The sequence below is a fragment of the Hemitrygon akajei genome, unplaced genomic scaffold (assembly GCF_048418815.1).
Source record: "Hemitrygon akajei unplaced genomic scaffold, sHemAka1.3 Scf000173, whole genome shotgun sequence".
Lineage (NCBI taxonomy): Eukaryota > Metazoa > Chordata > Chondrichthyes > Myliobatiformes > Dasyatidae > Hemitrygon > Hemitrygon akajei.
This window is the reverse complement of record NW_027332059.1, coordinates 532,976-654,871: the sequence shown is the minus strand read 5'-3', so window position 1 is coordinate 654,871 and position 121,896 is coordinate 532,976. Positions and strand designations below refer to the sequence as shown.

At 45.3% G+C, this 121,896-nt stretch overlaps 4 protein-coding genes across 4 annotated transcripts in view; 1 reads left to right on the top strand and 3 right to left on the bottom strand.

The window, feature by feature from the left end:
• The first annotated feature begins 1,954 nt into the window (after positions 1-1,954).
• On the top strand, positions 1,955-19,790 carry LOC140724200 (NACHT, LRR and PYD domains-containing protein 3-like). Its single transcript, XM_073038684.1, has 8 exons — positions 1,955-2,027; positions 6,112-6,278; positions 6,972-7,143; positions 7,247-7,312; positions 15,543-17,310; positions 17,710-17,796; positions 17,930-18,097; positions 18,257-19,790. The coding sequence occupies exons 1-8, from the start codon at positions 1,979-1,981 to the stop codon at positions 18,342-18,344; spliced, it is 2,565 nt and encodes an 854-aa protein (XP_072894785.1). The 5' UTR covers positions 1,955-1,978; the 3' UTR covers positions 18,345-19,790.
• Positions 19,791-38,046: 18,256 nt separating this feature from the next.
• LOC140724212 (NACHT, LRR and PYD domains-containing protein 3-like) lies at positions 38,047-50,013 on the bottom strand. The gene is made up of 8 exons (XM_073038700.1): positions 49,945-50,013; positions 47,194-47,365; positions 47,032-47,097; positions 40,753-42,520; positions 39,583-39,669; positions 39,260-39,430; positions 38,947-39,114; positions 38,047-38,783 (listed from the first exon to the last, which is right to left on the bottom strand). The coding sequence occupies exons 1-8, from the start codon at positions 50,011-50,013 to the stop codon at positions 38,696-38,698; spliced, it is 2,589 nt and encodes an 862-aa protein (XP_072894801.1). The 3' UTR covers positions 38,047-38,695.
• Positions 50,014-51,694: 1,681 nt separating this feature from the next.
• Positions 51,695-79,842, bottom strand: LOC140724213 (uncharacterized). Its single transcript, XM_073038701.1, has 9 exons — positions 79,722-79,842; positions 75,413-75,504; positions 73,588-73,754; positions 69,135-69,306; positions 68,971-69,036; positions 63,151-63,317; positions 57,825-57,996; positions 57,663-57,728; positions 51,695-52,238 (listed from the first exon to the last, which is right to left on the bottom strand). The coding sequence occupies exons 2-9, from the start codon at positions 75,420-75,422 to the stop codon at positions 52,048-52,050; spliced, it is 1,011 nt and encodes a 336-aa protein (XP_072894802.1). The 5' UTR covers positions 75,423-75,504; positions 79,722-79,842; the 3' UTR covers positions 51,695-52,047.
• Positions 79,843-116,039: 36,197 nt separating this feature from the next.
• Positions 116,040-121,896, bottom strand: part of LOC140724205 (uncharacterized) — a 9,770-nt gene continuing 3,913 nt past the window's right edge. The window contains exon 3 of the mRNA XM_073038694.1: positions 116,040-118,728. Coding sequence (XP_072894795.1) covers positions 116,796-118,337 — 1,542 coding nt within the window. The 5' untranslated portion in view covers positions 118,338-118,728 and the 3' untranslated portion in view covers positions 116,040-116,795. The remainder of the gene's footprint in view (positions 118,729-121,896) is intronic.

The window sequence follows — 121,896 nt, the reverse complement described above, 5'->3', positions numbered from 1 at the left end:
CAGCCATAGTGAGTCTGTGCCAGTAGGGAAAAAGTATTCACCCTATTGATCCCAACGTTCGCCCTATTAAACCCACCGTTGCCATTCCCTTCAAACAACTTTCCTTCTATCTGTTTTCTCACAGCTTTGCTGACCAACTATTGATCCGAGCAGGAATGTTTCACACGGCCAGAAAGCCAGCGTGGCACATTATATAAAGTAAAATTCCAGCTGCGAGACAGCAAAAGCTATGTGCACGGAAGGGACTCACTTTCTCGTAAACTCCAAAATACTCTTTAACTCTGAAGGAAGTCCGATCTCTCTCATTGAGTTAACATGCAAGTAATTCTACACTCCTGTCAACCCCTGACTGAAACCACTTTCTCACCTTCTCCCCTCCGCTTCTTCTACTAATTATGCTGAATATCCCTGCTGTGGAAGCGAAATTCTCCTAAACTCGCCACAGTTACTCTGGATAACTCATAAGCGTTGTTAATTTAAGTGAACATGATTTGAACGTTCAAACAATGTCAACAGCCAAATCAGATTCCTTTGGTCCCCCCTCCCCCACAAAGAACAAGGTTTCATGCAACAGATGCAGAGGAATCAACTAATAGAAATGCGGCTACAGACAGGGAATTCCATGAAATTCCACGGCATCTTCTTAACCTCGTAACATCCTAGTCCAATTATGGATCTTAATACATTATATGGAATTGGTGATTTGTAAACACAGGTGCATAATCTATTTTTCTTTTTGGGATAGCAACTACTGTAGAGAAGACCATGTCCTCCCAATGACAATATCCACCCGCCCACCTAATTCAAAACCCGGTCAATTTGCAAAAGTACATATCTCTTCACTGCAATTCGATCTACTAAGGGAGTCCTTACAGGAGAAAGTCAATGGAGACTCATCAGTAACGCACACAAAATCGACAGTTAAGTTGGGATCTATGGAGAGGCAGAAGATGTCTGACGCAGGGGTTCAACCCCAGGATTCGACTGCTTACCGTTCTCCATAATCTTTCAAACTGCTGATTTCGAGCATTTTGTGCATGTTACTCTGGATTTCCAACATCCATTTTTGTTTGCGAGACTGAAGTCCCTCAACTCACACTCGCGTCAAGTTGTCTGACCAGAGTGGAGAACATATCATTCACTCATACTGTATGCAGCAATTTGACTTTTAGGATTAAGAAGAGAGAGAGAGAGAGGGAGAGAGAGAGAGCGAGAGAGAGAGTTGTGATATCTTATGCAAGCAGAAACAGAGGAAATTGGTGTGATTATGTACAATTAATCATCATTATCTGAGAGTCGGGGCTATGAGGGACAAACAGGACTGAAAATAAATATATAAATGTAGTCAGCAAGATCTCATAATATCACTGCATGTAAAGAGCAAAAGGATTAATATCAATTATATAGTTATTCGTGCTGTTTATGCATTTAAATCGTATTAAGCAGAGAATGCATAATCTTCGAAAAGGCTAAAATGCATGAACCTGTCAAGGCAAGCAAGTCAACCTGTAATGGTCACGTGAGCACTGCGTGAGAAACTGTAAATCCAGTTTAGGATTAGTTAATCATTAGGGACAGTTACCTGTTCTGCTGACCAATATTCTCTATTTACGAACGTTCCGGAGCATACTGGTGTGGACGATGTGGGTGATTCCTCTTGGTAAGGAGTCTCAGCAGGAATAAAAGTGACAGAGGAGGGTCGCAAGCTCGATGCTTTAAAGGCAAAATGATGCTGATCACCGAACTTTGAAACAAAAAAAAACAGAAAATGATGACAACGTTCTGCAGATACCAAGGAATAGAGTTGATGTTTTGTATCAGTGGTACAGCTCTGTCCTTGTGACGATAAAACGGTCAACAATCCCAATTCTATGAGTGGTCCGGTAATGAGAGGGACTTAAATTTACAAAGACACGTTCATCTTGAATATTAAATGTTTATTGCAGAGAATCTAACTCTGAGAGTACCCGCAGTCATCATGTCTGACGTTCCAATCGTGGGCATATATCCCCGGAAAAAGGCGAAAGGTAGGATTTCAGGAAATTTAAAAAAAAGTATCCCTGTCGTTGAAACGAAAAGCAAAGGATGTCAATCCGAAATTTGGAATTGCCAGCGACTGAGGAAGCAATGCATGCTGCTTTGGGATTGTGATGGGTTGCTTGAGACGAAATATAAAGGGGAAAGGGGATGGAAGAATTAAATTATCCGACGACTGAGAAGGGAATTGAAACTAAATACAGTGAACGAGAGATTGCGACGGAAAGGGAAGGAGGGAATTGTGCGAGGCGTGAGGGAGGGAGGGAAGGAGAAAGAGAGAGGGAGGCAGAGAAAGAGTGAGAGAGAGAGAGAGAGAGAGAGAGAGAGAGAGAGAGAGAGAGAGAGAGAGAGAGAGAGAGAGAGAGAGAGAGAGAGAGAGAGAGAGAGAGAGAGAGAGAGAGAGAGAGGAGAGAGACAGACAGACAGACAGAGATTGTGGCTCACCATTGCTGGGGAGAATTGAAATGTCCACCAGGTGCTAAAGTCAATGAAAGTTGGGGAAGACCAGTTAGACATGGGAGAGGACGTAGAGCTCCTCCAGTTTCGCTGGACTGTCACCCTGATGTGAAAGGAACCAGAAATAAGATACCTTCTAATTGAAGTGAGTTCTGGTGCGTAACAATTAAACAAAGTGTCTGTGACGTGCTGTGCGCCATTACCGCTAAATTATAACAGGGATAAGCTGGAGCACAAAATAACTACGATGAGCGTTTTGATAACGGTGACGATAAGGTGGCGACAAACGGGAAGGGAGCTATCAGTTGCAATCTCCACAGTCAGGGACTAGACAGGCCCCTCTGCAGCCACAACCTCAGTGCTTCTAACAGGTAATTGAAGTTCCAGGCGAGCAGCATAGCTTAGGAATTGGTTGGGATTCTGGGTACAAAATGTTTCAGAAATCATCATCATATTATCCAATTACATACATCTACCCTTCTGGAGGAGGATGGTTTATTGTGGTTTCAGGGCCAACTCCAGATTGGCCTTCATTCGCAGGTTTAGGAAGGATATAGGGACTCCTTACGCCGGCAGTGCACGAAAAGAAGAGATGAGCACGAGGTTGTGACACAAGACGGATTACAAGGAGGAGGAAATGCCTGTATTTATTATATCAACCAGCAAATGTTCTTCAGAGAAAACGGAAATGCGTTGCTTCGACAGGAAGCTGGAAAGTGCTGAGTGCTGTGACCTAAGAATGATATTTAATAAATATAACACTCTGGAAGAGTGTTAGGATTAGGGTTAGTCCACCACGGCCCCCTGGACATGGGCACCAGCCCCCGGCGGAAAATGAACTCTCCAGCTCCGGACTCGGACCACAGATTTGACGACCTGCGGGCTATAAGCTCCAGAGGCCCCAGCTCCGGATCTGGCTCAGACCGGGATCCTATGGCCGGGACTCTCGGTGCTGCCGCGGTTCTACCACCCGTCCTATTCCCCTGCTACCTCCTATTCTCGTTGTGACTCCCAGCCTTTCCTTCATCCCCTATCCCCTCTCCATCCTTCCGATCCCTCATCCTCCCCTCTGCCCGCTCTCCCTGAACATTCCAATACCCCTCCTCCTCCTGAGGCTTCCCACTTCTTATCCTCCCTTAACCCCAGTCCCAACCCTTGCCGTGTCTTCACCTCCCACCCCCCGACCTTCCCCTATCTGAGGTAGAACGCTCTGTCCTCAGTAAGGGCCTCAGTTTTGTACTCCTCCGCCCCCACCTCAGTGAGTTCCGTGCCCGCCATGATGCTGAACACTTCTTCCGCGGCCTACATCTCCGAGCCTATTACTTCAACAAGGATTCCCCCTTCCCCCCAGTGATGATCCATTCTCTCGGCTTCTACGCTCCTCCTCCTCCTGGACACCCCCATCGGGCCTTCTACCTGCTCTTGACCTTTTCATCTCTAACTGTCGCCGAGACATCAACTGTCTCAACTTCACCACCCCTCTCTCCTATTCTAACCTCACTCCCTCTGAACGCACTGCCCTCCACTCTCTCCGCACTAACCATCAAACCTGCAGACGAAGGTGGTGCTGTAGTAGTCTGGCGGACGGACCTCCATCTCACTGAGGTCAAACGGAAGCTCTCCGACACCTCCTCGTACTTACCCCTGTCACGGGACCCCACCAAAAAACATCAATCCACTGTCTCACGCACCATCTCCACCCTGATCAACTCCGGACACCTTCCTCCCTCAGCCAAAAAAACTCATAATTCCCACATCCCGCACAGCTTGGTTTTACCTCCTCCCCAAGATCCACAAGCCTGACTGTCCCGGCAGACCCATAGTTTCAGCCTGCTCCTGCCCCACTGAACTTGTGTCTGCCTACCTGGACTCCATTTTATCCCCCATAGTTCAGACTCTCCCCACCTACATCCAGGATACATCCCATGTCCTTCACCTCTTCAATAACTTCCAATTGCCCGGCCCCGACCGCTTCATTTTTACTATGGATGCTCAATCCTTATACACCTCCATCCCACATCAAGAAGCCTCAAAGCCCTCCACTACTTTTTGGATAACAGACCCCACCAGTTCCCCAGCACCACCACACTTCTCCGGTTGGCGGAGCTTGTTCTAACTCTCAATAACTTCTCCTTTGGTTTTTCCCACTTTCTCCACATCAAGGGTGTCGCCATGGGCACTCGCATGGGCCCCAGCTATGCCTGCCTCTTTGTGGGTCTATGCTCCAAATCTATACTGGCACCAATCCCCAACTTCGTCCGTCACAATAGGCAGGTCCTCCAGGTTGCCACCCCGTTCAACTCTGCCTCTCATTCCCATCTTGATATGTCCATACATGGCCTCCTCTACTGCCATGATGAGGCCAAACTCAGGTTGGAGGAGCAACACCTCATCTACCGTCTGGGTAGCCTCCAGCCTGAGGGCATGAACAAGGAATTCTCCAATTTCCGGTAATTCCCTCCCCCTCCCCTATCCCAGTTCTCTCTCTGCCTCGCTCCCCTTTCAATTTTCTGCTCCTTTATCTCTACAGTTCTTTCATGCTTATCCCCTCCCCTTTATCTTTTCTCTGATTGGTTCTCCACCTGGCGCCGATAGCCCTACCACCTCCCCTATCTCTATTACTGGGCTTCGACCCTCTCCCCCCCCCCCCATTCCTGATGAAGGGTCTCGGCCCGAAACGTTGGCTACTCTTTTCTCACGGATACTGCCTGACCTGCCGAGTTCTTCCAGCGTTGTGTATGTATCCTTTGATCCACAGCATCTGCAGTTGTATTTTTGAATATTTGAGACGTATGTCGATGAAAATCTGAATCTCTGAGGCATTTATCGCTGTGGGCGAAGTGATGGGGACAGGGTTTATAAGGAAAGGTACACACAACTGGAGAAAGCGTTGCTAAATTGTGAGAGATAAATGAGCGTTCTGGGGCAAGATTGCTTACTACCTCAACGATAACTTCCAGATGCCGCTGAAGAATTAGGCAGATGGCCTGCGCATGCTGTGGGATTCTCTAAGAACGTGTTTTAATGTGTGAGCAATAGGATGTTTGCGTTTACATGAATAAAAGAATGGCAAGATTTAACTTCCGTAGTTTGATTTGAAGAACAAAACTATAATACTCAAGATCAGCTGGGCTAGAGTTGTGAGAACAACGTGTGAGCTGCAGTTCCTTTCCTATCGAATTGGACGACGACTTTTAGAGGAACGTGACTGCGCTTGATGCAGCCGGGGACAATATGTTCAGAAGAGAGAGTATTCCCACTCTGCACACGGGAAGCATTTGGATTTCAGATATTTTTGGTTTCGGCGCAATGTAGATTGGTGTATGTTCGCCGAGTTTTCCCTTTCGTCTGTCAAAAATCAGCTGCTTTGTTCTACTGACGTTGAGTGGAAGTTATCGTTGAGGTAGTAAGCAATCTTGCCCCAGAACGCTCATTTATCTCTCACAATTTAGCAACGCTTTGTCCAGTTGTGTGTAATTTATGTTCTTCTTGTCAGTGCCACATGTCTGGTTCTACGTGCACGAGATGAGTCCGCAGCTTTATATCTGGGGTTGACACTTCGAAATATATGGAGAGTGGTGAGGCCATGTTTTCAGATTCTGGATGCTTTGTTTACAGATCCGAACTCCAAAATCACGTGTTTCTTGTCAAATTGTGACGATCACCAGTTGCTGCAGTTGACGAGATTCTACCGAGACCGACTGGAGCAGGCGATTGAAGAGGGGGTGGAGGGCATCAGTCTCATGTTAACAGGCGCAGACCAATTCACCGGCCAAGAGTATCACGTAAGTAGGAGAAATGTAGACAGAGTTTATGCCAATGGAGGCAGAATTTCAAAGACAGGAAGTTACCTTTCCGGCACCAGCGCTCATGACAGATTTTCATACTGCATTTGGACAATAGCCATTTATTCATGGTAACTCCTAAGGTAATCTTTATGGCAGGTCCCCGCCACCTTTGTCTTCATTTAATTCATTATAACGGTTGTCCACGTGGATACATTGCGTCTGGGTATTCAAGCAACTAAAGCCCACTCTTTCGTAAGAGCATGTAAACCAAACTCATACATTTAGTAACATATTACCAGTTAATATCCATAAGCTGCCCAAGATTCCTGAAAATGTAATTTTGGTTGCACACTTGAGAGACATTTCATAGATCTGGCGAGATAATGTGAGTCCGGTGTCAGGATCTAAGTATTTCCAACTTGCATTCTTTTTAATTCTATTTTCTCTATACTATGAATTGTAATTCTAAAGGCGTCAAAAGTTCTAGAACACATACTTCTGCACCGCTTTAATAGTTAAGGAGGTCATGTAGGAGGAGAGAAATAAGTTTAACCAAGGTACTTTCATCATATTTGTACATGTACACGGCTCGCTTTCTGTTCGGAAAAAAAATGAATCAGAAGATGACACATTCATGAACGGAGGATCATATGTTATATGTATTTATATTTTTTTTATCACTTATTGCAGAAGGTTACTCAACTCGCTGAAAAAGGTAGCAGGAAGAACGGTTCCAAACTACTTCTGAACCTAGTAATGGAGAAAGGCTCTCGGGCTCGGAGGGTGATGTGGGAGTCTTTCATAGAAATGCGCCAGACCTTACCGAAGCTGAAGAAAATAGTGCAAGAAATCGAGGAGCACGGTACGGCAACTTTAGACAGTGTAGTCAAGTTCAGATTTAAACGCAACCTGTTTTCCTACATTTATTCAAGCTCGTTTACTGGAAAATGCCTTTCCTTCATTAGGTTCAGGTCTGTTCGCCTATATGGACACTGAGCGGGGTTTATCCAGAGTGCTCTGTCATATGCAAGGTAGGACAAGAACTACTCTAGATTTCATAGTTTACAAACAACTGAGATTTTAGAATCAGCACGTGGCAAATTAGGAATTATAGTCCGCTGAAATTTACATCAGTGGCAAAACTTACGCGGAAAGATTTAATGGCACCAGGTTTTCTCACATTTGCGGCAGCACAAACTTATTTGGGATAGACGATTAAGATTTCTTCGGGATTGTGTAATCTCTTAAAAACCTGACTGAGATTTTATGAGGAGATGGTAAAGATGACTGATGGAGAAAAGGCTTCAGATGTGATATACATCAATCTAGGTAAAGTTTGTGAAATCGTTCCTCGTGGAAAGCTTAAAAATCCCCTTGAGACTCATGATGATTTAGGGGTTTGGATTTGAAAATGACTTAGCAATGAAAGACACTGCGTGTGTTGGGAAATTTTCTCCTAACTGGAAGTCAGACACTAGCTTTGTTCAGTGAAGATTTGTGACGAAAATGTGCGTGGAATAGCTGCAGGTTTGCGGAAGACGCAATAAAGTGGGGGAATTATGGACAGCGAGCAATATTGTCAATGGATTCCTCAGCAGGAAACAGAACAGTTGAACTGTGGGAGGAGAAGAAACACGTTACTCTGAATCCAGATATGTGTTGTGTCCTGCACTTAGACCACTGGACGATACAATATAGGAGCAGAATTAGGCCATTAAACCCACCTACCACATTTCGTCATGGCTAACTGATCATCCCTCTCAGCCACAAACTCCTGCCTTCTTCCTGTATCCCTTCATGCTGCGACCAATCAAGAATCAAACAACCTCTGCCTTACATATGCATAAATCTTGGCTTCAACAGATGCCCAAGGCAACGAATTCCTCAGATACACCACTGAATATAAAAGCTCGTCATCTCAGTTCTGAAGGGACCCCCGTTAGGGCCACAGATAAGCTTCTTTTTCTTTTTAATAGTCACCATTCTATTTCTTTACTAAAATGCGTGCCTATACATTTCGGGACACTGAGTTCCATCTGCCACATCTCTCATTCTCCTAAACTACCTTCTGACATCTCTCGACTTCCTCAAAACTATCAACCCTTACTTCTAGCTTTGTATAGTCCGCAAATTTTGTAACAAAACCATCAATTCTGTCATCCAAGTCATTTACATGTCACTTAAAAAGAAGCGGACCAAACATAGACCCTTGTGGAACACCACTAGTCACCGCAGGTCAACGGAAAATTTTCCTTTGTTCCAAGGTTCTGGCTCCCGCCAATTAACCATAGTTTTATCGATGCTAATATCGTTCCTGCATTACCATGGATTCAGAACTTGTTCAGAAGCCTCATGTGCAGCACCTTGACAAAGTTATTCTGGTAATCCAAATGCAAATCATCAGCCGATTCTTCTTTGTCTATCCTGATTGTTATGTCTTCAAAGAATTCTAACAGAATTGTCAGGCAATATTTTGCCTTGTAAACCCCATGCTGACTGCAGCCTACTTTATCATGTGTTTCCAAGTATCGTGGAACCACATCCTTATCGATCGATTCCAACATCTTCCCAACTGCTGAGGTCAGGCTAACTGTCCTATAATTTTCTTTCATTTGCCTCTCTCAATTCCTTAAGATTGGAGAGACATTTGCAAATATCCTGTCTTCCGGAAACGTTCCAGACTACACAGAATATTGAAAGATCATTACTAATGCCTCTACAATTTCTTCGGCCACCTCTTTTAGATCCCTGGGGCGTACACCATTTGATCCATCCGATTTATCTACGGTGAGATCATTCAGCTCCCCAAGGACATTCTACCTAACAATGGCAACATCACACATTTCTAACCGCTTACACTCTTGAACTTAAATCGTACTCTCAGTGTGTTCTGCAGCAAAGACTGATAAAAAGTTCGTCCGCCAATTTTTTGCCCCCAGTACTACCTCTGCAGCTTCGTTTCCAGCGGCTAGACATCCATTCCTGCTCCTATTTGACACTTTACCTATCCGAAAAAAACTTTTGGCATCCTGTTTAATGTTATTTGCTCTCCTACTCTCATATTCCACCATTTCATTCTAAATGACCATTCCATTGCCTTCTGTTGGATTTTAAAGGCTTTAGAATCCTCTAACTTCCCAAAACATTTCTCTATCATATGCCATATCTTTGTCTTTTATATTGGTTTTGACTTCTCTTGTAAGCCACAGTTGTGTCATCTGCCCTTAGAAAGCTTATTTCTCTTTCGGATCTACATGTAGTGGGCCTTCCAAAGAGCTTCCATAAACTCAAGCTACTGCTACTATGCCGTCATCCCTGCCGGTGTTCTTTCCCAATCAATATCGGCCAATTCTCTTCTCATGTCCCTGTAAATCCCTTTACTATCCCGTAATACTAAACCATCTGCCTTTAGCTTCTCCTTGACAAATTTTATTGTAAAATCCATCATATTATGATCAGGGTTCTGATAACTCATGTTCTCTAATAAATTCTGGTTCATTACACAACAAACAATCCAGGGCACAACCACGAACTGCTCTGAAAAGCCCTCTCGGAGATAATCTGGAAATTTCGCCTCCTGGAATCCAACACCAACCTGATTTTCCCAATACATCTGTATATTTAAATCCCGCATATCTATTGTAACATTGTCACTTCGGCATGCATTTTCTGTCGCCCTTGGTGATTTATACATCACATCCTCACTACTGTTTAGGTGTCTGGATATAACTCCCACCAGGGCCTTTTTATCCTTTTTAGTGATTTAGCACCTTCGTACAAAAAGGAGAGAAACTTGACAATACTTTACCTGCCCCAAGTCCGATCTCAGCTAAGCAACGCAAACCAACACCGGCGCACTTAATAGAGCGGCCGTTCCGTTTACACTTGCATTATTATCATTCGCCCTTTCAATTGCATCCCACTCGATGATTAGTCGCAGGCCGTTTCAGAGAAACTGCCCTGAAGCTCTGCCTTTTGAATCTTAACTGCGAACTGGTTGAAAATTAGCTCCATTTGCGCAACTCACTCTTGTGATTCGTCACAGCCGAACTCATCTTGTGAGATCCAATTGAAGAGCCGACTGCACAGGTAATGGCAAGGTCCATGCATTCTTGGAGTGGCAGCACAACATATATGGCCATAAATAATGTTTGAATTTGTGGGCCTGGATGTTAAGTATAAAAGTCGGGAGGTTAAACTGCAACTCCTCAGTACTGTGGTGAAATTGTATTTCGCGTATTCTGGTGACCGCATTACAGGAAGGCTGACGGTTTTGGAGCATGTGCAGAAAAGTCTCGTTAGGATGTCGTCACTTTAGAGAGTATTAGATCTAAGTAGAGAAAGGACATACCTGGATTGTTTATTTGGAGTTTGGAGAATGAGAAACCACTCGATTGAGAGAGGAACAGAAGGGACAGACAATGAAAGAATATTCTTCGAGGGTGGAAAAGACTAATGGTAGGGGAAGTGTATACAGGTGACCATAGCGGGAGGGGTGTTTTAATGAACGTTTCTAAACAGGTTTTAGCCCACAGGGTGCTCGGTACCCGAGCAGTCCCATTAGAAATGGTAGAAACAAAAACAATGATAACATTTAAGGCGTGTTTAAAATAATCATGCACAGACAACGAGTTTACACAGGTAGCAATATCAAATCAAATACGAGAGGATACGATATTTTAACTTACTCAAACATCAATCTAACCCTGCTGTCCCATATAGGCCTTCACTTTCCTTTACTCCATGTGCCTCTCTGAGAGTCCTCGGAATGTCCTGAATGATTCTAACTCTACTACTTCTCTCGGTACTGTGTTCATTGCCCCTGCTGCTCTCAGTTCAAAACGAAACCTTGGACGCCTCCCATACCTTCCTACAATCACTTTTGAAATATACCAAATATACTCAAATATACCTTTGAGTGTGTGTGTGTGTTTGTGCTAGTGTGTGTGTGTGTGTGTGTGTGTGTGTGTGTGTGTGTGTGTGTGTGTGTGTGTGTGTGTGTGTGTGTGTGTGTGTGTGTGTGTGTGTGTGTGTGTGTGTGGTCGTGGCTTCGTTCGGGTGTATTCATGTATGGTTGAATGATAATGAAACTTGAATTTTATTTGATTATATTTGAAATCCTTCGCAAGGTCCCGATGCTGAGCAATCTCATATTCTTCAGGTAGCTTTTGCAAGCTGCTGAGGAATACCGTGATAGACATAGGAAAACCCCAAAGCATTCCACAGGTATGAGAAGAGCAGGAGAAAGAGACGTGAGAGAATAGGACCTATCAAGTGTGACAGTGGGGAAGTGTGTATGGAACCGGCGGAAATAGCAGAGGTACTTAATGCATACTTTACCTCAGTATTCACTATGGAAAAAGGATCTCAGTGATTGTAGTGATGACCCGCAGCGGACTGAAAATTTTAAACATGTAGATATTAAGAAAGAGGATGTGCTGGAACTTTTAGAAAGCATCAAGATAGATAAGTCGCCGGGACCGGATGTAATGTACCCCAGGGTACTGTGGAAGTCGGTGGAGGAGATTGCTCCGCTTCTGGCGATGATCATCAATGAGGATGGGTGAGGTTCCGGAGGATTGGAGGTTTGCGGATGTTGTTCCTTTATTCAGGAAAGGAAGAAGAGATAGCCCAGGAAACTGCAGACCAGAGATTGGTACGTTGATGGAGAAGATCCTGAGAGGCGGGATTTATTAACATTTAGAGCAGCATTATATGATTAGGAATAGTCAGCATGGCTTTGTCAAGGCCAAGTCCTGCCTTACGAGCCTGATTGCATTTCTTGAGGTTGTGACTAAGCACATTGATGAAGGTAGAGCAGTAGATGTCATGTATATGGATCTCAGCAAGGCATTTGATAAGCTACCCCATGCAAGGCTTATTGAGAAAGTAAGGAGGCCTAGGGTCCAAGGGGATATTGCTTTGTACATCCAGAATTGGATGCCACAGAAGGGCAAGTGGTAGTAGACGGGTCATAATCTGTAGGGGTCGGTGACCAGTGGTGTGCCTCAGGGATCCGTTTTGGGTCCCCCTTCTCTTCGTGATTTTCATAAATGACCTGGATGAGGAAGTGGAGGGATGGGATAGTAAGTATTCTGATGACACAAAGTTTGGAGGTGTTGTGGATAGTGTGGAGGGCTGTCAGAGGTTACAGCGGGACATTAATAGGATGCAAAACTGGGCTGAGAAGTGGAAGTTGGAGTTCGACCCAGATAACTGTGAAGTGGTTCATTTTGGTAGATCAAATATGATGGCAGAATATAGTGTTAATGGTATGACTCTTGGCACTGTGGCGGATCAGAGGGATCTAGGGGTCTGAGTCCATAGGACGCTCAAAGCAGCTGCGCAGGTTGACTCTGTGGTTATGAAGGTGTACGGTGTATTGGCCTTCAGCAATCGTGGAATTTAATTTAGAAGTCGAGAGGTAATGTTGCAGCTATATAAGACCCGGTCAGACCCCACTTGGAGTACTGTACTCAGTTCTGGTCGCTTCACTACAGGAAGAATGTGGAAGCCATAGAAAGGGTGCAGAGGAGATTTACAAAGACGTTGCCTGGATTGGGGAGCATGCCTTATGAGAATAGTTTGAGTGAACTCGGCCTTTACTCCTTGGAGCGACGGAGGATGACAAGTGATCTGATAGAGGTTTATAAGATGATGAGAGGCATTGGTCGTGTGGATAGTCAGAGGCTTTTTCCAGGGCTGAAATGTTTGCCAAAGAGGACATAGGTTTAAGGTGCTGGGGAGTAGGTACAGAGGAGATGTCGGGGTAAGTTTTTTTTACTGAGAGAGTGGTGAGTGCGTGGAATGGGCTGCCGGCAGCGGTGGTGGAGGCGGATACGATAGGGTCTTTTAAGAGACTTTTGGATAGGTACATGGAGCTTAGAAAGTTGGAAGGCTATGTGTAAGCCTACTAATTTCTAAGGCAGGTACATGATCGGCACAGCTTTCTGGGCAGAAGGGCATTATTGTGTTTTCTATGTTTGTATTTAATCTCAGGTCAGAATTCAAAGTATCCCAAAGCATTATGATACCAACTGCAATTTGAAATGATCCGGGAAAAGTAGAAATCCTTTAAACCCTTGACTGATGAATTTTGAAACTCCATACACTCCTCTCTAGGTCGGCAAACATGACAAATACAATAAAATCTCATAATTATGTTTACAATTCTTGAGACGTTGTCGCTGACTGGGGACTTCAAATACATTTGAAAATTTGTTCACTACTTGTTTACGATTTGGCTCCAATTCATTTAATTCCTTGTAGAGCAGATGAAAACCTATAAGGATGTTGCTATAAAGAGAAAGAACATGAACTCTGTAACTGAATGGGTCCTGGTAGACCATCAGTGAAAAAAAACAAACAATTCTCATTCATTTCGAAACCCATATATACCTAAAACGACTACTGTGGTAAAGGGAAGCGATTATTGGGCCGTTGAGTGTGATGATAAATAGTTACTGGACACGACTGTGATACCAGATGGAGCAGAACAGTGACTGTCGTCACGTTTCTTTTCCAAGAAATAACACATATTCTAGAAAGATAAAAACATTAAAAAATACAGTACAATGCAGGCTCTTCGGCCCACAAAGTGGTGCCGAACATCTCCCTACCTTAGAAATTGCTAGGCTTACCTATAGACTTTATTTTTCTAACCTCCATGTACCTATCCAAAAGTCTCTTAAAAGAGCCTATAGAATCCGCCTCTACTTATTTTGCAGAGGTAGAGACGAGCATTGTCACCAGCCAAATAATAGGCAATAATAGTTTAAGCAATAATGAAATGGGGAAGGTCTCATTTAATGTCTGGCGACAAGTCTCTAACTGCTCACATTCAGAATATCTGAAAACTTGCCACAGTTTACGAGCTATAGACAGATCCTCAGAACGAATCAATAAACTTCAAAACCTCGATCTTCGTAGTTCACTTTCCATCTGTATCTCTGAGCTCTCACAGGTATAAGGGAATCTGTACAAAACAGCTCTTTCTCGATGGCAATCATCAAAGACATCGTATACGTTTTCTAATTAATGACGTTGTGACCAGGCGTAGTGCAAACACATATCTGAATTCGCTGGAAATGCTGTCTGCACAATCTCAGACAGTGACGAGGAGGCGCATAGATCACTAAGATGAATGGTATCTTTGAAGCAGCCTTGCACACCAGGTCTAAGGAATTCATTGTGGCCAAGAAGCAATGTCAAGGGAACACAGACTAGGTCGGACTGAGAGGCAGCAGTGGATAGGGTGAGCAGTTTCAGTTCCTGGGCGTCAATAACTCTGAAGCTCTGCCGTCGGCCCAGCATACTGATGTAATTCCGACGAAGGAAGCCAGCGGCTGCATTTCAGTCGGAATTTGAGATAGTCTGGTATGTCACCAAATCCTCCAGCAAATTTCAGCAGATGTACTATGGATGGAGTTCTAAATGGTGTTCAGTGGTTAATGCAAAAGATTAAAAGGAAATAAACATGCGGAGAGCTTCATTATGGGTCTTCCACGCATCGAGGTTATTGTAAATAAGTGATCTCCCAGAAAGGCGTCATCCAGCAATCAGGTGTATCAGATGATGTGAGGCAATGGTCGTGTCGATAGTCAGAGGCTTTTTCCCCAGGGCTGAAACGGTTAACACGAGAGGGCACAGTGTTAAGGTGCTTGGAAGTGGACATGTCAGCGGTAGGTATTTTTTTATGCAGAGAGTCGTGAGTGCGTGGAATGGGCTGCTGGCGAGTGTAGTGGGGCGGATACAATATGGTCCTTTAAGAGACTCCTGGATAGCCACAAGGAGCTTAGAAAAGTAGGGAGCTAGAGGTAACCCGAGGTAATTTCTAAAATGAGTACATATTAGGCACGGCATTGTGGGCCGAAGGGCTTGTATTGTGCTGTAGGTTTTCTATCTTTCTATTTTCTTACCATCCAGAACATGTCCTCTTTCTCGCTACTACTGTCAGGCGGAAAGGTACAGGAGAATGAAGACATATACAATATTTTCTTCTCTTTTGATAGAACATTACTGAAAGGTCCATGCACACATGAACAGCAGCTTATGAGTTATGAGTCAGTAAATTTTGTACTGACAATTTATTATATATTCTTATTATATCTTACAGTATCCTTATGTATTACACACCACTGCTGCCGCAAAATAACTTTTCGCATGTGACAGTGCGAGCAAACGTGGTTCTGATTCTGATTCTGATTATTCTTACATTAAAGAACATATTTGAATAAACGCCTTAATTTCTTATATTTGAAGCGGCTCAAGATAAACACAAGGAGACTTTGCGGGTGCAAACTGAAACTCTGAGAGTGAGCACCATATTGATGAAGGAGAAGGTGAAGGTTTTCCAGCTGGTTGATCGATACGCTGAGCTCACGGTCATTTCAACTGTTCGAGATCGGAGGCTGGTGGAACATGAGCTGCTGGCAAGAGGCAGAGACCATGAAGAGTGGAGAGAGAAACATCTCCGGAGGGAGCTGGATAAAATCCCGACCGAACACTTGTTCCACAAAAGTTACTCACGTCGATTTCTACGTGAAATAAAGAAATACTTCAAGAAATGTCCTACTGGGAGTTCTGCTGTTGTCGCCGGCGTCCCGGGCATCGGGAAAACAACAATGATACAAAAGATTGTTTATGATTGGGCCACAGGGCAAATATACCATGAATTCCAGTTTGTATTCAGTTTCAACTTCCGGGATTTAAACTCAATTAACTGTAGAATAAACCTGAGAGACTTGATTCTGGATCAGTATCCTTACTTGGGGAATATTGTGGCAGAGCTCTGGAAGAACCCAGAGGGACTACTTTTTATTTTCGATGGTTTGGATGAATTCAAGTACAGAATCGACTTTGGCAACAATTCAGGAGACACGGAACCTTTGTACATGTGCACAGATCCAGAACGTGTGTGTGAAGTATCTGATATCGTGTACAGTTTAATCCAGAACAAGCTGCTCCCAGGGTGTTCAGTGCTGGTGACCACCCGCCCCACGGCGTTACATTTATTAGAAAAGGCAGATATCAGGGTCTGGTCGGAAATCCTGGGATTTGTTGGTGAGCAAAGGAAGGAATATTTCAACAAGTTTTTCAAAGACCAGGCAGTGGCAGCAGATGTTTTTAAATACGTTGAGGAGAACGGGATTCTGTACACCATGAGCTACAACCCCTCCTACTGCTGGATCCTCGCCCTGGCCCTGGGCCCCTTCTTCACAAAAAGAGACAGGGAGCTCCAGCGTGTTCCCAAGACCATCACCCAACTGTATTCCTACTATATATACAACATTCTGAAAAACCACGGCCGTGAGATTGACAACCCCCGTGATGTGTTACTGCGGGTTGGTCAGATGGCCTTCAGAGGAGTGTCTGAGAGGAAGATTGTGTTTACAGATGGAGATTTGATCAAGTACAATCTACAGTCTTCCCAGTTCCTGTCCGGGTTCCTGATGGAGCTTTTGGAGAGAGAGGATTCTGCCCGGAGCGTGGTGTACACATTCCCACACCTGACCATCCAGGAGTTTGTAGCCGCCCTTGCACAATTCCTGACTCCAGAACGTAGAGACATTGTGAGGCTCCTGAGTGAAGTCCAAAGTACGACGGATGGGCGATTTGAGGTATTCCTCCGTTTTGTTGCGGGTCTCTCTTCCCCAGGGTCAGCATGGCGCTTGGAAGAGTTTCTTGGCCCATTTCCACATCAAACAATCTGCCGGGTGATTGATTGGGTGAAGGAGGAAGTTGCACGTCAAGCTCGAAACACATGGAGCGAAGCCGGAAAACGGAATCTCATTAATACGTTGCACTACCTGTTTGAGTCGCAGAATAGTGGACTGGCTCAGGCCATACTGGGATCTATGGAAACACTCTCATTTAGTGGACTGCGATTCACTCCGATTGACTGCGCCGTCCTGTCTTACGCCATTGAGTTCTGCGATTCAGTCAAACATCTCGATCTATGGGGTTGCCGCATCGAGAGTGAAGGCCTCCAGCGTCTGGTTCTCGTGCTGCACAAATGCCAGCAATTAGGGTAAATATATTCATTTCTAAACTGTAAATAGTTTGCGCTTTCTTTTGTTTCTGTGCCTGTGCCTCCTGCCCTGTGTTTGAAGGATGGCTCCCTGTTCCACCGATGAATGAATGATAAATTCACCAACTCTGACAACGTTATCTCTTTCGCCCCCTACCGTTCCCATGCGGAAAATTTTGCAATCGACGGAATGAGGCTAAATTAGGCGAAAAACTGAGAGAATTGTATTAAATAAATTACTGACGTTCCGTAAATGACTGAGCGGCGGGCAGTGCGGGAAATAATTACGTTTATTTATTAATCTCCTGAAGTGTTTCCTGCAACATGAAAGTTATATCCTGTAATACCGGACATGGAGTTTCAATCCTATCGTTTTCCTTTCTGTCCTGTTGTGTTTAGACTAGGCAGTAATGACCTGGGAGATTCGGGAGCGAAACTGGTGTCTACGGCTCTAAGAAACCCGGAGTGTAAAATCCAGAATCTGGGGTAAGTTCCAAAATACTGGAGAATTTGTTTCAGGTTGAAGATTGTTATGACCATTAATTGTGTTACTGATAAACATTGGGGATTTTCACCCTGTCACGTTTCTCTGCGTGTCTTTCATCTCTCTCATCTTCAGTCTGTACAAGACAGGTCTCACTGATTCTTGCACCGAGGATCTCGCCTCCGCTCTCAGTGAAAACACTTCTCTGAATGTATTGGATCTGGGATCGAACTCATTCACAGATCGATCTGTCCCCGCTCTCCGTCGCTTCATACTGACCGCCGCAAGCCTTCAGTGGATCGAGTGAGTCTTTGTGCTTCTGTTCAGTAGATAAAATCACTGGTGTTACTGTTTCCTCTAATAATATTTTTCGATAACATCGTGTTGAAATATTAGCGCAGATCGCTGTTGTTCACACAGTGTAATCCGTTCATTTCTTCCTTATTATTCCATCTTCTTCAGGCTGAGGGACAATGCATTCAGTCGGACCGGGGAGAAGGAATTTAGATCTTTGCAGGAACCCAGACCAGGACTGGCAGTAATCCTGTGATCGGCTCTCTATGTGAACAGCATGACCAGCGGAATAGAAACACTTTGGGCTGATTATCCGTACTTCCTTTTAACGGGCAAGTTTGAGATTTCTATCAAAGATTCCAGTAGATCCCGGTTCGAGCTGAGCATATGGCGGCTGGATACGCGATCCTGCTACCAGGTGGCACAGTTGGCTGTTCATCCGACGCTGATTTTCCCAGGTGCAAGGTACTCGCCCCATAGTGGGGTCATGTGCATTTGGACTAGAGAAATCATGGGTGTGTCCCAGCCTGGGAACACATTCGCTGCCCAGGGTTAGATGATCGGGGAAGAAAATCACTCGTCGCTTTTCTGCAGATGGTGCAGCGGGAAATTTTACTGTAATTCACACAGTAGTCTGACGACATAATAATGTCAAACTGTCAATTAAGTCCCTTCTTGTCACCAGATTTGTCACGATAATGAATGCTATCGCGAATTGTGATTTCACAATCAGCTGTTCCCCATGCAACGAAACGGAGAAAAGCACGACTGATTGTTCAGTCTGTCATGCATTGTTTTCCCTCGTTCACTATCGATTTTTAAATCTCAAGGTATAGGAGAAGTCGCTGATCCCAAAAAGTGGAATATGTGTTTTCGGGTTCCTCTCCCTTCTTCTTGATGTCAGAAATTAGAAGAAGGCATGTCCTGTGTGATGAGAGTCCTTTATGATCGATGCCGTGTTTTTGAAACATCGCTTTTTGAAGATATCTTCGATGCTGGGGAGTTTATTGTCCATGATAGAAGCTTAGTCCTCAATGTCCCGTAGCTTTATTGAATACTGAGCAGACGGAGATTTAACCAGTTAGAATGCAATCAAACGCACATCTTCAGACATTTGTGAGAGTCTTTAACTTCACACCGTGTCCACAAACTCCTAATCAAACAGAGCTCCTCTTGTGCCTTCTTTGTAATTTCATTAACACCTTGGGCCCAGGACAGCTCTTCTGAGATGTTGATACCAAGCAAATTGAAACCGTTTACGCTTTCTCCTGCTGATCCATCGACCAGGGCTGGTACGTGTTCAATTGACTACACCTTCCTGAAATCCACAATGAATTTACTGATCTTACTGACGCTGGGTATAAGGTTGTTGTTGCGACAACACTCAACCAGCAGATCTACCTTGCCCCCGCACCCCTCCTCTTCACCATCTGAAATTCTACCAACAGTATTTGTATAATTGACAAATTTATACAGTTTTGTACAAACGTTTTACGCACATATATAGCTATACTATAGTACTTAGAGTATGAAGTAACTACAGCACTCTGATAACGGCATAGTACTGTGGTAGAGTTATGCATGCACTGTACTGCTACCACAATAATAATTTAAAGCATTTAATTTCATGACACAATTTCATGAGTGAAGATAAACTTGATTCTGACAAGGGTCCCTATGGAAGTCTGATTGCGGAAAGGGAAGTGGGAGAGGGGAATCATGGATGGAAAAATGGAGAAGAAGCGGGAATCACCAGAGAGGCATTCTGTAATAATCAATAAACCAATTATTTGGAATCAAAAAGCATCGTCTATTTTCAGGGCTGGATGTGTCTGCACCTACACTACAGATCCCCACCCCTGACCGTGGCTCTGCTTCTCGGCCACATGTCCCATGATCTTACTACGGCGCTCCCCACGAGCCTTTCCAAACATTCTTTGCTCCCGATAGATATACAAACTCGTTCTCCACTCCACGTTGACAATTCTAGTACAATGCAAAAGTTTTAGGCATCCTCGCTAGTTGCAGAGCGAAGCACGGAGACCGAGGTTTTGGAGTTTGTTCATTCGTAATGAGCTTATAATGGGTTGCATCAACAACTAGCAGCCTGACGTGTTATTGATTTTGTCCATGTGATCCAAAGCCAAGAGGAGAGCCAATGAGATTGCATCGGCCGTAGACTTCTTATGACGTCCCGCAATTTACAATAGGTCCCGGTCCCTGTTTAGCTATAATCAATCACTAGTCTAAGTACTCCGTCACAGTAAATGTAAATGTAACTGGGCGACAGCCGTTGAAGCTTCTTGCGCACTGGTATGATTGCAGCTCATTAGAAGCAGATGGGAACTTACTCCTCGCGCGAAAAATGATTGAAGGTGTCTCTGAAAACTGCAGCCAGCTGTTTGGCGAAGGGTTTCAGATCGTCATCAGGACCTGACGCCAGATTTCACCCTCTCAAACGATGTTCCAGCTTAGGCCTCCGAGAGAAAGATCACAGGGTCAAGAGATGCTCCAGCTACTCCAACAGACTTAATTCTTTCCTCCCTTAAACTTGCCTTAAAGGAGTTGATATTATCTGAGAGTGAATCATGGTAGACCATCATTGGTAGATGATTCGTCGATACAGGATTTACATGTCTTTGGAGAAGCATAGCCTGATTAGGGATATTCAGTATAGCTAGTCAATATGTGGGGGTGGAGGGGGTGGGGGTAAGCCATGCCTCTCTAGCCTAATTGAATTTTTTGATGCTGCGAGGACCCACATTTATGAAAGTAAACCAGAGGTTGTAGTGTATATGGATTACAAAAAGGTGCATAATAAGGCTTCCCATAGTAGTTCGGTGTATGAATGATTAGGGAAATTGAAATGCCATTATTGGAAGCTGACGATGACTGGTGTTGATCAGACTTACCAATTCCCGTAAACAATCACCAAGTGTACCCTAGATCTCGCTGATGTAGAGGTGGCATATCAAGAGAGTGCATGCAGTCGGCGAGTTTCGAGGAGCTAGTCCAGAATCTGTGCCTCATCTGAAGGGTATTTTATGTCTCCATCTGCTGACAAGAACGCCTGTAGTGACAAATGTTGCACCGCTTCCTATTGGAGGAGAAATTGCCAGAGAGTGATGAGGGCTAGTTGGGGAAGATTCATAGAATTATTCTCAGATATGAAAAGGAAAATCCTTCGATTCGCTGAGTGAAAATGTATGTATTTAAATGAAATACAGAACAAATTAGAATTCACCAATACCTCTTCAGTACCATAAAACTGCGTATGAGATCCTAATACTTATGGAGTATAGAAATCACCTGCTTTGTTTTTTTTTTCCGATTGACCTTAAAAAAGGACAAAATCTGCGCAGAAATCTGGTGCAGATCATCGACTGCCTTAGGGCAATTCTTTAGAGAATTGCATTCTCCAAATATTCATTTGTATTTTCACATTCAAGTTAATAGTCGATTCTCTTTGTTCGTAACTTGTTGAGCTTATGAAATTGGTATATTTTCGCCCCCAGCTGTTTCTGGTATCATAATGCCTAAATGCTTGAAACTGCGGTGATCAAAACTGTTCCAAATTATCAATCTGCTTATTTCTTGCCAGCTATCGGTTCCAAAAACCTTGCTATTGAATTCAAACTCTCGTAACTGACTCTATGTATAAACAGTTGTCTCCAGACCCAGTGTAGTGTCTAACAGCCACACATGTGCCTACGACTAATGCCAGTTAGGAAGTGTCGGCATCAATCTCCTACCTCCAATTAAATGGTATAGAGTCGCAAATAAACGAAGGGAGTTTCGTCTATGTTCCTGGTTTATCCCTTGTTCTTTTAGAGTTCATCCTAATAGGAAAATGCCAAATGAACCGATGCCCAATTAAACGGAGTCCACCGTATTCTCTTTCCTGCAAAGCTGATTACAATCGTTTAATATGAGTACATTCAGTGCTGCTGGAGGGGGGTTGGACATGACTGTTTGCAGTGACCACGTAAAAAGTAACAATAAAACCTCCACTATCAATCGCAGACTGCTATCGTCAGAGAGACTATACCCTCATTATCACTGTGCTGGCGCAGTCTGTTCTCACAGTTCAAAGTAAACTTTATTATCGGAGTACGCAAATGTCACCGCATACAACCTTGAAGTTATTTTCCCTGCGTGCATACTCAAGAATTAATGGAATTTTATCTGTAATGGGATTAATAAAAAATCAAGTACAGAATAGAAAACAACAAACTGTCCAAATGCAAATATACAGAAATAGCAATAAGTAACGAGGGTACGAAATAACAAAGTGAGTTCACTGCATGTGAGAACATCTCAATGGATGGGCAAGTGAGTGTGGTTATTCCTATTTGTTCAAGAGCCTGATTGCTGAGCGGTAATAACTCTCCTTGCACCTGTTTGCTGAGAGTCTTTAGGGTCGTGCACATTCTATCTGATGGCAGCAGTGTGAAACGAGCCTGAATGAGGTGGTGAGGATCTTTGATGGTATATGCTGCTTTCCTAAGACAGCGTTTCATGTATGTTGTCCCAATTGTTGGGTGGGCTTTACCCATGGTTGTAATAGACCGTAACCACTGCCTTTTGTAGGATGTTCCGTTCAAAGGGATTCGTATTCCCATACTAAACAGTGATGCATCCCGTCGGTCTTTTTGTTTGTGTGAAGGTATATATTTTGGAAAGTGTCGGCAATTAGATGTTAGGCTTGGACCACCAGCCTCGATGATGATGATGATGATGATGATGATGATGATGATGATGATGATGATGATAATAATATTTTATTGATCGCGAGTGGGGAAAACACCATTCGTTAGAGTAGCAACAGTTATAAACAGACTGAGCGGTGTTGCAGATTAACCTGATAATAAAGTACAGAATAATAATGCACACGGTATAATTTGCCAATGTGCAATGATTTGCAGTAGTGAGCAATAATAATTTATCAAATATTAAGATAGAGGCTATTTTACTCCTATGTGTGTTCTCCTATCGCAAAGAGACGTGCGGTTATATATGCTTATTGCATTAATTCGGAATGATTTTCTGTCACGATCCTTGTGACACACGTTAGATCCCCACAGGAGATGGAAGAATGAAGTGTTCACTGAAGCACCGGGAATTGAAAAGTAAGTATGTTCTCTGCAGGACCACAGAACGACCGCTGACGTCACTTCCTCTGGGGGTATGATGCGTTGCGGAATGTGAATTATTCAGATTTTTGGTAGAGCTGCTCTATCGAACTGTTGCAGACCAGGCTGTGCAGGAGCGGAACTCCTTTTCTGTTGATTAAGTGGCTGTAACTAACATCAATTTTGCACAACGTTTTTGTTTTTACCTGACGGGGAAATCAGACTGTCGTTAAATCGTGAAGGATTCCAGAACTTAGTTATACTCTGAGGCAAACTATAAGACAGAATCAAAATCAAATATGATTCCAACACGAGTTGAGCCACGATCCAATGTACGAAAGATGCTGATTATCCTAGTCCAACGGTCTTTACTTGGCCCGATAAATTAAAGTAACGCATGGTCTAACATATTTTAACCATTTCGCGCATCATTATGGTTTTGCTTAATTATGTTGTGATTATGATGGCAATGTAGTGCGTGTAAAGTTGTAAAATAATCTCCGATAGGTGGTCAGTTCAGCACCATCCGTCTGGGCACAGCATGGGTTTGTGAAACGATGAGTGTCGTCACCCCCCGAATTCCGACAACAGAGCTTCCTTCTGAAAGAGAGCTTCTGTGCATGGCCGTCAAACCTTTAGCCGATTTCTTTTCGGACCTTGTTATTCACTCGGAGTCTGGATGCAGAAATGCATCCAGTCTGATGAGTGACATTTGGGGATTGTGTGTGTACGAGCCCGATGATATGATTGTTTAACAAATAGCTTCGGATAAATTGGGCCGAGGGTATCCGAGGAAATCAGTTCCTTTCACGCCTTACCGATATTATAAAAGCTCCCTTCCTGATAGGTCAGGCTCGCGTTAACCTCCCCGTTACTGATATTACCTGTTTCTATTCTTAAAAGTAATAACAAAGAAATTCAGGGAAGACATAAACAAAACAACTCGCTGATTTGCGATGGTATAATCTGTCGCGTCACTTTTCTCCCCTGAGATCTCCCACTGGAGAATCGGTAACGCAATCTCAGACACCGAAAGAGAGAGAGAGCGCGCAGTTTACCGAGGAGAGTACAGAGCCCCCGATAGCCGATCAGCTGTTGCCGATGTTCCCTTTTCTCCCGCGTCGTTTCAGTCGGCTCTTCCACAGGGCTGCGACGCCTCGGAAACCCAAAGGCGCGCTTAGCTTCTAGGCCGCGTCCTTGCGATATCAAAAAGCGGCCTGTCCCCTGTAAAACAGCAGGCAATATCAGTTAATAGTTGATATACACTGAAGTAATCGATGGAACGGGTCAAATCCCTTCGGATCCTGACGACGGAGCAGCCCTTTGACAAGTACAGGGGTAATGGAAATTGAGAATTATTGCACCTGTAGTTCGTGGGAATATGTATGAATAATTTCATGTATCCTGAATAATTTTATGTAATTCGACATAACCTGTTTTATATTAACGTCGGTAACCTTCTGGAATCTGTCATGTGACCATCAGTTGGATTTGATAGGAAATTCAGGCCTGAACCTGCCTGTCTGTTTAGGACGCACGCGAGTTCACCGGACAAACATCTGATGTTGAACAATCTCTGTCCTTCTGTCCACATGAGAACGAGTCAACTGGCAACAGGAGATGCCAACCATTGATCTACATTCCCTGCAAAGCGACTTAACCTGATTCTTTTCCTCGGAAGTCAGTTCAATCCCAGTACGCATTAAAGAGTTTGAAGAATAAAGAAGTGTACAGATTGTACAGCAGCATCAATAACAATGGATGCGTTATGTTTCAAAACTTGCACAAACGTGAATCACGATGCCCTATAAAGCTTCAGCATCACATCCTTGTTCTGGCATGCTAGACCACTTAAAATGAATGCTAACATGGCATTTGCCTTCCTCACCACCGACTCGAAATGCAAGTTAACCTTTACTCCGAAGTCCCTTTCTATCTCAGATTTTTGGGTTTTCTCCCCGTTTAGAAAATAGTCCACACATTTATTTCTACTATCAAAGTGCATGACCATGGATTTTCCAACATTGCATTTTAATCACTGATAACACAGTCACCCAGTGATATTGAAAACAATCTCTCACAGACCGATACTTAAATCAGTTTCTGTATTTTACTTTCCCTGTTCGCATCGCCTGAACCCAAGACTCATTCGTGGGTCTTCCTATTGATCACCTGCCAGTTCTAACTCTCAGAAGCTTTCTACTGAAAGAGGTGGCGAGATCCGTGGCAAGACACTGCCACACAAGAGGCTGTTTAACAAGATAGGAATGTATGACATTACAGAAATGATACTGACATGGAATGAGGAATGGCTGACAGACAAGAGGCAGTGAGTGAGATGAAAAGGGGCCTTTAGTGGTTGGCTAGCAGTGACTAGTGATGTTCCTCAGGGATCCGCTTTCGGACCGCTGTTTGCCACATTATCAATGAATTAGATTGAGGAACTGGTGGCTCTGTGGCAAAGTTTGCGGATGATAGGACGATAGGTGGAGGGGTGGTCAGTGCTGAGGAAGCAATGCAATTGCAGCAGGACTTTGACAAATTGGGAGAGTGGGCATAAAAGTGACAGATGGCATACAGTGTTGAGAAACAAATGAAAATGCAGTTTGGGAAAAGGAACAATATGGCTTAATTGTGAAGAGAGTCGAACTCACAGAGTACATGGGTAAGAAACATGAGACGGTTGAACAAAAGCCGCGAAAGGTCAGACCTGGAAGCTGTAGGGCTGTTGGCAAGGAGATAAAGCAGAAGCCACTTCATGTCATGAGCACAACGATCCACAAACGCGACTTTCCAGATTGGAACACTGTCTCCGCTTGCTCCTGGATTGAACCTCTTGCCGATTTCCTTTTTACTCCCCATAGAAACATAGAAATCTTACGCATAATACAAGCCTTTCGGCCCACAAACTTATGTCAAACATATCCTCATTTTAGAAATTACCTAGAGTTACACATTATCCTCTATTTTTCTGAGTTGCATGTACCTGTCCAGGAGTCTCTTAAAAGACCCTATTGTATCCACCTCCACCACCGTTGTCGGCAGCCCATTCCACGTACTCACACACTCTGCATAAAAAAAACAACTTAACTCTGACATCTCCTCTGTACTTACTTCCAAGCACATTAAACCTGTGTCCTCTCGTGGCAGCCACTTTAGCCCTGGGAAAAAAAGCCTCTGACTATCCACACGATCAATGCCTCTCATCATCTTATACACCTCTTTCGGGTCACCACTCATCCTCCGTCACTCCAAGGAGAAAGTCCGAGTTCATTCAACCTATGAATGCTCCTCAATCCAGGCAACATCCTTGTAAATCCCCTCTGCACCCTTTCTAGGGTATCCATATCCTTTCGGTAGTGAGGCGACAGAACTGAGTATAGTACCGCAAGTCGGGTCCCACTAGGGTCCTAAAGCTGCAACATGACTTCTTAACCACACTGTCAACCTGCATGACAGCTTTGAGTATCCTATGGACTTGGACCCCAAGATCCCTCTGATCCCATACTGTCCCCGATCTCCCCCTTCTCCCCTCTCTCCCCCTCTACCCCTCGCTCTCCCTCTGCCTCCCTCCCACTCTCCCCTCTCTCCCCCATCTCTCCCTAACCCATCTGACCGTCTCCTTTCCCCCATCTTTCCCACCCCCTCTCTCTCCCCCTCTCCTTTTTCCTCTCCCGCTTTTGTAGGCCAGAAGATCCTCCCCTCGATGCCTCTCCCTATCCCCTACAAGCCTCACTTTATGCCTGTTTCACCACATTATCTCAGCATACCTCTTTCTCCTCGCTCTTGCTTACCTCTTCGCACTACCCAACCCTGCCTCAGGTCTGCTCCATTCTGCCTCGCCACCTCTGTCATTTGATCCGTTCTTTTACCACACTCTTTTTCTGTCCCTCCCACCTGCAGCCCCACTAATTCTCCCTACCTCTGAACAGCCAACCTCACTTACTTTCGCCTCCCTGGCTCTGTTCCTCCACCTCTCATTTCCATCCCTCACTCTGTCGCCCTTCTTGATCCCTCTCCCTTCCCTCCTATCTGCCGCATTTCCACACTTTACTCCCCTTCTCTCTCTCACCTTCATTCCATTTCTCTCAATCTCTCCACTGCCGTATTCTTTCTCTCTGTCTCTGTTCCCCTACTCTCTCCCTCACCCCTTCGTTCCCTCCCAGTCTCCTACCCCTAACTCCCACCTCTCGTTCGTTCGCTCTCGCTTCCACTGCACACTTCCTGTACTTTGGCTCTATGACGGTGCCACGCTCTCCCTCCAGAGTCATTCAGTCCATCCTTTCTCCCTTTCCCTAATTCACAAAGATGGTCAAAAAGCTTCTGAGAGCAGAGAACCCAGTAGCCCAAGATCACTGTTACAATAATGGTTGACACATGGATTGCCAGGGAATGCAGGGAGACTGAGCATGTATCGGTAGGTGGTTTCCGTTTAATATGGCGACATTGTTGGCAGTCTCTGTGGGACAAAGTGCCTGTTTCTGTGCTCTCCCTTTTTATGTTCTACGTAGGAGAAAGACAGATTGACCGGTGATAGAGACAGGAAGCTATCCGGGACTGAACGACTGCAAGAGTTCAGCATTGTGGTGTTGAGTGATTCTGGGTTATTGACCAGAGTAAATACTTAGCCCTTTAATGGCATCTTGTCCACAGTTGTCCGCATGCTGGGAACAGGCAAACCTCCGGGAAATTACGACTGCAATGGTCCTGCCCATTGACTCCTCGTTTTCTCTTCATTCACTGTTCCCCGTGTTCTCCCGGGCTTCTTGATTAAAACAACTAATTCTCTTCTGAACCGCCAACATAAAAACTCCGGTTTACATCTGTTCAGTGCTAGACTGTTACCACTGCCAGTTCGGTCATGTACGTCCAGGCCGCCGAGAGCGGTGGATTCAAAGTTGCTTCAGTACCTAGGTGTACTTGGGGAATTATGTCTCTTCGTGTCCAGCTGAGTATTGCCGGCCGGTTGTCGCTTCCTGTGCTACTTCGAGTCAAAATAAGAATTGCCTGCTGTCTGTGCTACTCTGTGTCAAGATATGGATTGCAAGCCATTTCCCAATCCAGTTAATGCTCATTGGCAAGAGTAGTGTTACCTGATGCCTGTCTCCAGCTATAAGTCCAGCTCCACCAATGCCGGGGGTTAAGAAGAGTTTGGACTGCCCACTGCTCCTCTGTTCTCTGTCCACTGTCCTTTGGCGATTGTGGGGATGACATGCAGAAGACTGAACAGCTTGCCCATGTAGCTATTAAGGAAGAGGAAGGGCTGGAGCTTTTTGAAAGCATCTTTGGATAAGTCACAGGGTCCGAAAGGGATGTACCCCAGACTATTGTGGGAAGCGAGAGAGGGGATTCCTAAGCCTCTAACAATGATCTTTACATCATCAATGGGGATGGGAGAGGTTCTGGTTTATTGGAGGGTTGCGTGTGCTGCTCCCTAATTCAAGTGAGTAGGGATAGCCCGGGAAATTATAGGGCAGATAGTCTTACTTCAATGGTTAGGAAGGTGATGGAGAAGATCCTACGACGCAGGATTTATGAACATTAGAGAGGCATAATATGATTATGAATAATCAACATGGCTTTGTAAACGCAATTCGTGCCATACGAGCCTGATTGAATTTTTTGAGGAAGTGACTGAACACATTGTTGAAGGTAGAGTGATAGATGTACGTTATATGGATTTTAGCAAGGCATTTGATCAGGTACCCAATGCCAGGCTTTCTGAGAAAGTAAGAAGACATGAGATCAAGAGGACATTGCCTTGTGGATCCGGAACTGGCTTGCCCACAGAATGCAAAGTGTGGTTGTAGACGGGTCATATTGTGTATGGAGGCCGATGACAGTGGTGTGCCTCAGGGATCTGTTCTGCCAACCCTACTCGTTGCAATTTTTATACATGACCTGGATGAGGAAGTTGAGGGGTGTGTTAGTCATTTTTCTGATCCCACAACATTTGGGGGTGCTGTTGATAATGTGGAAGGTTGTCAGAGGTTACAGTGGGACATTGATAGGACGCAAAACTGGGCTGAGAAATGACAGATGGAGTTCAACCCAGAAAAGTGTGAGGTGGTTCATTTTGGTACTTCAAATATGATGGTAGAATATAGTATTAATGGTATGACTGTTGGCAGTATGGAGGATCAGAGGGATCTTGGGGTCCGAGTCCATATGTCACTCAAAGCAGCACGCGGCTGACTCTACGGTTAAGACGGCGTACAGTGTATTGGTCTTCATCAATCGTGGAATTGAATTCAGGAGTCTAGAGAGAACGTTGCAGCTATATAGGACCCTGTTCAGACCCCACTTGGAGTACTGTGCTCAGTTCTGGTCGCCTCACTACAGGAAGAACGTGGAAGCCATAGAAAGGGTGCAGAGGAGATTTACAAGGATGTTGCCTGGATTGGGGAGCATGCCTTATGAGAATAGGTTGTTTGAACTCGGCCTTTTCTTCTTGGAGCAACTAGAATGAGAGGTGACCTGATAGAGGTGTTCAAGATAATGAGAGGCATTGATCGTGTGGATAGTCAGGGGCTTTTCCCAAGGGCTGAAATAGCTAGCACGACAGGGCATAGTTTTAATGTGCTTGAAGGCAGGTACAGAGGAGATGTCAGGGGTAAGATTTTTACACAGGGAGTGGTGAGTGCGTGGAATGGGCTGCCGATGGTGGAGCCAGAAACGATAGGGTCTTTTAAGAGACTTCTGGATGACTACCTGGAGCTTAGAAAAATAGAGCGCTATGTCTAAAGCCTAGGTGATTCTAAGGTAAGAACATGTTGCCACGGCTTGGTGGACCGAATTGTTCTGTAGCTTTTCTATGTTTCTATGTTTCTGAACTGGTGTTTCACGCGGTCGAAGAGATAATCGAGGTAGTTTCCGGTGGAATCGAGGGAATCGTGAGAGAGATTGGGAGTAAAACACCATGAGCATCACTAAATGGGAGAATGAGAATCAGCGGAGAGGGTGGAGGAAAGGGAGCCGATCCATCCTGACTGAGCAAACCCGGAGTAAGGCGCTGTCAGCATCACCAGAGCGAAGAATGAGATGCAATGGAGAGAATGAAAATAAAACGGGCGGGACCAGAGTGGACCGTCCCGGACAGTTTCCGAGTTCTACAGAGAGTCCATCAGGGTGAATTACCATTGAGGCGAGTCCGACATGTTTAAGGGAAACCTGATGAAGGACACATTTCACCTATACTTGGTGGATAGCGAGTGAAACATATCACCACTAAATGTCTGCGAATTTCAGAGCGCTCAGTTGTTAGATAGATAGATACTTTATTCATCCCCATGGGGAAATTCAAACTTTTTTTCCAATGTCCCATACACTTGTTGTAGCAAAACTAATTACATACAATACTTAACTCAGTAAAAAATATGATATACATCTAAATCACTATCTCAAAAAGCATTAATAATAACTTTTTAAAAGTTCTTAAGTCCTGGCGGTAGAATTGTAAAGCCTAATGGCATTGGGGAGTATTGACCTCTTCATCCTGTCTGAGGAGCATTGCATCGATAGTAACCGTGGCTCTACACTTCGGCAAGTGGGTAGCTTATGGAGGGAACACGTTGTTTGCCTTAATTCTACTGCAGAAACCAGCTGGTCGCTCTATGATTTAAAGAATTTGGTTAACACTTTCAGCGAATATTTCAGCGCGTTCTTGAGCTCCTCGCTAAGCTTGCCCTGAGTCACTGCGTAAATACATGTGTCGGTGCAGGAGCTGAGGAACTGCAGCATCGTCGCCGTGGTGTCCGCGATATAAATTGGATCCGCTACCGAGTAACGGAGGATGATTGTAATCTTACGTAGATATTAAAAACCAGTCGCGTTAACCACAGAAATATAAAACTATCGGTTATACTGAAGAGTAAAACGAACGATTTCCTTCGGCTCTCCATCTCCGAGTCCCTGTCTTTATTTTCGCTGTTGCCGCCCCGGAGCCCCACCCGGACTTTATTGGCGGAAAATATTCGTCTAACTGTCAGAGCACTGATAAATATGCGATAAATTATGTGAAGTGCGGCCCACGGAGGGGACGTAGAAAAACTCTTTTTGGTCAAGCACCCATAGAAAACTCAATTAATTATCACCGAAGACTCTAATGTAAAGCAGAAAGGGATACTGTCTAAACAGCCCAGAACACTCACTGTCCCGATAACCACAGCCGCCGTTCTTTTGTTGCAGTATTTTGTATTTGTTTTCGCAACAAATGGCCACAATCTGTCACAGGTGAACGCGACTATCAGCCAGACAGAGACCTGGTGCTTGTTACAAATAGGGAAACAACGACCCTGCAGACGGGAGACCGAAGGATGACCAAAAGTATATGTAAACAGTCCTCTTCAGCAGTGGGTCGGAGATAAGGACCAGGAGATCGGTCGCTGCCATTTCCAGCAGGTGGAGAGTGATACATTTAGAGCATATATGTCAAACTCAAGGCCCGCGGGCCAAATCCGGCCCGCAGTGGAATTATCTTTGGCCCGCGAGATAATATCTAATTACTATTAAAGCTGGCCCCAGTAATCGAAGCGCCTATGGCGTATGATATGGCTAATGCTGAGTTTATTCAGGTACCAGGTTTTCAGGGTTTTTAGTGTTTATTCGGCAGTCTTCTTCATAAGAAACGGAATTTGTAAAGTGAAACACTTTGTAGTTATAGCAGAGACTGAGACACATGAGAGCAGGCTGAAAAAACGGAGGCAACGAAAGCTGCGTTCGCACGCGTCCGACTGATCCGGCCCGCATGAAGCTGCATTTTGCTCAATCCGGCCCGTGACCTAAAATGAGTTTGACACCCCTGATTTAGAGAGACCGCACTTTCCTCCGGACAGGATGATAATCGCCTCCAGGTTCACTGCAAGAGAGAGTAAAGGAAGCAGAGAGGTTACTGGCTAGTCGGTTAAATAGAACACCAGTGTGTTCAAATCAGATTAGATCTTGTGATTGTTTCTCTGCATCAAAAAATTTAAAAAAACGGATCCAGAACTTATGAACCCGCTAGATGTGTGACTATCGGCGTGACAGTGCGGCCATCGGACCAAGGACATCTGTAGCGACTAGGAGTGTGCAGTATCGGGGTGACCGAGAACTTATCGCGAGTTTTGTAATTGGGTTAAATCTGGGTGAATTCCCAAACCGACGACAAGCCAGCTGCTTAACTGATTCCTCAGCCGCAGTGAGGGATGGACAGAATGAGCATCACTGTCTCTGAGCAGCACAGGAATGAAATGAAATCCACATCTGCAGTTCCCTCTGCTCACATTTCCATCACGCCGTCACGCAATTCACACTCAATTCCTGTGGACAGAACCACAAAATGCACAGGCGCAGTGAAGCCCGGTGTCCTCCTGTGCAGACGTTTCGATTCATAGTTATTCCATGACATCGAGGCAGCGGAGAGGATTTCAGTCAAAGGCAGCATCTCGGCTCCAATAGCCTACCATGAAAGCAATGGGATTAATATTGCCGGCGCCTTCTGCCCATGACTGAAAAGCGGGGACTGGGCAGATGGCTGGGGAAACAAGTAGCAAGAGAAACACTTCAGATCATCGAAATTAACTCTCAGTTTCTGCCGTTTGCAGGTGTGACAGCGGCTTACCGGGAATTCCATCGGCTGAAATAACAGGGTAGTAAATGACCTCAATCCGCCACATTACTGGATATCCCATTTGTGAACGATATTCCATATCCCACACAGTGAACGCTATTTTTCTGAATTCCACAGCTCGGCAAGACACTCTGGACTGACGTACTGCAACTGGCTCTGATTTATACAGGGGATCAATCTCCAGTGATAGGGTCCCACCTCTGACCATTGTTATTGAACAAACAAATTACATCACCGGCAGTGTCTCAGGTGTAAATGCTGTGGGCATCTAACACGAACACGTCAATATCATTGGCTTTACCTTATTCCGATCCCTCTGTATAACTCGAACAAAATGTTAATGAGACCAGTAAATGATCTTCTGTATTTACAACTTTCCACAGTTGTGTTGTCAGCGGTCACGACTGTTCCCATTTTCCAACCTGAAACTTTCACTGTGGTTCTCTTTCCACGAAATGATGTTTCCAGCATTTTCGGCACTTTTCACTGTCACGCCTGCTGACAATTAGATCCGGTTTCCCCTCAGTGTGCTCTGGATTCAGGGACACATGAAAGCCCTCTCGGTCTCCTACTGCAACATTTAACTTAACGCCATTCACTTTTTTATAAACAACAGCTCCACACTGGCCGCTCAGGAAGAAACCCCACCCCACCCCACCCCGTCACATTCTGACTCACCAGATATACAACAAAGCGGCTGTGTACACAGACACTCTCCATCAGCCCCGGACGACATCAATGCTTAAATCATTTTGATCAGCCTCCCCTGTACATTTATTTTCGATACCATGAAGTCCAGAGCTGTCCACGGTTCCCTCCATCCCTTAAACTATCATCCCCACATTTGTAGTATTTGTGTGTGTGTGTGTGTGTGTGTGTGTGTGTGTGTGTGTGTGTGTGTGTGTGTGTGTGTGTGTGTGTGTGTGTGTGTGTGTGTGTGCGTGCGTGCGTGTGCGTGTGCGTGTGTGTGTTTGTGTGTAGAACACAACGTGTGCCGAGAATCTTGTCGGACAAAACCGCTGTTGAATCCACCTGAGGAGCAGTTAGATGCTGAAATACTGTGGCGACGAATTACCTGTAGGAATATAATGGGCTGATAGGGCTGTCATTCACTGCCCTGTGGGTTACAAACACATCCGGCAAAACGCTTTTTGGTGTGAATACTGGTGTGATATTTTCTGTTATTTATAGATTCAGCACCGCAAACAAATGTCATCTTCTCCTGCTTTAATATAAAACCCGGTGTACTTGGGTTTACCTCAGCAGTGCCCTGGTGGAAATAGGGGCAGGAGAGCCAAACAAGGTCACACACCAAATAAATTCAAATTAAAAACCATTATCGCCTTAGACAGTGAATGGCAGCCTTATCAGCTTTATCCCTTACTTTACCGTTTCAAAATCCACAGCACGGATAGGAAACTTTATACATGTATATAATACAATATGCATTCTCTCTCTCTCTCTCTCTCTCTCTCTCTCTCTCTCTCTCTCTCTCTCTCTCTCTCTCTCTCTCTCTCTCTCTCTCTCTCTCTCTCTCTCTCTCTCTCTCTCTCTCTCTCTCTCTCTCTCTCTCCTCTCTCTCTCTCTCTCTCTCTCTCTCTCTCTCTCTCTCTCTCTCTCTCTCTCTCTCTCGCGCGCGCGCGCCAGTGCATACATACTAAACTATTTGCTGATGCCCCTGTTCATGCCATTCTCTTCCGTCACTTAAGTCATTTACGGTTGTGTTTTGTTTGCAAATAGATTAAGGGATAGAAAATAAAACAGAAGCGACAATCAAAAAGTCGGCTGGCCATGTTGCAGAAACAGATATTCACAGCAGTATGAATGACAAAGAACAGTGAAGGGAGGGTTGATCTTCAATTCACATAAAATACACATTAGCAATAGAGAAGGACAGCAATGCAGAGACAATCAACAAATGGGAGGCATCCAATATATTCAGCATATATCCTCAACACTATATAAAAATAGCGCAGTTTCAAATTAAAATCCATTTATTACCATCTGGAACACACGTGAACCGTGGAAACCGCAAGTTCCTTCGCCAGCCATTTTGTTTGCCACGGTGGCCATTTCAATCATTGTATCACTCCATCCCTGGCCGTCACATTGACCAAATATTCGCACATTTTAAATAAATACATCACTTAGTGGACCCACGGATAGCTTTTTCCGCCAGCCCCAGGAGCAAGTTGACAAGGACAACTACATCCGTCCTCGACCTCTCCTTACAGGATAAGCGTATATAAGTAGGGTGGGGCTATAGTGTGAACAGTACGCAAACAGCAGTTCTTGCAGATGTGCGAAAGGAGTCTGCAGTCTCACACACACCGTGCACATTGGTACATGGTCACCTCCAGCGCGAGGAAGTTACATGCGGCTGGGAGACTGTGTACAACGAAGGAACTTGTTACAAGATACGGCTCTATGCAGCAGTCTCTATCCCAAATCTGCTTGTTGATGGCAAGAACTCCCTCGTAAAGGGACATTAATTGGTGAACCCCCTCACCTGCAGGTGGAAAGACAGCGTCACGGAACGGTAGACCAGGAGGAGGAAGTAGAGGTTATAGAGCAGCAGCCCATTCAGGTACCTCCTACTTGCATTTCTGAATGGGATTGTGGGTGTCGATAAGAGGCGGCTTAAGTTCTGTGAGAATCAGGTCTCGGACAGGATTACGAGGCCTGAGCCCGACAAGCAGATCCGGCGGTCCAGAGGTGAGCGCAGCCGGAGACGGTCACACACCTGAGTTGCGTCAACAGCGGTTGGGGTAAGGCAAGGATCGGCCAGAACTGCACCCTCTGCCAGCTGAGGCTATTCCTGGCCTGAGACAACCATGTTGCAGACACTCTGTAGGTTGTGACGGCAGACTCGGCAAAACCATGCCAGTATTAGCCGCATCTCTTCGAGGAGACAGCAGCCCCTCAGAGAAAGAATGTCGCTAACGCGTGGCACCTTGGAGGGTGAACGGCGTACTGGTTTCTCTGCAGAGTACTGACGGGGGAAGCCGCAAACTGCGTACAGAAGCAAACCAGCGACAGTCCGCTCTCTCCCGTTGTCATGCTCAGGACCGTTGCAGAGCCCCAGATTTTCCTGTTACCCCAGAAGAAGTCCACTAACTTGCTCTACATTCTCGCGACAAAGGGGGCGGGTAAGGTCAAGGTGACCATCCGATACCACAACACGGAAGCCACCAGCTGGTTTATGACCTCCACCCTGCTTCGTTAGGAAAGCACCCTGAGAAGGCCTGACCAGCGCCCCAGCCGGGCCATGACTTTTATCTCCAGGTCCTGCCCGTTCGCCAGCCAGGTCTCCCCAGAAGGACCCAGGTTTGACTGCCAGATAGAGGAAATGCTGGGACTCCACTCACACGCTCTCATTTCCTACAGCAGAGAGTCCACCTGCCACTGACCAATAAGAGCCCAGAACATTTCGCCCAGTTGATCTTAGCGGAGGAGGCTTTTCGAAAAAACTTCTAGGCGCTCGCGCCTACTCCGCAGGTCACTGGAATCTGTCACCACGAGGAGCAGGCCGAAAGGAGAACCTCCATGTCCGGTTCACGCAGAACCAGACCCATAGCCTTCGCGGAAGAATGGTCTGAAATAGTTCGACTCAGAACGCATACATCTCGCCAGACATCGGTCACACCTGACGTACTCTTCTGAAGGGAATGAGGTTGTCAATGATCTGTTCAGCTTAAAAAAGGCACTCTACAACACAGTATATGAGCCGACCTCGGGCTACGAAGTGTTGTCCCAGCACAAAGGCCTGCAGCGTGCTCACCAGGAAAATTGCTTTGTCCTCCTCAAGAGAGAGAAACGCTGCCAGAGTCCCAGTCTCCCAGTCCCAGTCTCCAGTACAGGCCCCGTACTGGATTGAGTGGCCCAGGGTAGTGTAAGATTGGTCAGAATGGATCACCTGTCTCAATGCCGAGACAAGATGGTTGGCCATTGCCCGGGTGAAGATCTTATATTGCATGCACAAGAGAGAGGCCGGACGCCATTTCTTTAGCATGCGGAGGTCGCCCTTTTTGGAGCACGACAGTTGTCCGCCATGAGAGGGGTATTTCCCCGGTGGCTAGTCTTTCCCCTAGGACAAGGCTGTAATGAACCCCTAGGACATCCCAGAAAGCCTGATGAAACTCCACACTCAGTCCATCTAAGCCAGGTGACTTACCCCTCCGGAGTTGCCGAAGGGCAGTAGACAGCTCCTCCCGAGTCAGTGGAGCGTCCTGCCGCAATACGTCCTCTGGACTGACCTTAGCAAACCTTCCCAGACATCATTGCACGCCTCTGCATTTGACGGATGTGGTGAGAATAAGGACCAGTAAAGTGAGAGAACTTCTTTATTGATTTCATCAGTGTTCGTGATCGAGGATCCATAAGCAGGCAGTGTCTCTGCTAAGTGCTTTTGGAAGTAGGCATAGAGAAGATGTCAGGGGTAGTTATTTTTTACGCAGAGAGTGGGAATTGCATGGAATGGGCTGCCAGCGACAGTAGTGGAGGCGGATATGATAGAGTCTTTTAAGAGACTCATGGACAGGTACATGGAGATCAGAAAAATAGAGGGGAATGGGTAACCCTAGGTGATTTCTCAGGTAAGGACATGTTCGGCACAGCTTTGTGGGCCGAAGAGCCTGTACTGTGATGTAGGGTTTCTATATTCTATGTTTCTCTGACTTTTTACTTACATATCTCACACACCCAAGGAGTAAATATGTTTACGTTAACTCTCTGTCTAAATACGCAATGCGCAATTTATAGTAATTTGTAGTAAATGGTTTGTACAACAGGACAGTCAACACAACATAGAAGTGAGGTTGCTTCAGCGCGAATAAGTCAGTCTGATTGCCTGGTGGAAGAAGCTGCCCGGAGCCTGTTGGTCCTGGCTTTTATGCTACACTAGCATGTACCGGATGGTAGCAGCTGGAGTAGTTTGTAGTTCGGGTGACTCGGGTACCAAGTGATCCATCGGGGATCTAGATGGGGGTCAGGATAGTGCGTGTATCTGGTATGCAAGGAAGCGGTGTGTCAGCCTGGATGTGAATGGGGAGTGAAGAGGTACTGGTTGACTGACATCCCTCAGCCTGGAGCTGAGACGCCGCTGCACCAGTGTGAGGAGCACAGACACATTATTGTTGTTCACCGGGTGCGGGGGGCAGTAGAAACCCCAGGTCACTGTTTCTCCAATACTGAGACTGAAATCCAACACCAAGACAGGAAGTTACAGCGGTTTATTGATTTCATCATGACAAATGTAAACTAAACGATGTGTGAGCTGCTGACGTGCGGGAATAAATAAACTGTTCCCAATTCACTCACAGTCACACACAGTTAACTGATCGGCGACAACGAGTGACAGGCTAAAGAATCAGTCCCGTTTCTCACCGATACTCTGCATTGGGGAATCGATGATTATAAAATCACACTTCAGTGCCGTGCCCGAGATCGCTGCAGATCCAGGGTGACTGCCGAGGTATTTGTCAATTTAAAATCATCATATCGCCCAGACTGCCGAATGCATCATCCTCAGCCCAAACTGAAAAAAATATTCTCTCCCGGAATAATATCATCCCGGGAACTGAGCCCCACCCACGGGGTCTTCCTGTTAATGCGATTCCCTGGGTCACAATTAGCAGAGCTCGTTCGTACATACAAACCAGTACGTACGCCGGGAGCAGCGACGCTGGGTGTAAGGCGAAATTATGTCACTGTGGAGCCATCTCTGATGTCACAGAGGGCTTGGCAGAGCCGGCGTCCGTTTGGACCGTGGGAAGTTAAAGGGGAGGGCGCCCATTAAAGGGGATTGCGCAAATTCGGCCAAAATGTCTCCATCCCGCGGGCGGGGATGTTGACACACGCAGATGTTCACAGTTCCACTCTCAGTCCGGGTCTGGGTTCCTTCAAAGACTCGACTTCTTTCTTCCCGGTCTCACTAAACTGATTCCCAGCCAGGCTGTAACAGGTGGAGGAATAAAAATTAAATAAATGTATTACACAATAGTGTCGTAACAGGGGGCTGGGGTTAATGTTTCAACAACAACCACAGAAATATATCACCAGAAAACCCGCGGACCCGCTAATATTTTATAGCATTGAACATTAACACCAAGACTCACTAGATCCGCTCCAGACGCGGGTTGTTCAGTATGAGACGGCGGAAAACGGGGACAGATCGGTCTGTGAGCGAGTTTGATGCCAAGCTCAGCACCGTCAGAGATCGGTTTGTACTGAGATCGGAAGCGAGAATCTCGGCACCAGAATCTGTGAGACTGACACTATACAGCCTGGAGATGAGAGTAAAGGACGCAGTGAGACAGGAGAAGGCATAAATCCCCAGTGTTTATGAGTAATACAATTACTGATCACATTAATGTTTGGTATAAGACACCCAGTGACTGTGAACACAATCTCCTACAATCTGGTACTTACCACAGTTCCTGCATTTTACACTCCGGGTTTCTCAGAGCCGCTGACACCGGTTTCACTCCTGAATCTCCCAGTTTATTACCACTCAGGTTCAGCTCCACCAGTGATCGGTTTGTACTGAGAGCGGATGCGAGATCCTCGGCACCAGAATCTGTGAGATCGACATAGTCCAGCCTGGAGATGAGAGAGAGGGAGGGTAAAGGACACAAAGAGACAGGAGATACAAATTCTCAGTGTTTATCAGTAGCACAATTACTGATCAGATTAATGTTCAGTGTCAGACACCCAGTGACTGTAAACACAATCTCCCACAGTCTGGTACTTACCACAGTTTCTGTATTTTACACTCCGGTTTCCTCAGAGCCGCAGACACAAGTTTCACTCCTGTATCTCCGAGTTTATTATCCCCAAGTCTAAACGCAAACAGACAAATTGATGAACAAAGTGATTCGAACAATGGGCCTGAGGGAATTTTTCTCACACAGATATTACAGGAAACATTAAACCCTTCAGTAAATCACTGGTTGGAGTTCACATCACTGTCAATGCCCCACACTGACCAGCTCCAGGGTATTCACCGAACATCAATGATTTCGTCCATTGGTGTTAAACTGTAATGTCCCCAAATTCTGTCTCATTCCACGATATTTAGAAAAGTGTTATTGACTTGAGAGGGTTGAAAGGGTCATAGCTGAAAGGTGGACGGAAGTTCCATAGTAAGGAGGAGATGTGTTTTGGAATATGTCCACGGGAAATTGCGAAAGAGATCCTCAAAGGTGAGGGGAATGGGGAAGAGAGATCCGACAGGAGATATGGGGAAGAGAGATTCCACAGGAGGAAGGAGAATAAGCTGAAGAGATCCAATCAGGAGGAAGTTGGATGTGGTAGAGAGATCCATTATGAGGGAAACAAGAACCCACAAGACAAGGAGGCAGAAATAGATCGCAAGGACGGGTGGATCACGATCCGGAGAAAAGTGATGCACCCACGAGGTCTGGGTATCTGGTTGTGTTCACAGTCACACAGGTGGACTGATGGAAATAGCAACACACAGCGAAGGGCAGGGAGAGGGAATCTCATAGAAGAAATGCTCTCCCTCTGACTCGGACAGTCTGCTGACTCCCCCTTGTCCCTCAATGGGAAGGAGAAGTGAAGATTTGACACACCTGCTGCAGTCAGTGTCGGACTGGGTGTTAGTGACAGTGAGAAAGAACATTATTAATGGACTTGTCACAGGCAGCGAGAAACATGGCCATTCCTGCCATCTACTACCATTAAACCAAATGCTGTTGGTCACTGATCTCTCGAAGTCACCAACAGCCCTTTGCAAGGAATCCCAGAACCCTCTCGTCCTTGAGCAATACCAACCAATCCCCTGGGCATTTTTCACAATTCTTCACAATCTGAGTTACTACAGTTTTAAACAAAGTTCTTTACATTGGAACAAAACAATGGAACAGTTCCACTGTTCAGACTGAGAGTTAAAAACAAATTACCTCAAATCCTGGCACTTGTGCAGCCCGGGTCCCAGACGCTGGATTCCTTCACACTGATGCAGGCTGTACTCCAGTTTGAGCTGTTTTATTGTTTCACAGAGTCCAATGACATGAGACAGGACCGCACAGTCAATCGGGGTCAGTCTCATTCCACGGAATGAAAGTGTTTCCACTGATCCCAGTGTGGCCTGAGCTAGTCCACTATTCTGAGACTCAAACAGGTAGTGCAATGTGTTCAGGAGGCTCCTTTGACCAGTTTCATTCCCGGTGTTTTCACTTTGGCGTTTAACTTCCTCCTTCACCCAGTCAATCACCCGGCAGGTTGTTTCATGAGGAAATGGACCCAGAAACTCCTCCAGGCCCCGAGCTGTCATTGGGGAAGAGAGACCAGCAACAAAACGGAGAAATACCTCAAATCGTCCATCTGTTGTGTTGTGGGCTTCAGTGAGGAATTTCAGGACATCCCCCGGATGCGGATCCAGGAATTGTGCGACTGCAGCTACAAACTCTTGGATGGTGAGGTGTGGGAATGTGTACACCACACACTGGGCAGAATCCTCTCTCTCCAAAAGCTCCATCAGGAACCCGGACAAGAACTGGGAAGGCTGCAGATTGTACTTGATCAAATCTCCATCTGTAAACACAATCTTCTTCTGGCACACTCCTCTGAAGGCCATCTGACCAATCCTGAGTAACACATCATGGGGGTTCTCAATCTCACGGCCGTGGTTTTTCAGGATGTTGTAAATGTAGTAGGAATATAGTTGGGTGATGGTCTTGGGAACTCTCTGCTGGTCCCTGACTCTTTGTGTGAAGAAGGGGCCCAGTGCCAAGGCGAGGATCCAGCAGTAGGAGGGGTTGTAGCTCATGGTGTACAGGATCTCGTTCTCCTCCACGTGTTTGTAAACAGCAGCTGCCACTGTCTCATCTTCAAAATGTCGGATGAAATATTCCTTCCGTTCCTTACCAACAAATCCCAGGATTTCAGCAAAGACACTGATCCGAGCCTTTTCCAATAAATGTAACGCAGTGGGACGGGTGGTCACCAGCACTGAACACCCTGGGAGCAGCTTGTGCTGGATTAAACTGTACAAAATGTCAGGCACTGCACACCACCACTCGGGATCTGGGCATTGGTGCCTGGGTTCTGTATCTAGCAAACTGTCTGCAAAATTGATACTGTGCTTGAATTCATCCAAACCATCGAATATAAACAACAATCTCTTTGGGTTCTTCCAGACCTCTCTCAGGGACTTTCCAAAGTAAGGATACTGATCCAGAATCAGTTCCCTCAGGTTTATTCTACAGTTAATGGTGTTTAAGTCCCGGAATTTGAAACTGAAGACAAAATGGAACTGTTGATATATTTCCCCCGTGGCCCAGTCATAAACGATCTTTTGAACCATTGCTGTTTTTCCTATTCCCGGGACTCCGGCCACTACTGCTGAACATCCCGAAGTTGATCGCGCAAAGAATCTTTTCAGTTTTTCCCAAAAACTATTTGAGTAACTGCCCTGAAACAGATGATCAATGCGGATTTTCTCTAGCTCTCCACGGAGATGTTTCTCTCTCCACTCCTCGTGGTCTCTGCCTCTTGCCAGCAGCTCATGTTCCACCAGTCTCCGATCTCGAACAGTAGAAATGACCGTGAGCTCAGCATATCGATCGACCAGCTGGAAAACCTTCACCTTCTCCGTCATCAGGATCGTGTTCACTCTCAGTGTTTCAGTCTGTGTCCGCAGAGTCTCCATGTGTTTCTGTCGAACATCTGAGGACGGAAAGAAATATGTTGTCACTGACTGTTAAGATGAACACGAAACCCTCACGTATTCACCCCCCAAAAGAAAATCTTGTTGAAGACATTGTTTGGACGAAATTAGGAGCTCAGAAACAGAGTGTCGGAAGTTGAATGTTGTGCCAGAAACATTTCTGATCTGATTCAGATATGTAGTTAAAGGCTCCGCTCTCCTCTCTGTTCATTGTTTGCAGATTCCCCGGTGTTCCAGCGAGCACCAAGCGCACACGTGATTCTAGAGAGGAGAGTGTTGTGTGGAGCGGGGCGTTTCACCGCTTTCACTGCTCGGCTTCGGTTGAACACTGCAATACTGCAGACGGAAACACGGGGAGGGGGCAATGGGCAATTTACGTCATTTTACTTTTCTCATAACGGACCTGATGTTCCTGATAGTCCTTTCAGTTTAAGCTGTCAGTACTGAGCCACAGAGTTTCCTTTTCAAGGCTGAGCCAGTCATGGTATAACACACCCTGCACTACTCTACTGTCTCTTATTCTCTGAGGGACTGGGACAGGAACTCGGGAAATATGCCCTCAGCACACCTCTACAGTCCCCACTTCCGAGGAGCTGGTACATGAACTCAGACAATACATGCCTACCACACCTCTACAGTCTCCTCTGCTACAGGGAACTTGTATATGGATTGAGGCAATCCCCTAATGTTGCCCAGAAGAGCAGTAAACTGTAAAGGATCACAGTAATAATAGCGGACTCTATAGTCAGGAGGACAGATAGGCGATTCAGTGCACATAAAAAATGAAACATAGATGGTTCTTTGCCTCCCAAATGTCAGGGTCCGAAATGTTTCTGGACACGTCCACAATATCCTGTAAAAGGAGGGTACACAGCCAGGAGTCGTGGTACATACTGAAACGATGACATAGGAAGTAAAAAGGGAGGAGGTCTGGAAAACAGAACATAGGGAGATAGGAAGGAAGCTGAGAAGCTGGAACTCAAACATAGTAATCATGGTATCGCTGTCTGTTCCACGCGACAGTCAACATCGGAATAGAATGAGGTGGCAGATAAATGTGTGGCTGCAGAATTGCAGCGGGGGTCAGCGATTCAGGTTTTTGGATAATTGGGACAATCTCTGGGACAGGCGTGTCCTGTACACAATGGACAGGTTGCACAAATCGGAGGGGTACCAATATTCCTGCGGGAAGATTTAACTGGAGCTGTTGGGAGTGTTTTAATATGGGAGGGGCGTGGGAACCAGGATGGTAGAGCCGAGGATGAGCCAGCAGGCTGACAAGTAAAGATAGGTGTAACATGAATGTAAGGAAGGAGAAGCTCATGATTGGGGTGAAATGCAAACATAATGAAGTGTTGAATTGCACCACAGAGGCAAAATCCATAAGGGCACAGATGCAGAACTGAAGGTGTTGTATTTAAATGCGCTTAGCTTTAGGAACAAGGTGGCTGTACTCTTGGTGCCATTATATATTGGTCGGTATGATGTTGTGGGCGTCACTGAGTCGTGGCTGAATGAAGGCCATAGATGGGACTTCAACATTAAAGGGCATACTTTTATCGAAAGGACAGGGAGAACGGCTTAGGAGGTAGTGTGGCTCTGTTGGGTCGTGATGGAGTTACATCTTCGGAGAGACGAGATATGGCGTCAGAGAAAGTTCAATCTTTGTGAGTGGAGATACGAAATTACAAGGGTGAAAAATACATAATGACAATCATATATAGGCCACACAATAGTAACCAAGAGGAGGGGTTGAGATTGAAAAGGGAGCTGGAAAAGGCAAGTAATAAGGGTAATGACACAATTGTAATGGGGGACTTCAATATTCAAAGAAAATTAAGCAGTCTTAAGGTGTCAGGTGTTGTGTAATAGTCCAGATATTACAGAGAGCTTAATGCCAAGGAACCTTAGGAGGCAGTGATCAAAAAATGATGGAATTCAAACTGCAATTTGAGAGGGAGAAGCATAGCTTACATGTATCAGTATCGCAGTGGAATAAAGCGAAGTACAGAGACGTGAGAGAGGAGCTTTACCAGGTAGATTATCGAGGATGCTAGTGGGAATAGCGGCAAATATATATGGCCGAAGGTTCTGGAAATAGTTTACAAGGCGCAGCATAGATATGGTACATAGAGAAGAAGTTCCCGAGCGGCAGAGGCAGGAATCCATCATTGACAAAGGAAGTTAAGGACTGCATAAAAGCCAAGGAAATGGCATATATGGTAGCAAAACTGACTGGAAATTTGGTTGAAAGGAAACGTTTTAAAATCCAACACAAGGCAACTAATAAAAGCTTTAAGAAGGAATAAGATGAAATATGAGGGCAATCAAACCAATAATATAAAGCAGGATAATAAACACTTTTTCAGTAATATAAAGAGTAAAAGGAAGGTGAGAGTTGATACTGGACCACTGGAAAATTATGTTGTTGAGATAGTTAGTAATTGGGAACAAAGAAATGGCAGATAAACTTAATGTGTGTTTGGGTATGTCTTCACTGTGAAAGTCGCTAGCAGTGTGCAGTGGTCCATAAGTTACAGGCAGTAGGAGTGAGTGTCATTGCTATTACAAAAGAAAAAGTGCTCAGCATATGAAAAGTCACCAGGGCAAGATGGACTACATCCCTGAGACCTGAGTGAGGTTGCTGGAGAGATAACAGATGCATTGGTCATGATCTTTCAATAATCACTTAATTCTGACATGGTCCCGGAGGATTGGAGTATTGCAAATATCACTTCACTCTTCAAGAAGGGCGGGAGGCAAAAGAGGGAAATTATAGGCCAGTTAGCCAAACCTCATGGTTGTGAAAATATTTGCTTCTCTTATTAAGGTTGAGGTTTCGAGGTACCTGGAGACTAATGACAAAATAAGTCAAAGTCTGGATGGATCCTGTAAAGGGAAATCATGCCTAGAAAATCCGTTGTTCGAGGAAATAACAAGTTTGGTAAATATAGGAGAGTCAGTGGATGCCATTTACTTGGATTTTCAGGAGGCATTTGAGAAGGTGTCACATATAAGACTGCTGAGCAGGATAAAATCCTACGGCATTACAGGAAAGATACTCGCATGGATAGAGGAATGGCTGACAGAAAGGAGACTGCGAGTGGGAATAAAAGGAGTCTTTTCTGGTTGCCTGCCTGTGACTAGTGGTGTTCCTCAGGGTCAGCATTGGGACCGCTGTTTTTACACATTGGTTGTCAATGATTTAGATAATGGAACTGATGCCTTTGTAGCAAAGTTTGCGGATAATATAAAATCTGGAGGGGTAGGTAGTGCTGAGGAAGTAGACAATTTGGAAGAATGGGCAAAAAATGGGCAGATGGAATAGAGTGCTAGGAAATGTATGGAATTGCATTTTGGTAAAAAGGAACAATAGCGCAGACCGTTATTTAAATGGGTCCAAACATCAGAGGTGCAGCGGGCCTTGGGGGTCCTCCAGCAAGATTCCCAGAAGGTTAATTTACAGGTTGAGTCTGTAGTAAAGAAGGCAAATGCAATGTTGGCATTTATTTCAAAGGGAATCGAATATAAAAGCAAGGAAATAATGCCTAGCCTTTATAAGGCAGTGGTCAGACCACATTTGGAATATTGTCAACAGTTTTGGACCCCATATCTCAGAAAAGATGTGTTGTCATTGGAGAGAGTCCAGAGGAGATTCACGAGGATGATTCTGGGAATGAAGGGGTTAACATACGAGGAGCGCTTTGGTAACTTTGGGCCTGCACTCGCTGGAATTTAGAGGAATGCGGGGGGTTGTCTTTGAAACCTACCGAACGTTGAAAGGACCAGATAGGGTGGATGTGGAGAGGATGTTTTCTATAGTAGGAGTATCCAAAACTGAAAGGCACAGCATCAAAATTGAAAGGCAATCCTTTAGGACAGGTAAGGAGGACTATTTTAGCAAATGAGTAGTGAATCTCTAGAATATTGAACCACAGACTGCAGGGCACGCCGTGTCCATGGTATATTTTAGGCGGAAGGTCTTGATTGGTCAGGGCATCAAAGGATATGGTGAGAAGGCAGGTGTATGGGGTTGGGTGGGACCCGGAATTAGCCATGATGGAATGGCAGAGACGAGTCGGTGAGCTGAATGATCTAATTCTGTTCCCATGTCTTGTGGTCTTGTTGAGGAATAACAACACATCTCGACTCCACTTTGGATCCGAGGTATGAGACTTTCCATGCTGGTGTTGTATATTCCAGTTGGAGAGGATTGGTTTCAGTTTTGACAGGTGTCGGGATAATTGGAGCTGGGGAAAGGGAATGCGGAGGCTTCCTCTTTGATAGACGGGAAAGTCTGTTTATAAAGCTCACAGATGTCTCCAGGTGCACAACTAAAGAACCGGACGGTACAAGGTGATCCGAAAAATGCAGATAGTTACCTCTCCTCCAGCCACAGCAACAAAAAATGTCTCCCAAACTCTGATGGTCTCTAAACATGCCTTTAAAGAGAGGTACTAAGACTGTCAGAGTGAAATAACGTCGTTGAGAATTCCGGCCAATCGCTTACCTTTCAGATGCGCGGGCAATTCCGATAAACCCCGCTCGGTGTCCATGTAGACGAACTGGCCATCACCTGTTCAAACAGATTAACCTGCATGAAGTCTGTTCTGTGTATTACTGTAAATTAATCAGCATTTATATCTGTAACAGAGGGTACTGTTCACCGTACCACGTTCCCGTATTTCCTTCAATATTCTGCTCAGCTTCGGTAAATTATGGTGTAGTTTCACAAAGGATTCCCACATCACCCTCCGGGCCTCGGAGCCCTTCTCCATCACCAGATTCAGGAGGAGTTTGGAGGCCTCCGCTCGGTTTCCTTTCGCCGCAAGGCGAGTCACGTTCTGTAATGAACAATAGGAAATATATTGAGGAGCGGACGGATGGGTACAAATCTACCCTGAAATGGGCTGACCCAATACATTTTGCTCGTCACAGATCCCCAAGAGCCATTGAGGTGTTCATAGCGGGAGAAAGAATCATAAAATTTCTTCTGATGAATGGTCTCGGCCCAAAATATTGACTGTTAATTTCCACAGATGCTGCCCGACCTGCTGAGTTCCTCCAGCGTGTTGTACCTGTTGAAAGAATTTAAAAGAAGCGAGTGGGGTCAGTCCGCACATTCTCTACCGCAGATTGCAGGGTAATTAGCCACTTGGCAATGTTTAAGCAGAGTAGACGTAGACCTAGAGTGGGGAGTTGAGGCTTAGTGTCAGCGATGTCCGGTAAGGCTTTAGGTAGATTTTGGGTAATATTTTATCGCTCGTTTTCACGGTTAGAACAGTGGGAATGCCAGGAAGGACAGGGGAATGCTCTTCCTACAGGGCGTGACCAGACAAGGAGACCTCCAGTGTCCTTGACAACTACAACTGCAAGAAGGGCATAGAACTGCAACTGCTTAAGGAACTGGATGAACCAGGGATAGCTCAGCAGGCTGAGAGGCTATACTGACAGGCTATACACAGAAGGAGGTATACACAAGGCGCAGGACACAGGTAACTGGGTAACTGTCAGGTGGGGGAAATCAGAATTTCTCACTGCAGGGAACCCCTCTATAACAGATATACAGCTCTCTGTTTCGGGGTATGACCTAGAAGAAGAAAGCATTTCGATTATGGTTTGGTTTTTTGACTCAGAAAGGGTGAGAAAACTGAACTGCGCTAACAGGGTAATTCAGTGGTTAGGAAAACAGACTGGAAATTCTGTTGACAACAACAAGATTGCTGGATGTTGTATTGCCAAGGTCAGGGATATCTCGCATCGAGTCTGAAACTTTCTTAAGGGCACGGTGAGTAGCCAGATGATGAGGTTCGCATTGGTACCCATGACAAGAGTAGGGAGTGTGATAAAGTCCTGCAAAGTGAGTTCATGGAGTTAGATGCTAAGCCAAAGGGCGGGGTCCCCAGGGATGTGTTCCCATGAATGTGACCCGTACCGCTTGCTAGTCAGTCCGGAAATAGGACGATAATATAGTTTAATGTGTGGCTGATGAGATGATGCATGACCACGGGCTTCAGATGTTGAGATGATTGGGCTCTTTTCCAAGGAAGATGGGACTTGGACAGACGTGATGGTTTTGCACTCAAATTGGAGGGGGTGGGTTTGATACCCTTAAGTGAAGGGTTGTTAGCGCCACATAGGGAGGGCAGATATGTTAAACCTGAGCAGCAGGGGGATAAAAAACCAGAGTGGATAATGGAGCGGTTGTGTGGGAAACACACTGTCGATTTATTGACTGTGACTGGGATATCCATACTTGAAAGAGCCGGATGGAATAGTTTAGTTCAAATATGTCCAGGGAAGTATCCGTAATCAATATATTGACGTCAGGACTACAGACAGCACATAATGGAATTCTATCAGGGTAAAAGACACGTCATGTGGCAGAGGTGTGTGCAGGGATCTGGTGATCATAATGATATTAGTTTGAAGAACATTATGGGCAATGTCTGGTCCTCGGGTTAACCATCTAAATTGGAGAAAAGCCAATTTTAATGGTATCGGAAAGGATATGACGAAAGTGGATTGGGACTTGTTGTTTTCTGGTACAGATATGCTTGGTAAGTGTGAGACCTCCAAAACTGAAATTTTGAGAGTACAAAGTTTAAATGCATGAATGTCCACAAGTACAGATTGGATCTTCCTGACAGAATAAAAGGCAAGGGTAACATGTTTAGGGAAACCTGGTTTTTGAGAGATATTGAGGCCCTGAGAGTATCGCAAGTACAGGCTCGAAGGATTAAATGAGGTACTTGAAGAGTACAATAAATACAATAGTTACTAAAGGAGGAATTCAGGAGGGCTAAAGTACGGCTTGAGTTTGCAGTAGCAAACAAAGAAAAGGAGAACCCCAAACTCTTCAGCAAATATGTTCAGAACGAAAGTATACCAACGGACAAAATTTGTCCTCTTGAAGTTCAGAGTGGGTCTTCATCCATGAAGCTGAAAAAGGTGGGAGGAATTTTAAATCTTTTTTTTGCATTTATATTTAGTCAGGAGGCATAAAAAGTAGTTAGAGTGAGGCAAAACATCAGTGAGATCATGGACTCTGTACAGATTATAGAGGACAAGATACTTACTGTCTTAAGGCAGATTAAGATGGATAAATCTCCAGGGCTTTCCTTTGTACCTCGGTTGAGGCTAGTTCAGAGATTGCAAGCGCAGCGGCAGAGGTATTTAAAACGTCGGATTCGGAAGTATTGGAGAGTAGAAAATGTTGTTCTGCTGTTTGTAAGGCTTTAAGATTAAGGCACGGAATTACAGGTTGCTGATCCAATACCAGTGATAGTAAAGTTATTGGCAGATATTCTAAGGGTCGGGGTATGAGGATTTGGATGGAGAAGGTCTGATTAGGGCTAGTCAGCACTGATTTGTGCCTGGTAGATCCCGTCTAACCATTCTTAAAGCTTCTCGAGGAAGTTACCAGGCAATTAATGAGAACAAGTCCATGGATGTTGTCTACAGGGACTTCAGCAAGTCGCTTGGCATTCATGACATAATAGCAAGTTAGTTTAGATATTGGATTCGCGAGAGAAGCTAAGAGAGGCAGTAGAGGCATGCTTCTCTGACTGGAGGTCTACGACTAGTGGTGTGCGGCAGGGATCTGTACTGGGTCTGATGTTGTCTGTCATATGTTTCAACGCTCTGGATGATAATGTGGTAAACCGGGTCAGAAAATCTGTGGATGACACCAGTGTAGGGACAGCGAGAAAGATTATCAGAGCTTGCAGCAGGACATGGAACAGCTTGGAAAAGGTGGAATGGAGGTTCGAAGATGGAATTTAATGAAGACCCGTGTGAGGTGTTGTACTTTATGAGGACATACCATGATAACAGTAATACATTGCGTGTTAGGGTATTGAGCAGCAAGGTAAAACTAAGGTATTAGTAAATGCAGATCCAAAATTTCTTGAAAATGTTATTGACGTTAGATGGCGTTGGAAAGCTTTGAGGTCATGGGTCTTCATAATACAAAATATTGGATACAGAATTTGGGATATTATGTCGAAATTGATGTGGCAGAGGATAATTTTAAAGAATATGTGCACCTATCCCTCGGAAGATTATCAATAAGTTTGACCGAATGCAGAACAAAAAATGCAGATTATTAGCAGGACTTGAGGAACTGAGATTAGGGAAATTTTGAATAGGCTAGGACATTATTCGATAGAGTGTAGGAGGACCTAGGAGAGATGTGATAGAGGTATACAGGTTTACAAAAGGTATAGACAGTGCACATGCGAAAAAGACATTTACTGCTGAGGTTGGGTGTGACTGGAGTTAGAGATCATGGGGTAACGATGACAGGTGAAAGGCAATATGAGGGGAAACTTCTTCACTCAGAGTTTGCCGAGAGCATGGAGCGTGCAGCCATCAAAATTAGTCACTATGCATTTGATTTGAACATTTAAGATCAATGTGGATAGGTTCATTCAATGGGGGAATTATGGAGTTCTCCAGTCAGGGTGCAGATCAATGGGACTAAGCAGATAATAGATCGGTGTGAACTAGATGTTCTGAAGATTATGCTGATGTACTGTATAGTTTGATGACTATGGGTAAGTCAAACTACGGCAGGGTTACCTTGATTTTCCCTGGGGTAATTGCCGGTGAACACCAGTCGGTTCACAATTCACTGCCAGGCTCCATTAAGTGTCCAGTGTCAGCCTACAGCTGGGAGTTGGCAGTGAAGAGCAAGCAGGAAATTCAGGACTATTGTGCATGTGTGAGAGACCAAAGACAAATAAACTGGAGAAAGAGGTTCGGACTGAAATTGTCTGCTGCCTCACGTGGAATGTAGGATTTGTCATGGTGTGTGTTTCTTCACTAAAATTCAGTCTGGATGGCAATATATGAATGCACTCCAGTAGCATGAGGACCACAGGAAAGCTGTTTCTTTATAATTCTGTGTTAGCTGTAGATGTTTGGAATATTTTCAGTGATACTAATGTTGCGCTTCCCAGTTTTAACAGTATATGCTGTGGTAACTACAAACTCAAACTGGAATAGTCACAACTAACAGAAGGAAACAGAACCATGCGGCATGTTGGGATAATGATTAAAAAAGAAAGGTCAGCAGTTCAAATGAGAGACGATAGTCAGTGTTGCCTGGTCAATTGAAGATGTCGTGGAAGGCAGACTCGAGAAATGAGCTGAGAAATAAGTCACTATATATTTGATTTGTGGAAACACTTGGGTCATCGGGAGAACACAGACTGGTGGATGGTCATTAAGGTCGAGCATTGGGAACATGATCTGATGTCAGACGGAGGGCTGTAATGTGGTTCGCTGTCCACTTGCAATGTTCGTCAAGTGTCATATTACTGAAGTAACCTGTCAATCATTGTCACCTGTCTAAAGATGAATGTTCAGTAAACAGGAAAGAGGCTTGTATTGGTGAAAAAAGGTTCTGGGTTTCCGCAGATGAAAACATGATGTTGACCAAGAGCACTGCAGGATTTTCATTGCCCAGAGGTGCCGTTGCGTCGTCTCTGTCAGTCTGTGATTGATTCAGTAGGATCTACGCTCAGGCTATGTTCCTAACACTTACGTGATACTCTGGCCCAGTGAAGTGATCCTCAGCCATTAACATGAAGCCGATTCCCTCCACACCCTCCTCAATCGCCTGCTCCAGTCGCTCCATGTAGAATCTCGACAACCGGAACAGTTGGTGATCCTCACAATTTGAAAGGAAGGCGGAGATTGCAGAGTTCAGATCTGTAGTCAGTCATAGAACAAAAAATAATAGATGTATCATGTGTATGCGGAAACAATGCCAATTTCAAACCAATCCCATCTTCAGGAACATCATGAATATCCCTCCTTTACCGCCCTTTTCTTGAGTTCACACTGCTGAATATCAGTTTCCTGTCGCTACCTTGGCACTCATTCCAGGCACTAATCACTCTCTGTGGAAAATATATGTACTCAATCTCCTTTGAACGTTGCCATCTAACTTCAAGCCTAATCGCTCTGGTATTTGTGGTGAAATACAGACTCCAGGTATCCCATGCAAAGCTTATTGAGAAAATAGGAGGCAGGGGATTCAAATGGGCTTTGCTTTGTGGATCCAGAAGTGGCTTTCCCACAGAAGGCAAAGAGTGGTTGTAGACGCATCTTATGCTGCATGGAAGTCTGTCAGCAGGGGAGTGGCTCACGGGTCTGTTCTGGGAACCCTACCCTTCATGATTTTTATGAACGACCTGGATGAGGAAGTGTTGGATGGGTTAGTAAATTTGCTGATGATACAAAGGTTGGAGGTGTTGTGGATAGTGTGGAGTGTTTTCAGAGGTTACAGCGGGACATTGATATGCTGAGAAGTGGCAGATGGAGTTCAACCCAGATAAGTATGAGGTGGTTCATTATGGTAGGTCAAATATGAAAGCAGAATATATCATTCATGCTAAGTCTCTTGGCAGTGTGGGGTCTGAGTCCATAAGACAGTCAACATGCTGCACATGGCTTTCATCAATCGTGGGATTGAGTTCAGGAGTCGAGAGGTAATGTTGCAGATATATAGGACGCTGGTCAGACTTCATTTGCAATACTGTGCTCAGTTCTGGTCGTCTCAGTACAGGAATGATGTTAAAACCATAGAAAGCGTGCAGAGGACATTTAAAAGGATGTTGTCTGGATTGGGGTTCATGCCTTATGAGAATAGTTTATGTGAACTCGGCCTTTTCTCCTTAGAGTGACAGAGCATGAGAGGTGAACTGATAGAGATGTATAAGGTGATTACAGGCATTGATCATGTGGATAGTCACAAGCCTTTCCCAGGGCTGAAACGGCTAGCATGAGAGTGCACAGTTTTAAGGAGCTTGGAAGTACGTACAGAGTAGATGTCAGGAGTAAATTTATTACACAGAGATGGTGAGATTTTGGAATGGGCTGCCGGCGACGATGGTGGAGGTGGATACGATAGGGTCTTTTAAGAGAGTTCTGGACAGGTTCATGGAGTTCAGAAAAATAGAGGTCTATGGGTAGGCCTAGGTACTTGCTCAGGTAGGGACATGTTCGACACAGATCTGTGGGCCGAAAGGCCTGTATATTGCTGTAGGTTTTCATGTTTCATTATGGACCCGATGCTTTTGACATTCCTTTAAGTTTAAACTGTTCTTTTTTCTAGGCTGAGCCAGTCACGATGCAACACACCCTGCTGTACTCTACATACTCTTTTGCTCTAAAGAGCTGGTAAATGAACAGAGGCAATATACCCCCACCACATTTCTACTGTCTCCTCTGCTCCAAGGAGCTGGTACACGAAATCAGGCAATTCCTTGATGTTGCGCGGAAGAGCAGGAAGCTGAAGTGAATGGCAGCAGTAATACGGGACTCTATAGTCAAGACAGACAGGCGATTCTGCGGACAGAGAAAGGAGACACCGATGGTACTTTGCCTCCCAGGTGCCAGGGTGCAAGATGTCTCTGGACGCGACTACAATATCCTGAAAAGGGAATGTGAGCAGCCAGGAGTCGTGGTTAATATTGGGACCAACGATATTGGAAGAGAAAAGGGAGAATGTCTGGAAAACAGAACACAGGGAGTTGTGAAGGAAGCAAGGAAGCTGGACCTCAAAGGTGGTAATCTCGCGACGGCTGTCTGTTCCACGTGACAGAGAGGATCGGAATAGAATGAGGTGCCCGATAAAAGTGTGGATGAAGAATTGGAATAGGGGACAGAGATTCAGATTTCTGGATAATCAGGACCACTTCTGGGGTTGGTCTGACCAGGACAAAAGGGATTGTTTGCACCTGAATCCGAGGGGGACCAATATTCTTGTGGGCAGGTTTACTGGAGCTGTCTGGGTGTTTTAAAACTAGTATAGTTGGGGGATGGGAGCCAGTGTGATAGAGATGGGGATGAACCAGCGTTTTTACAAGTTGATGTTGGGTGCAATATAATTGAAAGGGAGGAAAAGCCAATGACTGAGGTCAAATGCCGAAAGAGCAAAGAGCAAAATTGTATCTCAGAGGCAAAATTCAAAAGGGCGCTGATGCAGGACTGAAGGTGATGTATTTAAATGGGCGTAACATTTGGAATAATGTGGATAAACTCTGTGCCCAATGAGAGATTGGTCGCTATGACGTTGTGGGCATCAAGGCTGAAGAACTGCCATAGCTGTGAGATGAACATCAAAGGATATACATTTTATCGAACGGACAGGCAGGACGACATAGTCGATGATGTTCCTCTATTGGTTCGAGATGGAATTGCATCTTTAGAAAGAGGTGAAATGGTGTCAGAGAATGTTGAATCTTTGTGGGTGGGGATAAGAAATGACCAGGGAAAAAAAGATTATGGTAATCATATATAGGCTTCAAAATAGCAACCATGAAGAGGCGTTGATATTGTACAGCCAGCTGGACAACACATGTAATAAAGGCAATGAAACAATAATAATGGGGGATTTAAATATACAAGGGGAATAGGAAAATCAGGCATACCTTAGAGTATCTGATCGCAAGGCAGGGAATTTATTGAATGCCAATGAGATCGCTCTTCAGAGCATGTGACTGCTCCGGGACAGGCTATCTTAAGTGTTATGTAATAACCCTGATGTTATGAGTAAGCGTAATATAAAAGAAAATCTAGGAGTCAGTAATCATAATATGATTAAATTCATACTGCAATTTAAGAGCAAGAAGGACAAGTCACGTGTCTCAGTATAGCAGAGCTAATTACAAAGGTATGAGAGAGAAACTTGCCCAGATGGATTAGAGAAGGATACTAGTGGGGATTACGGCAGAGCAGAGAGGGCTGAAAGTTTTGATAATAGTTCACAAGGCGCAGGAGAGATATGGTCCACATGGGAAGAAGTTCTCAAAAGTCAGGTGTGGGCCACCGTGGCTGACGAAGGAAGTTAAGGACTGCATAACATAAAAAGAAAGGGCATATAAGGTAGCACAAATGAGTTGGAAGCTGGATGAATGGAAAACATTAAAAAAAAAACAAAAGCCAACGAGAAAAGCTATAAGAATTGAAAAGATGAATTATGAGGTCAGACAAGCCAATAATATACAGCACGATATCTAACGAGTTTTTCATTTACTGAGTAAAAGGCGGTAAAATTGACAATGGATCTTTGAAAAATAATGGTGAAATAGTAATGTGGGCCAAAGAAATGGCAGAAGAAAGTAATGGGTACTCTGCATAAGTCTTCACTGTGGAACAGGCTAGCAGTGTGCAGTGGTTGGTGAGTGACCGGCAGGAAGTGTGAGTGTCATTGCCATTTCAAAAGATGAAGTACTCGGGGTATTGAAAGCTGTTAAGGTTGATAAGTCACCTGGGCCAGATGAACATCCCATTGTCCTGAGAGAAGTTACTGAAGAGATAACGGATGCATTGGTCAAGAATCTTTCATGAATCACTTGATTCTGCCATGGTGCCACAGGAGTGGAGGATTGCAACTGTGACTCCACTCTTTAAAAAGGGAGCAAGGACAAAAAAATGCAATTATAGGCCAGTTAGCCAAAAGTTCAGTCGTTGGGAAATTGTTGAGGTTTATTATTAAGTTTGGGGATTCGAGGTTCCTTGGAGACTAATGACAAAATAAGTCAAAGTCACTATAGTCTCTGTTACGGGAAATCTTGCCTGACAAATCTGCTAAAGATCTTCGCGGTAGTAACAAGCAGGGTAGACAAAGGATAGGCAGTGGATGCCAGTCACTTGGATTTTAAGAAGGTATTTGATAAAGTGCCACTTATGATACCGATTTACAATTTAGAATCCTATTGTGTCACAGGAAAGATACTGGCAAGGGTAACGGAATGGCTGACAGACAGGAGGCAGCAAATGGGAATAAACGGGATCTTTTCTGCTTGGCTGCCGGTGACTAGTGGTATTCCTCAGGGTCAGTATTGGGAGCTCTTCTTTTCACATTGTTTGTCAATAATTTAGAAAATGGAATTGATTGCTTTGCAGATGATACGAAGATTAGTGGAGGTTTATGAACTGTTGAGGAGGCAAAGCAATTGCAGCAGGACAGATAAATTGGAAGAATGGGCAGAAATGTCAAAGATGGAATACCGTGTTGGGAAACATAGGCAAATGCCTTTTGGTAAAAGGAACAATAGAGCGGACCATTATCTAAATGGGAAGAAGCTCTGAACATCAGAGGTACAGAGTGACATAGGAGCCCACGTGCAAGACTACCAGGTCAATTTGCAGGTCGAGTCTGTGGTAAAGAAAGCAATGTTGGCATTTATTTCAAGGGGAATCGAATGTAAAATAAAACAAAAGTAATGCTGAGCCTTTATAAAACACTCTTCAGGCCGCACTTGGAGAATTGTCAACAGTTTTGGGTCGCATATTTCAGAAAGGAAGTGCAGTCATTGGAGAGAGTCCAGAGCAGGTTCACGAATATTAATGTGGGAACAAAGGTGTTACCATATGAGGAGCATTTTGGCAACTTTGGGCAAAAACGGAATTTAAAAGAACACGCGGTGATCTCCTTGAAACATACCGCAAGATGAAAGGACAAGAATGGGTAGATGAGGAGAGGATATTTTCTATGGTGCGAGTATCCAGAACTCGGGGGCACAGCATCAAAATTGAGGGAGAGACCCTTTAGAACAGAAGTAAGGAGGGATTTTTTTTAGCGAGGAGTGATTCCCGAAAATGCTCTGCCACAGACTGCGGTGGAGGCCAATTCCGTGCATATGTTTAAAGTCAGAAGTGGTCGTTTTCTGATCAGTCAGGGCATCAAAGGATATGGTGAGAGGGCAAGTGCATGGGGTTGAGTGGGATCCAGGATCGGCCATGATGGAATGGTAGAACAGGCTCGATGGGCTGAATGGACTAATGTTGCTCCTATATATAGGCACCACTTTGGATCGGAGGTGTGAGATTTCCTTTGTTGGATTTGGATGTTCCAGTTGTAAAGGTCTGGCTTTAGTTTTGTCAAATCTCCGGATATTCGGCGACAGGAATGTCTGTTTATAAAACTCATAGAGGCGTCTGAATGCCGGCCCGAGACCCAAAATGTACCGAGTGTGTGACAAATGCATTTGGTTTCCTGTCCTCAGCCACAGCAACAAAAACCTGTCTCCCAGTTTCTGCCAGGCTAGAAACATGCCTCTAAACACAGGTATTCAGACTCTCAGAACAAAATGAATTATTTGAGATTTCAAGTCCATCGCTTACCTTTCAGATGTGCGGGCACTTCAGATAAACCCCGCTCTCTGTCCATGTAGGCGAATTGGCCGTCTCCTGTTCAAACAGATTAACCTGCATGAAGTCTGTTCTGTGTAATACTGTAAATTCATCAACATTTACATCGGTAACAGAGTGTATTGTTCACCGTACCACGTTCCCATATTTCCTTCAATATTCTGCTCAGCTTCGGTAAATGTTGGTGTAGTTTCACAAAGGATTCCCACATCACCCTCCGGGCCTCGGAGCCCTTCTCCATCACCAGATCCAGGAGAAGTTTGGAAGCGTCCGCTCGGTTTCCCTTCTCCGCGAGCTCAGCCACTCTCTGTAATGAACAATGGGGAATATATTGAGGAGTGGAGGGATGGATACAAATCTACCCTGAAAGCAGACTGACCCAGAACATTCTGCTCCCCACAGATCAGTAACAGTTATTGTAGTGTTGAAAGCGGGAGAAACAATTTCAAATATCTTTTGACGAAGGGTCTCGGCCCGAAACATTGACTGTTCGTTTCCACGGATGCTGCCCGACCTGTTGATTTCCTCCAGCGTGTTGTGCATGTTGAAAGAATGTAAAAGGTGCGAGTGGGTCAGTCCGCACATTCTGTGCCACAGATTGCGGGGTAATTATCCATTTGGCATTTTTTTTTTAAATCGGAGTAGACATAGTGTGAGTGAGCCAGAGATAGAGTGGCGAGTTGAGGCTTCGTGTTACAGAGGGTTCAGTGTGGCTTTAGGTAGATTTTGGGTTATATTTTACCTCTCGTTTTCACCGTTAGAGCAGTGGGAATGCCAGGAAGGATAGGGGAATGCTCCTCCTACAGGGCGTGGCAAGACAAGGAGACCTCCAGTGTCCTTGACAACTACAACTGCAAGAAGGACATAGAACTGCAGCTTATTACAGACTGCGTTAAGGAAATGGAGCGGGAACTGGATGGACCAGGGATCACTCAGCAGGCTGTGAGGTTAACTGACGGGCTATACAGGGAGGGAGGTATACACAATGCGCAGGACCCAGGTAACTGGGTAACTGTCAGGAGGGGAAAATCAGAATTTCTCACTGCAGGGAACCCCTGTATAACAGATATACAGCTGTCTGTTTCGGAGTATGGCCTAGAAGAGGAAAGCCTTTGGATCATGCTTCTGGCACTGAGTTTGGTTTTTTCACTCAGAAAGGGTGAGAAAGCTGTACTGCGCTAACAGGAGAATTCAGTGGTTAGGAAAATGGACTGGAAATTCTGTTAACAACAAGATTGCTGGATGGTGTATTGCCAAGGTCAGGGATATCTCGCATCGATTCTGAAACTTTATTAAGATCACGGTGAGTAGTCAGATGACGTGGTTCATATTGGTACCAATGAGAAGAGTAGGAAGTGTGATGAAGTCCTGCAACGCGAGTTCATGGAGTTAGATGATAAGCCAAAAGACGGGAACCCCAGGGTAGTGTTCTCAGGATTTTGACCCATACCACGTGCTAGTGAGGCCGGAATTAGGACGATAATACAGTCAAACGTGTGGCTGATGAGATGGTGCATGGCCGAGGGCTTCAGATGTTGAGATGATTGGGCTCTCTTCCAAGGAAGTTGGGACTTGGACAGATGTGATGGTTTGCACTCAAATTGCAGGGGGGCTGAAACCCTTAAGTGAAGGGTTGTTAGCTCTGCATAGGGAGAGGAGATATGTTAAACTTGAGTTGCAGGGGGATGAAGAACCAGAGCGGATAATGGAGCGGTTGTGTGGTAAACCAGTAAGCTAAAGGATGAGCATCGTGAAGCTATTTTTTTCCGAAATCTGTACTATGTCAATGCAAGGAGTATTGTGGGAAAGGCAGATGAGCTTTACGCATGGAGCAGCACATTGAATTATAGCATTGTGACCATTGATATGATTTGGTAGGAATAGGTGAAGGACTTGCTGTTCAGCATTCCAGGGTTTGGTAGCGTTAGACACGATCCGATAGAGAGGGGTGTATTACAGTGGCATTACGGAAAATACCACTGCATTGCTCAGACAGGACGTACTGCAGAGCTCAGCTAATGAGTCTATATGGGTGAAACTGAGCAATAAAAAAGGAATGACCATGTTAATTGGATGACATTTTGGACCATGCAATAGTCAAAGGGACTTGGAGGATCAAATTTGTAGAGAGATCACAGACCGTTGCAACAGACACCATGTTCTGATGGTAGGTAATTTTAACTGTCGATTTATTGACTGGGATATCCATACTTGAAAGAGCCGGATGGAATAGTTTAGCTCAAATATGTCCAGGAAAGATTCCGTAATCAATATATTGAAATCATGACTACAGATGGCACATACTGGAATTCTATCAGGGTAAAACACACGTCATGTGGCAGAGGTGTGTGCAGGGATCTGGTGATCATAATGACATTAGTTTGAAGAACATTATGGGCAATGTCTGGTCCTCAGGTTAACAATCTAAATTCTAGAAAATTCAATTTTAATGTTATCAGAAAGGCTATGACGAAAGTGGATTGGGACTGGTTGTTTTTTTGGTACAGATGTGTTTGGTAAGTGTGAGGCCTCCAAAACTGAAATTTTGAGAGTACGAAGTTTAAATGCATGAATGACCACAGGTACAGATTGGATGTTCCTAACAGAATAAAAGGCAAGGGTAACATGTTATGGAATCTTGGTTTTTGAGAGATATTGAGGCCCTGAGAGTATCTCAAGTACAGGCTCGAAGGATTAAATGAGGTACTTGATGAATACAATAAATACAATAGTTACTAAAGGACTAAGTCAAGAGGGATAAAGTATGGAACGAATTTGCAGTAGCAGACAAGGAAAAGGAGAACCCCAAACTCTTCAGCAAATATATTCAGAACGAAAGTATACCAATGGACAAAATTTGTTCTCTTGAAGTTCAGAGTGGGCCTTTATCCATGAAGCTGAAAAAGGTGGGGGGAATTTTAAATCATTTTTTTGCATTTATATTCAGTCAGGAGGCATACGAAGTCTTCAGAGTGAGGCAAAACATCAGAGAGATCATGGACTCTATTCAGATTATAGAGCAGGAGATATTTACTGTCTTGAAGCAGATTAAGGTGGATATATCTCTAGGATATATCTCTTTGAACCTCGTTTGAGGCTAGTTCAGAGATTGCAAGCGCTGCGGCAGAGGTATTTAAAACGCCAGATTCGGAAGTATTGGAGGGTAGGTAATGTTGTTCTGCTGTTTGAAAGGCTATAAGATAAAGGCAATACCAGTGATGGTAAAGTTATTGGCAGGTATTCTAAAGGACTGGATATGAGGATTTGGATGGGGAAGGTTTGATTCGAGGTAGTCAGCTCTGATTTGTGCCTGGCAGATCCCGTCTAACCAATCTTATAGTTTCTCGAGGAAGTTACCAGGCAATTAATGAGAACAATCCGTGGATGTTGTCTACAGGGACTTCAGCAAGTCGCTTGGCATTCATGACATAATAGCAAGTTAGTTTAGATATTGGATTCGCGAGAGAAGCTAAGAGAGGCAGTAGAGGCATCTTTCTCTGTCTGGATGTCTACGACTAGTGGTGTGCGGCAGGGATCTGTACTTGGTTTGATGTTGTCTGTCATATATATCAACGCTCTGGATGATAATGTGGTAAACTGGGTTATCAAATCTGTGAATGGCGCCAGGATAGTGTCAGCGAGAAAGATTATCAGACCTTGCAGCAGGACATGGAACAGCTTGGAAAAGATGGAATGGAGATTCGAAGATAGAATTTAATCAAGACCCTTGTGAGGTGTTGTACTTTATGAGGACATACCATGATAACAGTAAGACATTGCGTGTTAGGGTATTGAGCAACAAGGTATAACTAAGGTATTAGGAAATGTAGATCCAAAAATTTCTTGAAAGTGTTGACGATGAAAGATGACGATGGAAAGCTTTGAGGACATAGGCCTTCATAAATCAAACTATTGAATACAGGTTAGAATATTATGTCGAAATTGATGCGGCAGAGGCTAATTTTAAGCAATGTGTGCACTTATCTCTCGGAAGATTATCAATAAGATTGACCAAGTTTAGAAAAAAAAGATTACAGGTTATTACAAGGACTTGAGGAACTGAGATATAGGGAAATTGTGAATAGACTGGGACATTATTCCATAGATTGTGGAAGGACCAGGAGAGATGTGATAGAGACATACAACTTTATAAAATGTATAGACAGAACAAATGCTGAGGTTGGGTGGGACTGGAATTAGAGTTCATGAGCTAACGTTGACAGGTGAAAGGCAATATGAGGGGGATCTTGTCCACTCCGAGGTTGCTGAGAGCGTGGAACGTGTTGTCATCAGAATTAGTCGCTCTGCATTCGATGTGAACATTTAAGATCAATGTGGATAAGTTCATTCAATGGGGAGTTATGAAGTTCTCCAGTCCGGGTGCAGATCAAGAGAACTAAGCAGGTAGTATGTCGCTGGACAGTTCGAAGAACATGCTGCTGTACTGTAGAGATTGATGACTGTGGGTAGGTCAAACTATGTCAGGGTCACGTTTATTTTCTCTGGGGTAATCGCTGGTGAACACCAGTAGGTTTGCACTTCACTGCCAGGCTCCATTAAGTGTCCAGTGCCAGCCTACAGCTGGGAGCTGGCAGTGAGGAGCAAACAGCAAATTCAGGATGATTGTGCATGTGTGAGAGATCAAAGCCAAATAATGTAAGAAAGAAGTTCGGAATGAAATTGTCAGCTGCCTCACGTGGAATTTAGACTTTGGTATGGTGTGTGGCTCTTCACGAACATTTAATCTGGATGGCAATAGATGAATGCACTCCAGTAGCACGAGGACCACTAGAAAGCTGTTCCTTTGTAGCTTAATATATTAGCTGTAGATGCTTGGAATATTTTCAGTGATACTAATGTTGCACTTCCCAGTTTTAACAGTATATGCTGTGGTAACTACAAACTCAAAGTGGAATAGACACAATTATCAGAAGGTAACAGAACCATGAGGCATATTGGGATATTGATAAAAAAAATTCAGCAGTTCAAATGAGAGACGATAGTCAGTGTTGCCTGCTCAATTGAAGATGGCATGGAAGATAGAGTCGAGAAATGAGCTGAGAACAAAGTCACTATATATTTGATTTGTGGAAACACGTGGGTCATCAGAAGAACACAGATTGATGAATGGCCATTAAGGTCGAACATTGGGAACATGATCTAATGTCAGATGGAGTGGTGTAACGTGTTCTCTGTCCACCTACAATATCCGTCAAGTGTCATATTACTAAAGACACCCGTAAATCATTGTCACCTGTCTAAAGATGAATGTTCAGAAAACTGGAAAGAGGCTTGAATTGGTGTATAAAGGTTCTGGGTTTCCGCAGATGAAAACTCTTTTTGTGATACTGATCACAAGCATTGCAGGATTTTCATTGCCCAGAGGTGCCGTTGTGCCGGTTCTGTCGGTCTGTGATTGTAGATTCTACTGAATCAGCCAGGCTATGTTCCTACCACGTACGTGATACTCTTGCCCGGTGAAGTGATCGTCGCCCATTAACATGAAGCCGACTCCGTCCACACCCTCCTCAATCGCGAACTCCAGTCGGTCCATGTAGAATCTCGTCAACCGAAACAGTTTGTGGTCGTCACAATTTGAAAGGAAGGCGGAGATTGCAGAGTTCAGATCTGTAGTTAGTCATAGAACATAAATTTGTAGATATACCATGTGTATGCGGGCACGATGCCAATTTAAACCAATCCCATCTTCAGGAACATGGAGAATATCCGTCCTTTCCCGCCCTATTGTTGAGTTCACACTGCTAATTATCATTTTCCAGTCCCTCCCTTGGCAGCTATCCCAAGCACTATCACTCTCTGCAGAAAACATATGTCCTAAATCTCCTTTAAAATTTACCCTATAAACTTTACCCTCTAATCACTCTGGTGTTTGTGGTGAAATTCGTCTGCACCCTCTCCAGACCCTCCACATCATTCTCGTGCCAAGGCACCCCATGCAAGGCTTCTTGAGAAAATAAGGAGGCATGTAATTCAAATAGAACACAAAAATACAATTGCAGATGCTGTGGATCAAAGAATACAACGTTGAAAGAACACAGCAGGTCAGGCAGCATCCGTGAGAAAAGAATAGCCAACGTTTCGCGCCGAGACCCTTCATCAGGATTGGGGGGGGGGGGGGGGGAAGAGAGGGCCGAAGCCCAGTAATAGGGATAGGGGAATGAGAAGGGTCAGAGGCGCCAGGTGGAGAACCAATCAGAGGAACGATAAAGGGGGGAGGGGATAAGCATGAAAGAACTGTAGAGGTAAAGGAGCAGAAAGTTGAAAGTGGAGAGAGTCAGAGAGGGACCTAGGATAGGGGACGGGTGAGGGGAAGGGAATTACCGGAAATTGGAGAATTCAATGTTCATACCACCAGACTGGAGTCTACCCAGACGGTACACGAGGTGTTGCTCCTCCAACCTGAGTTTGGCTCATCATGGACATATCGAGATGGGAATGAGAGGCAGAGTTGAAGTGGGTGGCAACCGGGAGGTCCTGTCTATTGTGACGGATGGAGCGGAGGTGTTCCGTCCGTCACAATAGACAGGACCTTCCGGTTGCCACCCACTTCAACTCTGCCTCTCATTCACATCTAGACATGTCTATACATGACCTCGTCTACTGCCATGATGAGGTCAAACTCAGGTTGGAGGAGCAAATAGAACACATGCCTGACCTGCTAATTCAAATAGACATTGCTTTGTGGATCCAGAACTGGCTTTCCCACAGAAGGCAAAGAGTGGTTGTAGACGGGTCATATTCTGCATGGAAGTTGGTCACCACCGAAGTGGCTCGGTGATCTGTTCTGGGACCCCTGCTCTTTGTGATTTTTATAAATGACCTGGATGAAGAAGTGGAGGATGGTTTAGTAAATTTGCTGATGATACGAAGGTTGGATGTGTTGTGGATAGTGTGAAGTGTTGTCAGAGGTTAAGGCGGGACATTGATAGGATACAAAACCTGGCTGAGAAGTGGCAGATGGAGTTCAACCCAGATTAAGTATGATGTGGTTCATTTTGGTAGGTCAAATATGATAGCAGAATATAATATTCATGGTAAGACTCTTGGAAATGTGGGGTCAGAGTCCATAAGATCGTCAAAGCTGCTGCATATGTTGATCTGTTTTTAGAAAGTATACAGTGCCTTAGCCTTCATCAGTCATGGGATTGAGTTTAGGAGCCGAGAGGTAATATTGCAGATATATAGGACCCCGGTTAGACTTCATTTGCAAAACTGTGCTCAGTTCTGGTCGCCTCAGTACAGGAAGGATGTTGAAACCATAGAAAGGGTGCAGAGGAGATTTACGAGGATGTTGCCTGGATTGGGGAGCATCCGTTGTGAGAATAGTTTAGTGTGAATTCGGCCTCTTCTCCAGAGTGACAGTGGATGGGAGGTGACCTGACAGCGGTATACAATGTGATAAGAGGCATTGATCATGTGGATAGTCAGAGGCTTTTTGCCTGGGCTGAAATGGCTAGCGTGAGAGGGCACAGTTTTACGGCGCTTGGAAGCAGGTACAGAGGAGATGTCATGGGTAAATTTATTACACAGATAGTGGTGAGTGCGTGGAATGGGCTGCCTGCGACGGTAGTGGAGGTGGATACGATAGGGCCTTTTAAGAGAGTCCTAGACAGTTACATGGAGTTCAGAAAAATAGAGGGCTATGTGTAACCCTAGGTACGTTCTCAGGTAGGGACATGTTCGACACAGATTTGTGGTCAGAAAGGCCTGTATTATTCTGTAGGTTTCTCTATTTCATTATAGACCCGATGTTTTGACATTCCTTTAAGTTTACACTTTCATTTTCTAGCTGAGCCAGTAATGATGTAACACACCCTGCTCTACTCTACAGTCTACTATGCTCTGAGGAGCTGGTAAATGAACAGAGGCAATAGACCCCCATCACATTTCTACTGTCTCCTCTGCTCCGAGGAGCTGGTACACAAAATCAGGCAATAGATAGATAGATAGATAGATAGATAGATAGATAGATAGATAGATAGATAGATAGATAGATAGATAGATAGATAGATAGATAGATAGATACTTTATTCATCCCCATGGGGAAATTCAACTTTTTTTCCAATGTCCCATACACTTGTTGTAGCAAAACTAATTACATACAATACTTAACTCAGTAAAAAAATATGATATGCATCTAAATCACTATCTCAAAAAGCATTAATAATAGCTTTTAAAAAGTTCTTAAGTCCTGGCGGTAGAATTGTAAAGCCTAATGGCATTGGGGAGTATTCCCTGATGTTGCGCAGAAGAGCAGGAAGCTGAATTGAATGGCAGCAGTAATACGGGACTCTATAGTCAGGACAGACAGGCGATTCTGCGGACACAAAAAAAGGAGACACCATTGACACTTTGCCTCCCAGGTGCCATGGTGCGAGATGTTTCAGGATGCGACAACAAAATCCTGAAATTGAATGTCAGCAGTCAGGCGTCGTGGTAAATATTGGGACCAACGACATTGGAAGAGAGAAGGGAAGATGTCTGGAAAACAGAAAACAGGAAGTTGGGAAGAAAGCTGAGAAGCTGGACCTCAAAGGTGGTAATCTCGCGATTGTTGCCTGTTTCATGTGACAGAGAGGATCGGAATAGAATGAGGTGGCCGATAAAAGCGTGGATAAATAATTGGATCAGGAGAAAGGGTTTCACAGTTCTGGATAATTGGGACCACTTCTGGGGTAGGTCTGACAAGTACAAAAGGGACCGGTTGCACTTGAATCCGAGGGGGACAAATATTCTTGTGGACAGGTTTACCGGAGCTGTCTGGGTTTTTTTTAAACTAATATAGCAGGGGGATGGGAGCCAATATTATAGAGATGAGGATAAACCAGGAGTTTTACAAGTAGATGTTGGGTGTAATATAATTGTTAGAAGGAAAAGCCAATGACTGAGGTCAAATGCAGAAAGAGCAAAGAGCAACATTGTACCACAGAGGAAAAATCCAAAAGGGCGCTGATGCAGGACTGAGGGTGTTGTATTGAAATAGGCGTAACAGTTGGAATAATGTGGATAAACTCTGGGTACAATGAGAGATTGGTCGCTATGACGTTGTGGGCATCACGGAGTCATGGCTGAAAGAAGGCCACAGCTGGGAGCTGAACATCAGTGTATATACTTTGTATCGAACGGACGGGCAGGATGACATAGTCGGTAGTGTAGCTCTATTGGTTCGAGATGGAATAGCATCTTTAGAAAGAGGTGACATGGTGTCAGAGAATGTTGAATCTTTGTGGTTGGGGATAAGAAATTACAAGGGTAAAAAAAAAATCAAACATAGGCTTCAAAATAGTAGCCAGGAAGAGGCGTTGAGATTGTAAAGAGCTGGAAAACTCATGTAATAAAGGAAATGAAACATTTCATATGGAGGACTTCAATATACAAGGGAAATAGGAAACTCAAGCATACTTTAGAGTATCTGATCGCAAGAGAAGAAATTTATTGAACGCCTATAAGATAGCACTTTAGAGCAGCAATTCCTAAATTGTGTTTTATGTAATAACCCAGATGTTATTAGGGAGCTTAATATAATGGAAGCTTTAGGAGGCAGTAATCATAATTTGAGTGATTTCATACAGCAATTTGAGAGAGAGAGAGGCACAAGCCGAATGTATCAGTATTACAGAGCTAATTACAGAGGCATGAGAGAGAAGCTTGCCCAGATGGATTAGAGACGGTTACTAGTGGGGATTACGGCAGAGCAGAGAGGGCTGAAGGTTTTGAGAATAGTTCACAAGGCGCAGGAGAGATATGGTCCACATGGGAAGAAGTTCTCAAATGGCAGTGGTAGGCAACCATGGCTGACAAAGTTAAGGACTGCATAACATGAAAAGAAAGGGCATATCAGGTAGCACAAATGAATGGGAAGCTGGATGAATGGAAACCTTTAAAAACAACAAAAGGCAACGAAAAAAGCTATCAGAATAAAAAAGATGAATAATGAAGCTAGACAAGCCAATAATATACATCACGATAATTAACATATTTTTCAGTTATATAGAGTAAAAGGAGGTAAAATTGACAATGGGTCATTGAAAAATGATGGTGAAATAGTAAAGTGGGACAAAAAAAATGGCAGACGAACCTAATGGGTACTCGGCATATGTTTTCACTGTTGAACACGCTGGGAGTGTGCAGTGGTTCGTGAGTGACCGGCTGGACCATTATCTAAATGGGAAGAAGGTCTAAACAACAGAGGTACAGAGGGACATAGGAGTCGCGTGCAAGGCTACCAGAAGGTTAATTTACGGGTCGAGTCAGTGGTAAAGAAGGCAAATGCAATGTTGGCATTTATTTCAAGGGGAATCGATTGTAAGATAAAAAAAAATGCTGAGCCTTTATCAGACACTCGTCAGGCCGCACTTGAAGAATTGTCAACCGTTTTAGGTCCTATATTTCAAAATGTAAGTGTTGTCATTGGAGAGAGTCCAGGAGTAGTTTCACGATGGTGATTGCGGGATCGAAGGGGATACAATATGAGGAGCATTTTGGCAACTTTGGGCAAAAACGGAATTTAAAATAATGCGCGGGGATCTCCTTGAAACCTAACGCAAGATGAAAGGACAAGAATGGGTAGATGAGGAGAGGATATTTTCTATGATGGGACTATGAAGATCTATGGGGCACAACCTGAAAATTGAGGGAGAGACCCTTTAGAACAGAAGTATGGAGGGATTTTTTTTTTTTTACGAGTAGTGATTCCCTAAAATGCTCTGCCGCAGACTGTGATTGGAGGCCAATTCCATGCATATATTTATAGGCGGAAGGTGGTCATTTTCTGATCAGTCAGGGCATCAAAGGATATGGTGAGAGGGCAAGCGCATGGGGTTGAGTGGGATCCAGGATCGGCCATGATGGAATGGCAGAACACACGCAGTGGGCTGAATGCCCTAATGTTGCCCCGATGTCTTGTGGTTTTATTCAGGAATCACAACCCATATCCGCTCCACTTTGGATCCCAGGTGTGAGATTTCCTTTGCTGGATTTGGATGTTCCAGTTGTAAAGGTCTGGCTTTAGTTTTGTCAAATCTTCGGATATTCGGCGACAGGAATGTCTGTTTATAAAACTCATAGAGGCGTCTGAATGCCAGCCCGAGACCCAAAATGTTCCGAGTGTTGTGACAAATGCATTTGGTTTCCTGTCCTCAGCCACAGCAACAAAAACCTGTCTCCCAGTTTCTGCCAGGCTAGAAACATGCCTCTAAACACAGGTATTCAGACTCTCATAACGAAATGAATTATTTGAGATTTCAAGTCCATCGCTTACCTTTCAGATGTGCGGGCACTTCAGATAAATCCCGCTCTCTGTCCATGTAGGCGAATTGGCCGTCACCTGATCAAATAGATTAACGTGCATGAAGTCTGTTCTGTGTAATTCTGTAAATTCATCAACATTTACATCTGTAACACACAATGTATTGTTCACCGTACCACGTTCCCGTATTTCCTTCAGTATTCTGCTCAGCTTCGGTAAATGTTGGTGTAGTTTCACAAAGGATTCCCACATCACCCTCCGGGCCCCGGAGCCCTTCTCCATCACCAGATCCAGGAGAAGTTTGGAAGCGTCCGCTCGGTTTCCCTTCTCCGCGAGCTCAGTCACTCTCTGTAATGAACAATGGGAATATATCGAGTAGCGGAGGGATGGATACAAATCTACCCTGAACATGGGCTAACCCAGCACATTCTATTCGCTACAGATCACAAGGAGCCATTGAAGACGTTCGTCGCGGGAGAAAGGTTTTAAAAGAAGTGAGCCATGTCAGTCGGGAGTTCCTGCATGCCAGGGATTGCAGGATAATAACAGACTTCGCAAGAGTTAAGTAGAGCAAAAATAATGTGAGTGAGCCAGAGATTGTGTGGGGAGTTGAAACTTTGTGTCAAAGATGGTTCAGTGAGGAGAGACGGAGGCTTTAGGTAGATTTTGGGTAATATCCTAATTCTTTTTTGATTAGAATAGTAGGAATGCCTGGTAGGATCATGGGAAGCTTTTCCTACAGGTTTCAGCAAGACAGGGAGACCTCCAGTGTCCCTGACAACTGCACCTTCAGGAACTGCATCCAGCTGCGGCTTCTTACAGACTGTGCTCAGTAATTGGAGCTGGAGCTTGATGAACCCAGGATCATTCAGGGGGCTGAGAGTTTGCCTGACAGGCCACACAGGGAGGCAGATATACCCAAGGCGCAGGACACAGGTAACTGGGTCACCATCGGGGGGGGGTAGGCAGCCACTGCTGGAAACTCCTCTGTAACAGATATGTGGCCTTATGTTTCAGGGTATGACCTAGCAGAGGAAAGCCACGGCGATTATGCCTCTGGCACTGAGTTTGCTTTTGTAACTCAGAAGTGATGAGAAGTGGTGATCTGCACTGACAGGGGAAATTCAATGGTCAGGAGAACAGACTGTAGATTCTATTTACGAGAAGAAGATTTTTGGGTGGTGTGTTGCCAAGGTCAGTGATATCTCGAATCGAGTCTGAAACTTTCTTAAGGGCAGAATGAGCTGAGAGAGGTCGTGGTCCACATTGGTACCAATGACAGGAGTAGCAAGTGTGAAGATTTCCTGCAAAGTGATTTCATGGAGCTAAGCTAAAGACCTCCGGGGCTGTGCTCTCAGTATTGCGACCACATAACGTGAGAATGAGAACTGAAATAGCACGATAATACAGTCTAACGTGTGGCCTATGAGATGGTGCATTATGGAGGGCTATAGACAGGAGTCCTATCCGGGGTGGGCGGGGAAAGGGGAAGTCTTGTACTCTCAGTCACTTTGCTCCCCAGAAACCGGCAGAAGCACCGGCATGATGGGTCGCACGGCTCGTGACAGACTTTAATCTTTTAATTTTTTGACTGGGACACACATAGTGTAAACGGATGGATGCGACAGTGCCGGTCAAATGAGTTCAAGGAAGTTTCTGTAATCAATATGTTGAGGTCATCACTATAGACAGTGAATACTGGAATTCTATTAGGGAAGAAGACAGGGCAGGTAACACACGTGTGTGCAGGTAAACACTATGGATCTGGTGCCATTAGGTTAAACATAATTATGGAACAGGGTAGGTCGGGTCTTCGGGCTGAGAATCTAAACTGGAGAAAGGCCAATTTTAATGGTACCAGAAATAACCTGACAGAAGTGGATTGGGACAGATTGGTTTCTGGTACAGATGTGCTTGGTAAGTATAAGGACTCCAAAACTGAAATCTTAAGAGTGCAGAGATCGAATGCATAAATGACGACAAGTACAGAGTTTGAATATTCCTGACGGAATAAAAGGCAAGGGTAAGATGTTTAGGGAACCTTGGTTCCTGAGAGATATTCAGACCCTAAGCGCTCAGTAAGTATAGGCTTGAAACATCAAATGAAGTACTTGATGAGTACAAGAAATGTAAGATTTAGTAAAGCAGGAAATCAGGAGGGCTAAAGTACGGCATAAGTTTGCACTAGCAGACAAGGGGAAAGAGAATCCCAAACTCTTCATCAAATATATTTAGAACGGAAGTAAACCAATTCTCAAAATTTGTCCTCTGGAAGTTCAGAGTGGGCCTTTATGTTTGAAAATGAAAATGGTGGGGAGATTTAAATAGATTGTTTTTACATTTATATTTACTCTGGAGATACACTGTGTCTTTAAAGTGAGGCAAAATAGCACTGAAATCATGTACTCTATACAGATTATAGAGGAGGAGATATTTACTGTCTTGAAGCAGATCAGGGTGGAGAAATCCCTAGGGCTTTCCTTCATACCTCCTTTGAGGCTATTTCAGAAATTGAAGGTGCTCCAGCAAAGGTATTTAAAATATCAGATGTGGATGTACTGGAGGGTAGGTAATGTTGTTCTGCTGTTTGAGAGACTGTAAGAATAAGCCAGGAAATTACAGGCTGGTGTGCCTGACACCAGTGATGGTAAAGTTATTGTCAGGTATTCCAAAGGACAATATGAGTATTTGGATGGACAAGCATTGATTAGGGGTAGTCAACACTGATTTGTGCCTGGGAGATCCCATCTACCCAATCGTATAGCTTCTCGAGGAAGTTACCAAGCAAATAATGAAAACATGTCAGTGGATAATATCTACATAGACATGGTCATTGAGAAGGTTCCTCATGAAAGTTTGGGTAATAAGATTAAGTTACTTGGCATTCATGATATGGTAGTAAGTTAGTTTAGATATTGGATTCGCGAGAGAGGCTAAGAGTGGCAGTAGACGTTTGCTTCTCTGACTGGAGGTATATGACTAGTAGTATGCGGCAGGGATCTGTACTGGGTCTGGTGTTGTCTGTCATATATATCAACGCTCTGGATTATACTGTGTTAAACTGGGTTTGCAAATCTGTGAATTACACCAAGGTAGTAACAGCGAGAAAGGTTATCAGAGCTTGCAGCGGGACATCGAACAGTTAGAAAAAGGTGGAATGGAGATTGGAAGATAGCCTTTAAAGAAGACACTTGTGAGGTGTTGTACTTTTTGAGGATGAACCACGATAACACTAAGATATTAAGTGGTAGGACATTGAGTACTGCGGTAAAACTAAGGTATCAGGGAATAGAGACACAAAGTTTCTTGAAAGTGTTGTCGAAGGTTGATGGCGTTATAAAGCTTTCAGGACATGGGCCCTCATAAATCAAAATGTGTAATACAGGGTATAATGTCACATTCGATATGACAGAGGCCTAATTTGGCTCAATATCGGAATTAGTCTATGTACATTCGAGTTTAACATTTAGATCAATTTCAATAAGTTCATTCAATGGGGGAGCTACAGACGTCTCCAGTCTGGGTTCAGATCAAAGGAACTAAGCAGATAATATGTTGGTGTAAACTAGATGGGCAGAACAGACGGTTGCTTTACTGTAGAATTGATGACTATGGCTAGATCAAACTAGGGTAGGGTCACTGTTCATTTCCCCCGGGGTAATTCATGGTGAATCACGGCTGGTTCACACTTCGCTACCGGGCTCCATGAGGAGTCCTGTGTTAGCCTACAGCTGGGAATTGGCTGTGAGCAGCCGCCGGTAATTTCAGGACTATTGTGCATGTGTGACAGACCAAAGCCAACTGGTGGTAATATTAAGAAAGAAGTTCGGACTGCAATTGTCAGCTGCCTCACATGGAATGTAGTGTTTTGTAGGGTGTGTGGATCTTCACTAAAATTCAGTCTGGATGGAATTGATGAATGCACGCCAGTAGCACTAGGAGCATTGGAAAGATGTTTCTTTGTAATTTAATATGTTAGCTGTAGATGCTTGGAATATTTTCAGTGATACTAATGTTGCTCTTCCCCGTGTTAACAGCATATGCTGTGGAAATTACAAACTCAAATTGGAACTGTCACAAGGAACAGAAGGTAACATAACCGTAAGACATTTTGGGATATTGATCGAAAAAGGGTCAGCAGTTCAAATGAGAGATGATAGTCAGTGTTGCCTGAGTTGAAAATGGGGTTGAAGGTAGACTTGAGAAATGAGCTGAGAAATAAGTCACTATATATTTGATTTGTGGGAAAGACGTGGGTCATCAGGAGAACACAGATTGGTGACTGGCCATTAAGGACGAGCATTCGGAACATGATCTGATGTCAGATGAAGTGGTGTAAAATGGTTCTCTGTCCACATTCAATGTCCGTCAAGTGTCATATTTCTAAAGTCACCTGGCAATCATTGCCTGTATCTGAACCTGCCTAAAAAATGAATGTTTTCAGAAAACTGGAGAGAGGCTTGTACCAGTGAATAAACGTTCTGGGTTTCCTCAGATGAAAACACTTTTCGTGATGTTGACCACAAGCATTGCAGGATTTTCACTGCCCAGAGGTGCCGTTGCGGCTGTTCTGCCCATCTGTCATAGATTCAGAAGAATCTACACTCAGTCTATGTTCCTACCACTTACGTGATACTCTCGCTCATTGAAATGATGATCATATGTTAACATGAAGCCGACTCCCTCCACACCCTGCTCAACCGACTGCACCAGTCGCTCCATGTAGAATCTCGTCAACTGCAACAGTTGCTGATCCTCACAATTTGACAGGAAGGCGGAGATTGCGGAGTTCAGATCTGTAGTTGGTCATAGAACATAAAATAATAGAGTGTATGCGGACTCGTTGACAATTTAAACCAATCCCATCATCAGAAACATAGTCAACATCTCTGCGTTCCCAACCTACTCATGAGTTCAAAATCCTCTCAGATGCTGACGTTTCCAGTTCCCCCCTCCCCCCAGGCAGCACATTCCGGACACTGATCACTCACTGTGCAAAGCATGCGTCCTAAATCCCCGTTAAACCTTACCTTCTAACCTTAACCCTATTCCCTCTGTACTTGAGGTGAAACCTGTCTGCACCCTCTCCAGACTCTACACATCATTCGCGTGATGTGTTTACCAGATTTCTGCACAATACTGAAATTGGCTCCTAACCAACGTTCATCCAGTTACAGCCCAAGTTTAACAAATACCTCAAATCATCGTTAGCATGCTACCAATTGTGTTGCCACTTTCAGGGAGCTATGCATACCCATCACAAGACCCGTCCATACATCAATCTTATTAACGGTCCCAGCATTCACTGTGCAGATTGCTTGCGAACTTGACCTCCCAACCTGCAACATCTCACATGTCCTTGAATTAACTGTTCTTGTTGACTCTTTGTTAATATTTCTAATTGGATGTTGAACACTTTGACAACAGTCCAACATTTTCTCAACTCCGCCAACTCTGTAAATCGATGAATCAGTCCACCCATGTGATTTTACAAAGTCCATCATTATGAGTAATTCATAGTTTATTAATTTATTTACATCACGCACGATGCATGGCGAAACACTGACCCTTGCGGACACTACTGGTTACATATCTTCAGCCAGAAGAATGCTCCTCTAGACCTGACTCTATTTTATGTGCGCAAGACAACTTTGAAACCAGTGTACAAACTCTCTGATTAAGATTCCTCAACCCGAAACATCGACAGTTAATTTCTCTCTATAGATGCTACCTGACCTGCTGAGTTCCTGCAGCATTTTGTGCGTTGCCCTCTCTAATTATTATTTTGTTTTACTTTAATTTTATTCGCCAAGGACATTTCATTGCTTCAGTAGGCACACTCCCCCCCCCCCCCCCCCCCCCCGATTCCCTGTATAACATTTCTTCTGTTCACTATCTCTTGCAGGCAGCCCGTTCTCCTACAATATAACGTTCTTTAACTCGGCAACAGAAAACAGACACCGGGAAATTCCCCTCACCTCCATTGTGCAACAACCCAAAAATCCAGGGAGAATTCACCATTCCCCTTCCAAAAGAGAAAACAACATCTGTTTCTCTCACTGGCTGTCGGAGGCATTTCCCACGTCAGGATGTACCAAATACTGACATAAATTCTGTCTGTTCCCTGGAATGTTACATTGCCCGCTGTCCTATTCCTGTCTGACTGTCACCCACACCCACCTTATTCAAGAGTTCCTCTTCCCTTCACTCAGGTGAAGATTTGCACGGTGAGCGGAGTGATTAGACCATCCCTGTTGTTAGGTCCCTTCGCTGGACCTGGTGAATTGTTCCAGTGCTCAAGGTCGCTTTACCAATAGGAGCAATGACCCCATTTGATGGCACTTTCTCTCTGCCCCTTTATAGCTCCAAGTTTATTCCTCTGAACCAGTGATGATTTGACTACATATGTACCATACGGACAGAGATTTAATGAGAAAGAGCCCAGTGAGCATACCTGTGTCCATTCTGACTCTGACTGACGTTGGTTGATTGTCGTCCTCTTGTCTGCCGTCCGGTTGGAAGAAGGCAGCGCCTACTGGCAATGATCTGAAATACACAAATAAAACAGAGTCCATTATTCTGCCCTTAATAATGTAAACCACTGTTGTAAGATCATTGCTCACTCTCCTATACTTCAGAGAGTAAATGGAGATTGGAACAAATACTTACAACTGAACACAAAGTTCAAAGAGATAGCAAGGAAATATATGGAAACTGTCTTAAAGGAGCGATGCATTGAAGCTGAAGAAGTCAACAGAATTGAAAAAAAAATAAACAAGCGATCTGTTGAAGAAAATCAGAGAAATCAAAGGAACATTTCATGTGAAATGAGTATAGGAAAAGATAAAGAAGGGAAGGACGTTGCAGAAACAGAGGACATCAAAAAGAGTTGGGAGGAATAGACAGGAGAATTGTAGAAATATCCCAACAGAGAGGACATCTGCAGTGACCCTCTCATCGATCTAGAGCCGGCCATTCTGGAAAGTGAAGTCGAATGGGCGATGGAAAACATTGCCAATAATAGGGCTGCAGGATGTGACAGGATTCCAGTTGAATTGTTTAAAACTCTAAAAGGTGATGCTGTAAACACGTTGCATGCAATTTTCCGCAGATCTCGGGGGGAAAAAAAACAACAACAATGACCATTAGGCTGGATTAAGATCCGTTTTTATCCCAATACCCAAGAAGGGAAATGTAAATGATTGTTCACTTTACTGAAAATGTTCACATGCTAAAGGTCGTACAAGCAAGAATCCAGCAATTTATGAATCGAGAACTGCCAGATGTACAAGCTGGTTTTAGAAGACCAAATTGCTAACCTACGCTGCATAATGGAGAAATCGAAATCGAGAGAATTCCAGAAAAGAATTTATCTATGTTTCTGTGACTACACTGAAGCCTTCAACAGTGTGGACCATAATAAACTATGGCAAATCCTTAAAGAAATGGGGATACCCGGACATCTGCTCTGCCTTATGAGAAATTTGTACGAAGACTAAGAAGCAACAGTTAGAACTGAACATGGAACAACAAACTGGTTCAAGATTAGGAAAGCAGTGGGACAAGGTTGCATACTGTCACCCTACTTATTTAATCTACATATATGCTGAAGACATCATAAGGAATGTTGGTCTCGCAGACTCAAAGTGTTGGAATCAAAATTGCCGAATGAAAATTTAACAAGCTCAGATACTACGGTAATGGCTAAAAGTGAGGAGGATCTGAAGAAGTTTCTAATGAAAGTGAAAGTGGAAAGCTGGTTTCTTACTCAATATTAAGAGTACCCTATCAGCTCCGTGGTAATGAATGAAAATAAAGTGGAAACAGTAACAGATTTTGTCGGTTCAAAGTTTTGTATAGATGGTAAATGCAGCCATGAAATTGAATAGCTCTTACTTCTGGGTAAGGCAGCAATGGAAATTTAGAGAAAATACTGAGCAGCAGAGACATAACAGTGTCTACGAAGATCTGTATAGTCAAGTCTATGTTATTTGTAGTTGCGATGTATGGCTGTGAGAGCTGGACTGTTAATAAGGCTGAATAAAAAAGGTCCGATGCCTTTGAACTTGGATACTGGAGGAAAGTGTTAAGAGTTCATTGGACAGAAGAAAGATCCAACAAGTCGATACTTGAAGAAATACGGCCAGCCTGCTGATGAGGAGGCTTGAAAAGCTCAAATAGTTTGGCCACATCGTGAGAAGACAGGATTCCTTGGAGAAGCCTCGCATGTTAGGTAAAACAGAAGGTAAAAGGAGATAGATAGATAGATAGATAGATAGATAGATAGATAATATCACGGATACAGTGGCCTTGACCTTGGGGGATCTCACAGCGGTAGTTTCTTACAAGAAGGCTTGGTGTGCAGTAACACTGTTATATTTGGCAATCTTCATGGGTTTTCATGTATGTTTGAATGACTATTGAATTTGAACATAAATTGCTCAATGATTCTATCATAAACAAAGTACAGAATAAATATCAATAAAGCATGTGTCCCCACAACATCTAGTGGGACAGCCTGCTGGCCCAGTTTGGATCTGTTTAAAACCAAACACCTCAAACAAAAACCAGCCACCGGATGATAGAGTAAGATCATTCTTTGCCCTCAAAATCGCTCCAACACCGCACTTGCAGGTCAACACTTTACCGGTGTCTGCTACAAATATACTGGAGTCTTTTTCGTCCTCCCTAGTTCAGAAGAGAAAAATCCCCTGCTGTCCCACTACAATCCGTCGCCCTTACAGCTCCGCAAAGTCCTTGGCGAGGAAGAATGGCATTAAAAATAAACGAGCTTATTGGATCTTTCCCATTGAGTCAGAGTAGTAAACATGTGGCGGAGTCAGCGGGAGGGAACACCTTAATGACGAAGCTCATATTCCCTTTGGCTGATGTGCTAAATTGGCATTTGCTGTCACCAATGGGAGGCAAGTATGTTTCGCATCACTTCACGGCTGTTATCTAAAGATGCCGGGCGCTCGCAGCGTGATAAATCGTCTCAACGTCAGACCGGGAGCGCGAGGGTGACGAAGTTCCGCGAGACGGCGCGCGTGGGCAGTGGGCGGGGCGGTGAGGTGGTGCGCGCGGGAGATGAGGAGACTGTAGAGGCAGGGATAGGGAACGGGGAGCGCGACCCTCGGTCCCATACCGTGCTGGCCAGCTCACCGAACGAGACAAAAGTTCGACCCCATAGTGCAGCTGGGGCACACATTTAACGCACAAAGTTGAATGCAAATCATTACATCAAGCAAGCTGCTTGAGTTCAGTTCAACTATATAAATAAAATCATATCTCCCTTCACATACTAGTTTGTTTCAGGTGCCTTATCGTTCAGCGTGGGCAATCATGCACGGTCCCTAACTCTCCGAATTGTAGTTGTTGCCTCCTCTGTTTCTACTATTAAACTTACATTAATTAAGTTGACAGAGTTTTTCCAGTCAACACAACAACACCATAGCTCGATCACCCAGCCCCTCGAAACAGCTGCTGCAGATAAAGAGATCACGGCTGAACTGATCAAATTTTCTTTGCGTATTTCCCCATGTCCATCCCTGTAACACTTCAAGCCCGCTGTTTTTCAGAAATCTCGGCCGTCAACAAAATAAGTCTTTGCTTCCACTGGCCATTGAGGGGAAGATTTCAAAATATCCTCAATAGACACAGGAACAGTAGATGCACTCGTCTAAAATGGGAAATTCTGGAAATAAAACAAAAGTTTCTTGTACATCTTTCAAACCCCTGCTTTGAAACTGGTGGCCGTTGTTCTTAATCTTTAGCTAACCTGTGTAAAATGTCAACCGTGCAAACAGGAAACAGTAGGAACACAAAAAGCACCACCAGCAGAAATTGCTTAAAAAAAACAAATATCTCCTTGATGGCTGATCCAGTGCACAGGCAATTGCTTGTTTGGAAAAAAATGTCGGAAATATATCTCAGAAGATGTATTATTCTCACCTTAATTCCCCCTTGAATATTCTGAGTGTGTGGATACGGTGTGTCGTTTCTTACAAATAACCCCGCCCACTGCCCCACACGGATCTCTCGTAACTATGGCAACACACACACTGCTAGAGGAAGTCAGCAGGTCAGACCGCATCTATGGATGGGTATAAACAGTCGACGTTGCGGACCGAGTCCCTTCATCAGGACTGGAATGGAAAGGGGAGGAGGGCAGATGTTTGACTGATTTGGAAGGTGCGGGATGTTGTTCTGTGAGACTCGGAACTCAGGGTCTGCGTGCAAGCAGCTGCCTGTCCTCAGAACAGGGAGCGGCCGTTCTGCTGAAATCAAATCCAAACCGGTCCGACAAGACACTGTTGTTGAAATGTGAGGAAAGTTTAATATTACATTTAACCCTTTCTGCTACAGGGAAGTGCGATAGAACCAATGGGGCGATGTAAAGAACATTACCTGTGGCCTCCGAGGTCAACTATACTTCGGTTTTCCAAGGCTGCTGCCTGGCCTATAGAGTTCCTCCAGCATTTTGTGTGTGTTTCTCGGATTTCCAGCTCTTGTTTGAGAGAGATCGGTGACGGGTCACTGCCCCGTGGGTTATCTCATATGTTACAACCGGGGTGAAAGATTTATTCTGCTCGCACTCAGTCGTAACCACTCACATTTCTCATAATCCATTTGGACAATAATTGATTCGTTAACATGAACATGTCAGGACTCCCTTCTCCCACTAAATTCACTCCCCATCTCGACCAAAGCTGAGCCTCCCTAGAAAAGCTGAATAATTGTATAGAATCATAGACAACACTTACCTCTTATGTTATTACCGGACAGCGTTCAGTGTGGTCCCGGGAAATCATAGTCTGACTCTCCGGGTGAACGACAACGTTCCTGCACGGAGAGTTGAGTCTGAGCTGCTGCTCCCGAGGCCACTCGGCTCTGATGTGTCCGTCGATCATTACAGATGGACAGGGACGGGTGAACGGCGGTAGAGCGGGACTGCCGCAGTCCAGGTCGCACTGTCTCAGGACGGGTCTGACAGAGAGAGGAGACGGGAGTGGGATCAATGTAGCAACCCTGAAGAGTAAAACAAACAGGCTGCGTTAACCCTTCTGTCCGGATTTCCGTGTGGATCTCTCCTTTTTCTTTCATCGCAACCAGTAGGGCGGAGTTTCTTTGTTTAACTCAGCGAGTCCCATGCTGCGGGTTTGATCCAGCCCGGGTTCTGGGAGGGTCTGAGCTCCGCCCCGTGTTTAAACATGACTGACTGGCGTAGGTATAGTTTCAGTTTGAACGTCCGTCACCTGTTCCGGTACAGGGAGACGCCTTTCTGCTGATATTAAACCAAACACGTTCGACTATATATCCCCACTTAACTGGAAAACGAAACTTGGAGAGATTATTGCATTTCCAACCGGACAACTTTTGTCACAAGAAACCTCCTCGCCCACGGTTAACAGCGGGTTTCATTTCAGAAACAGAGGTTGTTGGTCCACACCGTGCCGGAAATACTTGCCGAATTTGTTTCTCTTTAAAGTATTTAATTCCAAATGGCCTGACGTTTAACCGAGGGAGGGAGTGACGTACTCACTGAAAATTGTCACATAATTTAAAATGGCCGACAAGGAGGGAATGATGCACTGATTGAAAATGTGCACGGGGGGGAAGGGGGGAGTTGTTTGTTGATTAAAAATGGGATCCTCACTCCACTCTATCCCCTGACCTAACCCTCACTCTCCCCATTCACTCTACCCCATCTGTACCCCTCATGAATTAGTTGACCTCCAACAAATCTCCCCCAAATCTTCTGCGTTCCAAGGAACAAAGTTGTAACCTAGTCAATCTTCCGTTATAACGGCAACTTCCTTGTAAATATTCATTGTACTCGGCCAAGCATATTTATATCTTTCATGTCGGTAGACTGCACACAATACTCTAAATTGGGCCTCAGACGTCATATACAGCTACAACATATCATGCAATAATTTATGAAGGCCAATGTGCCGAAGATTTCATTACTACCTTATCTAATTGTGCCGCCACTTTCAGCGAATTGTGGACCAGTGTCCCCAGATGCCTTGGTCCTACCGCACTCCTCAGTGCCTGACTCTTTACCGTCTAACACCTACACTGGTTGGCCCTTCCGAAGTGCAGAGCTCGCAAAACTGTATTAAATTCCATCTGCCATTATCAACCCATTTACACCCGATGCAGATCCCACTGCAAGCTCTGATAGTCCTCATCAAGTACACCCCAAAACTTGGTATGATCAGCAAATCTGCTCATGCGGTTAATCTGGTTATTATTGAGATCATTGACATAGACGACAAGCAACAACGGATATCAGCACCGATCCCTGAATTCCACCAGTCACAGGTCTGCAGTCAGAGCGGCAACCATCTGCTACCACTATTTGCCTTCCTCCTCTATGGTAATGTCTACTCCCATTACTACCTCACCTTGAATACCAAAAGAATGAAATTTATTGGTCAACATCCTATGCGGGACCTTCTCAAATGTCTTGCTAAAGTCCAAGTAGAAAATATCCAGTGTTTTGCCTTCATCAACTTTCCTGGTAACATTTCACGTAACTTCTTCGAAAAACTCAATAAGATTGTCTGGAACACACAAAGTCATGTTGGATATCCCTAATTAGTCCTCTTTATTTAAGTGCTCCCATATCCGGTCCTTCCAACACCTTCCCACTACTGATGTCAGGCCTAGCATTTCCTGGTTTAATTTTGCAGCATTTTTTAAACATTGGGTCAAAATTAGCTATCTTCCAATCCTCTCATGCCTCTCGTGTCTTTGAGCATAACTTAAACATATCAACTACGTTCCTGCAATTCCTGCATTCCCCTCCATCGGGGTCCAAGGGATCATCTTATCAGTCGCTGGGGATTTATACACTCGAATGTGCCCAATTTGCAAACATTTACTCATCCATAATCTGTATAACATCCATGACCTCACTTCTATAGATCCTTTCCCCGAGTGAACACAGAAGCAAAAATCCACTTTGGAACTCCTCTATCTTTTTTGGCTCCATGCGTACATTGCCATTCTGATAATCCTGTCGATCAATTGTGTACCCTGGAATCATTCTGCTTTTAAAATATCTGCCTAATCCCTCATCTTGTCTGCTAGGACAAACTTATGCCAACCTATAGCCTTCCTGTTTTTTTTTCCCCTCTATGTTATCTTGCATTTCCTCGACTCCTTAAGAACCTCATTTTTTTCCCTACCGGTCTACACTTGTTATGACCTATTATTTTATACCAGGGCCTCAATATCTCTTGATAAACTGGAATATTTACCTTTTATTTGGAAAGGCACATAAATACCTTGGTCTATAAATTTTACCTTTCAAGGTGTCCCACCTACCAAGTACTGATTTGCCAGAATATAACCAATCCACACTAGTCAGATCTTTCCTGATACCATCAGAATTGGTCTTTCTCCAATTTCGAATCTCAACCCAAGGAATAGAGCTATCGTTGTCCACACCTCCTTTGAATCTGATGACATTGTGATCACCACACGCAAAGACTTTCCCTACACAGACTTTTGTTACATTTGTCCTGTCTCAGTCCCTAATGGGAGATAAAGTATCATACTTGAGTCTTTGGGACTTCAATGTTCTGATTAACGAAACTTTCCTTAAGACATTTGTCAAATACATGAGTACATCTACTCAGTAGACAGTATGAGAGTTCCAGTCCGTATGTGGAAGGTTAAAGTCAAATTATAACAAATTATGTTTCTTGCAATATTCTCTGATCTCTGCTAATTTGTACCTCTAAATCCCGCGGACTCTTGAGTGGTCTATAAGATAGACCCATTAACATGTTCAAACAAGTTTTATTTCTCCAGTCTACCCACAAAGCCTCACTAGATGATTTTTCCCATCTGTCCTTACTGCACACTGCCATGACATTTTCCCTGAGTTATGAAGCCATCCTCAGTGCTTTAATCCCTCACGCTCTACCGTGTCTGAAACAACAGAACCCCACAATATCGAGCTGCTAGTCCTCTGCAAGTCACTCAATAATGGCAACAATATCATAATTCCATTTGTTGATCCATAACCTGAGTTCATCTGGTTTTCCTTCGATACTTATTGCATATGGAACATATGCAGCTCAGAACATTAATCACATCATGGTTGACCTCCGATTCACGACTTTGTCTGAGGGCTTAACAACATTTGTTTGCAAAGCTTGGATAGGTACATGGATGGGAGGGGATGGCGGGCAGATCAATGGGTCTCGACGGATTTATATTTCGACAGGGAGGCCGGGGAACGTGCGCGGTAAAACACCCGGTGTGGGAAAGGGTGAATAGGAATCATTGGCAGGAAAGCAGCTGGTGTGGAAATAGGGAGACCGAGAATGGTGCGCGATACGACCCAAAGACCGGGAATCCCCATGTCGGATTGGAGACCGGGAAACATGCGTGGTAAAAAACTCCGCTGTGGGATACCAAGACCAGGAATCTTACAGTGGATTGTTCAGTGACTTGTGATCAGCCATGACGAACGTCTTTGAGATTGTGTATGAAAAGACAATGTTTAATCCTATAATTCTGGCCTCCCTCACTCGTCCTTACGTCCTCACCGCCGCTCTTCACCCTGCTGTATTCACCAGAACTCTCCTTCACCCCTCCCAACTCACACTACTCTACTCGCCACTCGTCAACCTCACTCTCCTTTCTCATAATCCCCAGTAGGGCCCACCCTCCTACCCCTCCACACCCCACAACTTCACTCCTTCTGCCTCAATCCCATCTCCCTCAGTGCTCTGCCATTGCTGTCATTCTCACTCTCCCGTCTTTTCTCACCGCCCAACTTGGTCACACTTCCTCCTCACCACTCACCTCCCCTCCATCCTCAACGTTCATCTCACCCATCTCTCTCTCTCCTTCCCAAACTAGCCACACCCCTCCTTATTTGCTGCCCCTCTCGCTCACCCATTCCTCCTCTATGCCTTCTGCACACCCCTCCTTCGACATCCCACTCACTCACCCCCTCCTCACCACCTTTTATTCCAGCTACCCCTCCTACACTCCCTAACCCTATCTCTACTCCGTCACTCCCTCACTCTCCTCACCATTTACTCCTTCCATACTCTCACTCCTCTCTGCCTCTTTCCTTCATCCTCTGTCCTATTTCACTCCCCTCTCTCCACATCTGCCATTACCCTCTCACTCCTTTTCTCAGCCTCTCAGTCACTCTCCCCAACACTTCCCCCTTTTTGCTACTCCCTCTCTTTGCCCCTTCTTTCCCTCCCCATACCTCTTTCCCTCTCTGCCCCTCTCTAACTTTTCAGACCTCTCTCTGACCCTGCTTTCCTTCTCCCTACCTCACTCCCTCTTTGTCCCTCTCGCTCTGCTTTCCCTCCCCACGTCTCACTCTCTAACTCCCCCTTTGTCCCTCCCTCCCCCATCTCTTGCCCTCTCCCCTCACTTCCCATCTTACACCCCCCCTCTCTCTCCATACATTCTCTACCTCCCCCACACAAATTCATACTCACTCTTTCACACACTCATCCTACCCTTCCCTTTACACTGCTTACTTCATCACTACCCTCCTGACCCTCACAGTCTCCCGCTTGCATCAACAGTATTGAAAAGTTTAGTGGGAACTGTGACTGCAAACGCTGCAGGTTGCATACCTTAGGGTAATGTCCCTTAAATTAAATAATGTCACAGTTGGGAATGGCACGGACTGGTTTATTTGAAAGAATCTTGAGGTGAGCAACCAGCGAAATAGAGATTAGCCTTTGTGGTTCGGCAGTTCAAACAAGGCTCCAAAAATAACCCAGGAAGTTACAGGCCGGTGAGCCTGACATCAGTGTTGGGAAAGTAATTGGATGGGGCTCTGAGAGACCGGATATATATGTATTTCGAAAGATACGGACTGTTTAAGGATAAGAAGGCAAGGAAGCAGATGTTGTTTACATGGGCATTGCAAGGCATTTAACAAGGTCCTGCATGGGCCAAGGGGGAACCTTGTCATGCCCTGGTGATCTAGCCACCCTAACCTGTCTCAAGACTGCATTCGCCGCCTCTTCTGTAAACTACGTAGGGTCTAGGCCTTCCTTTCTGCTTTGCCTCACTTCTTCTGTCTCCCTCCCGTGATATTCCATTTGTGTCCACACACAGATTACTATTCTGATCTGTAGGAAGGCCAATTTTGTATCTTGCAACCTTTCTGCCCTTATCATAGATATATTGTCAGGAACGGGGACAGTAATGGACCCAAATGCAGGACGCAGGCACTGAAGTAATACGGGTAGGACAGGAGGAAGATGCCATGGCATGCAAGGGGTAATGCTGGGGTTCAGGCAGACAGAGAGTCTTAGTCGGGCAGGCGGAGCAGGATCCCAGAGTTCAGGCAGGCGGAGCAGGATCCCAGAGTTCAGGCAGGTGGAGCAGGATCCCAGAGTTCAGGCTGGCAAAGCAGGCTCCCAGCGTTATGGCGAGGCAGGCAGATCAGGATCCCAGAGGACGGGCAGAAGGCGGCTCTTGAGGTACATGGTTTGGCTGGAGGAGAGACACCCCCCCCCCCCTCACAGGCGGGCCGCATATGTCCCGGGTAGGGCAGCCTCCCAGGCAGAAACACAGAGGCCTTGGCAGTACGCGGACTCCTAGGCAGGTGCGGTGGAACAACCCATCGGAAGCGGGGGGGGTGGGGGTGGGGGTGGGGGTGAAGGGGCAGAGCACCCCGCCGGGCAAGGCAGGCCGGCCGGACCTACCCGACGGAGGCAATGGGTAGGAATGGGCAGAACGCTGGCCGGGCAGCAGAAGTCCGGCTGGACCTGCCTGACGGAGGAAAAGGGGTAGAACGGGGACTAGGTCCAGGGTGACCAGCACAACAGCCATGATCCCCAGGTAACTCGGGAGAGGCAGGCAGACAGCGTGACAGCGCGAGCAAGGCAAAACGGGCGGAGCAGCGGGGTCAGCGCATGCGAGAGAAAAAAGGGGACAAGATCAACCTGGACAGAACAAATACAGAGCATGTCGCAGCAAGGGCAGGGTAAACAGGACGCGGAGCAGATCAGAACCCGGGCAGGGTAAACAGGACGCGGAGCAGATCAGAACCCGGGCAGGGTAAACAGGACGCGGAGCAGATCAGAACCCGGGCAGGGTAAACAGGACGCGGAGCAGATCAGAACCCGGGCAGGGTAAAGAGGACGCGGAGCAGGTCAGAACCCGGGCAGGGTAAAGAGGACGCGGAGCAGGTCAGAACCCGGGCAGGGTAAACAGGACGCGGAGCAGATCAGAACCCGGGCAGGGAAAACAGGACGCGGAGCAGATCAGAACCCGGGCAGGGTAAACAGGACGCGGAACAGGTCAGAACCCGGGCAGGGTAAACAGGACGCGGAGCAGGTCAGAACCAGTGCAGGGTAAACAGGACGCGGAGCAGGTCAGAACCCGTGCAGGGTAAACAGGACGCGGAGCAGATCAGAACCCGGGCAGGGTAAACAGGACGCGGAGCAGATCAGAACCCGGGCAGGATAAACAGGACGCGGAGCAGGTCAGAACCCGGGCAGGGTAAACAGGACGCGGAGCAGGTCAGAACCCGGGCAGGGTAAACAGGACGCGGAGCAGGTCAGAACCCGGGCAGGGTAAACAGGACGCGGAGCAGGTCAGAACCCGTGCAGGGTAAACAGGACGCGGAGCAGGTCAGAACCCGGGCAGGGTAAACAGGACGCGGAGCAGATCAGAACCCGGGCAGGGTAAACAGGACGCGGAGCAGATCAGAACCCGGGCAGGGTAAACAGTACGCGGAGCAGATCAGAACCCGGGCAGGGTAAACAGGACGCGGAGCAGATCAGAACCCGGGCAGGGTAAACAGGACGCGGAGCAGATCAGAACCCGGGCAGGGTAAACAGGACGCGGAGCAGATCAGAACCCGGGCAGGGTAAACAGGACGCGGAGCAGATCAGAACCCGGGCAGGGTAAACAGGATACGGAGCAGATCAGAACCCGAGCAGGGTAAACAGTACGCGGAGCAGATCAGAACCCGGGCAGGGTAAACAGGACGCGGAGCAGATCAGAACCCGGGCAGGGTAAACAGGATACGGAGCAGATCAGAACCCGAGCAGGGTAAACAGGATGCGAAGCAGAGTACGAATCCAGCAAAAAGCAGGAGACAGCAGGATACGGAACAAAATGATGACCCGCCTGGTCTCAGTCCCAAAGCCCCTTATAAACACGTGCAGCTGAATTGGCCACAGGTGTGCCTCCTTAAGCCAGGAGGATCCTCACTGACTCAAGGGTGATGGGAGGGACAGCTGCACGACCCAGAGTCCAGAGTCCGCGGACCGGATCAAGACTCGGAACGCGGGCTCCGGACCGGACCGGACCCCGACATACGTATAGAAACCCCAAGGAATTTCCCTTCATAGCGTCTGCTAGGACAACCTCCTGCCTTATTTTCGCTGTGCTGACGCAGTGTTCTCTTGCATTCCTTACACTCCCAAAGTACCTCATTTGTTCCTCCTTTCCCAGACCTGAGATGCACTTTTTTTTTATCTTAAGTAGTGCCTCAATATCTCTTGAGAACCAAAGTTCTCTAAATCTATTATAATTACCTTTCATTCTGCCAAAAACATACAAGCTTTGTACTCTCAAAGTTTCACTTTTGAAGACCTCCCACTTGCCACGTGCACCCTTGCTAGAAAACAGCCTGTCCAAATGCCGGATCGTTTGTGATACCATTACAATTGCCCTGTCTCTAGTTCAGAATCTGCACCCGTGAACCAGAGCTATCGTTTTCCAAATTTACTTTGAAATTAATTGTATTATGATCACTCGATCCAAAACATTACCTTTAGAAACTTATTGCACCATCCCGGTTTTATTCCCCAATAGGAAATCAAATATAGCACACGTTCTTGAGATATATCTGTTCTGATTAAGAAAACTTTCCTAAACACAGTTTGTCGAACCATCACATCCAGTCATTTTACAGTTTGGGAGTCCCAGTCTATATGTTGAAAGTTTAAATCACCTACCATAATAAATTATGTTTCTTGCAACAGTCTGCGATAATTTCTAGAAATTTGTTCTCTAAATCTCTGAGACTGTCGGGTGATCTGTAATATAGTCTGACTAAAGTGGAATACCATTTGCATTCTTCAGTTCCACGTATAAAGCCTGTTACGTAACCCTGTAACCAGGTAACTTACCAGCAAAGATAGATGGATCAGCTGAGTCGGATGCTACTATTTTCAAACGTTTTATTCAAAAAGGGCACAAACGTATGGTTAATACAAAACATTCAGATCATATACATCGTCAAAACTCAATCTAAAACACCGGTGTAATCATAATCAATCAGAAATAAGCTCTATAGTTGTCTAGGGGTAATACTGAGTCCAATTGAAATATAAAGAGTCACTCAGAAGTTTGCAGGCTTTTCGCTTTCGGGAACCGCTGGGGTCTTTACATTGTAGAGAGAGATGATTTAGAAAAGATGAACACTTGCCCGTTGTCTTTGCAGAGCAAATCCTTGGAATCAGGGGAGCAAGCTTCCCCGTTGTTAGTTAAAAGCAGTCTTTCGTTGGTTCTAGCCACAGATTCAAAAGTTGGAATCTAACGCACGTGGCTTCCTTCAAAATGGTTTCCCGCTCCCATGGGAATCGGTATCGTGCGTCTGAGGGTTTCCCCCCCTCAGACCCTCCTTTATACTTCTTCACGGGATCGCAGGTGTCAATCAGGCTGTAGGTAATGCGATCTCTCTCTCAACCAGCCCACTTTGCCCGAGGGCTTTTCACGTGGTCTCCATGAGACAATAGTCAATGTCACCTTTATTCTGCTTCTTGGGAGAACGTGGTCTTCAGCACGTCCCTTTCTCTCTTGGGTCAGTTGACCCCCCCTCGACTAGGGCTCTTGCGATTCTCACAAAGGAGGGGGCTGAGGGCATAACAAGCCTCACTTGAGGAGTTCTTTAACGTGTCTTGACTGAGCACGGTGGTAACTTTTTCCCTGACTCTTTCCTGTCTAAAACGACGGAACCCTTAAATATTGAGCAGCCAATTCTGCCCTTCCTGCAATGAATTCCAACTAACAGCTATAACATTATTCCATATGTTGATCCATGTCCTAAGCTCATCTGCCTTGCCTTCCATACTTCTTGCATTAAAATATCAGCAGCTTAGAATGTTAGTCACAGCGTTGTTAACCTTCTGATTGCTGACTTTGTCTGAGGTCTTAACAATGTCTGTTTGAGGAATTTAAATAAGTACATGTCATAATGGGGGCATTAGGAGTGGACCCAAATGCAAGACACAGACACTGAAGTACCAGGAACAGGACTAGGCATGAGAAGGAAGAAACGAAAGTGGGGAAGAAAGGACACTGGACATGACACCGTCCCCGGACGAGACAATGACTCCAGACCTGGGCAAGGACCTAGCTAGGCTAGGAAACCAGGACATGGAACGGGGAACTAGGAGCCTCGGCTTGGACTCTGAGACAGAGACTGGATGAGGACCCAGAATCTGGGTCATGACTCGGGCTCGAAGTTCTGAACCAGGCGAATATATGACGAGGTTACAGGACGAGGACGAGAGACTCCTGGACGGGACAAGGGAACCTCAGTACAGGACGAGGGAATCACAGCATCGGGCTGGGCAAGGTATTCCTGTGCTGGGCGTAGCACATGGACATGACGGGGACACAGAGCCTACGGAGAGACAGGGACATGAAACACAGAGCCGGGACCCCTCCTTGGGTACAGGACGTAGGACCGGGACTATTACACAGAACACCAAATACGACGAGACAGTTCCCAACGCTAGGTAGCGGCAAACCGGCCGGACCTACCAAGCGAAGGCGTGGACATGGAGTGGCGGTTCCAAACAGGGCGAGGCTCCAAACTCAGGCAAGGCGAGGCAAAGCTCCAGATACAGGCAAGGCTCCAGGCAGAGGCCAGGCGAGGCAAGGCTCCAGGCAGTGGCCTGGCGAGTCAAGGCTCCAGGGAGAGGCCTGGCGAGGCAAGGCTGCAGGCAGAGGCCTCTCGAGGCAAGGCTCCAGGCAGAGGCCTGGCGAGGCAAGGCTCCAGGCAGAGGCCTCTCGAGGCAAGGCTCCAGGCAGAGGCCTGGCGAGGCAAGGCTCCAGGCAGAGGCCTGCCGAGGCAAGGCTGCAGGCAGAGGCCTGGCGAGGCAAGGGTCCAGGCAGAGGCCTGCCGAGGCAAGGCTGCAGGCAGAGGCCTGGCGAGGCAAGGCTCCAGGCAGAGGCCAGGCGAGGCTAGGCTGCAGGCAGAGGCCTGCCGAGGCAAGGCTGCAGGCAGAGGCCTGCCGAGGCAAGGCTGCAGGCAGAGGCCTGGCGAGGCAAGGCTCCAGGCAGAGGCCAGGCGAGGCAAAGCTGCAGGCAGAGGCCAGGCGAGGCAAGGCTGCAGGCAGAGGCCAGGCAAGGCAAGGCTGCAGGCAGAGGCCAGGCGAGGCTCCAGGCAGAGGCAGGGTGAAGCAAGGCAAGGCTCCAGGCAAGAAGGGAAAGGGAAGGGTTACAGACAGGGGGTTTGGACAGAAACAAATCATGAAGCTGAAACCTGAAGCTATTTATGAGGCTAGCCCAGGCATGGGCAAACTACGGCCCGCGGGCCATATGCGGCCCATTAAGCTTTTTAATCCGGCCCGCAGAACTTGATGAAATTATATTAATAAACCTTGTTAACACCTCAGATCCATCCTGAGAATCGCCACAACAAAACTAAATCCAGACTTTGATGCGCTGGCTAAAAAGGGAGACCAACAACACTGTTCCCACTGAAATTAAAAATAAGTTTCTTCGTTGTGTTATGTAAAAAATGCATTTGAAAATATTTTTTTCAATAAGCCTTACATGTTACATGTCATTTCTGTTAAGTGATGGACATGAGTAGTGTGCAGGTGCACGTACGTTCTCAAAATAAAAAATGCGCTCCAGATCAAATAACGTGCTCTGCATACTGGCGCGCTGTCACTCTTCTGTCCTTGTGCTGGTCGTTGTTGAGTTTTGGCACAGGGGACAATTGAATAAGAAGGAGCAGGACAAGTAGACCTGCATCTCCTACCGTTTTTGAAATAAAGACAGTCAGGAGGAGAGTGATGATGATAATATCTTGAAGGATAACAGAATTTTCAGTGCTTTAAAATAATAACTGTTACGATTAAAAAAAGCTGTATTTTATTCATTTAATTTTCAGTGTTTTAAAAGTCATTTCAATAAATAGCTAAATACCACGGGACTTCAAAGACAGATATTTTGTTGTCATGCATTTGTTCATTTTCAATTGAAATTAAAGCACATGTTTTCTACATATCCCATGATATTTTATTTTCTCTTATGAGGTATATTACCAAAACACTCCGTCCATCTGCTCCTGGTCCGGCCCCCCTGTCAAATTTTAGAACCCTTTGTGGCCCACAAGTCAAAAAGTTTGCCCACCCCTGAGCTAGCCCAAACAAGAATCAAGTGCCTCAACAGAAGCTGGGGAAACTCGGTAAACCTGGAATAGGGATAGTGGACCGCACCGCAAACCGGAATGCGGATTTCACATGACAGTACATGGATGGGAAGGGTACGGAGATCAGGTTAATGGGACAGTTTGAAAGGGAGACCGGGAACAGTTTACAGTACATCTCGAGGTGTGGGATTGGGAATCATGTGTCAGAGAAGGACACGGGGAATGTTGTGCGATGGGATACAGAGAACGGGAATTGCACTTGGTAAAAACTCTGCTGTGAGATTGGAGGCTGGAAACTGTGGGCAGTACGAAGCCCGGTGTTGGACACAGAGACCGGGAAATGTATTCATAAAGTGGACTTCTTTTTCAGTGACTTGTAATTAGCCATGAATAACTTCCTTGCCACTGTGGATGAATAAATATTCGAATAATTCTTACCAGACTCAGTGCCTCTCTACTTATCCATGGTTCCATAATGCCAGTCTCCATTACCCTGCTCTCTTCTCCATCCCTCTCTCTCACCCCTCCCAGCTCACCCCACTCCCTTCTCAACCCATCATCCGCACCCCTCCTTTCTCTTCACCGCTTCGTGCTCACCCCACTCTCACCCCACACATTCACTCCTTCTGCTTCAAACCCACCCCTCACCCTCTGTCCTTGTCGCCATTCTCACACCCAATTTTCTTCGGTCACCCCTCACTCCTCACTGAATTTCCTCCACCACTCCCTCTTTGGCACCATTCACTCCTCACCTCCCCATTCACTTACCCCTCCCTTGTTACTGCCCCTCTCGCTCACCTACCCCACCGCACACCCGCGAGCACTCCCAACCATCCTCACCCCTCTGTTGCCCATCTCTCCGTGTGCCACTCTCCATTTCCCCTTTCCTCCCCACTCTCCCTAACACTCCGTCCTACTCCTTTCCTCTCAACATCTCGTCGTCTCTACCCCCTCTACCTCCCCTATTCTATCTTCCTTGATTTCTCTTCCCTTTCTAACCCTATCTATCCATGCCCTGTCTCTATACCCCTTTCACTTCTCTCTTTCCCGCACACTCCGCACACTCACTCTAATCTTCATATACACCTTCCGATCACAATTATAGATAAGTACAGTACAGAAACCTCCCTTTTAACCGAGCCAGTTAAAGTGTCTATGTCTTTCACCCTGCTCTGGTGCCATTCCACCATACACCTAACCATCTAAAGGATCTCTGAAACATTGAAATCGAGCTCGCATGTACGACGTGCTGGAAGCTCGTTCTACACTCACACAACCCTCTTGATGAAGATGATTCCCCTCATGATCCCTTTAAGATTTTCACTTCTGCTGGTATTTATCCTTCATATGCACCTTCAGTGCATAGTTCCCTGAAGGTGGAGTCTCATGTAGATAGGGTGGTGAAGAAGGCTTTTGGAACGCTGGCCTTTATAAATCAGAGCATTGAGTACAGAAGTTGGGATGTAATGTTAAAATTGTACAAGGCATTGGTAAGGCCAAATTTGGAATATTGTGTACAGTTCTGGTCACCGAATTATAGGAAAGATATCAATAAATTAGAGAGAGTGCAGAGACGATTTACTAGGATGTTACCAGGGTTTCAGCACTTAAGTTACAGAGAAAGGCTGAACAAGTTAGGTCTCTATTCATTGGAGCGTAGAAGGTTGAGGGGGGATTTGATCGAGGTATTTAAAATGTTGAGAGGGATAGATAGAGTTGACGTGAATAGGCTGTTTCCATTGAGAGTAGGGGAGATTCAAACGAGAGGACATGATTTGAGAGTTAGGGGGCAAAAGTTTAAGGGAAACACGAGGGGGTATTTCTTTACTCAGAGAGTGATAGCTGTGTGGAATGAGCTTCCTGTAGAAGTAGTAGAGGCCAGATCAGTTGTGTCATTTAAGGTAAAATTGGATAGGTATATGGATAGGAAAGGAGTGGAGGGTTATGGGCTGAGTGCGGGTAGGTGGGACTAGGTGAGATTAAGAGTTCGGCACGGACTAGGAGGGCCGGAATGGCCTGTTTCCGTGCTGTGATTGTTATATGGTTATATGGTTATGATTTTGTACACCTCGATCAAATCCCTCAACGTTCTACATTCCAGAGCATAAAGACTGAACCTAATATTTCCTTATAACTCGGATCTTTCAGATGTAGGAACATCCTTTTTTTTCAGTAATCCTTCAACCTTGTTTACACCTTTCCTGAGGGTAGGTGACCAAATTACATACAATATTCCAAATTAAGCCACAACAATGTCTTATGCAACTTCAACATCCTATGTTCTGTACTCAATACTTTGATTGGGTGTTGTGTTAGTGGGCATACTAACAGAATTACATACTGTTAGTATGTAACAGTATACTAACCCATACTAACCCATCTCTCCACTTCCTCATCCAGGCCATTTATAAAAATCACGAAGAGTAAGGGTCCCAGAACACATCCCTGAGGCACTCCACTGGTCACCGGCCTCCATGCAGAATATGACCCATCTACAACCACGCTTTGCATTCTGTGGGCAAGTCAGCTCTGGATCCACAAAGCAATGTCCCCTTGGATCCCATGTCTCATTACTTTCTCAATAAGCCTTGAATGGGGTACCTTATCAAATGCCTTGCTGAAATCTACTACATTTACTGCTCTTCTATTATCAATGTCTTTAGTCACATCCTCAAAATATTCTAACAGTAGGAAAACAAAGAGCACAGCCGCCAGATGTGGCTTAAAATAACTGGCTTGGAAATAAAAATCCAAAATAAATATCATAAGCTGAATTATTGTCAACTCAATTCCCCAAGAATATTCTGATAGTGTGATTGCTGTGTATCCTTGTTTACAATTAACCCCGCCCACTACCCCACACGGATTTCTGTTAACCCTGGGAACTCACACTACTCTGGAGGAACTCAGCAGGCCAGGTAGCATTTATGGAAGAATGTAGCCATTATATTAATTTACAGTAATTAAATTGTCAGAGCTTTTCTAGTCTTCATACCGATACGCATAACTGGGGACCACACGGCCTCTCGAAACTGTTGCTGCAGATTTTGAAATCATGGCTGATCAGATCAAAAATTTCATTACGTTTTCCCCATGTCCATCCCTGTAACACTACAAGCGTATTCTTTATCAAGAATATCGACCTTCAACAGAATTACAGTCTGCTTGCATTGGCGACTGAGAAGAAGAGTTCAATTTGCTCACAATCAACACAGGAACAATAGATGTATTCATCCGAAATAAGAATCTCTGAAAATGGAACGGGTGTTTGCTGTACAGCTCCCGCACCCGTGCTTTGAAACAGGGGGCCATTGTTCTGAAGCTGATCTTAATCTTTACTTAACCTGTGGAAAATGTAAATCCTGTAAGCAGGAAGCATTTGGAAAACAAAAGGCTCCAGGGCCAGAAGTGGCTAAAAAAACAAAAACTTCCTTGAACGTGGATCCAATGCACAGACAATTGGTTGTTTGGGTATAAAGATCCGAAATAAGTATCAGCAATGAATTATTCTCATATTAATTCCAGAAGATTCCTCTGAGAGTGTGGATACTGCACCTTTTCTTACAAATAACGCCGTCCACTGCCCCACAGGGACCTCTCGTAACCATGGCAACACACACAATACTGGAGGACCTCAGATGGCCAGGCAACTGTATGGAAGGGTGTAAACAATCAACGCTACGGACCAAGTCCCTTCATTAGGACTGGACTGGAAAGGGGAAGTGGGTAGATGACTGACTGATTTGGAAGATGTGGGTTGTTGATCTGTCAGACTCGGTGATCAGGCGTGCCCAGGGTCTGCGTGGAAGCAGCTATCTGTCCGCGCACATTTCTCAGAACAGGAAAAGGCCGTTCTGCTGAATTCAAATGTAAACCGGTTCGACAAAACACTGTCATTCAAATGTGAAGGAAGTTTAACCCTTTCTGCTACAGGGAAGTGCGATCGAACCAATGACGCGATGTAAAGTACATTAGCTGGGTTCTCTAAGGTCGACTATACTTTTTTTTCCATAGATTCTGCCTGGCCTGCAGAGTACCCCCAGCATTTTGTGTGTGTTGCTCGTTTACCCGCGTCTGCGGGGTGAAAGATGCCTTCTGCTCGCACTCAGTAGAAACCACCATGGAGAGTATTTGTAGTTGACGGCAAAGACCTCGTTTCTCTTAATCCATTTGGACAATAATTGACTCGTTAACATGAATATGTCAGGACTGTCTTCCCCAACTAAATTCACTCTCTATCTCGACCAAAGACGAGCCTCGCTGTAAACACTGAATAATTGTACAGAATCATCGACCACACTTACCTCTGATGTTGTTACCGGACGGCGTTCAGTGTGGTGCCGGAAATTCACAGTCTGACTTTCCGGGTGAGCGACAACGTTGCTGCAGCAGTGTGCTCCCCCTGTACGGAGAGTTGAGTCTGAGCTACTGCTCCCGAGGCCACTCGGCTGTGATGTGTCCGTCGCTCATTACAGATGGACAGGGCCGGGTGAGCCGGGGTAGAGCGGGACTCCGCAGTCCGGGTCACACTATCTCGCACTGTCTCAGGACGGGTCTGACAGAGAGAGGAGACGGGAGTGGGATCAATGTAGCAACCCTGAAGAGGAAAACAAACAGGCTGCGTTAACCTTTCTGTCCGGATTTCCGTGTAGATTTCACCTTTTTCTTTCATCGCAACTAATGGGGCGGAGGTTCTCTGTTTAACTCAGCGAGTCCCAGGCTGCCGATATGATCCAGTCCGGGTTCTGCGAGGGTCTGATTTCCACTCCGTGAGTAAACAGGACTGCCCGGCGTAGGTATAGTTTCATCTCCAACGTCCCTCACCTGTTCAGGAATGGACACCCGCCTTTTTGCTGAAATTAAAGCAAGCACGTTCGTCTATATATAAATCTGGTCAAAAATTTCTCAGCTGTTCTCGATTCAGGGGAATTCAACCACATTCATGTACTAACTCTATCACTGAGAGATTATTGTATTTCCAGCTGGACAACTATTGTCACAAGAATCCCCCTAGCCCACGGTTAACAGCGGGTTCCATTTTACAAGCAGTGGTTGTTGATCCACACCCCGCCGGAAATACTTGTGGAATTTATTTCTCTTAAAAGTCCAAATGGCCAGAGGTTTTACCGGGGGGGGGGGAGGGGGTTGATGTACTGATCGAAAATGAGCACCAGGTAGGGAATTGTAGGCTGATTGAAAATGGGAGCGTCACTCCCTCTATCCCCACACCTGACCCTCACTCTCCTCATCCCTCTACCCCATCTATTCCCCTCATGATTTCGTGGACATCCATCAAATCTCCCAAATCTTCTTCATTCCAAGGAACAAAGTCATAACCTATTCATTCTTCCCTAACAACTCAGGTCTTTCAATCGCGGCGACTGGCTTGTAAATTTCGGTCGTACGCTGTCAACATTGTTTAAATTTTCCTGTAGGTATGTGAAGCAAACTGAACTTAATAATCTAAATTGGGTCTCATCAACTTGTTATGCAGCTTTAACATAACATGTAACCTCTTGTACTGAATAATTTATGAAGGCCAATGTGCCAGAAGATTGATTTAACACCTTTATCAACGTGTGCCGGCACTTTCAATGAATTACGGAGGAGTATTCCAGACGCCTTTGCTCAGCCGCAGTCCTCTGTACCCTACCGCTCACGCTGTAAGACCTACCCTGGTTAATCGAAAAGAAGAGCAACACCTCAGTCTGCATTTAATTCCATCTGCCATTTCCAGCAGCCGTGGACCAGCAGCGATCCCTGGGGTATTTCACCAGTCACAGGTCTACACAGGAGAGGCAGCCATCAATTATCACTCGCTGCCTCCTCCCAGGATGTCGATGTCTACTCTCATTTATTACCTTACTCTGACTGCCAAGCGAATGAATTTTCCTGATCAACCTCTAACGCGGGAACTCGTCAAAATGCAAAGTATACAACATCGACTGTCTTGCTTTCACCAACTTTCCTGGTGACATTACTCGTAACTTCCTCGAGGAAATCTGTATGATGGTCTGGAAAGCGCAAAATTATGCTGAAAATTCATAATTTCATAATCTGTCCTCAAATATTCAAATGCTCATATGTCCGGTCCTATCAATAACTTTCCTACTACTAATCTCAGGTGCAATGGCCCATAATTTCCTGTTTAATATTTTGGAAGATTTCTTAAACAGCGGATCAAAAATTAGCTATCCTCCAATCCACTGGCCCCTCACCCGTCGCTGAGTATAATTTTAATATATTGGCTACGTCCCTGCAATGTCTACACTTGCCTCTCTCGGGGTATGGAGTCCCCGGTCGCTGGGGATTTATCCACTCTAATTTACCTCAAGTCAGCAACCACGTCCTCCTTTCTAATCTCTATCACGTCCATGACGTACTGATTTTGTCTGAGGTCTTAACATCTATTTAAGAAACTTGGTAGGGTCGTGGATGGGAGGGGATGCACGGCATGTAAATGGGTCTCGGCAGATTAAAAGCTCGACACAGACACCAGGAATCGAGCAGAGTAAAACACCTCATGTGAAATAGGGAGACAGGGAATTGTGTGCCGTAAAATGCCTAACGTGAAATACGGAGACTGAGTGGGAATCGTGTGCTGTGGATTTGTTCAGAGACTTGCGATCAGCCACGACTAGCATCCTTGGCACTGTGAGGGAATAAGTAGTTAGTCTAATAATGTTCACCAGACACAGCACCTCTCTTCACTCATCCATGCCTGCTCAGCACGGATCTCCTTCACCCTGCTTTCTTCACCAACCCCCTCTCTATCCCCTACCAAACCTTCCATAAGACCATAAGATATAAGAGTAGAAGTAGACCAGTCGGCCGATCGAGTCTCCCCTGCCATTCAAGCATGGATGATCCAGTTCTTCCAGTCATTCTATCTCCCCTGCATTTACCCAATTCCACTTGAGTCCCTGGATAATCTGTTCGCCACCCATCACCCTCATCCCTCCTTTCTTACCACCTCCTCATGTTCACCCACACTTCACATCCCACACCTTAACTACTTCTAGCTCAAACCAGTCTTCTTAACCCGCTCTCTCATTCCCACTCACCAGCCCATTCTCGTTGCACTAAGTTAGTTACCACTCCCTCCTCACTGGATGTCAACAATCTCCCTTTCCTCGACTCACATTTCACTCATCTCTCTCTTCGCATTTATCCTCACAGACATCCTTGGGTGCTGCCCCTCTCATAGATCCATAGAACCATAGAACAGAAACAGTCCTTTGGCCCTTCTTGGCTGTGTCAAAGCATTTTTCTGCCTAGTCCCACTGACCTGCACCTGGGCCATATCCCTCCAAACCCCTCTCATCCATATACCTGTCCAAGTTTTTCTTAAATGTCAGAAGTGAGCCCGCATTCACCACTTCATCTGGCAGCTCATTCCACACTCCCACAACTATCTGCGTGAAGAAGCACCCCCCCCCCCCCATGTTCCCTTTAAAAATTTCCCCCTTTACCCTTAACCCATGACCTCTGGATTTTTTCTCCCCTAACCTCAGTGGAAAAAATCCTGCTTGTGTTCACTCTATCTATACCCATCATAATTTTATACACCTCTATCAAATCACACCTCATTCTCCTACGCTACAGGGAATAAAATCCTAACCTATTCAACCTTTCTCTGTAACTCAGTTTCTCAAGTCCCGGTAACATCCTTGTAAACCTTCTCTGCACTCTTTCAACCTTATTAATATCCTTCCTGTAGGTTGGTGACCAAAACTGCACACAATACTCCAAATTCGGTCTCACCAATGTCTTATACAACCTCACCATTGCATTCCAACTCTTATAATCAATACTTTGATTTATAAAGGCCAATGTACCAAAAGCTCTCTTTACGACCATATCCACCTGTGACGCCACTTTTAGGGAATTATGTATCTGCACTCCCAGATCACTCCTTAGTGTCCTACCTTTTACCTTGTATGTTCTTCCTTGGTATGACCTTCCGATGTGCAAGAAACTCCATCTGCCATTTTTCAGCCCATTCCTCCAACTGGTCCAAATCCCTCTGCAAGCTTTGAAAATCATCCTCACTGTCCACTACACGTGTAATCTTTGTATCACCAGCAAACTTGCTGATCCAATTTGTCGCATTATCATCCAGATCATTGATATAGATGACAAATAGCAATGGACCCAGCACTGATCCCTGTCGCACTCCATAGTTCACATGCCTCCAGTCAGAGAGGTGACCATTTGCTACCACTTTCCACCTTCTCCCACCAAACAAATGTGTAATTCCATTTACGGTTCTATTTTGAATTCCGAGCAACTGAATGTTTTTGCCTGAGCTTCCATGTGGAAGCTTGGCGAATGCCTTGCTGAAGTCCACGTAGGCAACATTCACTGTCTTGTCTTCTATAAGATTGCTGAGACACAACCTATCGTGCATAACACCATGCTACCTTAATCAGTCAATGTCTATCCAAATAGTTATATATCCGGGCCCTTAGAATATCTTTCAGTAACTTCCTCACTGAAAGTTACTTTCAGGATCAGGATCCCGGGCTTCTAATTTCCTGGGTTATTTTTGGAGGTTTCTTGAAACAGGGGAACAACAGTAGCTATCCTCCAATCCTCCACTGCCTCACCCATTTCTAAGGATAATTTCAATATCTCTTCTAAGCACCCTGTAATTTCTGCACTTGCATCCCTCACGATCTGAGGGAGGACCTTATCAGGCCCTGAGCATTTATCCACCCGAATTTGCTTGAAGATAGTAAACACTTCCTCCACTCTAATTTGCATAGGATCCAAGACCTCACTGCTTATATAGACTCTATATCTTTCTCCTGAATAAATACAGATGCAGAAAATGCACCTCCTCTATTTTGTCATAAATTCTATCTGATTTGGCTCCACACATAGATTACTGTTCTGATCTTCCAGAGGAACAAAGTTATCTCCTGCAATCCTTTTTGTCTTATTTGTAGAGTCCGTTAGTATTGGCCTTCACCTCATGAATTATTTTAGTGCACCTGATTTCTTAACTGTCCTGTAGCATTTTATATACTCAAAAGTACCTCATTTGTCCCTATCTGCCTATACTTACTATGGAACTTCTTTCATCTCTTAACCAGTACCTAGACATCTCGCAAAATACAAAGTTCCCTAAACCAGTAATACTTGCCTTTTATTCTGACAAGCACATACAAACTTTGCAGTCTCACAATTTCACATTTGAAGGTCTCCCACTTATTAAAACACATTTGCCAGAAAACTGGCTCCTGTATTCCATAGTTGCCAGGTCAGTTCTGATACCATCAAAATTGTGCTTTGCAAATTGTAACATCAACCCTCAGAAACATTGCTCATGTTTCATTTCAATCCGATGCCATTCAAAAGAGTTCGCATACAGAAACTTCAGTCATATGCCCTGACTCATTCCGTGACACACACTCTCTCGTTGGAAATTCAACGTACTGATGAAGGAAACTTTCCGAAACACATCTGACAACTTTACTGCATCGAGTTATTTTACAGTATGGAGGTCCCACTCCGGATGACAAAAAGTTCTCTGCTCTCTTCTCGATTCCTCTCCCTCTCCCCTCCCAACTCGCTCTACTCTCCTTTCTACCCATCACCCTAACCCCTCCTTTCTCACACTTACCCCACGCATTCAATTCCACCTCAAGCAAGTCTCCCCCACCCCTCTCTCATTGACATCATTCTCAATCACCCATTTTCCCTTACCACCCAAAACTGTCACCCTTCATCCTCGCTGCATAGCCCACCTCAACCCAGCTTGCACCCATCTCACTCACCTCTCATATCATTCAGTCATTCTTGCTCTCTGCCCTTTTGGTCACTCATCTCACTTTGCCCACGTGCACAACACTGCTCCCTCAACTCCCTCTCTTACCCCACAATCCTTGCCCCTCTCCTTCTCCCTCTCCCTACTCACACACTGTCACTCTGACTCTACTCCTATCCCTCTCTCCCTTACTCTCACTTCCCCTTACCCCCTCTATCTCCTCCTCTCTCCCCTTCTTTCACTCTCCAAACCTCGCTACCCCTCTCACTCATCCACTCACCAACATTCTCACCCCATTTCTCTCCCTGTCTCTCTCCATCCGCCCCCGATCTCTCTCCCATCTCTCTATCTCCCTCTCTCCTTTACTCTCTAACCATCCCTCTCTTCATTTCTCTCTAACTCTCTTTACCCATCCCCTCGTCTCCCGCAGTGCCTCCCCTTGATCTTTAGCATCCTGTTGATCCTGTTCACCCCTCACTTTGTTTCTGCCCCTCACCCTCACCGGAACAGCAGTTAAAATATTTGTGGAAGCTGTATTTGGGAACGCTGCCGATTCCACTCCTCAGGTGCTGTTCTTTATATTAAGGAATGCTGCAGTTAGGAATGACACGAACTGATTTATTTCAAAGATCTTTGAAAATTATTTTATTCCAACTGCAGCTGAAACGAGCTTGAAGCAACCTCGCAGCAAACAGGACAGCAACTGTAACTGGTAATGTTGCGGTTTGGAGATCCTGGGTAATTTTCTTTAAAACATGTTAAAGATTCTATCGCTTTCCCTGCAGCCGAAATGGTTAACTACAACGCTAACGTAATTTTGTTCACACCTGAATGAGAGTAAATTGTCAAACCGATCAGATTTGATCTCAGCAGGGAAGCCTCTCCCTGTTCTGAGGAATGGGAGCGGACAAGCAGCTGCTTACACACAGATCCTGAGCACAGAGTCAAACAGAAGAACAACCCGCACTTCCAAATCAACGATCTGGCCTCTTCCTCATTCCCTTCGAAATTCTACTGAGGTATCTGGGCCTGAAACATCCATTTATCATTCAGTTCCATAGATGCTCTCGGACCTGGTTAGTTCCTCCAGCATCTTTTGTGCTAGCATGGTTATGAAAGATCAGCGAGGGGGAGCGTGTGGGGCACTGGCCAAGGAAGTATAAAAAGGCTTTGAACCATATCCGCACAGTTAGAATACTCTTGGGGAATGAAGGTGTGAATAATTCAACTTTTGATATTTATTTTGGATCATTACCTAATCTGCCCGTTGTCTGTATTGTGCATCGGAGATCAAGGAGTCATAGAGTCATAGAAAAGTTCAACACAGAAACTGGTCCTACGGCCGAGGAATTTAAACTGCCTAATCTCATCGACCCGCGCCAGGGTCATAGCTCACCATACCCCTACCATCCAAACGATCGCTTAAACAGTGACATCGTGTTCGCTTGCACTACTTTCGCTGGTCGCACATTTCACGACCCTCTGATCGAAGAAGTTTCTGCTCGTGTTCCTCTTAAACCTTCACCCTTCACCCTTGACCTCTAATTGCGGCCTCACTCACCCTCAGTGGAAAAAGCTTGCTTCCACTTACACTACCTTTAATAATTTTGTATCCCTCACAAATCTCCTCTTGATCTTCCAACCTATTCAACTCTTCGTGTAACTCAGGTCTTCTAGACCCAGCAACATCCTTGTAAAGTTTCACAGTACCCTTTCAAACTTATTCACATCTTTGTTGCAATTAAGTGACCAAACCTGCACACAATATTCCAATGTTCTCCTCATCAATGTCAGAAACAACTTCAACATAACATCCCATCTCCTGTACTCAATACATAGATTTATTAAGGTAAATATTTGAAAATGTTTTCTTGATAACCATATCTATCTGTCACACTACTTTCAATGAATTATGGAGCTGTAACCCCATATCCCTTTGTTCTTCCACGCTGCTCAGTTCACTGCTTAAGTCCTACCCTGGCTGGACCTCGCACATGTCTGCGTTAAATTACGTTTGACATTTTTTAACCCAATTTGCAGCTGGTCCAATTCCCCCTGCAAGTCATAATAACCTTCCCCGTTATCCACTACACCCCGAATCTTGGCGTTGTCTGCAAATTTGCAGAGCCAGTTAATTACAGTATCATGTAGTTTGTTTCTTTCGATGACAAAGAACAATCGAGCCAGCACTGATGTCTGCAGCATTTCACCGGTCACAGGCCTCCAGTCAGAGGTAACCATCTACTGCTACATTCCGGTTTCTCCCACCTGGACAATATTTTATCCAGTTTATTGAATGCCGAGTGACAGGACCTTCCTGAATATCCTCCCATGCGAGACCTCGTCAATTCCCTTCTAGAGTCCATGAAGACTATCTCCACTGCCTTGTCTTCAGCAACTTTCCTGGTAATACTCTCAAAAATCTCGATAAGTTTGCTGAGGTTGTCACTCTCCCGACCGTTAATTCCCTGTCTTGCTCCTAATTTCCTTTGATTGTGCCATGGTTCCGACCGTTAATTTCCCATTTGCTTCTAGTTCTCTCTGATGACGGCACACCTGGTTTCCATCAAGACCTACCGCATAAGAAGCCCGGCGTTACAAGCTCTGGTCGCCAGATTGTTGGTTTTGCCTATATGGTGATTAACGTTTCCCGGCCTCTTGGAACCGTGTGTTCTAAGTTTTGCTCCAGTTTCAGGGTTTACCTATGAAACACCGACTCTTTGTTCAAAGCTCCGTGTAAAGGCTCCGTGTCAAGGCTCCATATCAAGGCTCCATGGCAAGGTCCCTCCTGTTTGCTGTCCAACGTTTACTACCGCGTAAGCATCCTAACTCCATCTCTGTGCCTGTGTCCTGCACGTGGGTTCGCTTCATTCGTTTTTGCAAAGGAGACCAGACCAACCGTGTACGATGCCATACTGACCATCCATAATCAGTCAAAGTCTATCAAATAATTCATACATCCTATCGCTTAGAATAGCTCCAAATATCTTTCCCACTACTTGTATCAGACTCACCTGCCTCTAACATTCTCACAGGTTTTGAGACTTTCTGAAACAAAGGATCCTCTCTGATCCACATAAGATCCAGGGCCTCAGTACTTATACAGACACTATATCCATCTCCTGAGTAAATTCAGATGCAGAAAACCCATCTCTTCCATCTCATCATCTCCCCCACCTCCTTTCTCTCCACGTAAAGTTTATTGTTCCGATCGTTCAGAGGACCAATGTTATCATTTGCAATCCTTTTGTACGAATCTGTACAAATCACCTTCACCAAAAACATTTATTTAGCACATTTGATTTTTTTCAAAGTGTTACCTTGCATCTTTTATAGTCAATAAGTACCTCCCTGCCTATACCTACTATGAAACTCATTTTATCTCAAAATCGCTCAAAAATCAATGTTCCTAAACCAGTTATCCTTGCTTTTTAATCTGACAAAAACAGACTCGCAAAATTTCACTTTTGAAGGTCTCCCGCTTATTAGAACGCCTTTGCCAGAAAACAGCCTGTCTTTTCCACAGTGCCAGGTCATTTCTGCTGCCATCAAAATTGTGCTTTCCAAATTTTAATCTCAACCCATGCAGATACCCTTTTCCATATTTCCTTCGCCTCCTCGTGCACACCAATCCTTTCCATCATCGTCTCTCCCATTCTGCTGAACCCTCTCCCTCCACTCTCTCCCTTCTCCCACTTTTCTCACCTAACTCTCTCTTATCCTATTCCCCATCCTTACCCGTAACTCACCCCCTCTCCAACTCTATCTCATCTCTCACGGCGCGCTCGCTCCCCCTCTCACTTACTCCCTCCCGATGCCTCACACACTTTCTCTCAAACTCCCCCCTCTATCTGTATCTTCTTCTCTCCCCCTTTCCTGCCAACTGTTTCACTGCCCCCTCTTTCTCTGACTTAATCATCTCTCTCGCCCTCTCCATGTCCCCCACCTATTTAACTCTCTCCCACTCGGCCTGCTTCTGACGCAACTTCATCCTCCCCCTCTCCAACTTCCACATACTCATCCTGCCCTTCCTCCACCTGCTCACCCCTTCAAACCGCCCTCTGCTCTTTTCCATCAGCCTCTCCCTCCCCCTTACCCTCGCGGTTAGAGCAAATATTCAAATTTACTGGCAGTGGCAACTGGGAACATAGCCAAGTTAATGTTGCTGTTAGGAATGGTACGGACTGAGTATTTGAAGGAATCCTGAAAATACTTGTGGAATAATTGCAGAAGTTGCAAGTCTGAGGGGACATTAAATGCTGGAAACTCGCAGCACTTTAACGGGTAATGTTGCGTGTTCGAGACCCCAGGTAAATTTATTTAACACATTAATGGTTCTCTCGGTCTTTCCTGCAGCAGAAATGGTTCAATACATTATAAAAGTGAATGATTTCTCACCTGAATGACAGCGAATTGTCGAACAGGTCGGATTTGATTTCAGCATAAAGGCCGTTCCCCGTTCCGAGGAAAGTGCGGGTCCAGCAGATGCTTCCACACAGACCCTGAGCTCCGAGTTTCACAGAACAGCAACCCGCATCTTCTAAATCAATCCATGATCTGCCTTTTTTACCATTCCTTTCCAGTTCCACTGAAGGGTCTTGGCCCGAAAGCTCGACTTATTTCTCTGTTCCATAGAGTTCCTCCAGGATTTTGTGTGTTACCATGGTTACGAAAGATCAGCGCGTGGGGCAGAGAGAAGGGGCAGCTTGAAAAGTCTTCAGAACATATCCTCCTTGTTAGAATATTCTTGGGAAATTAAGCTGTGAAAAATTAAACTTCTGAAATTTATTTTAATCAACCCGTTGTCTCTGTTATGAATCAGAGATCAAGGTGACACAAAAAAGTACAACACAAAAACAGACCTTTTGGCTGAGCCATTTGAACTAACTAATCTGTACAGGGGCCAAAGTCCGCCACACCACTCCCATCCAAACTGTCTCTTAATGGTTGAAATCGAACTCGCTTGTAACGTGTGTAGCCGGCAGTTCGTTCCGCACTCTCACAACCCCCTGAGTAACCCCCTCATGTTCCCCTTATACTTTTCAGCTTCAATCCTTAACACATGACCTCGGTGGAAAACGACTGCTTGCTTTTACCCTATCTATACCCCTCATAGTTTTGTCTACCTCTGTCATATCTCCTCTCCATCCTCTTCGTTCAAAGGAATAAAGTTAGAACTTATTCAATCTTTCCTTACAACTCAATTTCTCTAATTTATGTTTAAAATATATTTTAAAAACTGCAGATGACGTGAGTCTGGAGTAAAGATAAAATGCTGGAAACTCGCTGTAAACAGGGCAGCAACTATGACTGGTAAAGTTGTGTGTTCGGGACCCAAAGGTCGTTTTCTTTGAATCACGTTAAAAATCCTGTCACTCTTACCTGCAGCAGAAATGGTTAAATGCAATATTGAAGTGGCTTTGTTCACACCTGAATGAGAGTGAATCGTCAAACCGGTAGGATCTGATTTCAGCAGAGGGCCGCTCCCTGTTCTGAGGAATGTGGGCGGACAGGCCGCTGGTCACACACATACCTGAGACCGAAATCTCTCAGAACAACAATACGAACCCTCAGAATCAATCAGTAATCCGGCCTCTCCCCAGATTGGCGATAAGGAGAGTTTGGTATAGTGGGCGGGGCAGTTTCAATCACCTCAAAACATATCCAAGAATATCCGCGAATATACTTGGCGAATTTAAGAGGAAATATTACAACTTCTGATATATACTTCGGATCTTTGTACAACCAACCCATGGACTGTTATGAATCAACCACCAGGAGTGACAGAGTCACAGAGTTAAAGTGTCAGAGAAAAGTACAGCACAGAAACAGGCCCTTCGGCTGAGCTATTTAAACTGCCTACTCTCATCCACCTGTACCGGGGTGGTATCTGCCATACCCATACCTTCTAAACTATCTCCGAAACGTTGAAATCCAGTTCGCATGCGCCACTGGTGCTGGTAGGTCGTTCCACGCTCTCACGACCCATTGAGCGAAGAAGTTTTACCTCATGTCCCTCTTAATTTCTTCATCTTTCATCTGGCACCCATCACCTCCGGTTGTGGCCCAACCAAAACTTGCTGAAAAGCCTGCTTGCATTTACCCTATCTATAATCCCTCATATCATTCTATACCTCTGTGAAATCTCCTCTCAATCTTCTATATTTTAAAGAACCGGTTTTCATCTGTTCAATCTTTCCGTATTATTCAGGATTTCTTTGTAAACTTTCTCTGTCCTCTTTCAACCTTACATACATTTTCCCTGTGGGTAGCTGACCAAAGCTGCGTTCAACCCTTCAGATTAGACTCTGACAGTGTCCTGTACAACTTCAGCTTAGCATCCCACCGCGTGTACTCGGTACTCTGGCCTGTGTGCCAGCAGCTTGCTTTACCACCCCACTGATCGGTGACGCCATCAGTCCGCTGCAAGCCGGTGTAGTATTCCTTGCTGCAGAACGCACTTCGGCGTCATCCGAAAATGTCCTGATGCATTTAACCATTTTATCATTCAGATCGTTGATATAGTTGAAAACAGCGGAGAACGATCCCTCAGGGCAGCCAACAACTCCTCTGTAATTTATATAGTCCATGAAGTTGATGACGTTTTGTCTTAACTCTACAGACTCTCTCTCCGTCTTCCAGGTAAATACAGATTCACATTAAGCTCATCCCTTTGGCTGCACACACGGTTTACCATTCTATTCTCCCAGAGGACCAAGTCTGGTTTTGGCAATCCCTTAGCTCTTAACATCTCTGCAGCAACCCTGAGGAATCGTCTTCCTCTTGTCTGCTAAGGGAACATCATGCAATCTCCTGACCCTTCTGCTTTCCTTCATAAGTATTATCTTGCATTTCTTACGGTCCTTAAGCAGCTCGTTGCACAAGGGATTTCCTGCGATTCACCATCTGCGATCCTCTGTCATCCTGCCCCACATCAGCGCACCGGAGTCTCCTGCGCCCTCTGCTTGTGACTAAAACGGGCTTGATGGTTAATTCACGCGCCTGGGGAACCAACAGGAATGGGATTTACAGAAGTGAGGATGCAATTAAATAACTTCATTGGCATTGCAAAAGACAAGAACAAATAATATACAGACGGCGAACAAATAAATGGAGTAATTTAACATTGTATAATACTGTGAGAAACGAAAGTACCAGTAAATGTTTCTAAACCAGCTGATCACTGTCACTGTCCCCAGAGTGATTGCCCCGGTTTTCGTGGTGCAATATTTTTTTTGGCAACAAATGGCCACGGATCGATCAAAAGTGAAGGAGACTAAGTACCAGACTGAACAAAGAGGAACAGCGTGGATGTTAAACACCGATGCACACTCAGACAAGAAGAAAATTCCGGTTAGCATGTGAGCATTCGGAATCCTGCTCAATATCTGGTGCAGGACAACGATCAGCAGATCCCCCGCTTCCAATACAACCAGTTAGCGAGTGAGAACTCCGGAGAGAATTCAAAATACAGATATGCAAAGTGACTTCGGGTCCTTCTGCAGGATACCCTAAAGTTTACCCTCCAAGGTTGAGTCGGTGGTGAAGTAGGCGAATGCAACGTTGGCATTCATTTCTAGCGGTATAGAATACAAGAGCAATGATGTGATTGTGAGGCTCTATAAGGGCTCATGAGACCACACTTGGAGTATTGTGTGCACTTTTGGGCTCCTTATTTCAGAAAAGAGATACTGACTTTGGAGAGCTTTCACAGAAGATCCAGGAGAATGATTCAGGAATGAAAGGGCTACCTTATGAGGAACGTCTGACATCTCGTGGGCTGTATTCCGTGGAGTTCAGGAGAATGAGGGGGGATCTCATAGAAACTTTCCGAATGTTAAAAGGCCTGAACAGATTAGATATGGCAAAGTTATTTCCCAAGGTAGAGGAGTTTACGACAAGAAGGCACGACTTCAGGATTGAATGACGTCCATTTAGAAAAGAGATGGGGAGACATTACTGTAGACATTACGTTACATGGTAAATCTGTGGAATTTGTTGACAAGTCGTTGGGTGTATTTAAGGAAGAGATAGATATTTTCTTGATTAGCCAGGTCATCAACGGGTAGGGGAGGAGGTAGATGAGTAAGGATGACCGGAACAACTGGACCAGCCCATGATTGAATGGCGGGAAAGACTCGCTGGGCCGAATGGCCTACATCTGCTTCTTTATCTTATGGTCTTATGCTCGTATGCAATCAGCGCAAGATTAAAGTCCTCACGAGGTCGTTACGAGGTGCATAAAACCTTAGTAGTTACACATCCGGAAACGTGTTCCTTTAATTTCATGAGGCACAATGTACAAGAACAGAGGTATGTTATTACAAATGTACTTGGCTCATTTCAGCTCTGACTGAAGAGCTAGTCACAGCTTTCGACAACGCACTATCGGGAGGAAGATCCCCTGCACAAATGTGTTGAAGACTCTCACCAGTATTTTCCTGGGATGGGAAGTTTCACAGCAGGGACACACAGGTACCCGAGATAAGAGCTTATTCCTGGTTTTCATCAGCAGTGAATAACTCAGATAAAGATCACTGATGATTCGGCAATTTCATAAATGTTGAGGGAAAGGTGGTCAATGGGGCATCAAATACAAACACCACAGTACTTAAATTCCATTCAATATCAGAATTAGAATCCGGTTTATTAACACTGGCATCTGTCGTGAAATTTGTTAACTTAGCAGCAACAGTTCAATGCAAAGCATAATATAGAAAAAGTAAAAAAAAACAATAAATAAGTAAATCAATAATGGTATTTCGGTATTGAACAGATAAAAACGTGCAAAAACAGAAATAATATATATTTTAAAAGTGAACACAAGTGAATCTGCAGATGATGAAAAATAAATAAAAACGCAAAATGTTGGCAGAACTCAGCAGGCCAGACAGCATCAATGGGAGGAGGTAGTGACGACGTTTCGGGCCGAAACCCTTCATCAGGAGTGAAGTAACACGTCCCATAGATGCTATCTGGCCTGCTGAGTTCTGCCAGAATTTTGTGTTTTTATTTAAAAAGTGAGGTGGTTTCATGGGTTTAATGCCTATTTAGGAATCGGATGGCGGGGGGTAGACGTGTTCGTAATAGTGACCCATTCAAACTGGCGGGAGGAAAGGATTTTGGGAATGCCTAGGGTGGAGCACCGGGGGAGGAGTGTGAGATGGATGTCATAGAAGGAGAAACAGGGGCGGAGCGTGAAGCGGTTACAGACATGCCCAGATATGATTTTTGTTTTTGAGGAATAGAGAGCATGGCGGTAAGGGTAGTATTTCTCTCTGCGTGTCGGATGGGGGAATACTGGGAATCTTCCAGTCTCACAGATGGCCACATCTACGCCAGGTGCACCGAGAGTCTGTTAGGGATCTGGAGCTGCGGCTCGATGAACTACAGCTTATTAGGGAGAGTGAACAGGAGATAGAGAGGAGCTACTTGTCACCCTGAGGCTCCAGGAGTTAGATAATTGGGTGACCGTTAGGGGAGCGAGGGAAAGTGCTCAGATAGTAGAGAGCACACCTGTGGCCACCCCGCTCAGTAATCGTTATCTTGTTTTGCATGCGGATGGAGAAAGTGACCTGACAGAGGACGATCACAGCGATCTGGCACTGAGCGTGGTCCCGTGGTGCAGAAGGGAAAGAGGAATATGAGGAATGCGGCATTCACAGGGGATTCCATCGTGAGGGAACAGACAGGGGATTCTGTCAACCTGACAGAGACACCCGCATACTGTGTTGCCATCCAGGTGCCAGGGTACGGGTTGTCTTGGATCGGGTGCAGGGTATTCTGAAGGGAGAGGGTGAACAGCTAGAAGTCTTGGTACACGTTGGTACCAATGGCATAGGTAGAAATAGGGAGGAGGTCCTGACGAGAGAATACATGGAGTTGGGAAGGAAGTTGGAAAGCAGGCTCTGCAGCGTAGTATCCTCGAGATTGCCGCCTGTACCTCGTGTTAACGATTCGAGAATAGCACAATCAGGCATGTTAATGAGTAGCTGAGGCTGGTGTACGGGGCAGGGTTTCGGGTTCCTGGATCATTGGGACATGTTCTGCGGGGGGTACAACCTGTACGAAAAGGACGGATTACACCTGAACCCAAAGAGGTCCAATACCATCGCGGGCGCACTTAATTGAGCTGTAAGGGGTGGGAGGGGGGGTGGTGGATGGGAACCGGAGTGATAGGCGTTAGGAAGGGGAAAACAGAAATAAGTCACAGATAGCGTGCAACAGAGATGATAGAAATGAAAGGCAGGAGATGAGGCATAATCACAGCCAGTGGGATGAGTTACAGGGCAAAAGAGGCGTGGTGCAGTTAAATCAGAAAGCAACAAATACTGGAATGGAAGTGTTGCAGTAGAATGCACGCAACATAAGAAATAAAACGGACGATCTTTAAATTCAGCTACTAATTGGCAAATATGAGGATGTGGCCATCTCTGAAACTTAGCTAAAGAATGGCAGCCATTGAGAGCTGAACGCCCAAGGATATATGGTGCATCGGAAAGATGGATATAGTTTGTGGACATGACAGGTAGCTTTGATTTATCAAACTCCAATTCTCCAGCACGAGTTTATTTTATCAAAATAAACTCCAATTCTCCAGCACGGTCGGCACCATCCAGGGCTACGGCAGTTTTTTTTTTTCCCGCACCAATAGTTCAAGATGCTTTAATTTAAAATTGAACGTAATTGTGCTGTGTTTGAAAAAATGCTACAAGGTTGAAGAGAACGGGGAAAGCGAAACCCTGATGAGATTCACTTGTGTGTTCAATCTCGGACCATCGGGAGTTTTGAAAATTCAAATCGTGTCGCTGTGCGTTTTTGTTTACAAGGGTTTGTTTCCACGCCTTATTATCAGTGAAGAGGGGTTTCGCCAACCAGAGGTGTCTATTAGATGCCTGACGGGGTAAAGTACATGCAATACTTTGGTCTGGAAATATAAACATCGAACCATTTGGAATAATGCTTCTGTAATTCGGAGCAGGTCAGGAAGAATGTGCAAATAAAAAGAAAATGCGAACTTCCTGATCTGATCCCTTGTCATAGTTTGAAGGAACCGCATCCAAATGTATTTGCAGAATTTGAAAGCAGCGAACCCAGCTGGGCCCGTGGGGGCAGGTGACAAACGGGAGTCGAAAAGGAGATGGATGCCTGCGAACAGAGGAAGTAAATGTGCTACGAACTTTGAACGTTGTAAATGGACAACCTCAGAGGCAGCGGGGCGTAGTGACATGCGATGAGTGCCAGGATATCAAGGAAGTACAGATGTATCCAAACTTTACACATCGGTCGTAAAGCTCTCTTGGCGATCAGTTGACAGTGCCTCATTCCCAAATCTTGCTCCTCTTGCAGTACCGAGTATGTAACCTTTCTCCCTGCTTGCGCACCATTGTGGAGTCTGCGACGCACGATTTACGCCTCTTAAACCTCCAGTAATGAGCGCCCGCCAGGTTTGACTGTTCTCTCTTTACAGCTTATCTCTGCCCCACAGAACGTGAGAGAGTAATTCATTGATTCCTGAATTTAGTGGCGATTGTGATCCTGTCCCGGGGAATGTGCGGCCTCTCCACCTGCACCACTCGCTACCTGGTGGCCGTGACAACGGTGGATCTATTGACCGTTGTCTTGGTGGTGATACTGTGGCCGCTCAGTTATTATTACTTCCCTAGGACTTACCTGGCCATCACCCCCGTATGCAGTGTGATTGCTGCCCTGACAGATACAGCCACAGACTCCTCTGTCTGGTCAGCTGTCAGCTTTCCCTTTGATCGGTTTGTCGTCATCTGTTGCCAGAGGTGGAGAGTAAAGTATTGCACCGGGAAAACTGCGTCTGTGGTTCAGATAACAACCAGTGTTCTGGTCTGTTTGAATTATGTGTCCGACTTCTTATATTGCAACCTGTGAAAGTGATTGACAATATACCTGGAGACTGCGTTCCAAAGACGGGATACTATACGGATCCCAGGTGGGTGGGATATGACTGTCTTACTACTGTTCTAACGTCATTACTCCCATTCAACTAATTAACAAACAAAATATCTAACCTCTTCTCAGAGGCGGTTGCCGTGATTTTCATCTGGACACTGCAGAATGGACGGTCACCGAAGAACATGACAGCGGAGAGAATAAAACTGGTTTAGAGCCCGAGAGAGGACAACACAGGCAAACACACATTCACACCTTCAGCCCGCGAGATCCACCTTCTATCTCACCTTACCTTTTCTGTTTATTTGCCCAGCATATTCCAGCCCTGTCACCGTCACAACCCTGTCATTAATGATAAAGCGGGAGAGCATCCAAGGGTATTTAAAACCTAATCAGCAAAATTGCATCTCATTTGTTACTTCAGTCTTTTGCGTCAGGATGAAATGAAAAAGAAAGTCACCAGTCTAAGGAGCTTACAGTAAATCTCGCACTTGTCCTTGGTATCAGATAAAGCTGTTGTGGAGAAATGATTAACACTACAGAACTCCTGGATTTGGTTCATAATTGTGCAAATTTCCATGGAACACCCAAATTCCTACTCCAGGGAGAAATGTCACCTTCCTTCCTGATTTTGAACGAATGATGCTTGCCACTTGATGGCGACTGCGTGAGCAATCAAATGGCATATTCTGCTTTAGAGCCTGAGAAAGGAGCAACACTTCGTCTTGAATTTATTACTCTTTCAAAGTGCATGTTTGTTATTTTTGTGTCAACCGCCTGGTCCTCTATTGACACAAGGAACCACTCAGCTTCTGAGAAGAGATCTCCAGTTTTGAGCCTATCCTCAGACGCTTCACATTGACACCTCGTCTGCTCAGATGGTGGATCTCACCCGTGGACGGTTATGCTCATCCATTGGTTAACTCAATCCTCTTTAGCAGAGTTTCCCAACCTACTTTAGCCCCAGTGCTACGAGTTGAGAACAGTCCAGTACCCCATCGCTAACTTATGCATCTGCAACAACGTCTGCTAGGGTGGTTAGGTCGGACGAGATCGCCAAGTGTCAGACGCGTTGTGATGACGAATGCTCAAGGCCTGCAGTGCGATGCTTCTTCCTGTGTCCCAGCGCCACCACCTTTTTTGGAAGTGCCTGCTCTACTAATGGTCGGTCAGATCTGATGCCTTAAGTTAGAGGCAGCTTATCGCCCCACCAAGATTCTTTAATGTCCCCCTGGCAAGTGTTATTTGCTCCTAAAGACATCTTAGGCCATGTAACCACCCCAGAGGGTATAACTGCTCGATTGTGATCATTTCTTCATCTTTCTGGTCTGAGCTTTCATTTCAGTTCAGAACAGTACATGCTCGCAGCATGTTGAATCCTGTTTTCATTGATGAAAATACATCCTTAGAAGAGTTACAGTGAGTAGGACAGAGGGAATGGGACTCCCTCAACACTGTGTGTGCAGCTCCCTCAACATCTTGCTTGCTCCTCTCCATAGTGCACTCACTTTATCTTCCACTCCCTTTCTCCCTACCCTTCACCCTCCTCTCAATTCTCAGCACACCTTCCTCTCTGCTTCTCCTCCGTCTTCTCTCACTCTCCATTTCCTCCTCTCCCCTCTTATCCTAATACATCTTCTCCCACTTCCTCACCTCCCTCTCCTACTCCAGTCACCCCAACTTCCGCTCACTCTCACCTCTCTTCTCCCCTTTCTGTCTACAAACCACACACCCACCCCGACACTGAATCTCAGCCCGTGCTCACTGCAGGATGCAACCCGTCCCTTTCAATATGCGACAGTGACATCGACAAGATAAGTAGCCTTGGTGACTTCGGAACATACTGGCGTTTGGAGTTGGATGAAGCAGAGGAGGGAGAGAAAGTGACAGAGAGATAGAGGAAGAGGGAGAAAGAGAGAAGGGGGAGGAAGAGATAGAGAAAGAGGGGGAGGGAGGGTTGGAGGGAGGAGAGAACAGGCTGAGTGGTGGTTGTGAAAAAGAGGGAGAGAGAATCGAGACTAGGAGTGTTAGTGAGCAAGACTGAGGAGAGCTGGCAGGGAAGTGTTGGAGCTGAGAAACAGAGGGGAGAGAGATGGTGGCAACAACCAGTGAGGGGAGAGAATTGCGGGAAGAGTGAGATGGATGTGGGTAAGAAATAAACGGGGAGCAAGTGAGGGGCAGAAAGAGGCATGGGAGAGAATGACGGAGGAGAGAGATTGGAGGGAATATGAGAGGGAAGAGAGATGGGGAGTTAAGCTGGGATAGAAACCAGGGATTGAGACGGGGGAGATATACGAGGGAAAGGGACATATTGATCAGTGAGAGAGAAACTGACAGGGATCGAAAAGGGCCACTCATTTTAAATGGAGACATATGGAAATTTCTAAAATTCTAAATCTTCCATGTAAATTCCTTTAGTATCAGTGAAGTGTCTATCTAGCTGAGTGTAGGCGGCTGATTGGGTACATTTTAGGTGGAGATAGAGGGGGATAGACACAGAAGCATAGATCAGTCATGGCCATGTTGAATAAACATAATATCATAAGTCTTCCTCTTTCTTATGAATTGATTTCCCTGTAGTCTGAGGGTGTACCCCTGGTCCTGGGCTACGCGTTATGGGAAACATGCTCTCTATCTTGGCTTCACAGTAGTCAGGAAACCCGCCCATAATTCTAAACTCCAGCGGGAGCAGCACAGAGACATCAAATACCATGAGCTGTGGTCTTGTTAAGCAGCTTCAGCTGCAGCACCTTGTTCAGAACCATCTGAAAATCCAAATAAACAACACACACCACCTTCCTTATTTCAAAAATTCCAAGAGATCTGTCTGGGAAGAGGAAAACCATGCTGTTTTGGCCGTACAGGGGAGGATTTAAAAGGACTGTCATGGAACTGAATCACTGGCAGGGTCTAGCTGGCCAGAGTTGACTCACTACTGTACACTAGGTGTGTTATAAATTCAATTAAGTACCGGAGACAGAGTTTAAAATAAACTGATTTATTTGTTTCAGATTCAGAATATTAAACACCAGTCCCATTAAAGGTGAAAGAAGAAACTCCTCCCATTCCCAGTGACCAGGGTGCAGAACTGGGTGTGGTGAGCAGCAGCAATAATTGCAGAGTTCAGCACCGACAGTCACTCTCGAAATTGCATTCAGCAACGGTGATGGACAAATATCCAGCATGCAGCTTATTGAAACTTTCTCCCCAGTGTGAACCCGGTAGTGTGTCACAAGTGTAACATGCTGCAAGGTTTCACTGCTCATGTAATGGCCTCTCTGTAATGTTTCACTGCTGAGGTAATGGTTTCTCTGCAGCAGCAATGTTTAGGTTAAGACTAGAGATAACAGGGTTTTGGAGTGTGGGGCTATCCAATGAGAGAAACATTCTTTCTTGTGAGTCTGGAAGAGAGAATTTGTGGTCTTTCGCTAGGGAGAGATGAGAAGACGTGAATGGAGAGAGCGGGCCCTTTTTCTTTGTTTACTTTACTAACCCTATAGTCAAAGTAGGAATTATAAAGCTCAATCATTTAATCGCACATTGTGTACTGTTTGTAATTTCGGGGAACTGATTTGTAACAGGGGACACATCACACAGCATCCACCCAAACGAGATTTCACAAGTTTGGCCGGGCTGGGGGCTATCACCCCTACATTAAGCTGCTAGCCGAAGCAAGAGTTACATACGCCTAGATGACTGAGTGAATCGCTTCCCAAGGTCTGAGCAGGTGATCAGCCTCTACCCACTGTGAACTCGCTGGTGTCTCTGTAGTTGAGATGACCAAGTGAATCCCTTCCCGCAGTCTGGGCAGGTGAACGGCTTCTCCCCAGTGTGAACTCGCTGATGTACCTTCAGTTGAGATGAGCAAGTGAATCCCTTCCCACAGTCTGAGCAGGTGAACGGCCTCTCCCCAGTGTGAACTCGCTGGTGTACCCTCAGTTGGGATGAGCAAGTGAATCCCTTCCCACAGTCTGAGCAGGTGAACGGCCTCTCCCCAGTGTGAACTCGCTGATGTACCCTCAGTTGGGATGAGCAAGTGAATCCCTTCCCACAGTCTGAGCAGGTGAACGGCCGCTCACCAGTGTGAACTCTCTGATGTACGTTCAGTTGAGATGACTGAGTGAATCCCTTCCCACAGTCTGAGCAGGTGAACGGCCTCTCGCCAGTGTGACCTCGCTGATGTACCCTCAGTTGGGATGAGTAAGGGAATCCCTTCCCACAGTCTGAGCAGGTGAATGGCCTCTCGCCAGTGTGAACTCGCTGATGTACTTTCAGTTCAGATGACTGAGTGAATCTCTTCCCACAGTCTGAGCAGGTGAACGGCCTCTCGCCAGTGTGACCTCGCTGATGTACCCTCAGTTGGGATGAGTAAGGGAATCCCTTCCCACAGTCTGAGCAGGTGAATGGCCTCTCGCCAGTGTGTACTCGTTGATGTACCTTCAGTTGGGATGAGCAGGGGAATCCCTTCCCACAGTCTGAGCAGGTGAACGGCCGCTCCCTTATGTGAACTCGTTGGTGAGCCATCAGGTACGACGACCGAATGAATCCCTTCCCACAGTCTGAACAGGTGAATGGCCTCTCACCAGTGTGAACTTGCTGATGTGACTTCAGGTTAGATGAGCAAATGAATCCCTTCCCACAGTCCGAGCAGGTGAATGGCCGCTCCCCGGTGTGAACTCGCTGGTGTTTCATTAGGGAGGATGCCTGAGTGAATCCTGTCCCACAGTATGAGCAGGTGAATGGCCTCTCTCCAGTGTGAACTCTCTGATGTACCTTCAGTTGAGATGACCGAGTGAATCCCTTCCCACAGTCTGAGCAGGAGAACGGCTTCTCCCCAGTGTGAACTAGCTGGTGTACCATTAGGTCAGATGACCGAGTGAATCCCTTTCCACAGTCTGTGCATGTGAACGGCTTCTCTCCAGTGTGAACTCGCTGATGTACCTTCAGTTGAGATGACTGAGTGAATCCCTTCCCACAGTCTGAGCAGGTGAATGGCCTCTCCCCAGTGTGAACTCTCTGATGTACCCTCAGTTGGGATGAGCAAGTGAATCCCTTCCCACAGTCTGAGCAGGTGAATGGCCTCTCCCCAGTGTGAACTCTCTGATGTACCTTCAGATGGGATGAGCAAGTGAATCGCTTCCCACAGTCTGAGCAGGTGAATGGCCTCTCGCCAGTGTGAACTCGCTGATGTACCTTCAGTTGGGATGAGGAATTGAATCCCTTCCCACAGTCCGAGCAGGTGAACGGCCTCTCCCCAGTGTGAACTCTCCGGTGAGCCATTCTCCGGTGAGCCCCACAAATTCAGCAGATGACCAGCCTCTGCCCAGTGTGAACCGACTGGTGTGTCCACAGGTGGGAAGACCGACTGGATCCCTTCTCTCACACAGAACAGGTGAATGGCCTTGTCCCTGTATGAACTTGCTGATGTACCTTCAGTTGAGACGACCAACTGAACCCATTCCCACAGTCTGGGCAGGTGAATGGGTTCCCCCATGTAAAATAACGGGCGTAGAAGTCAGTCAGATGATCGAGTGAATCCCTCCCCACAGTCTGAACAGGAAGGAAGATGAAGTGAATCCCTTGCTCCACTTCGTAAATATCTGGTCAGAGACAGCAAAACTGGCATGATATGTTTGAGATTCCAGTTGACAAATTCCTCATCATTTTCAACCTGTAAAAAGATTTACTAAGTCCATCAATGGGTGTCAGACAACATTTCAGATGAGATCACTTGACTCGTCAAGGTGTGATATGGCTTCACAACGTTTCAGTGAATTTCAACCCAAGTTGGAGAGAGAAGTCATCTTCTAACTGGGCACAGTGCTGGTATCTAGAATGACCATCAAATTCTCTGATGCTCCTCCTGTCTCTATGAGAATGGGGCATTTCTAACATCTCCAATCTGTGACCTGGCTCACTTTGACTCTCTCCATTGGTGTTATTCCCTGCTCCCACTGAGCTGCATGGGTGCCTGGCCCCACAGTAACTGAAACACTCTCACACAAATAGCCGGTACTCATTCCAAGCACCCACCACTCTCTGTGTAAAAAAACTAACCCCTGACATACTCTCGGTATCTATTTCCAAGCACCTTAAAACTATGCCTCTCATGTTAGCCACTTTAGACCTGGGGGAAAAAGCCTCTGGCGATACACACAATGAATGCCCCTCATCATCTTTTCACCTAAAATATGCTCTAAACATAAACAAGGGAATCAGACATTGCTTTGAGGTTTTGTTACAAGTATACAAAATTATTAGGGTACAGATAGGGTAAATGCAAGCAGCATTTTCCACTGAGGTTGGATGCGATGATAACCAGAGGTCATGGGTAAGTGGCGAAGGTGAAAATTTAACGGGAGCGTGTAGAAAAGCTCTTCACTGAAATAGTTGTGAGAGTGTGGAATGAGATGTCAGCATGAGTGATGAATATGAGCTCAGTTTCACCATTTAAGCATTAGACAGCTTAAATGCTTTTTCAGCATTGACTAGATGGGCCAAGTAGCCTGTTTCCATACTGAACTTCTGTAGGTTTCTGTGACAGAGAAGCTGGACAAACTTGTTTGGAAGGGAAAAGGTAGGAGGGACAACGGAGCAGCAATGGCTGGAGTTTCTGGGAGCAATTCGGGAGCTGAGTGATCGATACATCCGAGGAAGTGAAAGCATTGGAAAGGCAGGAGGACACAACTGTGGCTAAAATGAGAAGCCAAAGCCAACATAAAAGCCAAAAAGAGGGCAAACAAAAGAGAAAAATTATTGGGAAGCTTTTGGAAACCAACAGAAGACAACTAAAAAAAGTCAGATGAGCTCAGTGCGTGGAATCATGATATTGTAGTCATTAACGAGTCTTGGTAGCAGCCAACAGTCTGAGGCATTTAGAGGAACAAAATATCCAGGGCCTCAATATCTCTTAAAAACCCAGGTTCCCTGCACCAGTTACCATGCAACCTTTATTTTGGCAGGCATGTACAAACTCAACACCCTCAAAATTTCACTTCTGAAGGCCTCCCACTTACCAAGTACTCCTTTTCCAGAAAACAGCCTGTCCCAAACCACACTTGTCAGATCCTTTCTGATACCACAGAATTGACCTTTCTCTAATTGAGAATCTCAACCCATGATCCAGACCTCTCTTTTTCCATATTTTCTTTGAATCTCCTGGCATTATGATCACTAATTTCTGTCACCAGCCCTGGATCATTTCCTAACAGCTTCCTGCACACTTCTACGTCGGGAATCCTACCTACTGAGTAAGGGCACATTTGACAAACTCTACCCCATCTAGTCTTTTTACAGTATGGAAGTCACAGACAATATCTGGAAAGTTAAAATCACTTACTGAATCAACCTTTGTTTCTTGGCATGGTCTGCGATCTCTCTGGAAATTTGTTCCTCTAAATCCCTCAGACTGTTGGGTGCAACCAAGTCCCAAGAATGGTTACAATATCATAATGCCCTGTCCTGAGCTCATCTGGCTTTCCTACGATGCTTCTTGCATTGTGATATACACAGCTCAGCACATTCATCGCACCATGCTCAACCATTTGATTGCTGACTCTATCTGAGGTCTGAACAACATCTGACTGGTCTGAACAAACTCTCCCTCATTGGCACAAAAACAATGGAGCTGATTGTGGAGGACAGGAGGAATGGACACAGACTAACCCCTATTGACGTCAATGGACCTGGGGTTAAAATGGTGAACAGCTTTAAGTTCCTCAACATAAACATCACCAAGGATCTCAAATGGTCTGTACATACCAGCTGTGTTTTTCACCTCAGATGGTTGAAGAAGTTTGGTATGGGCCCCAAATCCTAAGAGATTTCTACAGGGAGACAATTGAGAGCATCTTGACTGGCTGCATCACTGCCTGGTACAGGAACTGTACTTCCCTCAATCGCAGGACCCTGTAGAAAGTGGTGTGGACAGCCCGGTACATCTGCAGATGTGAACTTCCCATGATTCATGGAAAAGAATAAAGTGAACTCGTGAAAAATATAATGAACTGATTGTGGTGTGGTTATTGATCCGGCGAATTGAAGTTTACACCATAAAAAGTTTCCCATCCGGATACATCACACCTTTGTGTGGCTACTCTCTTCTGCTGACTTCAAGAAATAGCAGAGAACTGTGGACTTCACTGAGCACATCATGGAAACAAGCCTCCCCTCCATGGACTCGCTCTATACTTCCTGCTGCCTCAGTAAATCAGGCAACATAATTAAAGATTCCCAGAACTCCAGACCAGACATTCTCAATTCTCAACCACCCATCGGGTCGAAGATAAATGAAAACACAAAAACAGAAAACATACCACCAGGCCCAGGGACATTTTCCATTCTGCTGTTATAAGCAAACTGATTATTCCTCAGGAATTCCTCAGCTTCCTTCTTGCATTAATAGGGATATATACCTCGAAACATTGGCTGCACTTCGGCAAGTTTTAACAGTGGAATGGAGTGAATGAAAAAATGCCCGCCCACAATGAGAGGACGTGACACTGGATCTCACTCCCTTGTCTGAACGGAATAAAGATTAAACTGCACAACCACGAGAATAACCCACATATGTAAGGTACCACACACATGATGTTAGACCCCGGTGTAGCAAATCCATGCATGACATCAGGCATGTGGGGGGGATAGGATTTTTGGTTCCATGGCTCTCTTCCAGGGAAGGTGGGACCTGTACAGAAGGGACCACAAGGAGAGAGAAGGTTCTTTGGAAACTGAAGATCTGAAGGCAGATAAGTCACCTGGACCAGATGGTTTACACACACAGTTCTGAAAGAGGTGGCGGGAGAGATTGTGGAGGCATTACTAATGATCCTTCAAGAAT

Coding starts and splice junctions, on each gene's coding strand:
- LOC140724200 (XM_073038684.1), top strand. CDS start 1,979: ATGTCTGACGTTCCAATCGTGGGCATATATCCCCGGAAAAAGGCGAAA. Junction 17,311..17,709: donor CACAAATGCCAGCAATTAGG/GTAAATATATTC, acceptor TGTTGTGTTTAG/ACTAGGCAGTAATGACCTGG. Junction 17,797..17,929: donor TGTAAAATCCAGAATCTGGG/GTAAGTTCCAAA, acceptor TCTCATCTTCAG/TCTGTACAAGACAGGTCTCA.
- LOC140724213 (XM_073038701.1), bottom strand. Junction 69,307..73,587: donor TCAATGAGCGAGAGTATCAC/GTAAGTGGTAGG, acceptor TGTTCATTACAG/AGAGTGACTGAGCTCGCGGA. Junction 57,729..57,824: donor GAAGGAAATATGGGAACGTG/GTACGGTGAACA, acceptor CTGTTTGAACAG/GAGACGGCCAATTCGCCTAC.
- LOC140724212 (XM_073038700.1), bottom strand. CDS start 50,013: ATGAATGCCAAGCGACTTGCTGAAGTCCCTGTAGACAACATCCATGGA. Junction 42,521..47,031: donor ATTGCCCGCGCATCTGAAAG/GTAAGCGATTGG, acceptor TTCCGTCCTCAG/ATGTTCGACAGAAACACATG. Junction 38,784..38,946: donor CCGCGTCTGGAGCGGATCTA/GTGAGTCTTGGT, acceptor CACCTGTTACAG/CCTGGCTGGGAATCAGTTTA.